Source organism: Anguilla anguilla, chromosome 12, assembly GCF_013347855.1.
Source record: "Anguilla anguilla isolate fAngAng1 chromosome 12, fAngAng1.pri, whole genome shotgun sequence".
Lineage (NCBI taxonomy): Eukaryota > Metazoa > Chordata > Actinopteri > Anguilliformes > Anguillidae > Anguilla > Anguilla anguilla.
In genome coordinates, this window is record NC_049212.1 from 14,592,789 (window position 1) to 14,735,042 (window position 142,254).

The 142,254-nt window shown below is 43.9% G+C and overlaps 8 protein-coding genes and 1 long non-coding RNA gene across 14 annotated transcripts; 6 read left to right on the forward strand and 3 right to left on the reverse strand.

Annotated features, from left to right (window-relative positions):
- Positions 1–3,968: 3,968 nt before the first annotated feature.
- laynb (layilin b) lies at positions 3,969–23,065 on the reverse strand. 2 transcript variants are annotated; one of them, XM_035383685.1, is made up of 7 exons: positions 22,494–23,065; positions 10,525–10,822; positions 10,226–10,383; positions 7,787–7,831; positions 6,008–6,091; positions 5,438–5,540; positions 3,969–5,144 (listed from the first exon to the last, which is right to left on the reverse strand). In XM_035383685.1, exons 1-7 carry the CDS (start codon positions 22,510–22,512, stop codon positions 4,823–4,825), a joined length of 1,029 nt encoding a protein of 342 aa, XP_035239576.1. In that variant the 5' UTR covers positions 22,513–23,065; the 3' UTR covers positions 3,969–4,822. The 2 variants fall into 2 exon arrangements, with proteins under 2 accessions (XP_035239576.1, XP_035239575.1); XM_035383684.1 differs by lacking the exon at positions 22,494–23,065 and adding an exon at positions 11,898–12,369.
- Positions 23,066–23,228: 163 nt separating this feature from the next.
- Positions 23,229–25,879, forward strand: btg4 (B-cell translocation gene 4). The gene is made up of 4 exons (XM_035384498.1): positions 23,229–23,628; positions 24,475–24,612; positions 24,760–25,030; positions 25,458–25,879. The coding sequence occupies exons 1-4, from the start codon at positions 23,456–23,458 to the stop codon at positions 25,659–25,661; spliced, it is 786 nt and encodes a 261-aa protein (XP_035240389.1). The 5' UTR covers positions 23,229–23,455; the 3' UTR covers positions 25,662–25,879.
- A 7,114-nt stretch (positions 25,880–32,993) lies between these two features.
- Positions 32,994–38,776, forward strand: LOC118209256 (zona pellucida-like domain-containing protein 1). Its single transcript, XM_035384453.1, has 10 exons — positions 32,994–33,087; positions 33,210–33,436; positions 34,291–34,478; positions 34,862–34,934; positions 35,487–35,584; positions 36,025–36,108; positions 36,514–36,685; positions 37,193–37,295; positions 37,589–37,621; positions 37,969–38,776. The coding sequence occupies exons 1-10, from the start codon at positions 32,994–32,996 to the stop codon at positions 38,124–38,126; spliced, it is 1,230 nt and encodes a 409-aa protein (XP_035240344.1). The 3' UTR covers positions 38,127–38,776.
- A 312-nt stretch (positions 38,777–39,088) lies between these two features.
- zgc:162608 (uncharacterized protein LOC100037332 homolog) lies at positions 39,089–41,852 on the reverse strand. 3 transcript variants are annotated; one of them, XM_035384454.1, is made up of 4 exons: positions 41,719–41,852; positions 41,463–41,523; positions 40,886–40,997; positions 39,089–40,532 (listed from the first exon to the last, which is right to left on the reverse strand). In XM_035384454.1, exons 2-4 carry the CDS (start codon positions 41,509–41,511, stop codon positions 39,674–39,676), a joined length of 1,020 nt encoding a protein of 339 aa, XP_035240345.1. In that variant the 5' UTR covers positions 41,512–41,523; positions 41,719–41,852; the 3' UTR covers positions 39,089–39,673. The 3 variants fall into 3 exon arrangements, with proteins under 3 accessions (XP_035240345.1, XP_035240347.1, XP_035240346.1); XM_035384456.1 differs by having other exon boundaries at positions 39,089–40,505; positions 41,719–41,851; XM_035384455.1 differs by having other exon boundaries at positions 39,089–40,508; positions 41,719–41,847.
- A 4,138-nt stretch (positions 41,853–45,990) lies between these two features.
- Positions 45,991–62,740, forward strand: LOC118209936. The gene is made up of 19 exons (XM_035385665.1): positions 45,991–46,123; positions 46,533–46,756; positions 47,100–47,261; positions 47,747–47,923; positions 49,039–49,156; positions 50,515–50,622; positions 51,236–51,416; positions 51,949–52,111; positions 52,456–52,644; positions 52,794–52,968; positions 53,266–53,399; positions 54,259–54,581; positions 55,127–55,284; positions 57,918–58,148; positions 59,075–59,410; positions 59,531–59,884; positions 60,665–60,835; positions 61,246–61,403; positions 62,582–62,740. The coding sequence occupies exons 1-19, from the start codon at positions 45,991–45,993 to the stop codon at positions 62,738–62,740; spliced, it is 3,654 nt and encodes a 1,217-aa protein (XP_035241556.1).
- A 416-nt stretch (positions 62,741–63,156) lies between these two features.
- On the forward strand, positions 63,157–91,665 carry LOC118210457. The gene is made up of 14 exons (XM_035386675.1): positions 63,157–63,230; positions 63,338–63,463; positions 63,821–64,010; positions 64,759–64,833; positions 64,935–65,081; positions 65,207–65,260; positions 66,722–66,838; positions 67,639–67,790; positions 67,910–67,996; positions 68,106–68,252; positions 68,384–68,566; positions 68,866–68,997; positions 79,543–79,628; positions 90,544–91,665. Exons 2-13 carry the CDS (start codon positions 63,341–63,343, stop codon positions 79,576–79,578), a joined length of 1,443 nt encoding a protein of 480 aa, XP_035242566.1. The 5' UTR covers positions 63,157–63,230; positions 63,338–63,340; the 3' UTR covers positions 79,579–79,628; positions 90,544–91,665.
- LOC118210458 lies at positions 69,442–70,805 on the reverse strand. The gene is made up of 2 exons (XR_004761858.1): positions 70,629–70,805; positions 69,442–70,488 (listed from the first exon to the last, which is right to left on the reverse strand). It is a non-coding gene; the product is annotated as an uncharacterized LOC118210458 (long non-coding RNA).
- Positions 91,666–93,704: 2,039 nt separating the features above from the next.
- Positions 93,705–114,694, forward strand: ttc12 (tetratricopeptide repeat domain 12). 2 transcript variants are annotated; one of them, XM_035383753.1, is made up of 21 exons: positions 93,705–93,942; positions 94,421–94,587; positions 94,855–94,885; positions 95,815–95,892; positions 96,369–96,490; positions 97,073–97,132; positions 97,866–97,937; positions 98,813–98,873; positions 100,080–100,268; positions 103,292–103,361; positions 103,813–103,901; positions 104,340–104,508; positions 105,384–105,476; positions 106,958–107,021; positions 107,161–107,295; positions 107,533–107,625; positions 108,419–108,487; positions 110,587–110,688; positions 111,018–111,117; positions 112,307–112,562; positions 113,480–114,694. In XM_035383753.1, the coding sequence occupies exons 1-21, from the start codon at positions 93,888–93,890 to the stop codon at positions 113,547–113,549; spliced, it is 2,145 nt and encodes a 714-aa protein (XP_035239644.1). In that variant the 5' UTR covers positions 93,705–93,887; the 3' UTR covers positions 113,550–114,694. The 2 variants fall into 2 exon arrangements, with proteins under 2 accessions (XP_035239644.1, XP_035239645.1); XM_035383754.1 differs by lacking the exon at positions 107,161–107,295 and having other exon boundaries at positions 93,706–93,942.
- A 16,894-nt stretch (positions 114,695–131,588) lies between these two features.
- On the forward strand, positions 131,589–139,460 carry ankk1 (ankyrin repeat and kinase domain containing 1). Of its 2 annotated transcripts, XM_035384443.1 has the most exons (9): positions 131,589–131,657; positions 132,116–132,412; positions 132,786–133,068; positions 134,268–134,419; positions 134,971–135,020; positions 135,371–135,526; positions 135,957–136,078; positions 136,953–136,983; positions 137,157–139,460. In XM_035384443.1, the coding sequence occupies exons 1-9, from the start codon at positions 131,620–131,622 to the stop codon at positions 138,425–138,427; spliced, it is 2,400 nt and encodes a 799-aa protein (XP_035240334.1). In that variant the 5' UTR covers positions 131,589–131,619; the 3' UTR covers positions 138,428–139,460. The 2 variants fall into 2 exon arrangements, with proteins under 2 accessions (XP_035240334.1, XP_035240335.1); XM_035384444.1 differs by lacking the exon at positions 131,589–131,657 and having other exon boundaries at positions 132,088–132,412.
- The last annotated feature ends 2,794 nt before the right edge of the window (positions 139,461–142,254 follow it).

Here is a 142,254-nt window from a genome sequence, read left to right on the forward strand (position 1 = left end):
TCCCTATAGGCATTCTTCACAAATTCCATTGATGAAATAGATAGGCATTGTACAACGCCCATGTTTTTCTCCTCCACTTGCACATTGTTCATTTGCTTGTTTGTAACTATTTAATCTCATTGATTGCTCGTGTAATTTTTTTAAAATTTTACTCCTAATCTCCTTCATTGTTTGTCATTGTGTACTGTTCAATAGTGTCTGCAAAACGATTTTACCCATTTAGATATGTTTTGCATTGTGGCCAAAAACAAAAGTACAGTGCTGCACTTCAGTCTTGGTTGTTTGCCATATGCCAGTCACCCAATGCAATAAATTTGTCACATTCTAAACCATTGCATTCTGGGCAAAAAATCTTCCACCTGAGTGCATTACAACCACAGGTACTGCACAGTAGTATTTTAGAAGTAGGGCCTACTCAAATCTATTCCAGCACATCATTTTTGGTAATTGGCAACGTGGAGAATTATGATAGTAATTACTATGTTATTATAGTACTGTAGGGCACTACATGCCCATAAATATATCTGATTCGTATCCCTAGAGAATACTAGATGGGGTACTTGTGGCTCTGCAGTAATGCTTCGGCAATGCAGTAACATTTCGAGAAGATTACAGGGAGGCTGTGAAATGTCATGTACCAGTCACAGTAGGCTGCAGCCTGGTTAAACGTATTATCTGAACAGAATCTCAAGGGTGGAATGCTGTGTTGTAACAAACATGCTTTTTGGATTGGCTGCCTCCATTTCCCCGTTCCTTTCACTTTTTAACAGTCAGAACAGAAAAGGTATGCATGATGCCAACTAGTGAAGCAGGGAAAGAATATTCGTACCAGCTGTTGCACATTTAAGTCTACCTTGTTTGGATATCAACAGAACAACAGTTTTTCTTTTAATCCAAAAGGGAGAAAAATGAATAATTTTTAAAAGGGGTATGATCCCACAAAGACTGTGCAGCAGTGTCTGGTGCACTGCCAAGGTGTCAGCTGACGTATTTCATACTTATCCCTGACGTGTTTTTGATGGTTTTGCAGGATTAGCAAGTGTGACAGTTTCAGTAAGCCTCACCCACTGGCAGTTGATCCCTTTATTTCTCTGAGTAATTGAATGGGTTTACTTTATACACATAACCATTACTTTATTAGATGTTAAGTCTTAATTAATCAGGTATCCATTTTGTCAGTCGCGAAAGAAGCATATTAAAAGAGGATCAGGACAGTTGTCAGTATAAAGTGAACTCCTCTCTATATTCCCCCATTCTTCTCTTCTCCCCATTTCCTGCTCTGTGTTCACTGTGGGAATACTTCCTCTGAACAACCCAGGGCAGTCAATTCTGTGCCACTCCTTTTCAGCAGTACTATACTGCCCCCTGCTGCGTATACTGAACACGGCATACAAAAGACAAATGAACAAAAAAAGCAAACCAGGAGAAGGTTAACTTATCTGTTCTTGCAGACACAAGGATTTTTACCAATGGTACTGTGTAAACAGTCTCATTCAAACAGAAATAATCAAGAACTTGTACAATTACTGCACTTAGTACCTCTATTGTGGAGTTACACAAATAAAATAAAAATGGAACAACGAGTAACCAAATAGGCTACCATTTCTGACTGTAAACACACAGGTCAATGTGGAAAGGCAGGGCATTCACAAGGTACAAGCGTGACTAATGTCAAGCTGAGTTTCATCCCAGCAGTGAGAGCCTGACATGGGGAGTTGGGTGGGGCTACGGCCTCCTGGTGTCTCCACAGTTATTGGTCAATTTCTTGCAGGTGTGATTCCTCCTTCTCCTCAGCAAACAAACTGTGACCTGTCCACTGCTGACACTGCTACTCCTGCTAATAGGTTTGTGTGCATGTCTGCATATATGTATGCACTGTATGCACAAGTGTGTGCATGATGCATTTTTTATTCATACGTATATGCGTACCAGTGTGTGCACGCAGGAATGTGAACATATGTATGTGTACACAAGCATGCATACGCACATGCATGAGCATGTGCATACATGTACTAGGTTTAAAAAATGTTCTTTATTTCTTTTTCTTTTACAATGACGCTGTAACGGAGCGAACCCTCCGTTCCTGCTAGGACATTATTTTTTAAACGTTCGCGTTGATAGCGGTTGTTTGGCGTAAGTACGCCGCTTTCGTAAATTTTAGTGCGCACCATTTATGTTTGCCGGTTTGCAAACTCAAACACATTCGCTGGGCTACTGTACATCTGTTCACCACCATAATATACTGCAAATCACTTAAGTATCTGGTTTTAAACATTAAATTGATTTAATTAGTTTACCATACCATGTTCAATAAATGCAACGTTAGGAGTTGCTACTAACCGTGGCTTATTCCGTTTGTTCCATTTTCAAACTGGAATGACGTAACCCTAACGTCACGATTCTGTGCAATTTTATTGGAAGCACCGGACAACAAGAATTGGCTATTTTAGGGGGGGGGGGGGGGAGATCACAGTGAATTCGTAATATTTTCTCATACCCAATTAGATATGTTATTATTAAATAAAAAGTAGCAACGGATAATATATCTATAATGATTTCTATATGTAAAAATATATACTGCTATTTCTTCTGAGATAATTGAATATTGTATGGAAATGGTATAGTCTGTATATAGATAATGCAGTGTATATAAGGAGGTCATTTTTGAGTATGTAATTGAATGAGTATGACTGATGTGCTGATTATTTTGTTTTGTATATATATGTAAATGTTTGCATAATAGTTGGGGGCACTTTTGTTAATATAACACCCCTCTTGGGTTGCTCAAGATTGAGTCCCATCTCAAATGTTCATTGTAAAATCCGCCGACCGAACGTCCTTGTAACAGATGCAAATACAGTCAAAAGAAGATGGTGCTGCCTCATGTCCGACATAATGAGATTGCATGGTCGCAGCTTTGAAGAGTGTGAATGTTAACTCGGCATGGGATTTTCTACGGATCAGCTGTCAATGTGTTTATTTTCAGTGTTACTGGATTAACAGGTTCAAAACACTTCAGTTCAGAATCTTGTGGACTCCCTGGGAAAAAATCCTCGTGTAGCCTCAACAAGTACTAACTAACTGGCCACAGACTTGATTGATTTGGATGATTATCCCTCTGATGCTAGATCAACCAAGGTTTTGGAGACTAACACCAACCACAGCCACAAGATCTGACATGCTGAAACCAACCTGTTCAGCAAATACAAAGGTGCTTCATGGAACCTTACTGATAGACTATTAAGTTAGTCGCCTTATAGAAAAATGAATGGGTGCTTTGCAGACATTTAAAAATGAAGTTTTGAGCCCTTTTCATGCCTGGGAATTTATGACCTGAATGGCTCATCCTAGTAGACCCTGTTGCAGCAGGACACCCCGTGGATCTGGCCTAATCCTGACCGCGCCAGTGAAGACTGCACCTGCAAGCCCTGTATTTGGCCTGTGTCACTGCACGAGAGCGACTCCTCTGGCTGGTCAGGCACCTGCAGTCTACCTGCACTAGCTGAATGTGAAGTCCAGTCCCTCCAGTGAAATTCTTACATACATGACTGTTGGACGGCAGTGTTAAAATAAGCAACAGTTGGCAACACACTAGGGGGGGACAGAAGGTCTTTTCTCTCTCCTGAAACATGGAGGCGGTTGCAGTGCTCGGACAGGAAAGGAAAATACAATAAACAGGAAAAGAGTGGTTTTAAACCAACTGAAAAAGATGGGATGAGGTTTCAGCCAATGGGAGCAGTAATAACTCGAGAGAAACAGCTAAGGACTACTGGATATCACATCTTTTGAATTTCAGTTGGCCATTCATTTACCACTGTGTAAGCAGACTGTGCACCACTGACTGCAGCCATTTAACTTTCCTACTACAAGGTAAACTATATTTATTGTCAATAATATACAGTATATTGTTTATGCCAGACCATTGCCATACCTTACATTTCTGCCAGCTGAAAAATGCACTGAATACATACATTGTTTATCAGGTTTATTTACAGCATGTTTCATAATAGCAAACACATTCCAGTCTCAGTCTTAGGAGGCCTCTGAGTATGGCTGTTCCTGAACAGGCCTGTTGGGCTCCCTTTATGAGAGACAAAGACCAAACCACCTGGGCCGCAGTCTCGCTGCAGCTGCGCAGACGCAATGAAACGCGCCACCGAAGGTCCGTGCAAAATCCCGGAAACGCAAAGCCCCAAAAACTGCCCCCTTTCCGCCCGAACCGGGGCTCATCCTGAGAGGAAGCGCACTTCCTTTACTGAAAAGTCTGGCTTTGTCCTTCCTGTCGTCTCAGCTGCGGTCACTGCTGTTATTGTTTCAGGAACAGGAAGAAGAGTCTCACGTGGACGTGGAAAAATAGAAAGAGACAGCGATGCACTTCAGCAGCGGGGGGTTTGAATGAACAGCTGTGCCTTTGGAATGTCCTCCGCGGCATGTCTCTGTTAACCCTGATGAGCCAGAACAACGGCCCCATTTTTATCTTCCAGGGTTAACAAGGGTCCGGAGAGGGGGGTTTGGAAGGAGGGCTTTAGCATTATACACGTTGCAGATTCACTTTTCAGGGAGAAGAAAATTCATTTTAGAGCATTCACTCAGACTTTCACATTCCTAGATCTTTGTTTTTTGTTTCAGGAATCCACAGGCGGGGAGACCGGTTGGCTCCACTGCAGTCTACCCAAGACCAGCGGGTACCTGGACACAGGGGAGACCTGGCAGGACCCCTCTCACCTGCTCAGCAGGCGGGGATGGGGTGCTCAGAGCAAAGTGAGAGCAGTAGTAGAGAGAAGGGGGGACGAAGAAAAGGGGTGGAGAATTCTGCGGGGGCTCAGTAGCCATAAATCTCGTTCTCCACCCACCCCGCCTCGCGGTAGGGCCTGCCCCGCCCCTGGCAGGGCTCGTAGATGTCGTTGGTGACGAAGCCGCTCTCGGAGCGCTGGCTCACGGGGTTGTCGTAGTCGTGGGAGAGCGCGTCGGGGGAGGGGCGGCGGAACGAAGTGCTCCTGGCGTCGGGGCGCGTGCCGGCCAGGTCTGTGTGGTGCTGCCGGCCGATCACCTGGTACACGTCCTGGCTGGGGGGGCTGCTGCACCCCCCCTCCGGCACACAGAACCGTGTGTCCTTAGGGCAGGCGCTCGCTTGCTCCTTTCTCCTGCAAACACACACACACACACACAGGGGCGTGCACACACACACACACGAGCGCACGCACACACACACACACGAGCGTGCACACACACACACACACGAGCGCACGCACACACACACACACACACGAGCGCACACACACACACACACACACACACGAGCGCACGCACACACACACACACACACACACACAGGCGTGAGTGAACACATGCACACACACGCACACACGTGCGTGAACACACACATACACACAAACACGCAGCCTCAGTACTGTCACCTGTAGATCAGGGTGTTTACCTTCGAGCGATGAGTTTAAAGCAGAGCACCGCTGAGGTCACCAACAGCAACACCGCAAGGGGAATTGTAGGAAGAACTATGTAGGTGATGTTCAGGGCGTTATCTGAAATGCATACGTACACACACACACACAGACAGACACACACACACATTATATGAAACACACACAGACACAGAAGTGTTCTCTGAAGCGCACACACACGCACGCGTTATATGAAACACACAGACACAGAGGAGACTAGAAGCTGTAGAACTCCTCGGACTCCCGACGGATGAAGCGATGGCAGGAATGGGGGATCTACTCCTATGTGCTCCTGCTCAGGCTTGTGCAGAGTAAGTAATGTATTCCACCCTTTCACATCTCCACTTCAGCAAGATTTCACAGAAAACCAATCATATTAAATAAAGCAAACCATCCATGAGGGAGAAAATGCCCTTCATTTGGTTACTGAGCTGTAATGGTAAAATCGTTTGCAATGTCATCAACCTTGGTAGTGTTTGCCTTTGTCTAGGTGACCTTCACTCTTCTTCTGATTTTTAAATCAAAGATAAGGAGAGACTTCATCTCACTTGCGGATTCAGACACCACTACTTTCTTCTCGTCCTCCAGTGTGTCCGGCGGAAAGTTTGGCCTCAAAGATATATTCGGAGCATCTAGAAAGAAAAATGATATTATTCCTTTCATTTTACGCTTCACGGTTAAGGTCAATTCAATTTCACTTCAGCTCATTCAGGAAATTAATTGAAATTAAAAACCTTATTGAACCTTATGGGCATGTTTAAATCCATGGACACAACTACTTCAGTTCTCAGGTTGAACATTTTATTCACATAGAGTGACCTGGTGACATTGAGAGAGATTCGGAGATCGGAAAGTGAGGCTTCATGAAACCAAAACTGGGTGGAGCCAATATATGCACTCAGTACCTCACTGATTTGAATCAATTCCTGCATTTAGCTGTGAGGAGCAAATACATTTTGATTGGCTTATACAAGTCAGGGACTGAAAGCTCATTCTAGCCCCATGCATTATGGGGGTTCACGAAAGCTGTCAGTCACTCCCTGAGAATTCAGTTTATTTGCCTAGTGCATAGTGAAGCGGGTGCATGTGAGTGAATGGAGTGATTTAACTGAGCTAAAGGGAGGCGACCCTGTGGACGCAAAAGAGCCTAATTTAAAGACGCAGTGGAACAATCTATAGTTCCCTGTAATTCACAGGAAAGTGCATCTAAACTCCAGGGTTGGAGGGGGAGATAAGAAAGCCCATACCGACAGGCTCATACTGATACAGCTCATACTGTTACAGGGCCAGGAAAGTAAGCAGCCTATTTGTGAGTGATTTCCTGCCCTCCCCTAGAAACTTTTATTTGGACTTAGCTTAGCCTTTTGGTGTGAAGGCTCTCCAAAGTAAAAACAAAGAAGGAAAAAGATGACGAAGGCCTACACTCTTACATAACTGTCTCCAGTCTTTTCTCCTATGATTTCCTACCATTCACCATTACAGTTAAAACAGCCATGTCAGTGCACTGCTCCCTCTGTGCCTGCAGTGTGAGCATGAGGGACTTTGCTCTAAAGGGACATTAAAACTGAAAAGAGATTGAGTAAACATAACATAGCAAAACATAACATAGCATAATGACGAGAACAGGCCATTCAGCCCAACAATGCTCGCCATTTCTGGGTCAATTCTCAAACTCGATTAGGTGGGCAGATGACACATTCCACACACATTACTGACAACACGCGTCTCATTCACACAGAGGCCCTCAGAGACCGGAAAGATCTGTTTATTTTGATTACACCCTCTAGGCCACTAGGGGGCCTAATTCATGTCTATGAACTGGGGTAATTGAACCCATCTGGATTTCAGATTACAGAGATTCATATGAACAGGAGAGTGACAAAATACAAAACTTACAATCAACTGAAAATTTACCTAAAACTATTTGAATAAATAAATATAGACAATCAATCATCACTTAATTATTTTACAGTCCCCGCTTCTTCCTTTCTTTCTTTTATTTATAAAGTAAATGGTAATGGTAAATGGAGTGCTTAAAGAGGCAGGTGTTGGAAACTAGCCTTGGCTAAAAATGTTATAATGCAATGCATCTGCGAACTCAATTTCTGAGTGAATCAATATTAATTTGTCACTATGAATTGAACAAATCAATTGATCAATAGGATCACAGACTACTGAACTTTGTATGAATGAGTAATAAAAATAGCACTGATCTCATCAGTTACTATACACTAAACATATAAGTATAATGTACACCTGCCGTTAGGTTGTTTTAGGAAATTAACTTGCCAAAGTTCTACTTAACGTTGTCAGAGGTGTGCACTTACCTGTGTGTGTCCCATTGGCTGCTGTGGTGGAAACAGGGAGCTTTTCTGAAATGAGAATACAATATACTGCATTAACTTGTGCTGTACATATCAGTGCTTAATGTGGGGTGAAAATGTCTATTGACTTGATGAAACTACTGCATAGGGATTAGGGATGTATCCAAATCCGAATACTGTATTCGGGAAAGCACAAATAATGCGATGGAAACGGATATTTCTTATACCCGAAGTTGCTCGTTATTATTTGGATTCGGGGGAAAAAAAAGTCAGTTCCATGTCGAGTTCTCATAGCCTCTGTCTAACGTTACACGGGCAGAGAGAGAGAGTATCTAGAACTCCGGCACATAGCAGTTGCCTCGTGACGGCGAACCTATCATAAAGCTAGCTGGCATTAAAAACCCGTTTCAGAGGGTCTTAGAAAGACGTTATGTCTACACTGCGCGACCACACCATTTAAAAAGCAAGACAGTGCTAGGGAGACGAATTTGATTGACATATGGTTTCATGCAGTTTTATTAAATAATGTAATGACAAAAAATGTATGGTATACATGGTATAAACTAATTGTATGGTATAAAACGAGAATTGTATGGTATAAAACAATTTTTCTTGATAGAATCATTGTTTTCATAGAATTAATGACCAGAGGTTTTAGCTTAACTACGGTGCAAAAAGAACTACCAACCAGAGTTCTGCTTGACAACAGTGAAACAATATGCCCAAATGCCCGCAGAAGAATATTTCACTTTCAGCTGATTAAATCGATAAAAATCAATAAATATAAAAGTAGAACCATATAGTCATTGTTGGTAACCCGTTGTATAAGTGGAATAAACCCCTCCAGGCTGTCCTGTTATTGGGAAGATAATGTAGCCCACTTCGGGGCTGGTTAAGCGACCCTCAGCTTTGCCTCGGCCGCATCACCACCCCCGTCGTACATGAAAGGAATAAACTTACAGGGCGACATAGCTCAGGAGGTAAGAGCAGTTGTCTGGCAGTCAGAGGGTTGCCGGTTTGATCCCCCGCCCTGGGCGTGTTGAAGTGTACCTGAGCAAGACACCTAACCCCTAATTGCTCACAACAAGCTGATTGGTACCTTGCATGGCAGCCTTTCACCGTTGGCGTGTGAGTGTGTGTGTGAATGAGAGGCATCAATTGTAAAGCTCTTTGGATAAAAGCGCTATATTAATGCAGTCCATTTACCATTAAACCACAATGGGCTGTCCCATTATTATTGGAAAACCCTCTGAAATGGGTTTTGAATGCCAGCTAGCTTTATGATAGTGTGACGTCCAGAGGCTGTTCCAGCAGGCTGCGCCGGCATCTCCCAGAATGCACGGCGCGCTGACTTTTGTAAATAGTTCGTGTGGGACTGTAAATTGTAAATACGTGTAAAAAGTGAATTTATCGTGTGTAAATATGTGTTTTTGTGCTAGCTGAATTGTGTTGGTTGCTTTTAGTTTAGTTTTATATGTGTTACCCTGAGCGAACCAGCGGTGCTGTACAGGGGGGCTTCTCTGCTGTTCGCTATGGCGAAGTGTGAATCTGATGATTGTTTTACTTCTGGTTTTGTTTCTCAATGAAGTTTCATTGAGTTTTGAACAGACTCTGAACAGCTTGCTGATGGAGCTTTGTCTCGCTACAATAGTTTCGGCTTCACTTGTTATCTAGCCTATATTAAAATTTGTGGTTTTAGGTCAGAATGGTTTTACAGCACGCGTATTGTCCCAGCTAACTAGCTAGCTGACTATTGAATTGTCTTCAAAACAACGGATAAAAATGCGTCCCGTAGCCATGAGTTCAATGCGCAACGCCTATTCTATTGTCCAAATAAGGGACGATTCCGATTTGCAGGATGGTTGGCACCCAATTTTCATCTTCTTAAAGCAATCCATACATACAGTACAGGGCAGTTTAGTCCTGATACAAAAGAGAACCCTGCAAAAAGGCTCATTTCAAGTCTAAAACACAAGCGGGACATTCTTCTACATGGCAGGAAGGGGTTAGACATTGCTTAGAGCCAGACAAAATAAAAAAACAGTAACTATCACCTGACCAGTCATCACCACCTTTAAGAATGAAGACAAGTTAAATCACTGATATTGCACATACTGCAGCAAGACTTATAACAAAGTTAAATTCCTTTTTCTCTTCGCACACCTCATTGGCTGAGAGGTCACGACTGGGCAGTGGAGGACTGGCTTGCCAATGTCAGCACTGGAACAGTCTGGATTTGAAATGCACCCACCACGAAGCGAGGCACTTACAGCAAGAACCAGCATTTTAAAAAGAATGCATTATTGAGGACCCAACGGTCCTCAATAATGCATTCTTGCATCATCATATGAAGGCTGTAATACTTTGCTGTGTGGATGCTGGGGAGAGTAGCATTATGGCGATGGACACACTCAATAGATTGCAGCTCAGAAATGGGCTCACCTCGTGCGTACTTGCAGATGAAGTTGTTTTTGGTGTCACAGTTGTCATCGTTCCACCGGAACATGTAGAGACCGGCCATGCCCGGGGATGCTGACGGCTGGTGGTACATCACCACACACACCTCGTACCCGCAAGACGGCTCATCCCAATGCCAGTTCCTGGGGTCCACATCCAACACATGCGCACATTGCAGTGAACGTGACCATCACATGACACACACAGCACAGAGCAGAGGGCACATTTAAGACGCACTCATTCCTGCATATTATCTACATATGAACGCCAGTCGTGCGTAATACCTGAACGTGGCCTGGCTGCCGTCAAGCCAGTGATACTGTGCAGGACAGTCGTTGTTGCTTTCATGATGGCCCTGGCTCCTGCGCAGCCCGATCCAGAAGTCTCCGTCCGCAGCCCGCAGTTCCTGCACGAACCGCTCGATCAGTCGCTGCTCGTTCTCCGTCTCGATGCTCAGGAGCTCGCCGCCGTCGCTGTGGCAGACCCGCCGCGCTTCCTCGAAGTTCACCTTGTGATTACCATCCGGGAAGTATGCTATCTTGTAGCACGGCCGCTCCGTGCCGCGCAGGCAAATCTGCTGACCTTCGCGGAGGAAAGAGTCAGGAAACGGGCTGTGGATCCCAAAAACGGCGCACGCAACGCGCAACTCGTAACACTGCTGGCGCACAACTGTATGTTACTATATGAACATCTTAAGTAATAATTTGTTGACACAAGACATAATGTTGCGCAACTGAATGCATTTAAAAATATATATAGGCTACAGTTCTTCTGAAAATATATGGAAATACAACATTTTCTATGGAAGTAGATCGTATGAGATACTATGTACAGTAAAATCGTAACATTTCATAACTTTAAATTGCAGCAGGTTAAACAGACTTTATTTACAATAACCACCAATTCCACTCGTCTGATTTTACATTCACTACATAATGTACTGTAGCCTACATTTAATTAGGCGCATTTTCAGTTGTGAAGTTGTGAAGAACTGTTTCCATCTTTTTAAAATCTATAGCTACAGGCAGTGATCCTCATTCCGTGCTAGTAGTGTGCATTCAAATTATGATACAGCACCGCACTACATACCTCTAGGCGCATAGAAGTCCACTTTATGACAGCGAGGGTTGGTTGAAAAGACACGTGTTATTTACAATGTGAAAATACACCGAAAACTGCTTCTATGCAATTAAAATGAGCTAATCTAATATCGGTGAAAGGGAACCAAACTGAAATGTCCTCTCACGCAAATCCTCGCATTGACCCACTATACAATTTGATGCCTGTTCCACAATAAGCTGTGCAACAAAAGATCCGTTTCTACAAGTCAAAGGAACGAATCCACAACAGGATGTGTGCCAATAAAAGCCCACAGCTTTCTTCGTGGACCACCGACTTCTGAGAAGTGAAATGCTGTTTGGAATTTTAATATCGATCAATTTGCTATCGTTGACATAAAAGCTACATTAATTCCACACTTCCATTCCTTTCTAATATTAAAAGACGTCATAGAAAGCTAAGGCTAGCAGCAAACAAATCGACATTTCAAAAGCGTAAGTAGACAACTTTGATTTAATGGAACATATCTAATATTTAATAACACCCAATAATAATAGAGACCATGAAATATGCGTTTGTTCCTCGGTAGCCAACTTACCACTGAACAGTTTGGCTGCGAAGCCTTGGAAGCAGAAAAGAGTGAGTAGACTTCCAATCAGTTTCATAAAATCCATTTCTTCATATTTTCAACAACGAAGGGCACCGAATCGATTAGCGGTATTACAAGTAACGGGTAAAAACTTAGCACAAACAAAGCTTAAGTGTAGTTTTAATTTCTCCAAACTTCTGGTAGTAGAGTAGCCGACAGCCCCTTAGCTCTGTTGGCTGAGCGCTGCCGTGGTGGATGTGCAGTCAGAGTGGAACGAAGTCTGGGAGCAAAACAGCGCGTCAGATCAAAGCCAAACGTCATCCTTTTAGGACTTCAGGAGGGAAGTTATAGCCTACGTTAACGCGAAAATCCTGCCTCTAAGCCTGCTATCAACATCAAACGGTCATTCGATCCGACGCTAGTCGGGCCCGAGAAACTACTGGCATGGCATGCAGGTTTACAATGTGTTCACAGACTACGATTAATTTGGCCCCTCCTTCAAAAAATAATAAAATCAAATAAATAATAAGGGATACACAGGCTTACTTTCACACACACCAAAGCATTCAGAGTAAACTCAACTGTAAAATAATACATACACATTGTCTTGCACAATGAATTGAGACGCGCATCATCCAATTATTTTATCGGAATCCGTCAAAAACCAGTTGTACTAATTCAAAGCAATTTAATCAACCCCAACATCAGTACATTTTGGACTGATGCAATTTCATTGTGATGTCAATTTTTTGAGAATAATGTTTTAATAGAATTCTCAGTGAGACTCACTTTTCTTTGAGAAAGACATGAAACCCCTTTTCCTTCAATGGCTATACATGGTATCAGTAGACCTATCAATAACAGAATTGCAGTCAGCCAGAATGCTGGGTATATTGTGAGAGTACAATGACATTACTTGGTGCAACAATAAGCTTATTTGTGAAAATATGTAAAATATGCAAGTTTCTCTCGCAACACCTTGGGAACAAGATTACAAACCAACCTAGCCTAAATTAACAATATGAAGGCCTACTGCTTCCCAACATATTTAGGCATTTAAAATAGTTCAGCAGGAAACTCCAAACATAATCAGTGTATTTCTCACCATTTTTTATTTAGTCTTCAAAATTGCCTGCATTACCTTGAAACAACAGACTCTCTATGTGATGAGAAATTGTAATCTGCTCCAGCACAATAAACACTGCAAATACAAAGGATGGAACAAACAACTTTTGGGTGTCCTACCAAAACAGTTATGGATTGAAATTAGTAGTCATACATTAGTGTTACTTTGCTATTTAGTAAAATAGCAAGAAAAAAAAAGAAAAAAGAAATGATGGTGGCAGCCAGCTTCAGCTTTGACAATAGGCAGTTTATTGCTGGCTCAGGGCTGGAGGCATCAGGGATGGCCGACATCATCAGAGAGGGGAATCTCCACATTTTCCTGAAGTGCCATTTCACGTTGGACTCACAGCCTCTTAACACATGAAGAACTCTTGACTCACAGCTGAATTTTGAAACTCAAAAACACTGATAAACATGTGATGTTCTTTTAATTATATAAATTTCTGCTTGAAAATAGTCCATAAGGCCCACCGAAAGTGTATTTAAGAGGATGCCACAAATGCACGTTTTTCCCCTTTAAAACTAAATCCACTTATTCTGTGTGATGTACAACTCCTGCATGAGTACGCATCCTTTCTTCATTTCTGGTGATCAAGCGAAACAGGAGTTCCTTCACGGGCCTGGCAGTTAATTACTACCCAGGGCTCACAGTATGAGAGAGTTATGGCCAATCATTTGAAAAGAATCAATATTTCACCTTCGCGTACTACACAATCCCTACAACATGTCAATAAGGACACAGAGCAGAGGGGTTTTCAGTGCCAAGTAATAACTTAAAAAGGATACTCATAAATATCTGGGCAAACAAAGCATACGAAGACTTTCAAGCAGATTAATGGCAAATCACTCCACTGATAACTGCTACTGATTTACACACTGAGGTACAATGAATTGGTCATTTCCAGAGATATAAAGATGCTACTAACATATAGCTGAGTCAGTGTTACCAGCAAGCTGGGAAGCCAATAATGCGATTGCTTTATCTTGTATTGATAAAACAATATAAAACCATAAACCGTATTTTCGTGTGCAATACTGTTTCAGCATCACAAGATAAAGCCCTCCCATATTTATTTAGAATTAGCGATTAGCATCAGAATGAATTTCAGCTGACGGTATTTTGAATGTACGAGGTGTACAAGGCAGATATTAATTTCCCTGCTGTTTAGCACATGCCTGCGCTCCTCATAACCCAACTGGTTCTCCCAGCACGGACCTCTGGCCAAGCTGGATGCAACTCTGAATGCTGAGCCACCCCCTCATCTGTGCACTGCTTCGGAAAACAGTGTCTCTGGCAAACGAAAGTGCCGAGGACTTAGCATGCTCCAACGGAAACATTTTTAAATGAAAACCTCTGGCGGCTGCGGAGGGAGTCCAGCGTAATGTTTCCATTATTATATAAAACGACTGTTCTAACAAGCGATGACTGCTGAATATGCTATTGCTCACCAGAGAAGCACACGGAGGTACACGGAAACTGTTCTACACTCAGCTGACGCTTCAGCCTCTGATACTGTTTGGAGAAGATCGATAATCCCCACCTCTTTTTACCCTGGGTAAGAGATACTGGGGGATTAGAGGATGAGAGCAGGGTTAGAGGGGGAAACCTGTATCAATTTAGATCTGAAGACTGAGTCAATTCCTGAAATAAAAATCCAATGGAGTCACTTTCTCAGAGCTGAGAGACACCTTACAGTTAGGATTGATTTGTTTATGCCGTGCTAGTGCCCAATAATCCAATAAGGTAGCACAAACCTGGCCATAGTGACACCCAGAGAGGAACTGTGTCAGGTGGCTCGGTCATCTTTACTGCTTAACAGTGCATCTGCTACTGCGACGTCACAGGGCGCAGTCCATAATGCAGCTGACTCCAACCTATACACAAATCCCCCTGTGCAGCCAGGGGTCTGATTTCCCCGCAGGGCAGTCTCTGTACTGTGATCCCCTCTGCTTCCCCCATCTGAATCACAGAGCAGAAATACATAAGGGAGACTGTCCACTCTCCAAATAAATAAATAAATAAATAAATAAATAAATAAATGGAGACGGTCCACTCTGAGTTCACATAAATAAATAAATCAAAGAATAAAGAAGACTTCACACACCAAAAGATGCCTTAAATACGCTAGAAGCGTTCAAATTTAATAGAAGACGAAAACAAAAGTTTCAACATTAGCTTTGTTCAGTGTAAATCAGTTTAGTCTTCTACTAAATATTTATGCTTCTCAGCTGGTGGATGGAACGGTGGTAGGAGGCTGTGGCTGGCAGCATGCAGTTCAGAGGAAAAGTACTGCATGCCTCTATTCAGGCCACTTGAGTAAGTACTTGGTAGGGGGTGTCATTGCAATGGGAGGGGCCTACATTTGTGCATTCTTGATTGGATGAATGCTGGGAAACACAATGTTGAGATGAGAGGCGCAGACAAGTCCAACAGCAACAAATGGCCAAGAAGGCCTCATAGCATTATTTTAACACCAGACTCTTCAGTAATTAAACTGTCCAACGGTTAGTTAATTAGACCATGGGGATATTTGTGCACAGCAAATAGTTTTACAATGAGCGATCAATGTATAACTAAATTATCATAATGACATATTGTATTGTATTCTGCTATTGTGGTAATTGCATCCAGTTGCAAGCATTTTAAAGTGGTTTCCATTAATCATTATCTCATCAAATTGCATTAAACTGCATTCGTATAAAGAGTATCATAACAGACTTTGTTAAAGTACAATAGATCAGCTGTAGCCTACCAAATTGACCCTAATTATTGATCCACACTAAAAGTTCTCGGCATTTAGCTGAAGTGACTTCCAGAGTCCAAGGCTTACAGTCTTCACATAAAATCCATTTGTACTGCTGGGTATTTACTGCAGTGATTGAGGTTAAGTACCGTGTTCAAGGGCACGACGACGGGGCTCCACCTGGGAACGGCCTGCACAACCTCGGCCTCGTAAGCCCAGCTCCCTAACCAGCGCGCCACGCCGGCTCCTAAGCGAAGCTTCACTCATAAGTGCTTACTGATGCTCAGGTCGGTTAGAACGGGGACGTGTGCCTGCGCTGAAACTCCATCTCTGTTATTTACCTCAGACGGTTCGATATACCCGAACATTCGGCGGATTTACGCTCCTGGCATTCCCAGGAATGGGCCAAGGCTAAATAGAGAGCCGCCACGGAGCAGAATGACTCAGAAGGAAGGTTAATTAGGAAAGAGGATTCCCATAAAATGGGTCTGCTTCCCTGGAGCCCAATATACATCTGGATTTCCAGGCTGAACGCTCTTCAGAGAAATGTACCAAACCCGCAAAAAACAGTTCAAAAAGAAGAGTTTTATTTCAACAGAGCTGCCTAGGAGTTCAGCCATGACGATTCAATGAGAGATGCAGAGCAGGGTGGAGCATTATAACTATGCCATACATACTTTTTTGGATGATGACTTGAATAAAAGCAAGTGTCGTATTATGTCAATTAATCACAACGTTCTTATCTCAGAAACCATCACTAAATATTGTTTTGGTTTTAAGAGCAAGGAAAAGGATCTCAAAATGAAGGATTTTGCATCTAAAAATTAAGGACAGAGAGGAGTAATAGTTAGCAGCTAGGCTGGACTATCAATGGGACCGGTCTACAAATATATTTGCGCATTTACAATCAGAAAACAATCTGGGTGAAAAATTGTTGGAACCATATCTAATCAGGTGTCTCATTGCTTACAGCCAAAGAAAGAGGATTCTATTCAACATCTCATCTGTTACAGTGGCATCGAAGGGACCCCGGCCGGGCATCTCATTGGTCAGTCACAGACAAACAAGGGGTCTTAATCAACCGCCGAGTGTACAGTACACACACAGCAAACCTGGGTGACCCGGTCACAGCCTCCGACGGGCAACCCTCACCAGACGTTTGATTGGGTAGCTAAAAAAAATAAAGCGCTGAACCCACAGTCTGTTTTCAGTTCATTTTGAGTAAACCCAGCCAACCGAGGAAGCCAGAGTAAATTGTGGGGGTGGGGATGGGGGTGGGGGTGCAGGGAAGGGGGGGAGGGCTTGTGGGAAGAGGAGTGGTGCCAGCGGAACAGTGCTAAGCGATCCCACGTCTTCAACAGGAAGTGAGAAAGAGGAACAAGGAAACGCGCTTTGTCAACAGCATGTTTCCTGTCCATCTCCACCGCTTTATTTTTTCTTTCCAGTTACATTTCTAAAGCATTTCTACTTTGCCATTAAAAGAACAAAACTACTGGACAAGAATTATTTGGGCGTGGTATCCACAGGCCCTAAATAAAGACATACAGATTACAAATATGTCCAAATTCAATATACTATTTATTAACGGTAATACATTGTTTATAATGTACCGGTGTACATGTAGCACATTGGATTTGAAATATAACCATGAACATGAGGTTAAAGTGCAGACTGTCAGCCTTAAATTGAGGGTATTTGCATCCACATTGGGTAATCTTTTTAATACATGCTGCTTTTAAACCAGACAAAAAAACAAAGCTGAAAAAGTGCTGACTATTTCTGAAGCACTTTGTCCATGCAGCACTGGGTATGATTCTGCTGGGACTTTCCACAGCAGCCCCAGGATGTGTTTCAAGGAAGCTGTTTTTTTAATTAATACCACACAGATAAAAATTCATACCTTTTTACAAACCAAAGTCAGTTTAGTGTGCCATGATTTAAGATGTTGACTGGGGCAATAACATGGGTCCGCACTGCTTGCTCTCTCTGTCAGCTCAATGCTAGAGTGTAAAAATTCAAGTCGCTGCTCGCGCTGAAACTCATTTTCTTAATGCATTACGTGGAGCGGAGGACATCTCTGTCATCCTTCCAGCCTGTCAGACAACACCTCGAGAAAATGGCAATGCCTTACCATCATTCACTGTACTTTTTCTTACATTAAACTCCGCAGATACCACTCTGCAAATATGAGCCAAAATGCAGCCAAAAAATTGTGTATGCTGTAGCTTGAAACAGATGTTTCACTTTTGAACATTCAGTTTTGTGTCAGAAATGTGAAAAGGAAAAAAAAATTGCAAGAGGTTCAGGAGAAATCCTCAGAATCACATTTCATAATCTTTACTAATAACTTTTATATATAATGCATTAAATTTGACCTGTAATAAGAGAGAATAGCAACATTGCATTCATGCTGAAAAATATATTAGCCCCTAGTTTCAACTTTTTCCCCAATTTTTTTTTCCTAGAGTTTGAAACTGCCAATTGTGCCTCCCTCGAGTGACCACCATGTCAGCTGCTCAAAAGGAGCATTACAGCCAATGTGTGATGCACTCAACTCAGCTGTGAGCTGTAACTACTTCACACCCTGCAGTCTCCCCAGTAATATCAGAGCACTGGCACCACTGAGACTCATGAAGAACTAGCAGCCTGTAGGCACCTGGAACTACTGCAGTGGTTCTGGAGGATTTCTGGTCTCATTCAAATCCATATTTCTCCTGCTGGAGTCCATTTAATTTAGTTCTTATAAAACGGGTCTTTTTGATCCAGGATGCTGATTGGCTGAAACTGAATTGTACAAAAATTGTTAGTTTGACACGGAAACAGTTAAAAAAAAACCCTGTTGCAAATAATATTGCAAAATAAATAGTCGTAAAATGAATTGTTTATATGTTGTAACCATTTTATAAATGCAATACGGCACTCAAGGCCGAGCTGTTTCGTAAATACAGTCATGGCTACAGAAGGTTGCTGGCACTGCTTCGCATCATGCCAAACAACACCCTTGACTGTATTCAGGATACAGCATGGCCTCTTGTGCTGTATTACTGTTTTTATTTGCACTTTGTGAAGCACTTAGTGGCCCTTGTCCTTGAAAAGTGCCATATAAATAAAGTTTACTTACTTAATTGCAGCTATAGACTTCTCCTCTATGAAAATAGAGGCTACAGGCCCAGTCTGAGCTGGCAGGACGTGCCCTGACTGACTGAGCCGTTCAGCTTCCCCCCCGTACTCATCCTCAGTGAGGCAGTTTGACAGTCTCACTACAGGTCATAAGAGGAAGGACACTCATGCCCAGCAGTGAGGGGGGGGGGGGGGCATCAGAGTGAAGCCCCATCTCAGTCAGCGTGTGACACACCCTAACCCATCAGTCACCAAGCACAGGAAGCGTATATATCCGACCAGCATGAGTTTCAAAAGGAGGAACACCGGGATCGTCGCCAATACCCACCACGCTCGGTGTGGAAAGCAGGTCAAAAGATTTATGGAGCTGAAACCATCTACAGTGAGATCTAAGGGAGCCAATGCGTATGCATCAAAGTCACATGACCCTAAAGGTGGAGGAGCGCATGTGTTTTATGGGGAACAGAAAAGCTAAGGGACAAAAGCCAGGTTTCCAATTCATATTTGGAAATGGTAAGAAGACGGTTTGGACACAGATTTGAACTGATTAATTAGAGGTTTTTGCAAAATGTCGCTGTGCGTTTCAAGGATAATACGGCACAAAGTTTTAACACAATTATTTATTATTTTCTACATAGTTGGGCATTTCAAATTGGGAGACAAGGGGAAAAGTACCCCCCCTCCAAAAAAACAAAACAAAAAAAAAAACAATTACTGTACTTTTATATTCTGTTGCCCAGTTAAAATAATATAAAATCTATCACCTAGGTGTACGTCTTCCCACTAAATTTGAGTTGTTAGCTTAAAGTGACAAGCTTCACCTGGCACTAGTACTTAAAGCTAGCTGGTCAGTACTAAGTAGGGCTTTGATACTGTTCACTGCGTAGCATTCTCTCAGTACCTTTCAACCATTTACAAATATCTGAGGAAAAGAAAGGAGGTTGGATAGGTGGCTGTGTAATGGAATGGAGTTTTAATGGAATTTCAGAAGACATCTGGCCTGCACAGATCCTGCAGAAACACAAAAGTATTTGACTGATTCAGACCGTTCGGAAGCGTTTCCTGTCTGTCTGTTCAGACACGCTTGACCCATCAGTTGATTTACTGGACGTTAAGTCTGAAGTGAACATGTGGCTCATTACTAGGGAGGCAAAATGGGTCACTCAGGCAGGTATTCAGCTTGTGAAAGGACACAGTTCATAGCATACAAGAAGAGTCCTCAGGTTCTCTATACCTCTATATCCCCCTCTCCTGTCATTGAAAATATTAAAATATTTCTGTATGCATATACCCACCTACAAGTAGAAGTACGCAAGTTCAAATACAAGATCTGAACTTGCATTAGGTTCAGTAAATATCATTTTTAACAAATTGGGGCATTCATACATCAACATTTGTATTACTGCAAATATCCAAGCAGCAGACATTTAAAATTAAGGATGTACTCAATATCTTGTAGCCATGAAAAAACTACTATCTTGATAAGCAGGAGGCATTCAAACTTGATGTAGTGGGCTCTGACCAACCAGGTCAATCGCAAAAGCAAAAACCAACTGAGTCATTGCGTAACTTAAATGGCATTATCTCAGTATCTATCTAGTAGCTGGTAGTGCAGTATCCTCTCAAGACCCGACTATTCATCTTTGTACCTTGTTGGGGACTACTGATTGTATTCATCTCAAGAACCACATATTATACTACGCTGAAACCTACACTACAAGGAACATGCAATACAAATAAAATAATTTAGAAAATACTTTCACAAACATGTTTATCATCAAACACTTGAATTATGTCAATTTTTTTTTTTGCTGGGTCTCAGGAGGGTATAATGGTTTAATAACAGTGCTTGTAACTTAAAGCCAGCAAGTTGTAGGTTCAGTAAATGTCTGGCAATATAAAACTATTTTATGGTCAAATATAAGCTCATGTCATTAAGGATAAGGTAGTGTAAACGTAAATGTAGGGTCCTCTTCCTCCAATTATAATGTTGTGTGGTGACCAAGAGCTTTACAGTGTTGTCTTTACTTTATCACTCAGATTCCTACTCCATATCTTCCAGTGAAACCTGACAAAAGTGGTGTCATCAGTCAATGAACAGGTAGGCTAGCTCAGCCTCCCGGTGGAGACGGACAGAACTGTCATTGTGATGATGCTGTAAAATGCAATGGGGGTTTCTCCCTCAGCAGACAGCGAGTGTCAGTGTGGGTCTGGGAGAAAACATGGCACAGGAGAAAGCCAAGTCTTGACACTCATCTCTTAGGAAACAACACAGGCAGCCTATAGCTGATTCAGGTGCACTGACAGATTGTGAAGAAATTTCTGCCAGAATATAGGCAGCGGATCCAGACTCTCTGTTTCCTATACTGTTTTTTATTGTTCACCTGTCATCCATCAAGGTGGTGACCCCACACTAGCCAGATCTGCAGATTCTTTGGGTCTAATTCGAATTAACTGAGAATAGTAAATCAAAATGTTTATGTGAGCTGCCTTCCCTTGTGCCTCTTCCAGATAAATCACTAGTCCTGAAAGCTGATTTGCCACATAGACTGGAATCAACTCCTGAACATGCCAGTTTCGAATGTGGCCAGGAGTGAAGCACTTGGCAGACCGAAGCAAAATTGGTCATCATGACCAAGTGAAGGAGGGTTTCATTTGGCAGGGCAATCGCTTACTGCTCCGGTTCATTTAGTCGGCTGCCTACACCGGCTCCACACTAACTTCACTCTTCTAATGACTGAGGCCCAGCCAGTGGACTGCAGAAGAGAAGTGACAGTTTGTAACATGCACCTCTGAAAAGAATGTGCACTGGTCCTGTGCCCTCCTGAACTGATGGAGGAGGGTGCCACTGTGAAACAGACCTACAGTACAAACACTGCTGGGCATGCCGTAAACTTCACTGAGTAAATAAAGTGGGGCATAAAAAAAGGAAAAATTCACTTTTGCTTCCCTTGACTTTTGGATAATGAACTGGAAACGTGCTCTTATGCTAACGGTTTACTTCAAGAGGAAAACTACAGTCAGCTTGCTTTTTTCACCTCTCCGGATGGCTCAGAAATTAAAGGGTTGTTTGCTGATTACCAAGATCCTACATGCGAAGGAGGAGGGACTGGCTTCTGACTGTGTCCATGATTAACAGCCAGCACACAATGGGTGAATTATCCGAGCTGACCGTGTCTGCCTACAGTTGCTGGAAACTACATACAGCCTGTCGATCTATCTCCAGTTCAACAGGGCTTCAGTTTAAGACCTCAGATTAAGTCTTTTAGACCAAAATGTTTGCACAATTTAACATCACCTTCAATATTATATTTACCATGCCTTCTCTGTATTATAATCTCCCAGTCCATTGGCTATATAAAACTACTGCTAGGTATTACACAATCCAGCCTCATCCACTTAAAGTATGTCCATGCTTTGACTGAGGCAAGCAGTTCTTGGACAGCTTTAAGGAACAGCACAACAGCACCATTTCCCTTTCTAGTTAATTTCAGACATGTGTGTATAATGCACTCCAAGCAAAACACTCAAATAAATGACAGTCTGGTTTCAATTTTATTAGAACTGGTATGAACATATTCTCAGCAGAGTCCCATTTCAGACTGTATTCACTCACCAGATGTTAACCCCTCCATTGGATGTTGTCCGATGAAAACACAGACAACTTGTGTTGTGCCGTAGAACAGCAGGATTTAATGTGTAGATCGTTTGTCCTGGAGGCTGGCGCGAGGCCAGGAGTTAGAAATGTACCCCCTCTTGGAATGCAACGCTGTAACATAGTCCTTTATTACAGCCACGAGCCCCGCCATATTAAGCGATAGGGAGGGGTGGGACCGTGGGAGAGGGGATGTTTCATTCCGTTAATAGGCACGGCCACGTCACGCAAACGTTGAAATTAAATTCAGTAAATGTCTTGCACGCGATTTTACTTAATAACACATTTTTAATGTCAACTGTTTATAAGTAGAGTTCTGCAGAACTGCATCACTTTTGTTACGCACATTTATAGTAACAATTTGTGAAGATACGCCAGAGACCATATACAGTAGGCTACTGGTGTAGCCTACCGGTTTCCATTACATTATTGTTTTAAACATTGCAATTTATGTTGAAGGCTCATTATTACTGACATGAAACAATCCACGAAAAAGAAACACATACCACTATGAGCACGCACTTTGATTATCTCCACGCTTTTGGTTGTTTTAGCGAGCTAAACTATGCGATGTTAGTATTTATAGCCCAATGGTTAAGATACGCTGTTCTAAGCGTAGGCCTACGCCTAATTACGGAAATCACCTGATCTCGTAATCATGACCATCACCTGGTAGTATTTAAATATGGCCAAGTACTAACCTACAACAATGCGACATTGGTGCAGGAAAAAGTTGTCTGACTCCGCTGTTTAAAACTACAACACTACCAAACATATTTATTTTGCTCTGTGGCTATAGGGAAATTCACTTGATCTTACTTTTGCGGGTCTACACTATATAAATGTCTATATATTTTTAATCGGACGTTTTTAGAAATATCACAATTGTGCGACTTTACGGTTCCACGTTGTACTGGAGAAAAATGAAGGAAGAAATTGCGGCCACTGTTTTCTTTGTCACGAGACTAGCGAAGAAACACGGAAAATTGGACAGAAGCAGCAGAGAAAAGTTTGCAGTGGAGCTCACTTCAGTTCTCTTTGAACATTACAAAACTCACTGGTATCCGGACAATCCTTCCAAAGGCCAGGCCTTCCGGTGAGTGATGAACCAGGACCGTTCCCAGTCCTGAAGCTATTGGTACTCATGGGGCTTCTCATGGAATTGGCACGTATCTTGCATAGTGACGGCGCATAACGTTCAGACAATGCGGCCATATTTTATCTGTTCATTCTACAATGTAATGCAAATTAATCTGTGGACTATGGTGGTCAGACTCCTTTCATAATCTAAAGCCAAACCGATGTCATTTGTCTGCCAACCAAACAAGCCAGAACCAGGATGTTACACAGCCGTCATAAGGACCACTGCAGTCAATGCTCCGTTTGGGGAAAAAACAAAAAAAAAGTAGAACGAGACCAGACGGCCATCTGGCTGCATCCTTAACTAGTCACAAAGGAAACGCAAATATTTCTACTTGTACATAAAGTGCTGAGGAAGAACATTCATTTCCTGTAATCTGTTCCTTCAAGACTCTAGATCGGTCCATTGTGTCAATTCAAAAAAGGCAATTTGGCAGATTTAAAAAAATATGTATGATGGACCCCTAACGAGCATCCTTGATTGTACAGTGACATTTCTCTGCACAGTACAATCACACAGCATTTTTGTGTAGGCCATTTTCTCATTTCCCTGAAATGTAGTGGTATTTAATTCAATTATAAAGTGGATAAATGTAGGGTTGCTTTCCTTTCAGCATTTGACACTGAATAAAATTATCAACTCAACTTTGAAAGTTCATTCTAATCATTAGCTAAAGACCATGAGAACATTAGTGGTGATCAGGGGAAAAGTGAATGCCTTGTGTCCAAAGTGAGCTGACTCATTATCATGCCAGAGGTACAAACCTGAATGACACAATTTCCTCTTCTGGTTTTGGAGCAGGTGTCTGCGTATGAACAAGGCCCAGGTGAAAGACCCAATCCTGGAGAGAGCCTGCAGGCGCAGTGAGATCGATCACGAGGACTTGGGGCTGCCGAAGGAGATCACGATCTGGGTGGATCCAGGTGAAGTGTCTTGCAGGTGACTGAACTGTTACACCTTTTTTGGCCAGTAGAGGGCACAGACACCAAGTTCTACAAAAGAGTTGTATATCTGTTACAAAGTACAGTATGCATATTGATGTTCTTTCATGGTTTACTACCGGAGGTAATGCTTTTTTTTGGAAAGGTACGGAGAGAAGACGACCCCGTTTTGCGTGGCTCAGCTGGAGGGCCGGGGGGAGCGGAGCGAGTTCTCCCGCAGGATCGACAGCGCCGTGGAGAGGGCCTCCTCCGACTACCATTCGGGGACGTCCTCTGACGAGGAGGCGGGCAACTGCAACAGCAGCATGAGCAGCAGCGTCAGCAGCAGCCTCAGCAGCAGCATTAGCAGCTGCAGCAGCTCGGTGGCTGAGCTCAAGACCATCCCCACCGTCAGCAACCCCAACAGCGTTTACCAGGTGAGTCGCCTGCCAGGTGTGTTCCAGAGCAGGCTTTCGTAGGACGACGTCCTGCTGTCTTGGCGTGGGCCCAGGTTTGATATCGAACGATCGGTGGTGGTCTCAGACCATGGTGAGGCCCTATTTGTTTCTAAAACTGGATCTGTGTCTGATTACACCCTGAGCTGACCAGAGGAGAATGGGTTTCCCCCTTGAGCCTAGTTTCTTCCCATCTGCCACAGGAAGTTTTTTCTTGCCACTGTTGCTTTAGGCTTGCTCCTGTTGGGGGTCTAGGCCAGGGTTGTCTGTGAAGCACATTGTAACATACACTGTATAAAAACAATCAAATTCTATTCTCCACAAAATGCCTCAGCCCTGTGTCTGGGAGTGGCTTCAGGCCGGTCTTGCAGTTGATTGACTGGTCTCCCCCTCTCTCCTTACCTTCCAGGCGAGTGAGTTTGCTCCCTCCTCTCTGCCGCCCTGGGGCCAGTTTCAGAAGAGGAAGGCCTACCCTGGAGATGGCTACCAGCAGCACCAGTCCTCGGCGGGATACTACCCACAGCACAAGTCTTTTAAGAACTACCGTCCTTCCTCCTTTTTTTCGGGCCCGCGTGTGGACCGGTACCACTGGGTCAGCAAGGGCCGCTCTTAAGCGCGGCCTCTGTGTGTCTCCTGGCCCGTCCGGCTCCGCTCCTTTTTGTTTTGAATAGCTTTAAATATGAAATTATTTATGTGACCATGTGACAAAAGCCTTGTGTTTGTTTTTAAATATTTCTAGAATTTTATTAAATTGTGTTTTATGTTGTCTTTTAAATCTAAACGTGAAACCCTGAAAAGATTGATCTGAAAAATAAAATATTACGTTTTAAACTTTTGGTTTTGTTTTTTTTTTTTTCCTCCCTGCTGTAGGAGTCAATCTCCAAATATACCCGAGTTTCTAGTTTTCTAGATGTCCTAGTACTTGATGCAAGTCTTCTACCATACCTTGGTTCTCTCACGGAAACCTACTGAGGGAATATTCATGCTTTTAATATTCTCGTTTCGATTGCAATTGATTTTCCTACTTTAGTTTCTCTGCGATATCAAGACTCCAGTTGGTTCACAATGCTGCCGCTTGACTTCTGACTAGAAGCTCTCACAGGTCTCATCTCCCTAGTATTAGCTTCCTTGCACTGGCTGCCTGTTGGATTTCTAATAGATTTAAAAATTATTTCCTATAATGCACTGCATGATCTGGCTCCGCCCCGTATTTCAGTATTACTAGCACTGCACATCCCTGCTAGGTCACTTAAATCCTCCGGCAAAGGTCTGTTGGTTGTTCCCCACTCCAGACGTTCTATAAAGGCTGATCTTGCATTCTCTATCCTAGCACCCACCCTTTGGAACAACATTGTCAACTACCTGATCTGAAGAGTGTATTGCATATATTGCAAAACCTTTTGAAAACGGTTTAAATTTACTTATATGGTTTTCGGTTTACTTTTCTTCTGTTTTTTATTATTGTTCATTTCTCACTTGTTCTTTATTTTTGTCTATATGAAGCACTTTGTAATTGCTATAGAAAGATTTATAATTGCCTAAAGAACTTCCGTTTTCAAACTCCGGTACATTTATAAAATGAGCATTTTAGGTAAAATCATTTTCAGGTTTTCTCTGTTGACCAGCAGGGGGAAGCATTTACTCAGACCTCCTGACCAGAGCAATGGAATAAAGTTGCTTACTCGTTTAAAAACTGCAGCACTTAAACTGAACATGATGGAAGAATGCATCACTAACCTCCTAAGGCCTGGAAGTTATATATAGGGGACATGAGTCTCTGGTCTTAATCCCAAGAGCCATGTGTTCTGCTGTGCTGAAACCAGAGGCTGTTCTGGAGATGGGGGGTTTAGGCAGAAAATCCCATGGGGCCTTTCTGACTGATTTGCTCATGTTACCCGAAACTCCTAAAACCCGGCCTCAGGGGGCCGCCCAACGTTCGGCACCCCCGGCAGTTGCCTTGCTTTTTCATAAGATTCGCCTCTCATCGAAACCTACACTTCATGAGACTTGCAGTGAAATATTTCCAACAACATTTTTATTATTGAAAATACTTCACTGCAACATATGTGTCATCCAGTGCATTTGAATTATGTCGAAAATGGTAAAACTTAAACTTTAAAGAACTTTGTCAGGTCTTAGGAGGCTGGGGGGGTGAAATGCAGTGTTGAAACAGGTGATGAGTTTGGGCTCCTGGAACTGGTAATGTAAAAAATCTGAGAAGAATAAGATGTTAGACATGAACCTATAAAATATGTTGTCCTTGAAAAGAAAAGCCTTAAGCCTCTTGGGGTAGGGTGGATAAAGTCATTCAGTGCTTCCCAAACTCAGTCCGAAAGGAAGGGAGAAGGGATGCGACTGACAAGAAGGAGTATTCAGATGGGGGCTATATATAGGCTATCTACTGCAAGCGTAGATTTCACTTAGACTGTTCAGAGATTTAAAATCGTAGGCCTATTGGTCATACTTCCTTTGAAATTAGGCCCCCTGAACATGCTAATCCCTTACCTCGTGCACTTGTAAGCATACATTAGTTCATTACACTTCTGAACGGTGCATTAAGTCATTTAATGTCCTGATTCATGAATGTAGATTCCCGTCATACTTGGTCGCAACCGAAATAGCCTATAACGAAATGGCAAAACTGTCCAGCGTTAATAAACATCGGATACCTGCAGGGGAGACTCGTTCACTTTGGGAGAGCCGCACGTGCAGTCTGCATATATTAGGCTACCTGCTGACGCATTTTAGAAAATATTCAGTTTTGAGAGGGTATTCTTTGTCATAATCTTAGGTGATCTTCAGGGCAAATACGTCTCGAAATGCTACTTAAAGGGCGAGGTTCAGTCGTTCACAATGGCTGTTGATATCTGACGCAATCTCGAGAAAGTGACACTATATATTAAAAAAGAGAAATTAGCTGGTCACAGTGTGACTGAGAGGATGTATTCCTGTCCTCTAGGTAAGGAGTTGCATGAATCACAGCGTGGCGGTGCACAGTGGGGTATTTCTTTACCAAAGCGACAATTCTCAGCCTATCTCCTTTCCGAAACAAATCGGCGTCTTAAACGAGCGTGATTGCCGTTGGTTATTGCTAGGGCTGCGATCGATTTACAGAGCTCATTGTTGCGACCGCATGAATACATCGCTGTTCCACGAAAGATGCTGAAGTGAAGCCCGATTGCAGAGTGGTCGTTGCAGCAGCTTGTCGTCCTACATACTTTTACAGAATTTACTTAATTTGTTGTTGTTGAGAAAACCGCCAAACTACATAGTTTAGTTGTTTTATGTAATGCGTTAGGTTTGTATCCTGGCTCGGCATATTTAAGTGGGGATGTAATAGGCCTGCATCCGCCCTTGGGGTGAAAAGAAGGCGTGGCCCTTTTAATTCCGCGTTAAACTTATCTTGTGAACATTATATGTTAAGATATAATGTTAAAAAATGGTTTTATAATTCTATGTGAATGTAGTCTGAATTTTGACTAAAGAATAATATTGACATTCGCCTACACATAGGCCTACACCTGAATATCAGTGCATTTGATAGCCCATTATTGAATTGTAAATATTGTATGACACTTTCATTAAAACACAGAATCTGATCAGTACATTTCCTGAGGTTTCGTTTCTTTTTAACGGACAAAGCCATCCTTATGTAACCCAACCCAAAAAGTGTGCCGTGTCCAGTTACAGTCAACAGCAGCGTTCAGAGCTCCTTTTGCCTTTCCCTCTCTTTATTAATATTCTTTTGGTCAAAACACAATGAACTAAGCACATACTTTTTATGTGGTGTATAACAACTTAAAATTCAGAAAAATATATCTCTTTGTGAATGTAAAGAAAGTTCTAAATATGTTTGACGTTCATTTGCTTGATCAACAAACGTGACAACTTTTCAGAATGATCAGTGGCCATTGGCAGGAAATAACTGAATTGGATAAAATCAAAGGAAACTGTACACAACAACATTCTGCTTTGCAAGAAAAGCGAGCGAGGCAGCAGTGTAGTGTAATGAGTAAGGATCTGGTCTCGTACAGTAACCTGAAGGTCACAGGTTCGGTAGGGCACTGTCATTGTGTCCTTCAGCAAGGTACTTAACCTGCATTCTGTATATATCCAGCAGCTGTATAAATTGATATAATGTAAATGCTATGTAAAAGTTGTGTAAGTCGCTTTGGATGAGAGCGTCTGCTAAATGCCTCTAATATAATGTAATGTTATATAAAATGTGGTTTGAATGATTGTGGGCTATATTTAAGTGTTCCTGGATCTGTTTTTTTAAAAGCTGCGTTTTCATTTGGGAATTTGGCCAAATGTAATATAGAAACAAGGCTCCTTTTAATGCGTGTACTGCCTGTTTTATAATTGAAGTCATCCATGCCTTGTAGCACTGAATAATGAGTTTTCATAAAGGACGAAGCAATGGAATGAGAACTCACATTTTCCATTTCTGGGCATGGTTTAGAGCAAGCTAAACTAACGATATTCAGTCCAACTCATCTTGGGCCACCCAATCTGGAGTTAAGCAGTTGCATATCTCAATTGAGTAGATGCATATGCCTGATGCCTGCACAGTCCTGCACAGCTGGAAGTATGTAAAAAAAAAAAGGCTCTCTCTCCTCCTGGGTGGCTCTACAGCCAGTAATGTGCCTTTCTGCTGGTTAATCGGGTACATCCACATAATCTGATATCAAATCCTAATTTTATTGGTTTGTTTATAATTGGAGGTGCAGCTACACATTAAAACAGAACAGAAGGGATTACCCTTATCGGGGGGTGCTGGAGCCTATCCAAGCATGCATTGGGCGAGAGGCAGGAATACACTGGACAGGTTGCCAGTCTATAGCAGGGCACACACACCATTCACTCACCATTCACTTACACACTCATACCTATGAGGTATTTAAGAGCCAGGCTGGATTCAGTCCCAGGACCATTTTACTGTGAGGTGACAGTGCTACCCACTGCACCACTGTGCTGTCCACACCCTCATTTCCTTATTAAAAACTATAGGCAATATGAAAGGACCATGCACTTCTGCAATGCCACTCAACCCAGCACCTGAAGGGCCCAGGTTTCTGCTGGGTAATTCACACCTGGTCCCAAAGATTTTTAAAAATTACTTCAACAACAATCTTTCTTAAAAATACTTCAACCAACAATCACCCCTGTTTTTGGGAAAATGTACATCCTACATAAATCCTGAAGTGCTAGCCATTTCAGAGAGCTGTCAGACCTCCCTGATTGTGAGGACCCCATCCACAGAGCACAGCTTCTCTGACCGTTGGCCTGCCTGTACAGAACAGGCATTGCACGGGGGTACGTGGAACAAGAGGCTCCTGACAAAGTCTGCGATTCTGTTTGCCCGCTCTTTCGTCGCTGACCAGACAACAGGCAGAACACAGCACTGGTCAGATGCGTTCCAAAGCAACGAGAGGCTTCTGTTCATTTTCTTCTGGAACATTCTGGAGTCCCTGAATCTGAGAGCCCTCGTCTTACATAATTGGAAGGCATTTTGCAGAGAATGCGTCCCCAACCTCCCTACAGCAATCTGGGATCATTCTCAATGTGAGAATATGATCAGGCAGCATTTCAAACCAGCATGGACTCTCCTCCATAAAAAAGATGTCTCCTTTGGCAAGGTCCTTTTTAACTGTGTACAACAAAGTGTAAGATGGCTGTCACTGGATGAAATGTATCTGTATAATGTGACAGATGTGTTCTCTGACCAACGGCGGTTTGGCACAAACAAAACTGGATGTTCCGTCTCGCCCTTTGCATCCGACAAAGATCTCTCTCAGTCAAACGGGAGCAGGAGCCCATAGCTACAGTAAGACTGTTGAGGAAAGCTCTTGTAAGTTACATAGCATAATGGAAGAGGGGGGTTTCACCTGCGAGTGAGGCTGACAAAGCCTATTTTTGGAGCGCTGAATTACCCCCATGGCACAGGTTATCAGATTTCCAGAATTCTGTTTGTTTGTTCCCCACGGAAACAAAGATGCCCTTCACTGTACGGAAGCCAACCGCTCTTTTTCATTTTGACATTTCATAAGACAGTTTTCAAGGCATGCGGGGAACTCTGAGACAGTTGAATATATGGAATCCCTTATCTTAAGGAATAAGAAGGATTTTTCAGTGGATGTGCAGTAAAGGAGATGCAATGGATTGCCACATCCCATATTTTAGTGTACACATCAGTTTGAAATCAAAAGGGACATCAAGTTGTAGAAAATGTAATTCAATGCTGTTCAATTCAGCAGAATTGTATTTGCCCCATGAGGGGCAATATAAGTTTGTACTGACAACTTGGCTCTTATTGTAATGATAAAGTCGCTGCCAACAGATATATTTAGTTACAAATTGTACAACATGCACTGAATGGCCATCTATTACTGCTGAGTGTATGAATACATACTGTAGAACACAAAGTTACCTGCAGGTGAAAAGTATGTGCTGTAGGGAGTAAAAAGATAAAAAAGAAATATTTTCTATTTATACAACAAACCATTTGGCTTAGGCCAGAATGCTTTAGTTAAAATGGTTGGCATCATCTGTGCAACAGTACAGAAATGTTTAAAAGCAAGGTTGATAGTAACCTGCATGTAAATATTCCAATATTTTGAAATCAGCTATTCATTCATACATTATTATGAAGACAGTAAAACCAAATGCTAAAGCACAAATCTTAAACACACATACACACGCACGCACACACACACACACACACAGGCACACACACATATAGAGTCCCACCTGAAACTCTATTCCCCACAGTTATATCACTTTAATAATGTGCAACCACACTCCCAGGCACCAGGCACCATTTAGCCTTTCTTCTTTTCAAATGGAATAACATTCTGGAAAAACCCTGAAACAATGCAGAAGGCTGTCTGTCCCCTGCCCACACCCATGTTCACCCCCCCCCCCCCCCACCCTCCCTCCCTCCCTCCCTCCCCCTCAGGTCAGAAGAAATTTCAAACTGAAATGTACAGGTTTACCTGAGGCACTACCTTCGACACGTGTGTGATGCACACTTATGCTGGTGATACAGGGTTACTGTGGGAGGAAGTGATGATTGTTGGAGGTGGGTGGGTGGGGGGGGGGGGGGGTGAGGTGGAGCAGGGGGACACACCCCTGTACCTCTGAATTGTGGGTGGACATTAAGTCCTGGCAGGGTGCTATATAAGACCAATTTATCCTCTAGATGCACACTGACACTATCCACAGGACCCCAACAGGTAGGTGAAATAAAGCCATCGCCCTAATATGCTCTCCAAAATCTATTTACAATCTATATCTTGTTTACCAGACATTTTTATCTGTGTTATTACCTTTGTTTCATTTGTAAATGTGTTTTAAAAATATTTATTTATTATAATATTGTAGCTATGTTACTCACACATAGTGGCACTGTTTTTTTGACAGAATATTCTTTGTCTACACATGTAACTTCAATATTTAACTTCACCGGATTACAAATAACACCTGTGTGATGAGATAATTATAATAATCTTTTTTAAGGATAAGAGTGTAATGTAACTTTGTTAAGCCAGGCACTGTGTGAAATAATCGATAGTAATCTTTGCTTTGGGTTTTCTTACTGAAGCTGTGTCTTGTTCTGAGTGATGAACAGTACTTAATCAAAAGTAAGCCCTCTGGATTTTTCTCTCTTTTTACCAAAACCATAAATTCATTCCCAGTGAGGCTGACCTTCTCCTTCAGATAGGTTTCATTTGAAGCTGTCGTTCAGGAATCAGGGAAAGATTGATCGTTCTGAAATATCAATCAAATAACACATATCCAATCGCAAAATGAACTACAAGTATGACATCAATAAACACAATATAAACTAGTTGATGAATGAATGAAATTCTAAAGTTCATAAAGGCATGGACAGGAATGTACATATCCTTCATTTTTGTTTCTCTTTCTCTCTCCAGCAGAGAAGATGCTTTTCCTCGGTCTCTTCGTGATGGCCCTGGTTCCATACCCAGGACAAAGTGTCGAGTACAACTGCTCCTCCGTGTACAACCGGGTCCCAGGTGAGTCTTCCTCCGGGCACCGTTCTGAGAAACCTCCTTCAGCTAACGGCAGCCCTAACCCTCCGCGCCTCTCCCCCCCTCCCCCGCTCCTCTCTCTCGGCCCCGCGCCCCGCCCCGCGCAGACAGCAGAGACCTGCGGGTGGACTGCGGGGCCAACACCATCACGCTGGAGGTGAACCTGTGCACCGCGCAGTGGGCCGGGTTCGAGTTCGGCAGCCTGGCGCTGAACAGCCAGCACAACAACAGCCTCTGCAAGGGCGTCAACGACACCAGCGTGAACCCGCCCGTCATCCGCTACCAGCTGCCCGTCAACCACAGCCTGGACAACCCGTGCCGCCAGTCCCTGCAGGTGAGAGCCCGCGCCTCGGCCTCGCGCGCTGAGAGCACCGCAGGAGCCCGCTCGTCTTCCTCACATTCAAACCTGCGCTCCTCTGGTTACAAACCAAGCTAGTTAACCGCTACGACATAGACGTGCGAGTCAGTGGGATAGTTATGAGCTCGTAAATGGACCATCACTGCAGTCAACTCCTGTTGAATATTATTTTTTTCCTCTTTAGATTATTCAGAAGTTTTAAATAAAAATTGATCATATTTCTATTCCCTGACTAATAGCATTTGCTAAGCAAATAAGGCCTTCATCACGTAAGGCGAAGGGTCTTTCCGCCAGTATTTGTATCTGGGCATAGTTTTGAAGGCATGTTTGTCATGTGTGTGAATCAAGTGCATCAAATGTGACTCAAATCGCAGATGTTGGACCTGTCTTTTACACAGTGTCTGTGACTTGCCATATCTGACTCTGTGTCTGTGTCTGTGATTGCGTCTGTCACTTGGCGTATCTGACTCTGTGTCTGTGTATGTAAGGCGAAGGGTCTTTCCGCCAGTATTCAGCCTGTCTGTGTCTGATTTGGTGCCTGTGTCTGTGTCTGTGATTGCGTCTGTCACTTGGCGTATCTGACTCTGTGTCTGTGTATGTGTCTGTGTCTGATTTGGTGCCTGTGTCTGTGTCTGTGATTGCGTCTGTCACTTGGCGTATCTAACTCTGTGTCTGTGTATGTGTCTGTGTCTGATTCGGTGTCTGTGTCTGTGTCTGTGATTGCGTCTGTCACTTGGCGTATCTAACTCTGTGTCTGTGTATGTGTCTGTGTCTGATTGGGTGTCTGTGATTGTGTCTGTGATTGTGTCTGCGGCGCCGCTCGCTGGCAGATCGTCGACGAGGAGCCCGGGCCCGGCGTCTTCAGCTCCTTCTCCAGGATCCAGTCGGTCATCATCACCAGCTTCATAGACACGCCCCAGTCCACCACGGGCATGATCAGCTACTCCACCGACCTGTACTACCACTTCTCCTGCAAGTACCCGCTGGAGTACTTCATCAACAACACCGAGATCACCTCGTGAGTCCTGCCCACTCACACACACACACACACACACACACACACACACACACACACAACCTCCCAAATGCAACTGGGCGTTTTATTCAATAAAGGGCACCGACACTGTCCTCTTATGATTTGAGATAATGATCAATGATACCAAATATCAGTCTTACCAAATATCCATGCATTCAGCCTGTCCATTTAGTTTAAACAGATTTTTTTTTTAAAGGCTGAACTGTAGTTGAGAATGGACTTACAGTTGTATGTGTGGAGCAGTAGTCCTTAAAAAGTTTTTTTTTTTTTGCTTGTGCCCTTGCTTTTCTCTCGCTTTCTCTCGCTCTCCCTCTCCGTCTCTCTCCTTTCCCCGCCCCACCTCTCATTTCCCCTCTTCCTCGCAGGTCTTCAGTCTCGGTAGCCACCACTGATAGCAACGGCACCTTCATCAACACTCTCAGCATGAGTGTGTACAACGTGAGTGGGAGAGAAACCCTGATCTCTATACCAATTGCTCCAGAATGGTTTCATCTCAAGGCCCACTGACATATCTATTCTATGGCTGGGGTTTTAAATCCATAAAATAATTACGCTGTGGCTGGATAAAGGTTTTTATTGAACCTTGATTCATCCCACCACTCAAGGCTACAATATACTAGTACATGAAGCATGTCTAAATCGTCATCCTTATATACATGGATCTATTGATTGTATATAAGATATGTATATATTTAATGCAGTGTTTATATTGACAGCAATCTAAAATTATGAATATGTTAGCCAGACAGTTTATAAAATCTGATATATAGAATGAATAAAAAATATAAGAATATAAATATTACATTCTTAAAAGGAAGGAAGGCATTTCCATCCAATGCCATGACTGTAATCCGTATACTCTCCAGAATGTGTAGAGACCGGATGTATTGCTGTGGATATGCATAATCACGCATAGATGTTTCACTGCATGAGATTATAGTGTTGTGCCTACCAGACCCTAACATGACCCTCCTGGTTTTGGGGTTGCAGGACACTAATTACGGGTACCCGCTCGTGGTCCCAGAGACGGGGCTTGAGTTGCGCACCAAGGTGTACGTGGAGGTCAAGGCCACAAACCTGACGGGAAAGTAAGACTGCACTTCTAACCACTCACTCTGCTGCAACGCAACATAGGATATTGCTTCATTTGCAACTGAAATTAAGGGAAAAACATCAGCCAGTAAACAGAAAGTAATAGTTCTAATTTGCTACTGAAAATGACACTGAAGTGCATTGATCTCTGAGACTACTGAGGCACCAGGACCATATAACAGCGCAGTGGATCAGCAGACTAAATTAAACTATCTCATGTAGTTAATCTATCCCCAGTCTTTTGTCTACTGTTCTGTTGTATCCAGTGTCAAATTGATGGATTGATTGACAGTTTTGTTATGTCACAGGCATGTGCTCTACAGTACCTTCTCTGAATTTCCATTATGTTGAGTGGTGTGGTGCAGTGCCTCTCTGTACCCCCTGAATTGTCCTGGTTCTCTGATGCGCTGGCTTTCCTGTGTGCTTGTCTCATCAGTTTCCATGTGCTGCTGGACCACTGCTTCTCCACCCCCACCCCTTTCAACGTGTCAGCCACCGAAAAACACGACTTCTTCATCGGGTATGAGGACAATTCACTCATATTCTCGTATTTTCATTTCAGCGATGGTAATTCAGGAATACTGCTAATGCGAGTCTGACTGACGAGTCAGGGATTTGCCCTGAGTCCGAGGCGAGATTGAGCCCAGGCTTCTCACTTTTCTTAGGCAGCTAAAGGTGAACTCGCCCCTAGCCAAGGGCAACGTCGTTATTTCTGAATTTGAGGGTTGCGTTGTCAGGGGATGTTGTCACGGTAACCTGTCACGAGACCTTCGCTTTACCGCACCTGTGCCCGTGCTTCACTATTAGCGAACTAGCCGAGCCACGCCCGCCGCACGAGGGCCGCTAGGACTAGCGACAGCGACGATACTTCCCGTTTTGTTGGAGCGGTGCGAGGTAGCAGCGGCGCTAACCGTTTGTGGCGCAGGTGCATTGTGAATCCCATGACGCAGATCGAGCAGAACGGCGTGGGAAAGCGGTCGCGCTTCCACTTCGAGGCCTTCCGCTTCGTGCAGCATCGGAACCTGGACAAGTCCACCCTCTACCTGCACTGCATCCTGCGTCTCTGCGAGCCCAGCAACTGCCAGGCGCTGCTGAAAGTGAGTGGGCCTCTCTGTGCTCCTCTACCGCACACCTGTTTACCTGCACACCTGCCCGTTCCACACACCTGTCTGTCTGCTCACCTGTTTGCGCTGCACACCTGTTTCCCTGCACACCTGCCCATTCCACACACCTGTCTGTCTGCTCACCTGTTTGCGCTGCACACCTGTTTCCCTGCACACCTGCCCATTCCACACACCTGTCTACCTGCACATTTTGACTTTGAAACTTTCTCCTCACAAAAAAGTCTCAGTGGTGATTGCTGAACTTAAGCCATTTGAGAAGAAAACGGTTAACGCTTGCATTTGCAAGACAAAGTGTGTTGGTAGACGGCTGCAGTTTGCGGCACTGACAGGGCAGGTAATTCTTGCTTTTAATGGTCACCCACTCGAAGTTAAGGGCCCATGTTCGTTGAGTCACAGCCTGTGTGTTCATTTGCGTTTGAGTGAATCCGATCCAGGGAGTCTGACGGCATTGATCAACTGTGACTTGTGTGTTGGCTGCAGGCTTGCACCAGCGGAAGGAAGAGGAGAGCCGCGGACCCCTTTGGGTCAGAATCGAAAGATTCAGCCACAGTTTCAGCAGGACCCATCACCGTCAAGGACTACGGTAAAGGCCTGCTGTCACTCAACCTACTCCCGTCTGCACAAAAGATTACTGCCCCGCCTTCCTGTCATACCGCCCATCCTCTGTGTTCATCTGTTGCTGTTATGTCCATTACTGCTTACACCCTTCTGAGGAGAGCTGCTCATTTAGTGCCATCTGGGCTTTGAAATGAAATGGCCCATGTAATGTGATGTTTTATTCAGTTGCCATCTTACAATAGTTTGTGATTTGGCTGCTATACACACATACACACACACAGAAGCGTATTCTTATTTTTATTTTATTTTTTGTGACAGATGCTGTTGACAAGCCCATAGCCTCTGCATATGGTTAGTACACCATTCTGAAAGTCAGTGTTGAAATTTGTAGTGATTTTGTGTGCGTGCGTGTGAGAGAGAGAGAGAGAGAGAGATGCAGGTGAGAAAGAGAGAGAGAGAGAGAGGGAGAGATGCAGGTGAGAAAGAGAGAGAGAGAGAGAGGGAGAGAGAGATACAGGTGAGAGAGAGAGAGAGAGAGATGCAGGTGAGAGAGAGAGAGAGAGAGAGAGCGATGCGGGTGAGAGATGTGTGTTAGTTGTATGAGTCGTGGTGATGGAGGGATGCTGGTTACGGGTACTTGTGTGTTGATAATGGGGATTATGGCTCAGTCTCTCACCGTGTTCTTCTCGCTGTATCAGGTGGCGCTGACAAGCCTGCAGGGAGCCAGACCAACGTGACCAGCCTGGTGGTGGGGCTGATCTTCGCCTGCGCAGGCGCCGCCCTGCTGGTCCTGGGCGGTTGGTTCGCCCTGAAGAAGTTTTACTTTGCCAGAGGGCTGCCCCAATCCTACAACTGAAGACCGGTTCCCCGAGCTGTCCAGCCTTCCCCTCTGCTGTTCCCTCGGAAGAGCGGGGAGGGACAGCCATCTTTACACCCCGGCACATTCACATATTCACAGCGCTTTTGCATCTTCTTCCACTCGCCTCTTCCTCTGAAAGCTATATGTATGCAGGGTGGACTATCTCCCTTTCATATACCGATCTGTCCCAGCCTCCTTCCTGTTTATTACCAGACTAGCTTATGACTATAGACAAAGACATATATGCATAGAAAAGAGTTGAAAAGTTGAAGTTTTAAAATGGAAAAAGAAAAGGCAGTGAGACATATTCAGACGAAGACTGCATATATTGCGCATTGAGGTTTACCGTATTTCACAATAAAGTAAAATAAGACCCAGTTCCATGGTACATTCTTCTTAACACAGAGATACATAATCATGCAAATAAGGGGTTTAGGGTCCTATTCAACACCTCTGAACATGCATTCTACACAGATAAACATGCTGTGATCCAGAGTATGTTTAGACTACTTATGTTCAAATGTTTTGGCAAATTAACAAGGTCCACTGTAAGAAAAAAATAGAAAATACTACCTTGAGTTTTTCCACTGTTCATGTTTCTCACAAGGACGGATGTAATTTATAATGTGAGATGCGAATGTAAGTCTTAAAAGGCATGCATGTTACCTCTGGTGTGCATTTTTTTTTTTCAGTAACTGTGCTTGGATACATCTGTATTGTAATCATTTTTTATTTGATTGCCTAGAATTGTGGAATTCTTTTCATTTGTATAACGCAATGAGGTCCTTCAAAATCCACTGCTTTATGATTGCCATCTGTCCCAGCTATGTATATTGCTTTTTCATAAATATACAATAAAGATGACAGTTTACATCTGTGTGAAATTACTAATATCTTACATGTACTGTAATAGTACCTGCATTATCTTTGTTATTACCATGTCAAAGATTGAGACAATCTCCTTGAAACAATTTTATTGCAACTGTAAATACAATCTACAAGTAAAATTCAATTAAATACACAAAAACATAACATATAATAACAAATAATATATATCACAGAGATGTAGCACATACAGTATATACAATTATTTTGACTTTACATTATTGCTAAACCAAATATATAGTGATTACTCTCACATTTTTAATGAATAGTTTTTAACAGGATATTTAACAGTGGAAATTTCCAATCGGTGGAATCAATTGGAACAGATAAGCAGACCTGGCAAATGCATTATATGCACATATTTCAACCAGGTTCAAACCAGGTTAAGATAAATGAAAACTATACAAGAGCGCTTTATTGTACCCATAAAATGCTTGAAAAGAAGGTGGTTGATGACAGATCTAAGTGCCTCATAGACTTCATAAAGATCTGTTTACTTCTGAGTCATATTTGCTGTGGGTTCAATGTCTGATGTAGAACAGGTGATAAAGTTAAAGTCATAAAATTACTCAAAAAGACCATTAGTGATGTCAGACGAGTTCAATGTGGCAGTGGCATTGTGGGTAAGTCTTAGGTCCAGACCGGCAGGGCTCTGGCAGTTAGCTGAGGGTCTGTAGAATGTCCTGGAGCAGGGCGTTAAGTTTTGGGGAGAAGTCTTCCCCCAGGGAGCCCGTGCTGCTGGGGGAGACAAACGGCGCCTCCCCCAGACCCTCGCTCAAAGCCCCTCGCTCCCCCTGTCCCAACGCCTCCAGCTGCCGCTCTATCCTGCCCGCGAACCTCCTGTTCTCCTCCTCAGAGGAGCGACAGAACTGCTCCACGTGTTTGGAGAGTCCTTCCCCCAGAGACTGTGTCCCGGCCAGCCCCGTCCTCAGCGACTCCGCCCTGCTCCGGACCCCGGCTCCGAACGCCTCCACCTCCGCCCTGAGCGCCGCGGCCGCGCCCCCCTGCCCTCCCGTCGCGCCGGACGCCTCCGCCTGGAACTCCGCCAGACGGGCGGTCAGCTCGCGCTCGCTGGCGCCCAGCGCCCGGCCCATCCCCCGCGCGGCGTCCTCGTAGCGCGTAGCGCCCGGCTCAGGGGCGGGGCCTCCGCCGGTCTCCGGGCCCTGGGCGTAGCGGCGGAGGGCGGAGCAGAGCTCGCGGGCGTCGCTGTCCAGCGCGTCGCGGAGCCGGTGTGTGGGGAGGGCGAGGCGGTCGCGGGCGGCGGCGGGGGCCCGCTGCGGCGGGAGGGAGGCCGTGGGGTGGGCGGCGAAGGCGGCGGCCAGCCTCTCCCGCAGCTCGCGCAGCTCCTGCGCCAGACGGGCGCTCAGGCGCTGTGACTCCAGGCTCAGCTTGCGCCGCAGGTCCCCCGTCAGCGAGCCCTGACTCTGCGAGACGTCGTGCGCGTAGAGGTCACCGTAGAGGTCGCTGCTCTCCAGACTGCTCTTCCACGTTCTGCTGCGCGGGGACAGAGGCAGAGAGCTGCGTGTTTAAAATACACAGCCAGCGCGCAGCTGAAGACCACAAGCTTTCACATGCAGGGCATTTTTGCTTATTGTTTAATTACATATTTTCAGAGAACTACTACCTTTTCAGTATCCAACAGAAAAAAATAGTTCCATTCTACTGATATTTTAATGCAGGATTACAATATTAATGTCAGTTACTGCACCCTGTTTGAGCACATTTGACTTCAGAATTTCAAATGAAAGTTATTTTAACATATATATCGGAGAAATATTACTGAAATTAAGGTAACACTTCTACTTGATGCTGATAATTCCAAAAATAACCATAAATATTTTTTTTTCCACCATTTATCTTACTGGACTTACTCAGCTTCCTTGGTTAGCTCCGTTTTATCAGCTGCCTGATTGGCTGTTTGACTGGAATAATCCCATGATGCCTCTGGCCTGGTAGAGTCATTGTTCTGTGGAACTGGGAGCCCTACAAATCAAATGAATCAGAATGCAGGTTAAAATGGGCATTTCCACATTTCCCCCCCTCAAGGCCCATTATTATAGTCAACGCACAATGTGTAGCTGAGGATTGTCACCACATTAAAATGGTCAATGCTGACATCATTATCCAAAACCCAACACTGGTGGTGGCAATGCAGTGGTGTTGTAAGACAATAATATATTGTACAATTTGTAATTTCGTTATATCATGGATTTATATAAGACATGGGCGTATTTTGTACAATTTTATTACAATATAGTAGTCATTATAATTATTACATCATCACGCCTGTTTTACACATTAAATGTATTGCCTCTGAATGAAAATATTTAATTAATGAAATATAGACATAAAAATATAATCTTCTTAAAGGTGAAAATCTATGGGCAATCATTCTTCTGAAAGTAAATCTCAAATTCTTCAAAAGTCAAAGAGGAAAGCAATGCAAACCTGCTGTTGCCACAAAGGAAATCACGAGGACCAGTGCTTTCAGATGCATGTTTGTCTCAATCTGAAAAAGAAACAAAAGGATATGAATCACAGCCCGTAATGTTGAATAAGAGATTACAACTCTCAGTAAACTCCCACTAAAAACAAACTTTTCCCCCCACTATCGTTGTAAATAAAAGATAGACTTGTTTTTCGTGGGATACCCGGGCTGGTCGCCGCCAGGCTGTGGGACAGGACGGGCGTTTCGGGTTCTTACCTTAGCGCCGGCTCTGTGTGAGTGTGAGCGGAGGGGAGCCCCGCTCCTGCTTTAAAGCGTCCAGCCGGCCCTTATCAGCTGCTGTCCCTGCACCCTGTCTCCGTTAACAAACACCACGTGGCCGGCCCCGCCGAGAGATAAGGGCCCCGGGCCCTCCCGAAAAAAAAGCCCGTCCGCGCCGCTTCCCACGGCCCGCGTCGTCGATCAAACGCAACGCCGTCGATATCGGACGCGCAGTAAGGCTGATTCACTCAGGAGGCGCAGACGCCGGCGGCAGCCCTCCGCCTCACCCCATTCCACGTGGACTTTCATTGACATCACGTCACTATCAGCTCACGCAAATTCCTGAATGGACGTGTGTAATTCTGATTTTTAAAAAAATCATTCAAATTTAAAAAGAAACTATTTGACCAGTACATTTACTTTCTTTTTAAACCCTTTTTAAAAAAAACAACAAAAAAACCCTTTTGTTCACTTTGGGTTAAACAAACCTCTTTTAAACATTTAGTCCAGTGCAAAAGTTGTTTCTGGGTTTATGTTACTGTTTGTTGTTCATCATCTGCATTTGTTTCTTTGTTTTTTGAATACATGGTGTCATTTCATGATGGTGTTTTTCAATATAACACGATTGAGAATGTCTATTTAAAGCCATAAATATCAATAATCTACAGAATTAAAACATTGTTTAATTTGAATTTTTCACAGATTAGCTTGATTTATTGTTTAATGATATGGAATGCATATAAATCGGATCTTTGTCACAAAAAAATAATGACATCATTGTTACAGTAAATGTCATTGAGCAGAAGTGGCTAATGGCAACCATTAACCATAAAGCTATATTGCTTATTTTGTTTGAAATTGAGAAAGATAACACAATGGGTATTTTTCCATATTTTATTTCTGCACTGCTTTGTCATTCCAATAATGTCCTGGGTATATTTGACCCAGGTTATCAGCTTCACAGGTGCTAATAAGTAAACAGAACACAAGGGTTAAAAAGTTTAAATAAATGCAGAAGCATACAAGAGTGAATGAAAGGATGTGGGTGTTCTCATTTAGGCTGTAAAGCATTCAGGGAAATGGGGTAGTAGATGCAAACATTCGTAGCCTGCCAAAGCTACTCTGTGTTTGAGATGTGTTTACTCAGTAAACCTCCTGATAAAACACTTTTGGCACAGATACATAAAACTCTTGGAAACCCTACTTGGCACAGTACTGACATACAAAAGTGAGGGCAGGGTGCCACTCTTGTTTTTAAGATGAAATGACGTCAAACCCCGCAAACTCCCTGATCCTTTAACGCCCACACCAAATTTCAAAACTTTTTCTGGGTATTCTGTACTTATTTAGTCTATTTTCATTTACCGAATTACGTTTAAATGTATGGCTATTCTGGACAATGAGAAATATCTTACTGCTCTGTTATTGTGAAGCATGTATTTCTAAATTATAGCCACAATTTTATTTTAAGGACTTTAAAAATGACCATTTTTCAAGCAATTTACACCCAGGGAGCCTTTGGCTGGCCGTACCATGTCCATCGGTCCGGTATATGCTAAAACCAGACGGTTTGGGACATAGTTCTCAGATAATTCTGAATAATTATTTTCCTAAACAGAGGGAGGATTCAAAACAAGGTTTAGGAAAGCCTGAGGAAATTTGCTGGGTCTTGATTTATAGAAATTCTCTTTTCTTGTGTTCAATAACACCTCCAGCAATACTGAAAACTATTTTGCACAGAAATAAAAAGGCATTGTGCTGAAATGGAAACATACTGTAAAAATACAGAGGCAATCTTCCCACAATTATTAGTATTTTAAAATACAGCAAAATTTGTATGTATTATTAGTAATTTCTGAAATTTATATCTCTGCTTTCCTGCTTCAGTCTGTTCTGTTGTGTTTATGGATTTTGTTCCATATGTGTGCACACCATACCTTTGAAGTTATTAAGTTACCAAGGGTGATGAGAAAGGGGTCATGGGTCAAGGGCAGGGGAGTATGGGAATTGTAATTTTATCCAGGAAACCTATGCGCATTTCAGCACTTCAAAAAGTTCAGTGTTCAGAACAAAAGCCCGAAGAGAATTTTTGATTCGATGCGCCAGGTTTGATGCAGGGGCTTTATATTTAAGGACTTTGAAGGCCGTGCTACATTGCTGTTTACACCACATACATAGAGACTAGTCCACAGCAAGAGCCTCTGACCAGCTCCTCCCCCCTTTGACTGCTTTACCAGGCTGTGAAACAGAATACATCCCTGCCTGCACCGACCGATGTCTGGTGATCGCCCGCACACTTCGGCCTTTCAGTGAAGGCCTGTAGTAAGTGGGGGAAAGTTCAGCCACATTTTTGTTATGCAATAAAATCACAAATCAGATAATGACCAAAGTCCATGCGTAGTGAGCTGGAATATGTGCAGATAATTATAAGCTGTACCAAAGTCTACAAATAAAATAACACTGCAGGGAAATGTTTATGCTTACATAAATAGGTCCAAGGACAGTGGAGAGCTCAGGCTGTCCTTCTAGCTCAGGTGATATGACTCGAAAAACAAATACAAACACAATACAATCCTTTAGCTTCTTTTGCCTTTCAAAATTCTAATGTAGCAACTCGCAATAGCTTCTCAAATGCAACAGAGTCAGCCTCTGTTTAAATTTATGTTATTTTATTGTTTCTCAGCGATTTGTTTGTGCTGGCATAAAGTGTATTTTGTTCTGTTTCAAACAACTGAACATTTCAATCCAATGTGTATTTTACTGTTGTCTGAGAAAAACAAAGTGATAAAAGTTGGAAAACAAACTCATGCATCCCGTTAAATCAGACAAAATAATTAGAAGTGATGTCAACGACCCGGGGCTGTTGTTCTGGGTGCTCAGTGAGTGGGCGTGTCCCCGGTAAAATAAGTAAAACCTGCATCATAGGATGAAAGCACATAAGGCCATGAGCGAAAGACAAAGCTGTGAGCTTATTTTCCTATTGTGCATTGTGCTTATTGCACACGAGTTACTAAAGCCAGGACTGACAACTGGTTCAAGTCTACATTCCATTCTTGATGAAAGTATTTGGCACTAAATCCACCTTAAGTATTTCTCGTCTAGAGTGTGTCCTCTGATGCTGGAAATGGATTCATTGGCTTTTTTGGGGGGATTTGGCTCCCATAGAAGCCCTAACATAGCATTTTGTATGGCTGTGCTTTGGGCAAGTGTGATTACAATGGCTGGTGAATGGGACAGAATGGGAAATTAAGGAGTAAGGATGTGGCTTATAGCCAAGTTGGACAGATGTGCGTGTGACTTATAACCAAGTCAGTAAAAATGCTCTCTCTCTCTCTCTCTCTCTCTCTCTCTCTCTCTCACACACACACACACACAAAACCATCCACACATATACCACAAACACACACACACCCCACACCCACCCACACACACACCCACAAGGACACTATGATGTTTATGTGAGCCGAGCTTGATGTAATGTAGAAAGGCTGTGAATTCCTACAAAACAAATGTTTTGTGACCAATGAGGGCATCACTGATCGTGAGTGGGCTTAGGGACCAATAGCCAAGGCCAAAAGGTTGTGCAATCCCTGACCAATCAATGGGACAGCGAGATTTGAATGAGTAAACCCTGCCAAACCCTACTGATGCTTGTGAAAAACATGTTGGAAGTGGCAACAAAGAGAATTACTTTTTTCACATAGCTCAGCAGGCTATGACCAATAAGCATCCACCCATGCATCCATCCATTATCTATGCTTGCTTATTGTTATACAGGTTCCCTGGGGGGGCGGGACCAATAAGTGTGTCACATCTCAAATATATTTGCTTGCAGACATAAAAAGCACAATTATGCAAATCAACACATTTTCAGCCATTCTGGCGCAAAAGCCTAATTACAACCTTCATTGTTTCATACGGGTGGCACTTTCCTTGATTAGGTACATAAAAACCTGTTCGTTTTCATGTTCAATTAGCATATGGCACAACAAACACCATCAACTCAAAATGAAGGCAGAAGAACTAGAATCTACTCAAATGTTTTTGACTTCTGTGCTGCAGAGATAAAGCACAGCAAAATCATTAATCAGATCCAGGGAGGGATTAGAACCCAACAATGGGTTCGTAACCCAACCCCTGAGGCTATCGGGTGACTGCTCTATTCCCTAGTTAGCGTTGCAGATACCCTCATGAATGATTCAGCCCGCAAGGGAAAGTTCCGCCATCTTCCCCGCTGGTCCTCACAGTGGTCACAGACGGTGGGAGAGGATGCAGGGGAAAGCAGGCTGCAGTCGGGCGACTCTTCTCCTCTGGCTGTATCCAGGGGTCCTGTACCTGACCAACGCAGAGTCCAGCACATCCAGAGCGCCTGGCAGTGTGGACCCACCCCTCTGCAAGCCAGGTACGAGTGACAGCAGAGTGACAGGGCGGGGTTTATTTGGGGATGAGAGCAGTGTACTTGCAATAATGTTTATCTGTACTTTCTTCACAAGGTTTTCATCTACTGCTTCCATCAGGGTCAGATTAAAGATTACAGGCTCAGAGAAGTGCTTATGTGACACCACAGCTCCTGTGCATTGTTCATAAACTACTGCTACTGCTACTGCTGTTACTACTACTACTGCTACTGCTACTGCTACTGCTACTGCTACTGCTACTGCTACTGCTACTGCTACTGCTACTGCTACTGCTACTGCTGCTACTACTACTACTACTACTACTAATAATAATAATAATAATAACAATAATGAGCTAAGTGCTTTTCAGGGTTTGAAGGTGCATTAAAGTGAGGGCTATTTCCATTCTTACAGGACATTACTGTCCGGGAGGGGGCAGGGGTCCAGTGCCCTGTCCCAGGGGAACCTTTGGAGCTGGCGCCACGTCCACATCGGCGGAGAGCTGCACCAGATGCCCGCCTCACCATTTCGGGCCACGGCCTGGCCTGGCTGCTTGCCTGCCGTGCGGACCCTGGGCGCAGCAACCTCTACCTGGGCAGGACAGGTGTGTGTGCCTGGGGGAGGGCCAGAGCTTCCAGGTACGTCTGCTAGCTGCGCTGTTTTTTAGCGTTTCAGGCCCGAATGTCACTTAGGGACCGGCTGCAGTCTGTCATGCAAAGAGGGAAATGTAGTCCTGTAACAGAAAGAACGACGGCCATGTTTTCACTTCTCCACATGGCGCAATATTGCGTAGCCCAAGGAGCAGTGAAGTTTGAGCTGCATTGGGTTACAACACAATAGGAGTCTCATTCTGTTCCTCTTCTGACGCACTGAGCGCCCGCTGTCTCTGAGACTGAGTGGCGGGAGCGTTCTGGGTGATCCCGGGGCGGGGCGGGGGGGTGGATTGGGGTCTGGTGACCTCTGGCGCTCGTGCCCACGCAGGTGAGCGACGGGCAGTGCCCCTGCATGCTGGGGTACCGGGCCGCGGGCGAGGAGGGCGTGTGTATGCGCAGGGTGTACGAGATCTGCAGGGACGGCCAAGCGCGCACACAGCACGGAGCCTGTCTGTCACCAGAGCAGTGGAGCCAGCACTGCAGCACGCAGGTGAGAGGGCTCTCTCTCACACACACACACACACATGCACATGAGCACACAAACTACACACACATGCGCACGCGCGCGCGCACATACTACGCACACTACCCACACACACACACACGCGCATGCACATGAGCACACAAACTACACACACATGCGCACGCGCGCGCACACACTGCGCACACTACCCACACACACACACGCGCACACGCACACGCACACACTACACAAACACAAACGATTACCATTCTCCTTAGCCGTTGTACAATGGAATTCTGCGTTAGAACGTTCTTTGCTCAGAACTGTTTGGCATTCAGTCGTGTTATTGAGCCTCGCACCGTAAACTGGATGTAGCTGGACTGCAGGTCATCATACTGTAAACAGCGAATTCTCCTGTCACGTGTGACCTGGAAACCAGGAGCTTCCTCGTGTGGTGGAGGCAGACAGTGTGCCTGTGTCCCCGTGCGCTTTCCCCTTTCCCCGCTCCCCAGGTGTGCTCGCCCCCCGGGGACCACGCGGGCTACGACGGGGCCCTGGGGCTGTGCCTGTGCGGCGCTCCGGGGGGCGGCGGCGAGTGCGCGGGCTGGTGCAGGAGCAGCTCCACGCAGCCGCTGCAGCTGGTGTGCGACCGCCAACTCAGGCTCGTCCACCGCGACTCGGGCAGTCAGGTGGGCCCCGAAACAGTCTCATGACCCCTTTCACAAGCCTGTGACTGCGCCACACCTCTTTCATACACCTACGACAGTCACATACCCTCATACATCGGCAAGAGTCTTATTTTCTGTGCAACGGGAGCACCCACACCCTCCTTCATAGACAGAGAATCTTGCAGCAAGCTGTTGAATATTTTTGTGGTGAAAAGTTGGTGAAAAGTCGGTGAAACGCCATCTAAGCATTCAGGTGAAAACCCTGTAGTATTGGTTGAGAAGTTAAAGTTTTCTAGCCGACCAGGACGTAGCCGGACTATATCCAGGTACAACTTTAACGAGAAACTATGGGTCTCTTATCCTAGACTGCCACCCCTGCAGATGTCAAGATTCCGGCTTTTGCTTCCTGAGAATGGGACAAGCTTAAATTTGTGATTTGACACTCCATAGAAACAAACGAAAAAAAAAATGGTATAAAGAGAAATGCATGTGAAAAGCACCAATAAAGGGAAGAAAATGGAAACCAGTGTCCTATCAGGTGGTCCCATCTTCTGGGGGCAGAACATAAATTGCAGTGATCCTGCACTCAAGGCTGCCCATTATCAGCCTGGTTGCATTACACCCCTCTTCACAATGGTGCGTGAAAAGAGATGCAGTGTCAGCGTGGTAAAAACATGTGTACCCGTGTACATCCTTTCACAGTACGTTGCAGGATCCACCCCCGTCATGTGACAGTGATTACCTGTGAAAGCATTAACTGCCAGCTACAGTGCGAGACCACAAAAGCAGCTATCATGGGTGTCTGGGACTCGCAGGGTCAGCGAGGGGAGCCCTCCTCTCCAGCCCCCGCCGGTTGCGTGTCCTTTGTCCTTTGTGGGAAAAACAGCTTTTTCACAACGGTTGGATTAACCCGATTCACCCGGTATCATGTCCCATATAACAGCGCGCTCAAAAGATCAGGATGACAAAGAAATCAAGCTCGGCCCGATTGTGTTACATCGTCTTCGATGATTTCAAGTGTACACACGCGATGCACGGAGTGAAACGTAAACCTATTCATGGACCGGTATAGAGAAACATGCCATTCTGACCCAATTGCCGATCATTGTCCGTGTGTGTGCTCCTCTTCCCTGCAGGTAAGCGTGTCGGGGGCCGCTCTGGGGACCGCCCTCAATCGCTGGGACCCCCAGGGAGTTCTGCAGTGCCACGGTCACCTCAACTTCTCCCGCTCGGTGTACGTGGTCCACACCGATGGTGAGAATGTAAAAAAACGCAAGACCACGAAGTTCACCTCACCCAGACCTGGGGCCTCATTTATAAAATGGTCTTATTATCAAACTGAATGTTGAATGGTGGCATATACAGAAATCCATAGTGCAGTGTTATTTATAACAATCCTCCTTTGTCATGCATATGACCGTATCTGTCTGTTAAGGTCATACTAGACGTCAGTTAATTACCTGCTGGTTATGTTGGACGTACTGCACGTCTGAGCACTGTGTATGTAAGTGGGTTGTGTGTGCGCTTTAAGAATAACATTTAAATGATAAGCGATTTTGGGGGTGCAGAGTCCAAGAAATGCAACCTTATTTAGAGAAAACTTCCGGTTATTGGCTGCTTTCACAAGAAGCGGTGATGGTAAAGCACTTTCACGCAGGCTCTATACCGCGTGAGATTTATATGTGCAGACACGCCACTTTAAACTATTTTTTTTAAATCAAGCATAAGAACAACTAGTGAAATGATCTGAAGACTACGTTTAAGTTCAAATCCACAAACATTTTTATAACTGAGGCCCCCAGTGCTCTGAAAAGCTTGGAAAAGCTAATGAAGATAACATTCTCTCACAAGGCAAAAATTTGCTTTTCAATGTTTTTCCTTAGCATTCTTAAACATGGAAACTTACACAACGCAGTTTTATCTATTTCAAAATTTTTCTAACTGAATATCTTATAAAGCAAACCTTTTCTCACACACATATATATATATGTGTGTGTGTGTGTGTGTGTGTGTGCATGATCTGGTACCCTGACTCACAGGCTGAACGATAGTGTCGCAGCCAAAGTACAGACTGTCATGTTTGTTAACTCAAAATGCCCGGTAGTGTTATATTTCCTGGGAAAGAGAGCCACTAATAACAGCAGACACAATAATGCTGTATGTAAACCAATACTAATTTATATCACTATGGCAATCTGACATGCCCCTTATTCATGTTACTGGTGAATCTGAGGGTCACGTTTCACCCTGTCTATTTACCTTCAGTGACATCTCAAAGCCTCATTATTATAAGACTTGTTATGATATTCCTATGCTTGCGGTCTTATACATACAGTTATTGTATACGACCTTGAACAAAGTGCTATTGAAAAAGGAAGATGAAAACATATGGCCTATCATAACATCAGAACAAAGCTTAAGGAAAAAAACATGGATTTTGAATAATTATTACTAATACACACTTACACTTACACCACACACCACAAACGCACGCATGTGCATGCCAGCTTTCATAGAAAATGTTCTTCTCTACATGGGATGTGTTCCTGACCTGTAAGTTCCTGATCTGTGCTTTTCATTGACATTTTTCATCTGTGTTTGCTGTTCTGTAGAACGTGGCTTCTTTGGGATGTTGAGTCTGGTTTCTGCCGATGTACAGAAGCTTTTACTGGAGGACAGCCAAGCCACACACACCCCTGAAAGACTGTCAGGGGCACATGGTTGGTTTGAGCGCAGCACACACCTAACACCCGCTTCTACACTTTTAGGTGTGTGTTTGTGTGTGCACATGCATGCGTGTGTGTGTGTGTGTGTGTGTGTTTGCACGTGCATGCGTGTGTGTGTGTGTGTGTGTGTGTGTGTGTGTGCACACGTGCATGCGTGTGTGTGTGTGTGTTTGCACGCAGGCCTGTGTGTGTGTGTGTGTGTGTGTGTGTGTGTGCATGCAAGCCTGTGTGTGTGTGTGTGTGTGTGTGTTTGCATGCAAGCGTGTGTGTGTGTGTGTCTGCAGCTCCTTGGGTACCTGCAGGCTGCCAGAGCCTGTGGAGTGTGAAGCGAGTCCCCTGCCACAATGACAGCGCTTCTCAGCTGACTGACTGGAGCGATAAGGAGCAGCAGCAGGCAGACTGAGGAACAGCAGCATGCTCCTGTCTCCAGTCTCCCAGAAGCCTCTGCAGCTATGACAATGGCCTGCAGTTATGATAAAAAAATAAAAATACCTACAAACATTTATGGGAATATACAGTATGTAGATACTAAAATGTGAAAATATGCGTACTGTGCTGGGGTGGCAAAAATATTCTTCCCAAGACATTTTTCTGTGCTGTGCCCAAGGAAACTCCACTGAACTTGGTGATGAGGTCACAGAAGAGGACGAACCCCATTGGTCCAGGAGACGGGGAAGTGAGGACAGGACCTCCACCCCGGCTGGCATCCTGAACCCTACCACCTGTGTACAGAATGGGGACATAGTGTTGTTCAGAGTGTCCCGGGAGCATTATCCTCAGTATGACATGTGAGTTACTCCCAAAACAAAATATCTTTTCCCACGAAACTCCAGCTCCCTGCAGCTGCCCAAATCTGTCCAGTCAGCACACGGAGGCATCTCAGTGGGTCTCAATGGGTGATTTGAAGCCCTACCTCGAATGCTCCCGTAACTGCAGACTTCCTGCCGAAATGCACATTTAGCACACCAGATTCAATTCAGTGTCGTTAACTAACCCGCTTTTAGACATGGGACTTAATTTGATCCAATTGAAACATGGTCCCAACAAGGAAATTCTGGAGCATTGTGTAGGGGTGATTCCATGTGTGCAACAGTTCACAAAATCGTGGTTCGGTCTGGTTCTGAACACAAGCGAATTGAACCATGGGTGGTAAACCGAATGGTTCTTTTTTGGGGTTTCCTTTTGTGACGTGAACTGCAACAATTACTGTCTGTCATTCAGTAGGGGTTCACTACATGCTGATGATTCACTTTTGTAAATAATGGGATTAGAGATTGGCTAAATTCCCTCAGGTGAACTGTGTTCCCCCACCCCCCACAGAGAGAACCTATACAACACCAACGCCGGCTACGACTGGGGGTCGTTCCGTCACCTGGCAGAGGAGATGACCCAGGCCAGGACGCCCCCCGCCCTCTTCCCAGTCATCTTCACTGAACCTGGAGTCTACACCCTCAGACTGAGCAGCAACCAGTACAAGCACATGGTAGATTGCCTTAGTAGGAACACTGGGCTCTCTGCCACCGCTATCGTGTTCACATTTCCTAAATACTCTTGAGGAATTGTTGCTGTAGGAAAGTTCACAGCCATCATCCCTATATGCAGGGAAACACAAGGCAATATTCTCCTCACGTGCAACCAAATGAGCCATAACAATGTCTGTAACAGAACAGGGAAAAAACAGCCATTAACCGCATGTTATCCATGCACCTGTCCTCCCTGTGGCTTAGTGTATAACACCACTGTGGCTGGTGTGTTTGGTCAGTCATCACGTCAGCACATTGATTGACAGGGTAAAGCAAACTGAAAGAACGGCCTTCCCCTTCGCAGTATGTGAAGGTGATGCCGACGGGGGGGCAGTGTTATGAAGCTGGGCCGTTCTTCCCCACTGACCCTCATCACCTGACCAGACTCGGTGTCGTCAAGAGACGGCACCTCCTGCTGCAGCCTGATTGGCTGGTGATCGGGGGGCTGCTGGTGGGGGCAGTGGTCATCCTCAGTATGTGTATCGCCTTTCTGGTAAGTAGGAACAAACAGAAACCTACACACATAGACAGAAACACAGGCACACACACGCACACACACGCGCACGCGCACACACACACACACACACACACAGAGAAATAGCACTTTCTGTTGTAATTGGCTGTTACGATGCCCTTGCTCAGATCCTGTTTCGGGAGTACGGCTGGCCAGAGAAGGTGCCGGTCAGGCCCAGGTATCGCGCGCTGCAGCTCACATACAGCCTGGATGACTACTCCTCCAAGGGCTCCCAGGTCATGGCCGTCAAGAAGCACCATAGAAGCCTGCAGGCTGGGGGAACAGAGGGAATAACCCAGCCAGGTATGTTCACTGCAGATACCAAAAATATGGTCAATCTTAACCAGAATTTTTGTCATTTTATTAATTTTTTTATATTTAGACATGAAATGATATTTCTATTACTTTTTTGCTTAATAGTAACAGATGAATAGTTTCACTCATTTGTGAATGGAGTAAGTCAATTTTATTTGTCAACCAAAAAGTAATTAAAAACAAGCTCATGCCAGTTCAGTGATGAGAGAGCATAGGTCAGTGTTCAGTGGTGAGATGACATAAGTGCTTCTCTTGCTGCACTGTGATTGGCTTCCCTTTCTGCAGCTGTAACACCAGATGAGTTCTGGGACTACGAGCAGCAGGTGGACCTGGAGGCCTTCGGCACCAACACCTTCTACGACATCCTGCTGAAACACAGCGTGTCTGTCACCAGCCAGCTGAGCCAGCTCAGAGGAGAGGTGAGCACACACAAGCACAGGCACACGAACACACATTTATGAATGTATGCAAGCAAATGTGTGTACACTTAGAAGCTCTCACATACTAACACTCATACATCAGTACATATACCACCCACACGCGCGCGCACACACACACATACACAAAGCTGACTGGGAAACTGATCCGGCCATGGCACTGTAATTTCTTACCTCTCGCAAGGATTAGTGAATTGCCCTCCACAGTGCTGAGAACTCTATTATATAGCGCTAGGTAACGGATCATTGTTTTGTTGTGTCTCATTTCATATCGTATTATCTGTATGTACTCCGACATTCCCATACGAAAATACTGCTGGAGCCACTCATAGAAATGACAGGCCCTAGGGCGACCGTACAGATAAGGATGTAACAGGAGTGGTCACACCCATTTTGTGAGACCTATTGATGAATAAATATGCCACACCATGTTTAAATGGTGCTTTCTGTAAGTGTGTGTGCGTGTGTGTGTGTGTGTATGTGTGCATGCACTGGTCTATGTAAATGTGTGCGTATGTCTATCATGTGAATAAATAGATTTTTTAAATACGATTTTGTTACCAGCAAACATGAAGAGTCCTTGGTTTGTGTCTGTGTGTGCATTTGTGTGTGTGTGTGTGTGTATGTGCGTGTGTGCATCATTTTTATGTTTGTATATGCATGTGTGTTATTGGGTTTCTCCATATGCGCGTTTGTGTTCATGCATCTGCATGTATACATTTATGCTTTATTTTTCCAGAAAGTTCCGCTGAAGAACAAAACCCCTTTTGCTAGGGGGCCCCGGAACATGAATGCTTGTATGAGTCTGTGAGACTATGCGTTTGTGACCGTGCCTCCGCAGGTGAAGGAGCTGTACCAGCGGGTGCTGGGGAAGGTCGGAGGACTGCGCCTCGGCCAGTGGGCCGCGGGCGGGGTCAAGAGGGAGGGGTACGAGGAGCTGCACAGGGAGGTGGAGAAGGAGCAGGCTCGGCGGAGGGGTCTGGCTGCGCAGCTGGGGCAGCTGCTGGACAGCCAGCTGCAGATGCTGCGGGCGGAGCTCCGGTCTCAGAAGGAGGTGCACAGGGGCTACGGAGCGCGCCTGAGGGAGGCCCTGCGCCTCCTGGAGCAGATCTCGGGAGGAGCCTCGTCTCTACAAGGCCAGCTCTGGGACGGGCACCACCGGCAGTACGCCTCCTAGCCCCGCCTGTTGCGCTATCTGTCCGCTAGCCTGGCTATTTCAGACCCTCCCGTTCTCCGTATCTGTGTATTGATCTGGTTCAGTTAGCCTGTCTGGGTCACTGCCTATCTGATGTTCTAAAATGTGAGCCTCTACACAGGCCGAAGTGGCTATCAGGACTTGAGGGTTCCTGGAAGTGAACGGCAGGGTTATGGAACAGGTCTTTCCAGGAATCTACATCCTGAAGACCCTCTAGCATTTTGAGCCAATCAGAGATTGCAGTGGACCCTGGGGTACCAATTGTATACACAGTGTGGGTGGGCGTGTCCTGTGACTTATAATTGGGTATATATAAAGGGTGCCAGTCCAACGTCCACACAGGAGTAAGCAAAAGCTTACTTTGTTTTGAGGAGAAAAATTAACGTCTAGTCTGAAGATAAGGGAGATGACTATGTGCATCGGTGTGGGGTAAAGGCCTTGTCTGCTGTGCTGTTGGGTAAATGCTCTGTCTGCTGTGCTGTTGGGTAAGTGCATTGTGTGCTGTGTGCTGCAGCGTGCTTCAGAGGGTGTCCGTCTTGGCAGACGAGATGACGGACCTCGTGTCCAGGGAGTGCCAGAGGCAGGGGGCATGGGCCGTGCTCGGAGAGGGCACGGGTGCCAAGCTGCTGTGCCCGAAAAGAGGGGTGGTTCTGAGCAGGACAGAGATCTTTGGTGAGTCCGTACCTACTTGATATACATTTCCTTCATGTAAAGTGCAGTTAAATTTCTCTTTGGCATAAAACTATAGCTCCATCCAGTGGCGGAATTGTATTACTACTGCAAATGTGTTCCAAGTATTGCGAAATCAGATTCTCTTCGCCAGGATTACATCACAACCGTCTAGCTGATTCTCTTAACCAGTGACTAGCATAACGGAGCGTGTGCATTCATTATACTTTTAAGAGCAACCATAATCATGGAACACCTGGGGCCTGTGCTTGTTAAAGATCTTATGCCGCCAGAGATTGAATGTTTGTACATTACGTGATCGCTTATTTAAAAAAAAAATTATACTCATCTTATTTTCAGTCAAAACTATTTCCTATGGCAAACGTAAGGCCTCTGGATTTATGGAAAGTACCAGCTGTCAGGGTTTAGATGGGTTAGGACCCAAGTGCAGAGTAAAAACAGATGCCAAAAGGTAAATTCAAATGAAGACTTTACTTTCAAAACAAAACAGAGAACAAACAGAAGGCCACGAGGGGCAATTCCAAAAGAAAACTCAAAAACCAGAAAACACGTAATGGAACTCAAAACACTCGAAACACTAGAAAACTCAGACACCAGAAACTCCAAAACATGGGTAGCAGACACGGGGGACAGAAACAGTAGGATCCAGTACCCAAGTCTTCTTCTTCGGTTTTAATAGCAAACTAAAATTAGTGCATTACCGCCACCTACTGTATGCATTGCTATCTGGTTTGGTTCTCTCAAAAAATAAATAAAACAGCCCAACCCTCCCATAATTGACTCGCGATTCTTTACTATATCCCTGGCGTCTGACTTCCTCAAAACCCTTTTGCCAAAATTCCCTGCATTTCGTCCCCCTTCACATCCGTTATTCCCAAAATCTCTTTCGCTGCATCCCCCACCATCTTGATCCTCTCTGATTTTGTTTCTATTTCACGAGCACAATTGATCACCATCACTATAAATGCCAAGAACCTTCTTCTATCCATATACGTCATTTCCCTGTCACATCGCACTTGATCTTTTCCCTTTTTCAGTTCTATTCTGTTCCTTCCTCACAGCTCCCGTTTCTGCCCTCACTCTTTGTTGCTTCTGCATATATTATTTTGTTCTGCACTCGTGTTCTTTCTATCTCTTCCTTCTTTCACACTGCTTTGCCCCCACTTCATGATTTCCCCCACAGTGAAAACATATTGCCTGGTCTTTAGACATCGTACAGTCCTCATCCAAACACCCATCTTTCCCACACCTTTTACACCGGTGATCCCTTTTCCTACAAACTGCTGCCACGTGTCCATTGTCCTGACACCAATAACACCTCAGTGGAACACTCATGTGCCCTCACCCTGTAACTAAAGTAATCTAAATAAATCCTCTCCGGTAGTTCTCCCTCAAATTCTAGCAGTACTTTCTTGTTCATTCCCCTCCCTATAACTTTTAATTCGCCTTGCCCCGAAAACTCCCCCCACCTCCAAGAAGCAATCAGCATCTACTGACACCAGGACCCCACTAATCACCCCTTTCCATAGCGCTCTTTCCCTCATTAAAAAACAGACAACTTTTGTCGAACCAAATCTTTTAATTTTAAGCGCTTTATCCCTCAATCTTTTTGACTGACACTCCATGATTATAATTCACCCCCTGGTTACCCTCACTGCTCTGGCTTCCCCAGTCTCCTTCTTCACTAAATTTCCCCATTTCATGGACATCATTAAAAACGCCATTTGCTTCCCATCCAGACCCGGGCTTCACATCTACCCTCATTGCTACTACGCATTTCTCATCCTTATTTTCATTTTCAATTCCGTTTCTTATTTCCTCCTTCCACCACTTCGCACTCCATTTCGTCCCTCTAACAAAGAGCGACCGAGTCTCGTTATCGACTCACTAACTTTGCAGTGAGTATCAAAAAGCAGATTCGAAAGCGCACCGACAGACCGAGTTACCAGTTCAAACGCTTGTGAAAACCCTGCTCTCAATGTCCATTATCCAGTACCCGAAGCAAACAAAGCGCTTAAATACACAGGGGGCTAACAAGACACAGGAGAACACAATGCACAATCAACAGAATAATGAGACAGATGACGAGACACAGGTGAAAACAATGATTGAATAAATGAACACAATAAAACAATCAAACACAGGAGAAAGCAATCAGACCAATCTGAGGGGTGCGAAAGGGACAAAAACTATGGGGAGGCGGGAACAGAGGAGGCACAACTGTGGCACCAGCACAATGTAAAAATAGATATTTATGTTTACATTTTAATAAATGCCACAAAATGAATCACTTCATATTTACAATGTCTGGAAACCTCAGTACAAGCTGCTTGTACTTTATTTTTTAAAATTTAAACCATGAACCCATAAATGCCCCAATACCAGCCACTGTATAACCAACAGACCACAGTAAACGTCTGTATTTAAAATAACCTTCACATTACACAAAACTGTCAAAATCACCTAAAACCAAAATAATATCATCTAAAACTATTACATAACTAATAATAATAATAATAATAATAATAATAACGCAAAGCTCCAGAAAGTGAACTATCACTTTAACGTGAGAAACGTGGCACGCTGAGATGCCCAGTGTTGCCCCTCTGTGCCAGCAGCCCCGGACAGGACGGTCCGTGCTGGCGACGCCGTCCGTGTGGACCCCTGCACCGGCCTGCTCCTGCCCAGTCCGGGCGCCCGCATGCGCCTGGCGAGCGGGCACAGCATGCCCGTGCCGCCGGACTTCTTCCTCCACCCCCAGACGGGCAGGCTGCTGCCGGTGGCGGGGAACGTGGGCTACGACCCCGCCAGCTCCACCCTGGTCCTCACGGCGGATTGTGGCGGAGGTGAGCTACAGGACACAGCGCTAATATCGCAGCGCAGCTTGATACAGGAAGAACACAGCCGTAGCCGCCAGCTCCGTTAGAGTCAGATTTATGCGATGTTAGGATTAAAATTATTCCTGATCGTTTGTGACTTGCCTAATGGAAAACAATACTGTGCAATTCTGAATGTTAATCCACTTTAGAAAAATGTCAGGTTTACTTTTTCCACTAGGTTTGCATACAGTACAAAAGGTCAATTCAATCAACTGAAACATAAAACGTACCTGACGCTTTGCACTGAAAAACTTCATGTCAATATAAGCCTCACATAGTGCAACACATGGGCTCATGTTCATGTAAAACAACACTTTTTGAGAAAACCGTTTTAATAAATGTGGGTGGGATTTTAACACAAAGACAAGCTGGTAATTACTGATGTTCCTACATACTGCTCCCCATGTAAAAACTAGACTATTTGAAAAGCAAAGAGGTAGTTCAGGCAAGGAAGTATGCAATTTATATTGATCATAATGTGATTTATTTGATTGCACAAATTCAAAACCATAATGCAAAATGCATTGGAAAAGTAGGCTGTAGCTGAATGCATAGATACTTTGATGCATGTTTTAACAGAGAAAAAGAAAAGTTTGAAATACAGAGTTCTGAAAGTTCAATTTAAAAACGAATTAATAAATGATAACAGTTGAAAGATGAAATCAGTAATTCACTCATTTCAATCAGGGTCAGCTACTTCCTCACTTTTTAACACTTCCTTCTGTAATTTCTCATGTTTCAAATATGGATTACAAGAAAGGGTAGGATTGAATAAATATACTTCAGATACAGTGGAATTTTTCAGTCATTTTACCAAAAGTGAACCAGATGTGATCATAACTGAGCAGCTGCAAATGCAAGCAGTAATTCTTCAGCTTGCGTCCCCCTTCCAGGGGAGGCGGGTAAATGGGACTCCCCCCTCCTGCCCTTCGTCCCGTACCCATCGCCCCACCGCACGGGCCCTCCCGCGACCCCGCGGCTCCGGGGCCTACGGCAGGGCCAGAGGATGGCGCTGGGGGGGCCCATGTGCGACCCCGACACGGGCGTGGCGGTGCCCATCCTGGCCGTGACGATCCAGCCGCAGACCGGGCTGGTTTACCCGCTGGGGGGCTTGTACCAGTGCCCCTTCACCCGCCTGCCCCAGCCCATCCAGATCGGCTCGCCTTTCCTGGACCCCCACACCGGCAACCTGGTGCTCACCACGGGGGTCGGCCTCGACCCCAGCACAGGTCGGTGGAGCTCACGCTAGCAAGACTCTTTCAGACAGTTCTCGGGTCCTTTTCAGGTGGAATTTGGGGAGTTCTCATTGAGTCTCGAGGCTGACCTTTTGCGGTTGCGTTTGTCAACAGGGAAGGTTGTCCCTGTGGGGGGGCTCCTGCTGGCTGAGTCCTTCCTGGAGCCCCTGAGCGGGCGGCTGGCTCGTGTCGGGGGGGCCACCCTGAGGGGGGGGAAGCTGGTGCCTCATGCCGGGGGGTTCCAGGCCCTGCTGGACGCCCAGACCCTGGGGACGCGCGTGAGGACAGCCCAGCTGCTGCGAGGGTGTGGGGAGGGCGTGGCAGCGGAGCCAGACGCGGTCCGGGCAGCGGCCGCGGAGGTGGAGCACGCCTGGAGGAGCAGCCAGCACTGCCTCCTGCAGCTGATTGGCCGACTGGAGACCCTGCTGGAGTGGGTTTGGGGCATCGGCGAGGATGGAGGAGCCCAAGGTGTGTGAGTCTCCCCAGGCATGGCCCCCAACCCGGGGCCTTTATCATGGAAACTCGGCGCTAATGACTGAGACAAGTGTTTTAAGGGAGCCAGTGACTCAGTTTGAAAAGAGCCAGTGACTCAGTTTGAAAAGAGCCAGTGACTCAGTTTGAAAAGAGCCAGTGACTCAGTTTAAAAAGAGTCATTGTGTTTCCCATGGAGACTGAACCTTAGACTTTTTGTAAAAGAGTTATTGATGCCTCATCATACTTGTCCCTATAATCGAGTTCCTCACACTACGATCACCACTCAATACACATATAGTAGCCTGCACAGAGCCTGCATGGATCAGTGATCTTCATAAAAGAAAAAAAGGCTATCTTGTATTTTTTTTTTTTTTCATTCCTCATATCTCTGGCTTGTTTTCTTGTTATATAAACCCAAATTTCCCGTTTCAGTAATGCCTTACCTTCTCGGTCTCTTCATCCCTGCAATACCCACATGATTAGCACAGACATCTTTTTTTTCAGTCAGCTTTACTGTTTGCCCAAGGTCTTCCGTGATTTTTAGGGGCAATGTATAGCTCCATGGTTTTTGCATTAACAATAGAGCTGTAAAGGCATGTGGAAATAAGCCACTTGTTGAGAACGAGCTACAGTTTGTGCCATAGTAACCTTGTCTTCACAGAGCACACAGTGCATGTGATCATTTGCGTACACTATATAACACGCATTCGGGTCATTTAATGTGTTGGTTGCTGTTTGGTGCTGGACGGTGACAGGGCATGGCTTGCATTTTAGGACAAATCCAGTTCCCTGGTTCCGAGCTCTCCCTGCCCGCCCTGCCAGGGCTGGAGTACCCGGACCCGGGCGGGTCGGGCCTGAAGGTACCCGTGCTGGGGGCAGAGCAGGATTTGGCGACAGGACGTCCCATACCGCTTGCTGGGACCATGGAGGATGCAGACGGCAAGGGTAGGACAGGACGATGGCCTGTATGGACACGCTGTGTTTCATTACACTGTGCTTTCTGTACGTTACAATCACACGCGTTATATAATCTGTTACAAATTTGGCCTTTTCTTCCCTATAACCCCAAGAGAGTTTGGTTTTATGTAATTCTAGTTTCAGAAGTCCCTTCATCTGATGAAGAGAATATGCTGAAAAAAGTGAATTGCTTACCTCATTAACATGAAAATTGAATGTGCAGCTTTGAGAATGTAGTTGCTGTAATTCTACACACCTCTATTTCAATCCGTAGACCCAAATAAGGGTGCAGTCCTCTATTAGAGTGTTACATTGTATGAATAGTTCAGCTGTTATAAAGCAGTGTCCCATTGCCTATTGGGTTTCTTCTCACTGTGATACCACGTTCTCCTCTGTAGGGCTGGTTCCAATCCGCATCGGGGCACGCACAGTAGACCCAATCACAGGCTCCGTGGGAGCAGTGGTGGGGGCCCGCCTGGACGTCTTCAGGCAGACCGTGGTCCCAGTTACCGTGTCCTACAGTCTGACTGCCCGAGAGAACGTGGACAGGGCACAGGTGACCAACAGGGGTCGCTAGCGGCTTTTACTCCGCTACACAAACCCTGCTCGATTTGGCCAGCAGTCTTTGATTTCAAACACAAGTACTGTAAACATCGGCACTTCTCTCTTTCTGCCTCCCGGAATGAGTCTGTGTTCTGTACATAAGTTACGGCTTAAAACCCTCCGACTTTAACAATAAGCAGACAGCAGCAATCACTGCAAAACAAAGCCACAGAGACCAACGGAAAATCAACCATCAGGGAACAGAAATGCAGAACTGGAGTAACAGTTAAAGGAAATGGAAAATTCCCCTGTAATGGGAAGGTGAATCTGAATTATTCCCAGCCTGCCTACAAACAGCTAAAACACAAACTAAGACAAACTCGAAATCAGAGAAAATTCGGTCAAGCTTTGTTCAGCAAAAGAAACACAAATTCAGAGAACATCATCCATCCATGATCAATATCCACTCAATAAAAATTTTCAGCAAATAGTCCTCCTAGTGAAATGTGACCCAGACACATTCATAAACTGAGAGGTCAAAGATTAGATCATTATTCAGCTGGACAAAAATATTTTGATAGTTCTGTAATATGTATGGCTCTGTTCCAGTGCAGCTGTGCATGCAGTTCAATACATCATGACTAATACAATCAAGCTCCTGATGCTGTTTTACTGAAGTCTCCTCCGACTTGTAAGCAACACATTTCCTGAAGTGGGTTAAATGAAATCTTTTGTTAGAAAAAAACAAAAAAATAAACTAACAACAAAAATTGATATCTGTTATATGCAAAGCATGCTTCGGGGGGACAGATGCGTCCTGATGGTAGCAAGATTCTGAGGCAGTTCAACATCTGGACTGCCGGCACAGAGAATATAGCACTCCAGATGTAACACTGCATTCCTGGTACCAGTCAAATCTCACATTACATCTCTAAGACTCAGCAGGAAGAAAAAACCGCAGGACATTACTGTAGACAGATAATGTAAATGGACCTGTGTCTGTTTCCTTGTCCACAACATTGTCAGTGTGGCTTAGAGCTGCGACGCCATTTTAGTTGTAACTGCTGCATTAACCGTCTCCATTGTTGTGTTTTTGGTTTGGTTTGGTTTGGTATGTATGTATAGATTAGTTGTATACGTGTGTGTATAAAAAAATCAACAAAAATGTCGATCACAAAAAACCGTCTCCAGGCGGAGGCGCTTCAGAAGGAGTGGTGTGCGAGGAGGGCGTACTGGGGCCAGCAGAGGCAGAAGGAGGAGGACCTGCTGACGGACGTGGACGGATCGGCGCAGCGCTGCCTCCGCGCGGCCGCCCGGAGCGGCGCCAAGCTGGTGAGCGTGCGGACGTAGCGGCCCCGTAACCGACGGCGGCGGCGGGGTAGAGCGGAGTGAGGACTGGCCTCCTGTCGTTGCAGGACGAGTGGGCGGACCGGGAGAGGCAGCTGCGCGGGGCCGTGGCGGAGCTGCACGAGGGGGCGCAGGCCGAGGCCCAGAGGAGAGCCGCGCGGAGGGAGGACCTCGCGCTCGTCCTCCCGCCCCACGTCCTGCTCCTCCTGACCCGAGGTGCGGCCTTAGCGACGGCCCTTAGCAACCAGTCGCGCGTGGAGTCTATGCCCGTATTTAGGCTTAAACGCAGTCCAAAGGCGCTCTTACCCGGTGTGCGCGCGTGTCCGTGCGGTTTCTCACAGACGACGACCTGGAGTGGGAGCAGCACTGCTGGTGGCGGGCGGAGCTGGGGGCGGGGCTGGACAGAGTTGGGGCGGGCGTGGACAGACTGCAGCAGGAGCGGGACAGATGGACGGCGTGGGGGAAGGAGGGGGTCGGCGTGGGAGCCTGTGCGGTCAGTGCTGCGGTGGTCCGCGCTGCTGTCAGTGCTGCAGTCACCGGTTTGTGTGCATTTCCCTCTCCGTGACAGCTCCGTGTGTTTGTGTGCGTGTCTGTGTGCAGGCCATGACGGACAGACTCACAGAGCTCTGGGACGAGCTGAACTCCCGCCAGGCGGAGCTGGAAGCAGCTTTCACTGCCCAACTGTGCCTCCGTGAGCACTGCCAGCTCCGTGCAGACACAGCACAGGTAAAGGACAGCACAGGCCCCGCATAGGTAACACCTAGTTGAAGAAATGCAAACAGCTTAAGTTTTAAGCATCACAGGACAGTTAACACATAGAAAAGGCACAAATATTGCATAGCAAGCAAATGTAACATTTCAGTCAGCACTCAGAAGTGGTTATTCTTACACAGACAACCCACAACAGAGAACTGATTGAACAGATAACAAAAAGCCCCACATAACAAAAGCAGTGCCAAGCGTAGATTACATGCTGCACAGGAATCACAATGCTTGTTCCCACTCTGCCGTGCACTTTGGGCAATGCTTTGATATGTGACGATGACAGCCTTGCTATGACATCAGAACCTTCTGTTTGGACAGGCGGTTCTTTTAGGGTCCTTCTGGTATAAAGACTTTGGGCTGCCAGGAATCTGGGGCTGCAGAAACCCTGAAAAATCCCTGGGTGTGACCCAGCACAGAGTCCTGCCCGTGCTAAAGAGACTCATCCAACTACTGGAGGAGAACAAACAAACAGGCATATCCTCGAGCATCCACTGCTGGCCCAGTTCAGGTACTGTCATTCACCTGAGTGCTCTCTTGTGCCCCCTGCTGGTCCAATTTTCCTAAAACTATTTTTCACTGCTCAACCATTGATACGAGGCCGTCTTTAACCCACACACTCCATAATTAGTAACACTTAATTGAGTAAGATCATAATGATCTGGGCAATTTGTGGTGCTACGGGATGCAACAATCAAAGAAATACCTCAATATCCCAAAAACAAGCGCTCACAAAACCTCAAATGTAATGAAAACATACATTTTACATAACTAAGAACACAAAAGAAAATACATATGAATAAACTGAGACATTAGGCTTTTGAACTGGACAGGACAATGGGCAGGGTAGAGTAAGGCCTGTACAAGACTACTAGTCTCAGCTTAAATACTGTAATTAGTCTGCCTCCCTCTACAAAAACAAAAAACAGGATTCCTACTCACAGGATTTCTACTCAGACCAAAAGCCTGACAAAGAGCTGTGGAAATATGTGGTTCAAAGCTGAGCCAGAAATTTGTGGAGCAAATTGGGTGGGTGGAGTTGTTTTATCACATGAAACACAGGTACCTAGTTGATCTTCATCAACCCATTAACAGGCTCCCTCTGCAGCTCCACCAATAGGCAGAAACAGACATCATCCAAATTGGGGGGAGGGGGTAGGGGGGGGTGAAACAGGAACATAACGCTGCATTGTTGGAAAGCAACCCATGTCCCACATGTGGTCATGAGTCAAGCCTCAGTGTAAAACCTCTGCCTTCAGGCACATCGGCGAAACCGCCATTCGGTCCAGAGGCGGACTCCCAAGCGTGGACCACATCCGTACCGGCAGTCAAAGGTGCTAACCCTGAAGTGCTCTCAGTCACTCTCCCACTACTGCTGAAGATGGCTGCCCATCCTGAAAGAAGAGGGATCTTTGTCTGTGTCGTTGCTCTTCAGGAACCTCAGCCCAGTCCGTGAAGGACCCAGCGGGCGGGGTCCAGCCTCGGGACCCGGGGGGGTCCAGAAGGCCCTCGGCCCCCCAGGCCAGCCCACCGCGCACCCAGAGAGCCGCCGCCGCCGCTCCCCCCCACGTCCACGCGAAAGGTCAGCCCGACACAGGCCGCCGTAGAGAATGACAGGGCGCCCGCTATCGCTACGAATCTCTGACGTCTGCGGCTCGCGTCGCCCCCTCCAGCTCTCACGAGCCGCCATTTCCCGACTGTTCACAGACGCCCAGCTGCGGAGGGATCTGACCGAATACGTCTGCGTGCCGATTCTGACAGGTCAGGACGTTCTGCACACTCAACAGGCCCCTCTCTCCCCCCACCAAAAGAGGAAAGTGAAAGATTCTTTTCCCTCCAGCAGGTTATCACTAAATACAAATGCGCAAAGCGAGTACTGGTTCAGTGTGCTGCAGTACACTGATGCCCCATGAATGATGCCCTGTAAAATCCTTTGATGCCCTATGATGCCCAGTAATGCCCAGTCCATGTGCAGTGATAATGTTCTCTAAGATGATCTGTATTAATTAATTAATGTAATGTAATGTAATGTATTACTTTGTCTGTCTATCTGTAATGTCCTGTAATACACTTACATTCTCTGTCATGGTGACTCACAGTGCCCTGTGTCTCTGTACAGAGGAGGAGTGCACAGGCTGCTGTGTGATGCTCTGTGATGGTGACTCACAGTGCCCTGTGTCTCTGTACAGAGGAGGAGTGCACAGGCTGCTGTGTGATGCTCTGTGATGGTGACTCACAGTGCCCTGTGTCTCTGTACAGAGGAGGAGTGCACAGGCTGCTGTGTGATGCTCTGTGATGGTGCCTCACAGTGCCCTGTGTCTCTGTACAGAGGAGGAGTGCACAGGCTGCTGTGTGATGCTCTGTGATGGTGACTCACAGTGCCCTGTGTCTCTGTACAGAGGAGGAGTGCACAGGCTGCTGTGTGATGCTCTGTGATGGTGACTCACAGTGCCCTGTGTCTCTGTACAGAGGAGGAGTGCACAGGCTGCTGTGTGATGCTCTGTGATGGTGACTCACAGTGCCCTGTGTCTCTGTACAGAGGAGGAGTGCACAGGCTGCTGTGTGATGCTCTGTGATGGTGACTCACAGTGCCCTGTGTCTCTGTACAGAGGAGGAGTGCACAGGCTGCTGTGTGATGCTCTGTGATGGTGACTCACAGTGCCCTGTGTCTCTGTACAGAGGAGGAGTGCACAGGCTGCTGTGTGATGCTCTGTGATGGTGACTCACAGTGCCCTGTGTCTCTGTACAGAGGAGGAGTGCACAGGCTGCTGTGTGATGCTCTGTGATGGTGCCTCACAGTGCCCTGTGTCTCTGTACAGAGGAGGAGTGCACAGGCTGCTGTGTGATGCTCTGTGATGGTGACTCACAGTGCCCTGTGTCTCTGTACAGAGGAGGAGTGCACAGGCTGCTGTGTGATGCTCTGTGATGGTGACTCACAGTGCCCTGTGTCTCTGTACAGAGGAGGAGTGCACAGGCTGCTGTGTGATGCTCTGTGATGGTGACTCACAGTGCCCTGTGTCTCTGTACAGAGGAGGAGTGCACAGGCTGCTGTGTGATGCTCTGTGATGGTGACTCACAGTGCCCTGTGTCTCTGTACAGAGGAGGAGTGCACAGGCTGCTGTGTGATGCTCTGTGATGGTGACTCTGTACAGAGGAGGAGTGCACAGGCTGCTGTGTGATGCTCTGTGATGGTGACTCACAGTGCCCTGTGTCTCTGTACAGAGGAGGAGTGGGACAGGCTGCTCGAGCTCTCGCCGCTCTTCCAGCTCCTCAGACGGGTGGAGCAGCAGCTGAGGGGCGGAGCCAAAGAAGCAGGGCTACTCAGGGGAGGGGCCCATGGTGCGTCACTCAAAAAGCTGCATACACTCAATGAGCTCCATGACATTTGGGGCTGAGGTCCAACAATTGCTCTGTACTCCACAGTTTTAGATGTGTAATCAATGTTACACAGATGAGGTGGGGTGCTTTCGACCTTTCTTTTCGCCTCCAAACCTTGCTCCTGCTCCTACTCTGGTGAATTTTGGTCTCATTTATCCACAAGACCTTTTCCCAGGTGCTTCCGAGCAAACGGTAACCTGGTCATCCTCTTTCTGTCCATTCTCCGGACATCTAACCTAACCTTAACGTAACCTCTTCGAATGTCTTTAGTTGCATTTCAGTTGCAACATAGGTTTAAACTAACGGGAATTTACAGACCTCTGTTTATGTTAACATGGCAGTTGAAGTGTCAATCTCGAGCGGCATCTTTGGTGGTTGGTATTAATAATTTGATTTTAGTGTCGTGTAGAGTTTGTGGCTAGCTCTAGTGATCCACCAAATGTGGGTAAGTGTTGTCTTAATAAATAAAACGTGCAGTTTATGCCTTTTCCCATCATTGCTTCTCCGCTATATGACAGACTTCACCGCAACATAAGATTATAACAAATTGATATTCAGCTGCCTTACTCACTTCCGTTTTTTCAGTTGAAATGGCCCAAATTTATTTCACATGGAAAACTTGTTTTTGGTTATGTAAACTGCCCTAAGGCTGCTTTTTTTTTTTTTTTTTTAAATTTATTTTTAGACTGTTTAAATCACGGCCAAATCCATGTGCGCATGCCCAGTGGCGCTGAAATGATGATACAGTTTCTCTTTGACAGGCAGGGGGCAACCTTTCCTGGACCTGCTGGACGCGCAGCTGGAGTGTGAGGGGGAGCTCATTCCTCTTGACTTGAGAACATTGAGTCCTAGGGAGTTTTTGGTGTATCAGCACGGGCTGTTCCTCCTCCAGGCACTCCACACCCATTCTCAGGTCCACCTCTCTCTCCATCCTCTGTTTTTTAAACACAAAACAGGAAGGACAGGGCCAATAAATGTAAAAAGGCTAGGCTGCAGACAGAGTTTGCCTGACTGGATTTTTCTGCCTCACAGATGCCCAATGTTACCCTCCGAGTTGCCACCAGCCTTCCCACAAATAACTACCACCACAATGCCTTCCGAAACTCCTTCCTTTACCAGGTGCTGTTCTATGGTCATTTTTCATGCGAGTGCTTATAATAGTGTGTGTTTATGTGCGCACGTGTATGTCCAGGTGTGTGTACGTGTGTGTGTAATACGGCGTTTGCAGGAGGCAGAACAGACGTTGTTTGTGAGACGGCAGCGGCTGCGGTCTGCGGGGGGGTTCTCCCTGCTGCTGCTGCACTGCATGTCTCATATTGCATCTGGAGACATGAGCCTCGACGCTAGCCCCGCCTTCCAGAGGACGTTCCATACGGTACACACACACGCACCCGTGCACACACACACACATAGTCACCCATCAAAAATAGACACCACAAACACCAAAAAAAAAAAAGATGGCACCGGAATCTAGAGCACTGCTATGTGTGTGTGTCATGTGCCCAGGTACTGGAAGTGTGCCTCAGTGAGCTGTTCCTGACCAGACTGGGCACTCCGCCAACTGTGAGGGAGAAGCCCGCAGAGGAGGATGTGGGTGGGGGCGTTTTCAGCGACCTGCATTCCCAGCCAGCCATCGACCTTTTGATAAAGCGGATGCAGAGACCAGCCAGCATGCTTCTTTCTGAAGATGTAAGTTGTCTTCGTAAATCCCCCCCAACGTGACTTTCAGGTATTACACCTCCTTCAGTGCGATGACCTAATCTAGACTGATTAGAGGGCCATTTAGGTGCACTACGCCGCATATGCCTGTTTCAACAACAGTGTGCCACTGCCACCTTCGAGTAAAGCTAGGGTGAAGTTGTGTCTTTAGGAGACAGGGGGGTGCTTGTGAAGCGCGTCGGCTGTTTGTGCGCTGGCTCGGCCGCTCTGGCGGTCGTGCCGAGCCTGCGATATTGCGGTGGCGATGACCGCCAGTGTTTGCGCTCAAGCTGCTGCAGGAGCATCTGGCTAAGTGGAGGGAGGAGTCTGCCTTCCGGCGGGTGGAGAGCCTGATACGGCAACAGAGCTTGGAGGAGAAAGACAGAGGAGGGGGCTGCAGCCCTGCCCAGCCCCAGTGCTCGGTGAGTGCCCCCACCTGGTTGAAAAGAGAACTGCGAACAAGTGTCCCTGTCAAATGCTACATGTAGCATCTCACAGAAGATGTTCACAAAGCCTCCGTATACACTGCACACCACATACAGAAATGTAACATATATTTAAAAATTATTTATTCTGACAGCCATTAGGTACATGTTCATAATTAATGATGACAAGAGACTTTCTCTGAGTGCACTTTTCCATCAGCCACATCGTGAATCAAATTAACTTGACATATTGATTTGGGTGTGTCAGCATACATAATACATACGAAAGCTTTACCATGATGCAGTGTTGTGTTTAGTACATGGTAGATTTGAATGATAAGAAAGACAAAAAGACAGTGAAAAAGCATCATTAAAGTACACATTCATAATTTTCTTATATTATTCGGCACATTTCTGCAAAATAAGAAGAAGAAGAAGAAGAAGAATAAGAAGAAGGCTTTATTTGTCGCATGCTTATACATGTACATACAGTGAAATGCGTCCTCTGCATTTAACCCGTCCTAGTTACTTAGGAGCAGTGGGCAGCCACAGTGCATCGCCCGGGAACCAACTCCAGTTCTGAGGCCAGTACCTCGGTCAAGGGTAAAGCCTGGTTTAATAAGGCTTGCTCTCAAAACAGTCAACACAGTGCAAAATAAAAGAGTACATTTTCACTGTTTTCACATAAATGACAATACCAAGTACAGCTTTGCAAAATGTTACAAATAAAAACTCAGCATATAACTTGAACTTCATGGGAATTTGCTATAATGTCATGATGTTAAACATAGAGTGTTCAATCCCCCCCCCCCCGGCGCCCCGCCCCCCTTCTTCCAAGAAGGGGGCGAGGTGGGAGCTGGGCGTTGGTCCTTTTCCTTTGTTCGCTGCCCATTTGCTTTTGAGGTCTGCTCATTTTTAAACAATTTTAAAATGCATTTCATACATTTACTGCCATGTACTGCAACTGCAACAAAGCACGTGCGTTAATGAGTTTGCAAGCGTATGATTCCTAGTAAGATTTCACTACCAAAAAGTGGCAATCAAAAAAAGTGAGGCAATACATTTGGACGGATGCGAAAATATTTCAACACTAATTTATTACACAACATGACAGGCGGCGAAGCCGAGTGATATGCAAAGCAAAAGCAGCGCGCGGGTTTTTTAACCATTTTGGACCCAGAGCCCGTTACATCCATCCCACCTTAAAATGTGTACTTTGTTTTTAGAGTAGCCTACATGGGTGCGAGGTTATTTAGTTTTCAAGATGCATATAAAAGTCGTTTTAGAACATTTGAATGGGGGGTGTTACTTTGAGTTAAAAAGGTAGCATGACTTTCTTCCAGCTTCGTCGGTTTAGACCGTTTGCAGTACAATAATAACAATGATAGCAATAATTCCAAGCACAAGTCCAACGATATTCAGAATCTTGGCGGTCCGCGATGCTTCCTGCGCCTTGGCCGTATCTCCAACGCTATTTGCACCGCTCACCTTCAATACACAAAGGTTATAGTCACGACATTAAATAAATAAAGAAATTTTGATATTACATTTTGTTTTTGCAAAAAAAAAAAACAACATTTGTTTGCACTTTTCTCGTTTATTTTGTTATTAGTTAATCTAAAACTTACCCTGCTTGAACAAATAATCGCAGCAATTCCGAGGGGAAGGCAACAGCAAAGTGTGTTGAAGATAGACCAGGCCAAATACGTTGGCGCTTGTGAGCCTGCATGAGTCCCGTCCATGGTCCCGGTGCTTAACTTGGCTTCTTGAGTTGAGACGCAGACCCAAAGACTTGTTTCCGCAGCATAGGGTCGCCTGGATTATAAAGACAAGGGTAAAGGGGTGGAGAAAGAGGAGGTACTTACATTACATTATTATTCACACACTTAATAAACATATGCGTATTGTAATAATAATAATAATAATAATAATAATAAAAGCCGCCGAAGGTAGGCATCGGCTGAAATAATTAAATCGTCTAATATGCTAAATGTGTTTTGCCCATAAAATGACAACTGTTATAACTATAAGTAATTTAGTGTTACAATTATCATTCTTCCTCTATCTTCATAGTCTAACATCAATCATATTTTGAAAAAACTTTATTGGGTCAGCTTAATGAAGACGTCCTAGCTGGACTGCTCTGCAGTTTTACGGTTTCTCCGGTGCCTCGTTTGTTTATTTGAGAAGTGTACGTTACACATAAACAGATCGGGTCATAGGCGAACAGTGTAGCCAACTGCTTGTTTTCTTAAGTTTTTCTGAAAAAACACAGGTAACAGCCTACGTATAACGGGCTCCGGGTTTATCTGAGAATTGAATAAACTCTGGGTAATGAGTTTGTTACGAAAGAATATGCCTGCAGTCAATCAAGCGTCACCGTGAAATAAACTGTTGAAACATTTTCCTATCTATCGAAGCTTGCCTCTTTATCTTTGATGATGTAGCCTACACGTGGTAGGTAGGCCGACATGGCATTCCGCTGTCAACGCGTTTCTACTGTCGCTGCAGTTGGCTGTGCATTGTTGTGTATGTAGCCTACTATCAACGAAAACTGAACTAAAATTTGGAGAATTTACACGTATGAAAGGTATGCATTCTAATTACTTGAAGCAAAGAAACGAAAATGGTCTTTAGCTGCAATATCAAGGGACTGGCTTTGGATGGAAACATACAGCGCTGCTACTGTAGCCTATTGTCTTGTCTGAAATATATAGGCTACAAATAGCCTACAACGCAGAGGACCGCAAAATAAGTGGGACACCATACCCCAAATCTCATCCCCCTCCCCCTTCTAGAAAGCAGACACTGTGCTTTTTAACGTGCTTGTTGGTCTCCACCATGAGACATGATGTCGCAATATTTTTGAAAATGCCCGATGAAACATGGTGTACAGAGTTTCCTGGCGCTGACAAGGCATTCTAAATAATCCAGCATATAATTAACAGAGACTGCAAGGTAACAAACAATAGCAGAGTGCTAAAAAAAATTCGCAAGCTGCGACAAGAAAGCATCACATTGCAGCTGTGTTACAATATTTCACCCTACCCACCCTACCAAGTGGTCAATTACGTAGCCTAATTTACGTAGTTTTTATCGCGTTAAGCGGCACGACGATAAATTCATGCTATTTGCGCCTTTTTGACCACAATGTTTCGTATTGCCTGTTTTTAATCATTAGTTAGTTTAAAAAAAAAAACTTTAATTGTATCTGTGATGTTAATTCAACCTTTCTTCAAACTTATTTGGCTACATGAAACCAGTTTATTATTCTTCAATTTTGTTTGTGTTATCCAAATGGCCAAACGTTGATTGAAATAGAAGACTGAATAGCAGTCATCATTGGTATTGTATTGCGGCCATGCACAAGCACGAGAGTTGCAATTCGAGAAAAGGAATACTTCAAACAAAGTCTCTGGGAATCGCAGGCTAGGGAGGTCAAACCTATTTTTGCAATCTTTCAGAAAATATATTCTGACAGTTTATTTTGCATGCATAATGTCATAAATGATGCAATAGGCATATATAATCCAATATTAACATATAAATCGCTAATTTGCTAAATTGTTTGCTTTAATACGATGTTAAAAATTAACCTTTGGCCAATCATTATCGTTGGAGGGAAACGCATCATCGCCTGTGCGATTTTTTGGGTGGGATTATTAGGATGTAAATATTCCATTTACGCCTTGGCGGTGGTATGTTTTTTTTTTTTTTTTTTTTGGCGATGGGATGTAGTGGTGGGCGTGTAACAACGCATTATGTAATAGCACCGCGTTATGTAATAACTCGACAAAACGTTTACATTTTTCCACTGCTCCATTTTCAAATACATTTTCACTTCATTATGTAATAACACCCGCATTTTGTAATAATCTGCCAAAATGGAGGTCTTCATTCATAAAAATCGTTATAACCTTATAACAACAATGTTTATTTTATGCATTCTAGCATGAATCATACTGACTCAAAATTCATTTTAAAAAGATACTATTAGTTCAGTAGATTAGTAGTATCTTTCATTGGTCAAAGCTACATCAAGTGTCACTGTATTCCTTAGTTTAATAGAAACTGTACTTGAGGGTTCATAGAGACATAGAAACTGCACGACACTGAGTGTTATACTGACACAAACATCTAAATACTGGTACACACAAATGTCAGGAGACACACACGTAGATGAACATACACACACTCTCGACACCTGCTTTTTGTTATTATGTGGAGCACTTTTTTTTTTGCTAAATTGGCAGAGAGGACAATTGTTAATAAACAATTGAGCTGAACATTTTTGCCTGCCTATCTATTTGACTGACAGTTTTCTTGATCACTGAGATAGCAATGACTTGAAATGAAGTTGGTTCAATGTAAAAAAAAAAAAAAAAAAAAAAAAATAAAATAGCTTTGATGTAGTAAACTACTTTTGCCATGTTGCTGTAGCTTAGCTTGCTACATTTCTCTAGGGGGTAGCTTCAGTGTAGTGAAGCCTCATTTAATGTAGAGTAACTGGTAGCTTAGCTCACTACGCTTTCCAAGTAGCTTGCCCAACACTGCTTATTCTCCCTCTTTCAAGTCAATGCAACTTTATTTATAACACATTTTTCATACACAGTGGCAATTCAAGATGCTTTACAAAGATTAAAAGATTTATAAGAACAATGAATAAATAAATAATGGTGTAGATAAAAACAAGATTTAAAATTAGTTTAACATTTTTTTAATAACTCGAATAACTCAACTTAACTAAAAGCATCCATGAACAGTGTGGTTTTGAGTCCTGATTCAATAGTTTTGAGGATTAGGCTACTTTTAAGATCGACAGGGAGTCTGTTTCAGAGATGCGCAGCAAGTTTAGCCCTGGCACTGGGCACTACTAGCAGCCCACTCCCACTTGACCTGAGAGGCCTGGCAGGAGTGTCCTCCTTAAACATGTCTGTAATGTATTTGGTCCCACTCCATGTATTGATTTATAAACAAGCAGCATTGCCTTATATTCAATTCTGTGGCTGACAGGAAGCCAGTGTAGTGACTTAAGAATCGAGGTGATGTGGCCTGACCTTTTGGTTCCTGTAAGAACTCTAGCAGCTGCATTTTGAATAAGCTGAATCTTTTTGATGGTCTTTTTGGGGAGCCCTGTCAAAACACCATTGCAGTAATCAACCCTGCTAGAAATAAAAGCGTGAATGAGTTTTTCCTGGTCGGCTTTTGACATGAAGTCGCTGAGTTTGGCTGTATTTGTAAGATACGTGTGATAAAAAGCTGGTCTTGTTACTGCTTTAATGTGGCTATTTAGACTAAGGCAATATGTAATAATTTATTACAAAATGTGAGGAAATTTATTACATATTGCATTCAAGCTGTGTATTACAAAATGCGGCAGATTATTACAAAATGTGTGTGTTATTACATAATGAAGTGAAAATGTATTACATTTTGTCGAGTTATTACATAATACAGTGTTTTTACATAATGAGTTTTTACAGGGCGGATCGATTCTTTTCACAGTATCGGTTTCTTCAAGTTGATACATGTAGATGTATCGAACCTTTCGAACCAAGTTTTGATACTTTTTCTAAAAAAAGGCGTCAGTTCCTCCGTGACACTCAACTAGTGGTGCATGCCCCACCAAACTTCTCTTCAATGCATTACCACTCATCATGTATAAGTTTACTTTACAAATAAAGATAAAATATTAATTTTAATACATTGCATCCTACTTGTATGTAGGTAGGCTATGTAAGCTCAATACGATGTTACAGAAATGTGACTTGACTACATAAATTTGTTCTTCCTGGGCAAGTAGCAGATGTCCTAGTTCGAGAGAGCAGTTCATTCGATCTTGTTCAGTGAGTGCAGGCTGTCTGTCTCAAGTCAAGTTCGATTCAACTCGCTCGTTCAGTGATGTCCTATAGTTTGAGACAACGGTTCATTCGATCTTGCTCATTCATTGGTCATTCATTTGACGTTCTATAGTTTGAGAGAACGGTTCATTCGATTTTGCTCATTCATTGGTTGTTCCACTTGCTATGCTTTGAGTGCTGCACCTACCGTAGCAGGCAGCAGTTTTGAGTGGAAAAATGCAGGGAGAGTTTGATTCATGAGCACTCGGACGTTGGACAGGCTGACCCGGTACATACTGGACACTAAAAAGAGTCATTCAAAAAGATTAGTTTGTTCATTTTCGCCCATCATTGGTGGTGTGCCCCATCCCTATACAACAAAGAGAGTTTCAAACTTTTCAGGGTTCCCTACAGAAATAACCGCAATGACCACAGACTCTCAGCCCTTAAAAATATTAATTTATATACCTTCTGACCCCATTTCAATAGACAGAATTCACAAACAACTTCACACGTCCACACAATAAAGCCCCAAATTTAGGGTATTTTACTTCTTCTTTTCCCTGCCTGATTGCCTATCCCCACAAATAATATGTCTTCCCATTAGACATTTAGGTACATCAACCAATAAAAACATCGGATGCACATGCAGAGTCAAAATTAGCATAATAATTTTGGACTTCTGAAGTAAAAAAGTAACATTGCTGAACTGACAGTGCATTTTTTGAACAGTTTAATGGCTTTATCTACTCTGATTCAGCATATTTCCTGAATAACCAGTTAAACTCTGCCCAGATGCCTTTTTTTGTTTTATGTGGAATGCCCATTGTGATTACATTGCAGGCAGAACGTTCAACCTCCCTAAAGGTATGGATACTGACTTTTTTTTGGTTACTATAGTATCACATTTTACTTGCGCTAAGATTTCCCGATAGGGTAAAAAAAAAATATGTTCCGAAGAAAATATGTTCCGAAAAAATATGTTGATACATATTTGTCCTGTTTTCGTGTTGTAAAAACGAAACTGGATGATAAGAAGCTGGAACTAAACCAAATCCAAGTTAACCGGCCAAATCCTAACCATGACAATCACAGATAATAACAAAACTGTTTATAAACTTTCTCAGTCAACCCAAGATTCCCTACTCAAGCTATCTGTGTGCTGACATAAACGGGGCGATTAGCCAATTGCCCAGAAACATAAACAGCGGAAGTGTCACATACACGACATGACCAAGAGTATCTGGACACACCTTAGTATGTTTTTCATGGTTTGGGCTAGGCCCCTTAGTTCCAGTGTCCGGCTCTGGGGTAGGACTCAAAGGCAGACCCGGAAAATCATGGAAAAACTTGGCAGTTTATTATCAAACAAAGAAGCAACAGACTCAGCAAACAGTCTCGTAAACCACAATCCAAGCTAAGGTCAAAAATCCAAAGACAGTCAAAATTTTCCAGGCCGGCAAAGGCACACAACTGGAACAGGCAGGAACAGCAAGACAGGCAAGAATTCAAAAAACCGAAGCAACAGTACTCAGAGGAGTCAGGCTAAATGCATAAAAGTAAAAAACCGGGAAGTATCTACTAGGAATAGAAAAAGGCTTGAACGGCACTAAGTTACACAAAGGCATGATCTGGCACAGACTAACAGAGCTAACAGAATATATAGCTAGAGAAAATGAGTAACAGATGAGTTGCAGGTGGGGACGGCGGCAGAGGCTTGATTGAATAATTCGGCTGAGGCAGACAGGCAGGAATGGGGGGTGGAGCGTGGGTGGGAACCAGGAACCTGAAACAAAAGCAAACACCATGTGCGCACACACACACTCATGCATACATACAAAAAACAAAAAAAGGAAAACACAATGGAAACTCAGGCAGACGTCCTGACATCCAGTGCTACAGCATGCAATCACATTCTAGACGATTCTGTGTTTCCCCAAAAGTTTCAGGAAGGCCCTTTCCTGTTTCAGTATGACAATGCCCCCAGGCATACAGTGAGGTCCGTATTGAAATGGTTTTGTCGAGAAACATGTGGAAGGACTTGACTGGCCTGCACAGAGCCCTGACCTCAACCCCATTCAACACCTTTGGGATCAACTGGAAAGCCAACTGCGAGCCAGGCCAATCAGTGCCCGACCTCACTAATGCTCTTCTGGCTGAATGGAAAATCCTCCAACATCGAATATGCAGCCCTCTCAGAAGAGTAGAGGTTGTTATAGCAGCAAAAGGTGGACCAACTCCATATTAATGCCCATAATTTTGGATGAAATTTTGGATGGTAGGCATCCACATACTTTTGGCCATGTAGTATATTTCGCTACCAAGAAACAAGTCATTCCCATCTCAAAATATTAAGAATTTCATGAATTCATGTCATGAATTGAAAATGCAATAAATTTGCTGTTGCCAAGGCCCAAGATGACAGCTGGAGGAGAACTACAATGGGGTTAACTTCAATGGGGTTAATCACCCCATCCCTCCACATTGATGGTAAAGAACAGCATTTTGTCTTTCGTTGTATTAATGGAGATCGCAATATATCCATGAGATATGATTGATGGGTTTAGCAATAATATTGTCCACCCTTCCAGCTGCTACCAGGAGTGACAATAGGTCTCAACAGCGGGTTAGGACTTAATACAAGAACGTAAATCCAGATGGTAAATGGCGTCATTGTCCACTTCACAATAAAAAGTGAAACTCTGCCATGGGTTCATGACAAACGCAACCAACCTTGATAGAATAAAGTAGTCAAAATCACTTCAAAAAAGCACTTTTGTGCATTATTCCCACATTTTTGGTTTCAGTAGATGCACTGAAGGCAGCTCTAGTGATACAGCAATGAAGGATCATTTATAACAGGCTGTGGTGTAAGGCAGCCAGTTCAAAATGCTGTACAGAGGACCAGTCTTTTAATGTATGATCCAGTGACAATGTTTAAGGTAACAACTGTGGTCCTACACAAATTACGTTTTCTATTATTATATTCTACATGTTTCAATGCTATGCACAATCTGAATTTTAGAGTAGGTAGTAGGTACTGCTTGGAGCCAAAAGGAAAACAGTGAAGGGGTGGGGCTCCGCCTTCCTCAGACCGCTCCCCTACAGAGCAGCTTATCCTCCCCAACAACAAGGGGAGGGGGGGGGGGGGGAGTGTTCTCCATAGCTCTCCAAGCAGGGGCATTTCTCACATTCTTACTGGGTATGTGCGAGGCAACTGGGATACCGGTACATATTAAAGTTATTCCTGCCTCATTTACAGTACAAGCGAATACTGTGGTCCTTTTGGAGCCACCAGCACAAATGCCATCAAATCTACAGACGGAGGTAGCTGTTAAGATGCTAATGCACTCTGGAATCACCAGCGTTTTTATGGCCATATAATGAATTTGCTTTATGCAGTACACTCAGATCTGTTCTGTGGTGGAGGCTAATGCTGACTGCCGCTGTGTGCCAGGGAACAGCACAAACATAAAGTAGTCCTCTAAGACCAAGAGGGACGTGGAGAATGGCGTGGCAGGGCAGACTGTATGTTTGTTTGTATGTATGTTTTCTGCATCACCAACAGCATATATGTGAGCCAGTGGCTAATTAGCAAGACATACAGTGTGTGACACTGTCAGGGCACAACTTTGTCTTGTGCCATTGGCCACACATGGGTCAAAAAGGCTGAAAAAATAAGCAGTTCCCTTGGCAGAGAATTTGTCGTTTAATTAAAGCTGGGCACACATTACCAGATTTTTCCAGTCGTAAGCAACAATGAAAAGACTGAGCAGCATACATTTAACAACTGACATTTGCAGATATTTTGTCTCTTCTGTTGCACAAACATTACAATGACTGTCTTTGAGGAGCACTGATCTAAAGATGGTGAATAGACGGATGCAGTTATCTCTTGAAAATGTGATTTTTTTTCTGCAGTATTTTGAAACCAAAACAAGCATATAGTTTGCAACTTCGTCAATTTTGTTGGGGTAACTTGCAGAGTTGGAATTGTACAGACACTCAGCCATCTCACATGTTGGATCTTGTGTTTGGTTCTGTATTTCTCCCCCTGTTCATTCCTGTCGCAAGCTGAATTTTCATTGGCTATTGAAAATTCCCATCACTATTTGCATCAGTGACAAGCTCAAACCACAGAATACGCAAAGACTTGCCCTGATGAAATCGAACATGTTTGATTTAATTACGCCATCGCTGACTGGGACCAAATGAGAGATTAGCGTTGTTCCCTTCCACACGCATAGCAATTAGGCTACAGCTGCGACTATACATCACAACTACCCTGGGCTACCGCAAAATCTGCCCTCTCTCAAATTATTGCCAAGTCAAGCTAAAGAACTGTGTAATGTGTCCACTGTTTAAGAAATCATACTAGCAGATTCTGGTGGTCCCTAAAGCCTTTTGCCCGTAAAGCCAGTTTTATGATCTTTGTACTAACGTCAACAGGATCCTCCAGGAATGCGGATGCCATTGCTCCAGTGAGCCAATTATTCAGGGGGTGGTGTCTTTACAGTACCTCTCTGACTCAGTGACTCTACCATTGGGCAAAACTGATCAAGTGACTATTATAGGCGGATAACTTAAAAATGATACGACTGATTTTGAGGTTTTTGGCATATATCATATTCTCCTTGCTAATCTGGAGCTTGCCTGATCAAGCCTGTATCTTTTATCTCTTAATCACCCTGACCAAAAAAAGAGGAAGGAGGAGGATGCCAAAATGGAACAACACTGAGACGCTGGCATGATTGATGGCGGTGTTCGGAAGAGGCCGGAAATATTCAGGTATACCACTTTATACATTGCTGTGTTTCTTTCATGCAGCAAGACATGATCATACTTGTCAAACCAGCTAATCGAGATATATTTGAACCGAACATAATTGCCGTAGCAGTAGGCTGCTACACCTGATAAGCCACAGGAGCTACACCTGAGCTATACCTAAATGTGTAAGATGAGAATATTTTTTATTTTATTTTCAATATAATTTATCAAATCTGTTTACTGTATAGCCTACATTTACAGTTACAGACATGGAGAATTCACAATGTGAATTGTATATTACAGTATATTCCTGATAACCCTATGGTGAATTGTGAAAAAACTGTTGAAAGTGACTAAAAGTATAATAAATTCAGGATTTTACAGTAATATATTTAGAAATACTGAGCACTATTTACTTCATAAGTCATGAACATTGTCCTCCCCTGTTAAAGCGCAGTAGCCACCTGCAGAGGGCTGGTGTGGTTAAGGTGGCTGACCACCTTTATCTGTCCTGCCTGCAGTGACATTGGGGAGCTGGGATGAGAGATACACACGGCAGCTAAGAGTGGGAGATTACAGGGTCATGGCTTCAAACAGCTTTGGTGTGTGTGAACTTTAAAATACAACATGCGCATTTCTACTCTCTGAGCATTTTGTGTACACTGCAAGAACTTGTGGCATTATCTTTATTGCTGAGAGGGATTGCTATCCGTCCATCCATCCATTGTCTAACCCGCTTATTCCTGGCCAGGGTTATGGGGGGTGCTGGAGCCTCTCTCAGCATGAATTAGTCGAGAGGCAGAAATGCACCCTGGACAGTTCGCCAGTCCGTCGCAGTGTACACACACCACTCACTCACACATTCATACCATGGGGCAATTTAGACTCAAAAGGGATCATTCTTGATACTCATACACTATGTGACTCAAAGGTATCTGGACACTCCTCGGTTTGGGGTTGTTTTTCATGGTTTATGCTCGGCCCCTTAGTTCCAGTGAAGACAAATCGTCTTCACATACGATTACATTCTAGACCATTCTGTGCTTCCCCGACAGTTTGGGGAAACTCCGTTGCTGTTTCAGCATGACAATGCCCCCCATGCATACAGCGAGGTCCATAGAGAGAAGGGTGTGGAAAAACTTGACTGGCCTGCACAGAGCCCTGAATTCACTTGCAGAACTTCACATCTTGGCTGAGGGAGGCTTTCCCAGCCTTGTTATGTGTACATGTCTGCTGAAAAGCTACAGAAGATAGTTTTCACTCAATCCTTGCTAATGCAACAGTGCATCAGTGAGGCACTGGCTGAAGCTTCGGGACTTGGTGTTAAACACAGCAATAATGGCGGGAGGGTCTGCTCTGATGCACAGTGGCCATTGTCTGGAAATTTGATCTGACAGCTGAAAACAAATTTGAAAACAAACAGAACCCCCTGCTGTAAATGCTTTAAACTTGAACGGCTCTTTCGTCTTTGTAATCTTTGAAGGATGTTTTCTGTAGTAGTTCTGCTATGTATGTGAACCTTTTTTTATATGTTGTCCATGCCCTGTTTTGGCTCGGTCTCTCTTGTAAAAGAGGTATCTATTTAGCTTATTTCTCACTTCCTAGTAAAATAAAATAAGATTATCATGAGTTCCTAATGAAAAAAGAATCTTTCACTGAACATATATCTATTGATTGAGACTGAAATTCAAATCAAAAAAGTAAAAAGTGCTAGTTCAAATGATTGTACTCTACAAATGACTCTGTGTTTGTTTAAATGGGAAAAAAAAAGTCACTCAGCAAAACTATTTCATCTATTACACCAATAACACCGGGACTAGATAAGAAGTTATGCATTTTGATCAATTTAACACTCAGTCAGTGAAATTATATATTCTGTTTGAAATGTTTTGCTGAAAATTTTACAACCTAAAAATGCAAGTTGCTGTATGCAACATTGTTGGAGCTGCAGATAAAACAACGGATGACCGATGTCACGTTGAAACAACTGGGGCAATCATAACCTTTGCAGGAAATGGTTTGTAGCCACAGTTGTGGGGTTTTGATCCTTTGGCTGTTTTGTACAGTTGTCGCCCCCCACTAGTACTCCTTGACCTGATTAATTAACCACATTTGATAGAGTTGCTTCAGTGGAAACTTTCATAGCTTCACGGCAACAGTTTCTCCTCTGACTGGAAACGCTGCTCAAATTTGGTGATAGTTTGTAAAGACAGATTGTATAGATATGCCTTACCTTGGTTAATTAATTGTATTTTAAAATTTAAAATCATGCATAGTAAGCCTTAAAAGTGTTCAAATTTCAGTGACTTAAGTGTATTTTTATACATTTTGGTTTCACCATGTAGAAAGTACAGTAGCCCACTTTTTATATATAGCCCCCCATTTCAGGGCACCACTATGTTTGGGACATATTAATGTTATGTAAATGAATGTAGTCATGTTCAGTACATTGTTGCACATCCTTTGCATACAATAAATACTTGGACAATACTTGACCCATGGACAGGTGCTGAGTATCCTCTCCGGTGAGGCTCTGCCAGACCTGTACTGCAGCCATCTTCATTTCCTGCTTGTTTCGAGGGCTAGTTAAGTTTTCTCTTCAGCAACTTTAAAATACAACGTGCGCATTTCTACTCTCTGAGCATTTTGTGTACACTGCAAGAACTTGTGACATTATCTTTATTACTGAGAGGGATTGCTATCCGTCCATCCATCCATTGTCTAACCCGCTTATTCCTGGCCAGGGTTATGGGGGGTGCTGGTGCCTCTCTCGGCACGAATTAGTCGAGAGGCAGAAATGCACCCTTGACAGGTCGCCAGTCCGTCGCAGTGCACACACACCACTCACTCACACATTCATACCATGGGGCAATTTAGACTCAAAAGGGATCATTCTTGATACTCATACACTATGTGACTCAAAGGTATCTGGACACTCCTCGGTTTGGGGTTGTTTTTCATGGTTTATGCTCGGCCCCTTAGTTCCAGTGAAGACAAATCGTCTTCACATACGATTACATTCTAGACCATTCTGTGCTTCCCCGACAGTTTGGGGAAACTCCGTTGCTGTTTCAGCATGACAATGCCCCCCATGCATACAGCGAGGTCCATAGAGAGAAGGGTGTGGAAAAACTTGACTGGCCTGCACAGAGCCCTGAATTCACTTGCAGAACTTCACATCTTGGCTGAGGGAGGCTTTCCCAGCCTTGTTATGTGTACATGTCTGCTGAAAAGCTACAGAAGATAGTTTTCACTCAATCCTTGCTAATGCAACAGTGCATCAGTGAGGCACTGGCTGAAGCTTCGGGACTTGGTGTTAAACACAGCAATAATGGCGGGAGGGTCTGCTCTGATGCACAGTGGCCATTGTCTGGAAAAAAAGTCACTTAGCAAAACTATTTAATCTATTGCACCAATAACACCGGGACTAGATAAGAAGTTATGCATTTTGATCAATTTAACACTCAGTCAGTGAAATTATATATTCTGTTTGAAATGTTTTGCTGAACATTTTACAACCTAAAAATGCAAGTTGCTGTATGCAACATTGTTGGATCTGCAGATAAAACAACGGATGACCTGATTAATTAACCACATTTGATAGAGTTGCTTCAGTGGAAACTTTCATAGCTTCACAGCAACAGTTTCCCCTCTGACTGGAAACGTTGGTTTGAGATGGTTCGTTATAATTTTACCCAAGCTAATCCAAATGTGAAGGTTTTAGTATGCCTGTAGAATGACCGTGTTGCCTCCGTGGTAGCATAGCAGATTCACATAATTGTTCTATCCATGGACATGAAAAACAAACCATTGTTAAACAAAGTCTTTTTTTGTATTTGGTGAGGACTGGTTCTTCTTTCACAGGTCCCCGGGGGTTGGGGGGCTGGGTATGAGGAGGCGGGATGGGCTGAGCCAGGGAGGGTGGGGGGGTGGGGGGAGGAGCAGTTCCCGAGCCCCGCACTTTAGAGATCTTACTCTTTCAGCATATGTTGTACTCTCAGGACTTCTGTTATTACTGCCTGCACAGTTCAGTGACCATGCGCTCTCAAGAGCGCTGCTAACGATAAGGGAAAAATGAAAAGCCTTCTAAATTAAAGTTCTTTGACTTCAGATGTTTATGCACATGTTTCTCCGGCGAAGGGCTGTGCAACAGCCCAACAAAGAAAGCGAGCAACCCAGAGGGATAAATGCATAAACAATGGAAAAACTGTTGCGCAACATTCAGACAAATTCAGGTCTTGTAAAAAAAACCCTGCGTTTGTGAAGATGAATAAATGTATGAGCAGTGCTTATGTAAATGTGTTCACTCTCAAGCCTTCTCTGCAGAAAATTCAGAGTCTCCTCCAGTTTTTTAAATGGTAAATGATAAATGGACTGCATTTATATAGCGCTTTTATCCAAAGCGCTTTACAATTGATGCCTCTCATTCGCCAGAGCAGTTAGAGGTTAGGTGTCTTGCTCAAGGACACTTCGACATGCCCAGGGCGGGGTTTGAACCGGCAACCCTCCGACTGCCAGACAATCGGTCTTACCTCCTGAGCTATATATTAAGGTTATCATAATAAGCCTGTATAGCCGCTGAATGAAGGAGGTCAATAACCCTCTGACAAGTCCAAGCTTTTTATTTACTTTAACAAATGCAATGGGGTGAAAATGGGATTTGTTTGAATATTGCACAACCTATGATTTTCGATAGTTTTCCCAAAACTCAAATCAGTGCGGGTGTCGGTTTGAATTTGCTGTTACATTTCTTCTCTTGGAAATGCAGTATCTTCCTCTGTAATGAACATTTAGAATATATCAATACAGAATAATTGAACACAGATGTACACAGTCTGACTGTGTCTGCACTACTTATATATATATATATATATATATATATATATAAATATATTTTTGTTTGTACTCCACAAACAGTTCACATGTGGTCAAAATGAAGTTGAAGGCATACTATGCAGGATGTTTTTTTTGCATGTGTTTATAATCAAATAAGTCTCCTCCTCCATCTTCAACATCACCCACTCACCCTCAAGTACCCGACCGAGTCACAGACCTACCGGTAAATTTCTCCCATCAATGACTCGGACCAGACATTAGGCTTCATTGTCCGGTCGGGACTATGAACCGGACATTATACAAATTATTTGAAAACCGAACATTCCGTTCAAAAACGGACGTCTGCTAACTTCTTTCTGCATAGCTAGAGGTTACTGTAACAGGATCCGATGCTTATCTCCCCACAAACCACACAGTCCGCAAGTCTTGGACGCACATGGGATTTTATTTGGTGTATCCTCACAATGCAAAACAACAAAACACACATGAAAGGAGAAGTGATCACGCAGCGCACATAGCTCTCACGTGAGTCTCCCATTCCAGCCCCGGTCCCACTGAAGGCAGAACAGATATAGTGTTGCCAATTACTCTAATTGCCTACAGCTGCAGTTGCAGGCCAGCTAAATCGCTCCCACTCTGTCAGCAGATGACGCCCTAACCACCCCACCACAGTAACGTTACTTACAGGTACAACAGAAAACAAGCCAGCTCTGTGTCACTCTTCATCCCCTTGGCAAACTTCTGTGGAAGCCACCGAGGAAAGGAAATTCCAAGGTTACAGTAACTCTAATTCTTGAACAAGTCCTGCATATCAGCTTGGCTTGTTTTTTTGCTTCAATGTATTGGGGAAATTACAGCGGCTAGCTAGCTATAGCAACAAACATTCTGTTGAAATCTGACCCCAAACCTCCCCACAAAGGAAAAAGTGCCATGCCCAGAAACATCCCAAACACATTTTAGAATAACGAATACAGGAAAAGCTGCTCAAATTTGGTGATAGTTTGTAAAGACAGAGATTGTATAGATATGCCTTACCTTGGTTAATTAATTGTATTTTAAAATTTAAAATCATGCATAGTAAGCCTTAAAAGTGTTCAAATTTCAGTGACTTAAGTGTATTTTTATACATTTTGGTTTCACCATGTAGAAAGTACAGTAGCCCACTTTTTATATATAGCCCCCCATTTCAGGGCACCACTATGTTTGGGACATATTAATGTTATGTAAATGAATGTAGTCATGTTCAGTACATTGTTGCACATCCTTTGCATACAATAAATACTTGGACAATACTTGACCCATGGACAGGTGCTGAGTATCCTCTCCGGTGAGGCTCTGCCAGGCCTGTACTGCAGCCATCTTCATTTCCTGCTTGTTTCGAGGGCTAGTTAAGTTTTCTCTTCAGCATATGAAACACGCATTCAATTGGATTCAGGTCAGGTGAATGACTTGGCCTGTCAAGATTTATCCAGTTTTTGGCTTTGCTACTTTAACAGTATGTTTGGGATCACTGTCTTGCTGGAGGATGAGGCACCGTCTGATGAGTTTCGAGGCTTTTGCTTAAACTTGAATAATAAGAAATGGCCCGTGAAGCCATTTTCCCAAACATTATGGTGCCCTGAAATGGGGGACTGAATAAAAAAAATTCAGTAATTTCTACATGGTGAAACCAAAATGTATAAACATAACCTTCAATAAAAGCAGACAATCTGCACTATAACTCTATGTGAATTATTTGATATAAAACCTAAAATGATATATAATTATAGCAGGTGCAAATCATTAGTCTGCAAAGCACATTTAAAAATGAACTTTAAGGAGTCCTTCCTCACTTCCCAGATCCGACCAGACCTGGTTAACTTCCAAACAGATGTTATTTTGGCACTGGCTTTCAGGCATGCTGAGCTCATTTAGAACATTGCTAGAATCCAGCAATTGTCTGCTTTAATGGTCTGAGGCCTGTCCTGTCGCCATTAACACATGTATCAAAGATTTATTTATTTAGTTAAAATGCACAAACCGCTGTTTCTCCCATTCTAATACATAGCAACCAGCATTGGTAGGAATCGCAAGAGGCCATATTGATTTTATACAATGGGAAAATGTTTGGAGTTTTGTGCCCAGTTTTGAATCCGGTCCAGGTTTTTAAGAGTGACATAAATGCTCTTGAAAAAGTACAAAAACAGCAGCTAGCTTGATTCCAGGTATGAAATATAAAAGTAAAAAAAAAAAGTGTGAAAGAAAGATCATAGTTTAAAAAAAAGAAACCAGACCTTATAGACAGCTTTTTATTTTTGGCTGTGGCTAACGCATTTCGGTTTGAGGCCTTCGTTAGAGAATCTATGCTCCATGCTTCGGATGCTCTGACAAAGGCTTCGTACTGAAACATACTACCCACAGCTAAAGATAAAAAGATGTCTATGAGGTGGAATGTCTTTTTATATTTGAATTTGGTGTGCCACCATTTCAATAACTTTATACTATGGTCTTTGAACGTTGGTTCAGCAATGAACTCGTCAAATGAGTTTGGAAAATAATAACAGAAATAATAATTTGGCGAACATAATTGCATAAACTGGTCTATGACTGGACTGGTGATGGTAGGGAGCAGGGAGGGCGGGGATGTATAGGAGGGTATGGACACAAATATTTGGATTAAAGTGTAAAGGAAAATAACTTGGTTAAATAATAGCTACAGTGACAGCTCCAATGAAAGATGGGAGTCTTCCAGGATGGTTCAGAGGAAGGTTGATGAGTTATTAAATTATAATTGAATTAAATTATATTAAATGAAATTTGATTATTATAAAGTTCAAGGAAGGCCATGGTATTAGAAAGGTAAATCTTGTTTTGACATGTGGTCTAAAGGAGAAGATTGGTGACATTGTAATGGCAAAGGCAATGGCTGTTTATTGATCAAGTATGAAAACAAGGAGCAGAGAGGAAAGGGCATACAGCTGAGTGAAAAATGCAATAAAGTGGCTGAGAAAGTTAAGAAAATAGGAGACAGGGCAGTTTTGAGGGGTGTGATTTATGGCATCCCGAATGAAGAAAACTTGGAAGATATGGAGGCAAATGTAAAATGAAGTAAGGTGTCAGGCATTAAGAACCTACAAGCAAGAAGGGGAGGAGAAAAGATAGATAGTCTACTGGTCTACTCGGAATTTCAAGATAAACTGTTGCCAGATAAATTATTATTGGAATTCATGAGGTACTATAGTTGGGCATATGCAACACCTCCTCTTAGATGTTAAAAATGCCAGAAATCTGCCCATATTGCAGCTGGATGGAATGAAGACAATACCCATCCATAGTCATGTAATGATATTATGTGGAGTTCACATGTGAAATTAGAGAATTGATTTAAGAAATATAAATGAGTTTCCCACAAAGATTGCACAGTTGCAAAAACTATATTTTTTAAGCAATTTATGAACTAGATACTGCGGCCGCAAATTTTTTATTTTAAATTTATACATGTCCATTTTGCATGTATCCATTCTGTTTACTGGCTGATGTAGCTAAATATCCAGTGAGAAGACATACTGTTTGTGGGCCAGGAGCATTTGTGATTATGTAATCAGCAGGGAAAAAAAGATGAAGAAGAAGGAGAAAAAATGCAAACTCCCCTAGGTTTGGGGCTTTATTGACACAGACAGTCCTCTGTAGAAGTCATATACAGCATATCATTACTAGTCTGGTCTAGCACAAATGTTGTGTGCATGTATTCCAGCATATGGTGTATATATTATTTTGCATTATTTTCTCAGTTTCTCAACATTCTATACTTTGCTTTCCCAGGATAATCCTGCATCCAACATTTTCTATTTAATTTGATTTGAGGGTTTGAGTTCAAGATAAGGACCCACCAGCAAGAACAGTAAGCCATTGTTAACATAATCCAGTGTTAAAGGGGTGGTTGTTAGATCATTTACATTGCTGGGCATACACTTATAACATATCATATCAACATATTTTAAGGTATACTGTTTCTATGTCTGAAAAGCCAACCAAGAAAGCTATGGTATTACTTTAGGGGAAACATTCAGCAAGCATAAAGTTAGAGCCCACCACATAAATGCGAAAAACCCACTACCTCCATTCCCTTTGTGTTCAGTTCGTCCCAACTCTCTTCAGAGGCTTTTAAGATAAGGATGTCTTGAACACTTTGGCACGTTTGTGTGTGAGCAGAGCCACAACAGACACAGGCACCCAGTGACATAAAGCACACTGTCAGAGCCAGAAAGGAAGGGGTTAAATGTTTTATCTTGAGTCTTTGGATAGCGAAAGGCATCCCAGTCTATTTAATGCTATAGCTTGTCCCCTCCGTGCACCCCCTTCGTGTTTTGGATGGTTTGGGAGCAATGGTGGCAGTGACAGGACTGCGAAGCTACATGCTGCTGGGAGACTGACTCCGCCCCTTTGTTCATTTTTTTTTATTTGGGAGAAGGTCAGCTCCACATTCCATCTGCCTCCTAGGATTTCCTCTTAAACAGAAGGGGCCAGCCTGGGGAAAGGGAAGGGGGGGATTATATCAGTGGGACTGATTGTCCATGCTCCCATTCCATAACCCAAGAAAATGTACAATACTGCAGGTCAGGAACAGTGTCAAATTGCATTTTACAACCTTCTTCTCATTCACAGGGCCCCACAGCGTAGCTATGTTGAGTAACATTAGCCTTTCTCTGTAGGGCTCTCAAACTGAACCAGTGCAGGGGGAAAAAACATCCCCAATGTCTTTTAGAATGCAAACTATTTTTAGAATGCAAAATTTTCACCTTCATTCACGTACCTAAAGCTTTTTTCCGTGTGGTGAGATCGTAACCCTGCAGGAATGGAGGGTATAATATGTGACACAATGTGGATTTGATTGAGCTGGTTTGTTCTGAGTTCCTCTTCCAGCAAGAACAAACACAAGAGAATGACAGCTGTGGTTCAGTATCCATGTTCAGCACCAACGACAAAGGAACAAACACTTTCTACAGACATAAGCAAGATCCACAGCATCATGCAGCCTTCAGATATTATTACAGGTTTAGCACATTGACATACATCATGGTACTCCTAACATTGCAGCTCCATTCTCTAGTTCAGTGCGTGTAATTTGTGCTACATACACAGCAATATTCTCACTGTTGATTCAGACTTAACAGTGTTTATATGAGTCCATGAGGGACCAAAGTGTACTCTGTAAGACTAAAATGTGGTATGTCAGAATATATTTAACCCTAACCGCTCACACCAACTTTGCTGTGTACAGATGATGGATTACTTGTTGACCGGAGTCCTCAGCACCATGAAAAGTTGTGTGATAAAGTTTCTTCCTGTGTCCACCTGAACATGATTATTCACGGTTTTTGGAGACTGCTTGAGACTCTGGAAACCGCATGGAGCATGAAAGAGGGGGTTCCATCATTCACAGAGACATTTTCCTTTTTTCCCAGATTTTCCACACAAACATTAAAGCAACAAAGTAACTTCATTAAATAACTGTTAACCAACCGGTTGTACGTATGATTGTTCACACACATAATAAAACCTTTTCCTTTTGTATTTTAAAACCAAAAGGCGATGCTACAAATGAATAGCTATAGTGGTATCTGAAGCAATACTCAACATATTTTTTTTTAAATTGTGCTAAGTGCCAGACACAGGCAGATATTTTGTGGCATGATATTTTCATGTTGCCGGCAGCTCGGCAGTGTAGAGGAGGGGGCCAGCAGCGAGAGGGGCATTTAAGCTGGTCTGTTCCTAGTTATAAATTACAACTATGCTGTGCAACGGCCGGAAATGAAAGAGAACTGGCAGTACACAATTTTACCTCCATGTCCCCACAGTCCCATTCCCTCATCTTGCCCCAGAAAATGGTCATCTTCCCCTTCTTTTCTGTGACAGGCAGGCAGCTTGACACATATGTTCAACACACACTTTCAGATGAAAGTGTTTGGATTTGGTCCAAGTGCTACATTTTTTGGTCTAACTTCAAAAGGGGACTATGGGCAGTTCAACTTGGGGGTGGGTGGCTCTGGCTTGTTATTTATGTGTATATAATTTCAAACACAGACTAATATCTGTGCCCTTCTTTTTTGTCTTATTGTAGGCTACTGCTTTTCTTGAAATTTTGCAACCACTGAAAATCGATATCATACCTACCATAAAATATGATGGTGGATGCCTACTTCAATCAAGAAATGGTTGACTGACTACAAAATTGCTGTTTGATAATGACCATATCAGACCTGAACCCAACTGAAAATTTGTGTTTTGAATGGAAGAAAAGAAAAAAGAGGAAATGTCTCACTGCAACGCTGTCTTTTTTATACTGATTACCCGTCTTAAAATGCATATATTAAAGATAGAACCCCAGGGAACTGCGCACATTCCTAAACCCATAGGTTTCTTTCACAAGCACTTCTGTGTGTGCCCAAATCACACAAAGACTGAGGGGGGAATCCACAAAAGGACTGTAATGTTTTTGTGCCCTTTAAATTTTCACAAGTTCCAGAAAAAAAGAATACACGGCGACTGCGCTACCAGGGAAACTGTGGCACGGTGTGCTGACAGGGTCGCACAAACTGAAAGTGTGTTGCCCTGGTTCTTACTCACAGCCAGAGGGCAGCATAAGACTGACTTTGCGTTTTACTTTGCACTTATTACCTGAATCGTTGTTTCCACCTGTGTCTTTTAGCCTGAGTATTTACTTGCCCCACATCCCTTGTTTGTCGCTCAATCTTGGAGTTTACTTCCTCGTGTTTGCCTGCTGCCTTGTTTCCTTGTGCTAGCTGATTCATGAGTAATTTTTGCTAAACATTAGTATCTCATTTGTTGTGATGTGCAGGCACCACTTTTTATCTTTCATTGCCAATTACCTGACTCTGTGCTTCAGCAATAACAACTTTATAATGTCTATTGATTGAACGCAACACCTTTTCCTTGCAATTTTGACAACAAAGATGACAATGAACCAGCCCCCTGTAATTCATTGTCTTCTTCATTTTCAGTAGGCTATTTTATTGTACTCGGACAACTATTTTGACAACTCCAATAACCATGTTACTTTAGAAAATAATCATTCAAAATGATCCAATTTTGTGAATTGAGATAGTAAGCTGTTCCAAGAAACCTTGAAGAGATCTATTTGCTGCTCATTCAAACGATCTTGTCTGTGGCCCTATAGTTCCTTTTTTTGTCGTTATTAATTCCTGTACTATTATCTGTGCAAATTAAAATTAATCATGTGTAAAATGATGAACATGCTTCCAAGTAATTTTACTTATTCAGTGCTTGCTCAAGTCAAAAACAGGTGGGAGAAAGAAAAACATATTTTATTTGCACATTTTCAGACAACTTGACACCAAGACCTGTTTTATAGTTTAAAAGCATAAACATAACATAAAAAAATGTGCTTGGACAACTGAGATGAGGCACAGCCTCAAATTTAACTAATGCAGCAGACAGCATGGCAGGACCTTCACTAAAAATAAACATAATACAAATTATGAAAGCTGGTTATAAGTGTGTTTCACCTAGATCCTAGTTTTGTGCAGTGCAGAGAAATACAAGAACACTGTTCTTACAGACAAAATTTTGATTATTATGTTGTATGTTAGTAGAAAAAAGATGAGTTAGTTGAATATAGTATTATATATATATATAGAATATATTCCTGGGGGTACACTTTTTGTGTTTGGCCTGAGTTCTCAATGAATTAAGATAGAGTAGTGTCAGCTCAGTCAATCTGCTCAAGGTTCGTTTTTAATTGTTTTTTGTATGATCATAAAACATTTACCACTTTGTTAGTGATTCTTTGTCATCATACTGTTAGAACAAATGCACTTTCAACAAACCATATATGGGAAAGTTCATTTGTTGTAACAGTATGATGCATGCAAAGATGTTCTATCAAGTTGTCTGTTCTTTTGAGCCTTTTAATAAAATTACAGGGTGTTCAACTTTTCTCCTTTATTGCTTATGAGTGAGCAAAAATGTATTTGGCCCTGGAACAATTTAACTGGGCAACTAAATCAGCTTAATTAAGAGTTGCATCAAATATGTTTGAGGATAATAATTAAATTTGTCGTATACATAGCTTTACTTTCCAAACCAATGCAGGTGCTTCCAACAGGACGGCTTCACAAAAAGAAAAAAACATATAATAATAATAATAATAATACATTTTTTTTAATTACATGAAACTTTGTATCAGATTAAACATAGAGATAAAGCATTCAATTAACATCCCATTAAAATAAATGAATGGACATCTTAGATGAGGCAGCTAATGCATTGACTCAAAATAGAAGCACTAATCTGGTCATATACTGTACCTATAGGCAGCGACAACTGCTCAACCACAATGGATCCTGAGGCCACAGTGTTCTCAGACACGAGAGAGCCCAAAATAGAAACTTTCCTTTTCAGAAAATACAGTGCTGCCTAAGTCAGTCTGTTACAGAGATGATATTTGAACTACAGTGCACAAATAACAATATTCTACATTTGAACTCTTTAACGCTAACCTTTTGATGTACACGTAATTTTATCTTCCCGTGAATATTTAAATGTGTTTCACACGTTGGAACGATGCCAAAAACAACGGCTTTATATTTTCAGCACTGGTACACTCACACATTATTTCTTAATAGGGAATGGTCTCAAAATTCGGAAACAGGCTTAACCTAAGTTAGTCGCAATTTAATAGTAAGAATAACCGTATGTTATTTTCACCGTGAGTTAAGACCAAATGAGTTAATACTAAACTGGAGACAGCGGGCTTCACTGTATTATTTTTTAAAGTAGCCTATTAAAATGTAATATTACACCATTATTGGGATGGCAACAAAAACACGTTTTCAATATAGACAGTGCTTCGTACGCACGAGCAACTTGGTATTTTTGTACGGTGAAAACGTGTTTGTGGAGATGTTACAAACATACTTGTGCTTGGAAAATTAGTCTAAAGCAAAAACAATTTCTACCGTAAAACAGTTTCAACGACGCACTAACGCAATTTTATCAGAAACTATGGCACACTTATTATTATTTTTAAATAAACTGATACACTTGATGTTAATGATAACATCAAGTGTTGAATGATAAAATATGTAACCCAGATTTCTTTAAATTATAACGATTTGTGATTTTGTAAAAAACAAAAAAACAAAAACAAAAAAAAAAACATTCATTTTGCCCTTAACTGCGCTTCGAGTGCCCCCACTGGGTAATTCTGAGTGGTACATCTTTGCCTGTAGTTTCCAGGATGGTACCGCCGTTACCTTGGTGACAGGTTCTGTGGTTAAGAAACAAAGTGCTAGGTTGAACACGATTGAACGCGAACAGACCCCGACGTTTTCTTGTAACAGTTTGAGCTAGCCTACTTATCAATATTATAATTTGTTCCCGATCTTAACAAGCTTTTCCCTCTACGTGAGAATTAGGACTAACATGTCAAAACAGGAGGGAGATCTTGAAAAGTTTCTCAAGAATGTTGATGAGATAAGTAAGTGCCATTCTGTCAAATTCGCTAGTCTACTCACCGAGCTGGCTGTGGTTCGCGTTAACGCCAGCTAATATTTATTAGACGTTGCACTTTCTCATTCGTCAATTTCAGTTGTCAGAAGTTAACATTGAGACTAGTCTTTTAGCTGACGTTAGCTTGTCTTCGCGAAATATGTGTAGTACAACACGTGTGTGAACAACTAAGCTAGATAAGTGATGGTTTATATTCTAGACCCGCATGAATATTATAGCGTTAGCTATGTATTTTCAGCGTTGCCGCAGCTAAACGACTGCGTCATGAAATTAGCTATCTAGTCTAGCTAGCTACAGGTCAGTTTAAATTAATTACCGTAGACTAAAGCTTTGAGAGCCGTTCTCGACATGTAACTAACATTAGCTAACATGTGGCTAGTATGTACCACGTAGTTTAGCTTCAACAGTCAGTCCTCTAGCTGACTCTTCGCTTATCCCCATTAAAGGCACTTTGGTGGAGGAGCTGAACTCCTCCAGTGAGTGTTGTCAGAGGAAAGCCATAGAGAATGCAGACCGCCTGATAGCCTCTTGGAAGCAAGAAGAACCGTGCAGGACCCGACTCAATAGGACAGTAATAAACACCAAGACGTCGCAGCAAGCGACACCACCCACGGTAACAAGCCATATAGCTCATGATCCACCCCCCTTCCAGTCCGACCTAAAACACGCCGGTAGGCCTACAACAGGAATTTTACAAAGACAACAACTTTCGCATCACACCTCGAATACACCTTATCATTCACCCACGAATTTATATATACATTTCATTCCAGGTATTATATTTTCTGGGTCTTACTGCTCCAAGTTGGCATGCGTTTTATCAAATATCTATGGTACGGTTTGTCATGTTATTAACATCCAGTGTTTCATTATTTTTTAGGATTTGAAAAATGACTCTGAGATTAGTTCTGGTAAGTTTGGAACATGTAATGTTTTGTTTTAAAGAATGTAATATGTGTATCCAAAAGACAGAACTTGTGCTGTTCAACAAATGAATCATCAAACGAAAGATATCCTATATATGGATTAATGTTCCCAAGTTGAATGTTTTAGCTGCAGCTACATGTACACGGGCTTTATAGTACGGCTATTACATTACACTTGGAATTATTAAACCGAGAGTGGGATATAATTCTTTTTGAAATTACACGCAAACATACATTGAGCCATATTCTTATGTATTCATTATGCGATTATGCACATACTTCAGTAATCTCTCCCTGTTCAACAGAAAGCCGATTGTCCTTCAGCAAGCTTTTTAATGCAATGCTGCTGCAGCTGGAATTGTCCCAGGCTCTAACTTTTGTCCTAGTAACTGGCCGATAGTGTAGTGTAACGGTTAGAGTTTGAATCTCATTGCGGGCTGATTCATATCACAGCTGTCATTGTGCCCTTAAACAAGGCGTTTGACCTGGATCTGTTCAGCATGCTGTATATCCAGCTGTACACATATAAAAATGGGAGTTGTGTACGTCATTCTGGATAAGGGCATCTGCTCACCAAGCTCATAGTAAAATTGAGTTATGAGTTAATATTTCTAAATAAATTCAAGTGTCCATTTGTTTTGGTAAGATAAGCAATCACCAAAAGTAACTCAACAAACAGTTTGTAAAGGGAAATAAATCTAGTGTATTTGCCTGCATTCTAAAGGACGAAGGTTCATTAAAACCAGGCCTGTGTCTTTCAGGCTATAATTGGTTTAACAACTCAAATTACACAACCATGTACAGCTGTTGACCCAGAAATATTTTCAGAATTTGAAATGTAAAAGCTGTCAGCGTTCCACCAATGTCAAAGAGCCGTGAGAGGACTCCTCAGGTCTCCCGTGTTTTTTCCACAGAGGATTTCATGAGGATTTTAGAAAAGGATGCGGAAGACAGAGCGGAGAGGAGGAAGAAAAATGAAGAACTTGCGTACGGTACGTGGAGTGTGTGAGCGAAAAAAACATTGAATAAAAGCTGCCATTTGCCTCGTGCTACCAAAGCGCTGGCTTTCTGATGTATTAGTGCCACTGGAATGGTGTTCACGGTCTAGCCTCAGATCCTGGCGGTGATGTTTGTGACTGGCAGCCCTGTGGGGGCATTGTGCATTTGCCCACCGAATCATCCAGGGAGGGCTTAGGATTGTCCTTGTCATGCCCGAGTGACTCTGGGCAGCTGAAGCCTGAAATCCCCCGGTGCAGTGGCTGCAGCTCAGCTGTTGGGCTGCAGTGTGAACAAAAATACACAGCGGCTCGCAGCACACGCTTCAGAACAGAGCGCGGGCTTAGAGATAAAGTATTTTTATGTGTTTAAAAAAATATATATCACACGAGAAAGGTATTTGTGTGTAAATGTGCTGTTTGGTCGCCGTGGTGAAGTTTTCGGCGTTCTCTGCTTGTTTTTACGTTTCCAGAGCTAAAAGCGAAAGGGAACGAGGCCTTCGCTCGTGGCGACTACGAGGCGGCCGTCCTGCATTACACAGAGGGGCTGCAGAAGCTGCGCGACATGCCAGCGCTCTACACCAACCGGGCACAGGTGGCGCTGTCACGCACATCTCCCTCTGACAGTGGCTCGTCAGTCCAATACACAGGCTTTCAAAACACAGTCCGATCTATTAGTGAATTATTTGTGATTTAATAAACTCGGTTATTTTGACTGGATTTCAAAGTGCCTACACCACATGACGAATCATCACAAATTGACAGTTGTCGCTGTTAACTAGCAAGTTGCTGTCTGCCATGTGAGCATTTTGGGTTTGGTGCTGCAGACATTTTTGTTTTTCAACAGTAAAAACACTTAATTATGATGCTACTACTAGTACTGCTACAACTACTGCAAAATCTGTTTGACACACAGGGAAAATTATGAAAGGAAAACAATACACCATCAGAGATTATTATGCAAATATGTATCAGAGCAGCTAACTAGTCTTATGATTTGGCGTATATATGTGACCGCTTTTGCTTCTTCCTCAGTCTTAACATTATTTTAACATTCTTAGCTGGAAACAAACACAGCAATATTTATGAAATAATAATATTTTTTAAATAATAATAATGATTAAATTGTTGCAGCTAGCCTTCATGTACAGACTTTGCATCCTTGTTTCTTTTGTAGGCCTATATCAAGCTGCAGAAGTTCAAGGAGGCCATCAGTGATTGTGATTGGGCGCTGAGGGTAAGTCCTCAGACAGTGCGGGGTCAGGGACTCACACCCTCATTCCTCAACATGTCATCCGAAACAGTGGAGCTGCGTTCTGGGCCCGGGGCGGGCCGCGTAGGGTCAGCGTGCGCTGGGCCGCACTGCCCAACACGGGGAGGAAATTGGGTTGGGGCTACGCTTATTCCTTTGAAACCGACGCCTGTGCGGTATCCCCACGGCCAGTTTCTTTCTATGGACTCTCGGACAGTTGGAGTAAAAGGGTGGGGGGGATCTATCATATTGGGTTTTCTCTGGCCTACTTTGCATTAATTCAGCTTCTGTACAATCTGAAGTCCCATTTTTATAAATAATATAAATAATAATAATAATAATATAAAAACTGAAAATGAGTTTCCGAGTCAGAGATAATGATTTCCACATTTGTGAGTTTCTCTGCGCAGCATGTCTATATTCTTCAGTGAATTACATATATATTTTCTATTAAGGCGTCCTGTCGAATGCGAGGCTTAATTCTCAGATCAGACGTGCGAATCGAGTGTCCGCGTAGCACGGCCGTTTTCCCTTTGTGGGCTGTGAGGTGAGAGACGCGCGAAGGGGAGGAGCCGCCGCGGTTTGAGTGACAGAACGCACTACCGCCTCGTTTCACTCTGAGCCAATTTCCACATGACAGGAGCGTGGGCCGACCCGCTAAACAATTTAAAAGTCCTGTGTTTTTCCCCGAGCTCTGCCACTGTCCTGTCACCCGCAGTGCGATGAAAAATGCGTCAAGGCGCTGATTCACATGGGCAGAGCCCACCAGGCCCTGAAGAACTACACGGAGGTGAGGCTCCTTTCAATCCTGTCAGAATGGGCAGTCTGCAGAGAGCTGCTCTTCACTCTGACACGCTACGTAAATACAAAGCAGATACACCCTGACTTTCTCCACTAATGGTGAGCTACTGTTTTTGCTGCGCATATGAGAGCAAAATGCTAATATGAGTCCACCCTGAAGTCACTTGTTTGCTTGCACACAAGTGCCTGTACTTGCAGTTATACAGCAGGCCAGACCAGATAGAACAGTGACAAGGCTAACAAGTTTAGGCCTTTCATTTGTGCCCATTAAAATGCAAAACAGCCACTGAAGGTATTGGTTTGACAAGTGTTATTGGCATGTCATCCAGTGTTAGGATGTGATCCTTGCCAACCAGTTTACAATTATTGTTTTCCATATGCAGTGCATTTTATTTCATTCATGAATTAGTTAGATCTGCTGTCAGGATACTTTAAATGTTTTCCCAGTGCTTGCTCTGATTAAAAGTTCAGTCCATTACTAGATGTTCAGTGTTCTTATAATGGCCAACATTTCCCCAACATAGAAGCTTAAAGCAAAACCTTACAGGGAGAGATGGTTCTTTCTGGGTGTACATATTGAAGAAAAAAAAAAAAAAAAAACATTGGTCATATGTGCAAGTTCATATAATTTGACACAACATAAGATTATTCTCTTTCTCCATTTCTAAAATGGCTATGGTATGTATACTTTTAACTTTCCTATAAATGCTGCTTTGGTCTTCCACTTGCATTGTGCATTGACCAGCATGTGTGGGAAGTAGCTTTTCATTTGGAAAGAAGGTTGGTGTTGTGTATCTTCTCATGTGTTGCACTCTGCTGTTGGACTAATAGAATAATAATAATTTTGATGTTGAACCTTCTCAGGCACGAGGATGCTATCAAAGGATTTTGGACATTGAGCCTGGCCGAGCTGCCTTGGTAAAACGTACGACCTCTACACTCCCAAAATCTCAGCCATGGATGTTACTGTATGCCAGGAACAAGGGTTTATTAGAGGCCATGTCTGTTTAATTAGGTTATGACACTTTGAGTGTTTGTTATGGTCTTTGTGCTCACGATTACAACACAACATTGACAGAATTTATTGTTTGTTTGCTGAACATCACCCTGGTAAGTTAAGCAAGGATTTCTCTGGGCTGTGCAAATGAATGCTTCTCATCTTGTCACACTTTGTGTTATGAAACTAATTGGTGTAAAACTTGCACTCAGTGTTTACATTACATTTCAGGCATTTAACAGATGCTCGTATACAGAGTGGCTTACACAACATTTTACATTTTCATTGCATCCGTTTATACAGCTGTATATATACTGAAGCAATGCACGTTAAGTACCTTGCTCAAGGGGACAACGGCGGTGTCCTACCAGGGAATCGAACCTGCGACCTTTAGGTTACAAGACCAGTTTCTTGAGGGGAAAAAGAAATGTGCATTTCTCTTAAAAAAAGAAAGAAAAGGTGCACCCTCTTTCTTGGTTATATGCGCTTCTGTGAACATGACATGACTGAACGACTGCCGAAACAGCTACATCACAGAGGCTGTTTAAAATCTCACATCGAGTTGAGACCTTCGAATCATCAGTGACTGTGTATAGGTGAGCACTTTCTTTAAAATTTACAGATGTGATTCTTTGGCGACTGATTGCTGAGAGGGTTGGAGCAACCTGTCATGCCAAAAATAAATCATTAATGACGGCTAAAACATTGTTCCCTTGGAGCCATCGTGTCGAAATTAGTCTCACATCGACGAAAAGGCCACGGCATTACTTTATCTTACGTTGTCTTCAGGACGACCGTACGTCTCCGTAATTATAGCTCTGACACTGTTACACTATCAAAAAAAGCCCCATTTTGGATTTTTGCTTCAATGAAGAGTAAAATTACATGTCTGCTAGTCTGCGGAGGTTAAGAGCCTGTGAAATTTTGTCAGGGTCTGTAGTGGATGAAGGGCTTCTATTTTAGGCCTTTAGTTGAAAATGTTGAATTATTTTTTTGATTTTGTATTATAATACTTCTTCAGTATAAGCGTTTTCTGAACCTAAAAAGCTTGGAATTGATCGTTACCTATGACATATACCCCTGATGTTGAATACAATCTCATCCCATCTCTTCTGTTTTCTTAATTTTTTTTAGAGTACCTGACCCAGGTGGATCTGGAGGAAAAGAAAGAGTTGCAGGAGAAGAGATCGCGGGATGAGTTTGAGATGGGGAAAGAAGAGGCTTTGACTGTGCACCTCCTGCTGGAAAAGCTAAAGAAACCAGAGCAGATGATCATGTACTACTGCGGAGGCCTAGAGCTGCTCTCTCAGGCCATAACTGACTGTGAGTACAGACAGATACCACCGCTATTACTGACTGAGTACAGACAGATAGCACTGCTCTTATTGACTGTGCGGATAGATTGACACTACTGCGGTTACTGACATGCGAGTTATGGATGAACTGGACTGAAATGAAATAAGACTTAAACATTAAACGTTAGCATTAAACATAATTAGATATTAAATTGAATAATACCTCATCATATTTCATTTGACGAGGTATTACAAATTACTTATAACTAACCTATTGATGATTAAGGCTCTCTGGATACCTAAATCTAGGAAGAGTTATACAGTAACAACACCTTTCAGATTCTTTATATCACCAACAAAGGACTTTGTCGGTCGATCACAGCGTGTATGAGGGAGAAAGAGCTTACATGTGTTCACCGATGCCAAATTAATTACAATAAAGGGAAAAGAAAGAAAAGAAAAAAAAGATGATACATTAATTACATATGCGACAGATGGGAAAAATGTCCAATTCTGGCTTATCGGTACCTTTCAATCTCTTATAAGAAATGCAAGGTCTCATGATTATGATGATACATCAATTACTGGCTTTTACATATACGACAGATGGGAAAAATGTCCAATTCTGGCTTATCGGTACCTTTCAATCTCTTATAAGAAATGCAAGGTCTCATGGTTATGCAATGGCTAAAGATTACCTTTATGGAAAAATCAGGACAGAAACAGAAACAGAAACTGAGCAGTCCATCTAATTACATGGAAAGACACACATAACCTCTACAGAAACAGGGTCTACTGGGAAAACTGGGCAACACTTTTCTGGGAACAAATTGTTGCAATGGTCGAGCTGTTAGTTATGGAAACACGTTAATTACGTTGCTGATTAATTCTGAATCTGCTAGCTGAATATTTCACTAACAAATACATTGGTAGTAAAAATACTCAGTTTGCAGATATGATTTTAGAATTGATCAGTAACTTAATTTTCGATAGTAAATTCCCGTGCGTTTAGTTAGAATTAAACGCACATTACCGTGGCTTGGTGCTAACTGGTGCCACTGGCAGTGAAATACATGTTTAAAACAAGTTTTCCAGTAAGTTATTTAAGCAATCAGTTATCCTCTTAAGCTGCTTCATTGTGTCAGTGAGGGGCTGCATTGCTTCGGTTGCGCAGAAGGGGGCACTGTTGATCCTCTGTGGCAAGAGGAAGGCAAACTAAATGTGGTCTGGCTACTGTTTTTCTAGAGTCTCCTGGTACCGGTTAGACCCACTTCGTGTCACCGTTTGCTTGCAGCTAAGTGATTTATGCGGTTCTAAAGGCATCTGGTGAGAAGGTGTGACAGAACAGATCCTACGCGGCGTCTGATCGCCGGGGGAGCGTCAGCAGGGGTTGAGACTCACGCAGAGTCTTTTTGGAAAATTACAGCCAGAATCAGGTTCCAACACTCCAGGTGTTAACAGCTTCACACAAGGGGAGAGAAAGAGGGGAGGAATGACAAGGAGAGCAGACTGAGAGAATTAGACATAAGGTACATAAAAAAAGGATAAGGGCAGTCCTCGTGTATCAAATGTTATTTGTGCATGCGAAAACTAAAACAACCGCGAGAGGTTGTTAGGGGTTCCGAGCAGCATGCTGCTATTATGAATTTTTAAGCTGTAAGGACACGCGTGTCTGTCCCAAAATTTGACATGGTATTCCCTAGCTTTGAGGTCAACATACATACAAATTTCATGATGATCAGCCATTGCTAAGTCACATGTCACATGGCCACTGATAACGGATTTGCTGATGGCAGTCATATTTTTTCAGACTTATCATTGTACAGCCAATTGCAGACTAACGCAAAGATATTGCACGCAAAAATTCAACTTGATTGGTCAAGCAATTGAGGAGTTACAGTAGAGGCGTTTTTATTTAAAGCACCACCTAATGGCGAAAGGCCACCAAAATAGCATCCTATTGGGGAATCAATCTGTGCCATTTGTTTCAGTTCCTGTCATTTTAGGTACTGACATCTTTTTGAATTATCTGTCAGTCTATTTCAATCCCGATTTCAGTCTCTGGCAATTCAAGTATCTGTCATTTCAACCCGTGTCACGACATTCGTTATTTCAATACTCGTCATTTCATTCACCGTCATTTCGGTAGCTGCCATTTCAGTTCAGGAAGCCCTGGCGCAGTTCTCTCGCAAGGGCACATTTGTGGCAGTGCCAAAGACGCAGCAGTCCGATTTGGATTTTCATTCCGTACAGATTGTGTTCACGGTCAAAGGGCCCGCCAGCCGTATGCTGCACGGTGCGCTCAGGTGCACAGCCTTTCAGGGGCCGCTCAGGGGCCCCTCTCCGTGGGACCCCGCCTTCCTCAGAGCTCGCTGTCAGAACCCATTAGGCAGCGGGCTTCGGGGATCCCCGCTGCGGTTCATTGGCTGGTCACGGTGAGCGCTGCTCGCTCACTCCAAAAAATCCCACCAGAGCAGACGAGGCGGGAGAGGCAGACAAGCAGCCTTTCATATTTATTTGCACACTGTTCATCACCCACTGGACAAGTCCCAAAGGCTCTCCGCGTTGTTGACACTGCCAAGATTTCTTCCTTACTGTGGCTCCTCACTGTTGTGCAATAGGAAATGTTATCTTTGTTTTGAGTAGAAAAAAATGTGTATTAAAGGAAAAAGCAGATACTGTATTTCAAGTATGACAGCATATTGGACAACAAAAAAAAAACCGGATTATCTGCTTTGAGATGGAACAAACAAGACGGGTAGAGCCTTCTCTCCTGGATATGTCAGGACTGTGCTGGCAGCCGTGCCAACTTTGTGTCTGCTGGGAAAGACTGTGACGAAGCGCCGTGACATTGCAGAATGACCTCTCTCGCGCGCTCGTGGCCGAGCCGAGAACGGGCCCGGCTCCCTCTCCGCTGGGTCCCGCCGCCCCGCCGCCCTCCGACCCCGACCCCGGCGAGAGGGCGCTGCTCTTCTGGAGCTGGCTGGCTCTCTGGGCAGAGGGAAAGACCTCTCTGGGCCCTGATGCCTTCTCTCTCTCTTCCTTTGGCAGGCACTGGCCAGACGCTCTTCAGGTTGAACGACGGCTTCGGTGTCATCAGTGGCAATGACGCTGTGAGGAGGTAAGGAGGCCAGCGAGCAGGTCCTGGCAGCCACAGCGAGCCAGAGAATAGACATGCACAAAGCTTCCCGCCAAAATCATGCTGCTGTTGGGAGCGCGTGTGGGCAATAGAGGCTGTACGATCAACATTGACATCTGTTAATGGGTCCTATAGCATTCATTCAAAATGACAAACATGTATGTTTGTAATTGTGAGTGAATGCCATAAAATTGATCTATCCATATGTACAGTCTCTGGAAACACAATGTCACTGTAGAGATGGTTGAAATGCATTTCTTGCTTTTAGACCAGGCCCTGCAGTGATGCAGTAGCACTGCTGAGGCTTGAGGGCGTCAATGTTTAGTTTGTGTTGTTGGACGCTTACGCTAGCAGGGCTGGCAAAGCAGGAGTCAGGCCTCCATGGCGGTGGTGCTGTCTCTTTAAATAAGACACGAAACCCTCCCGTCCTCAGGTGCCTGTGCCAGAGCTCAGCGGCGGCGCTTTCTGAAGAGCTGTGCGTCTCTGTGCTGAAGCTGTGGAGCGCAGTCTGCAGGGCAAACGGCAAGTGAACCCAACGCCCTCGCCACGCCCCCCAACCTCAGCCGTGCCCACTCTCACCAGAGACCCACTGTCACTTCGCAGTGACGAGTCTTTAAAGAGCTTCTCCATAGCAACGCTCAGACCTTATGATGTGAACGTGCAGATCTTATGATGTAAATGCTATTTTAAAAAAAAATGCACTTAGTTCAAAACCAGCATGAAACAATCATATCATGCGTTGTACAAAATTACTCATTTCATTTGTCTTCAATATATTATAGTTTTTTTTTGAACAGTTACTTAAAGTATAACATTTGAAACATTGTAAAACAAATATTGTAAAAGATAGCCTACACATCCCTACATCCTCTTCTGAGCACGCTGAACATAGGACCCACAGATCTGTGCATATTTAGTCAGATTTTCGCATTAAAACTCCTCCCGCGCTCTCCATTTCAGAGGAGAACCAGCGGCTGTTGCTGCAGGGCTCTCTGGAGCAGGAGTGCGTGGTGCAGCTGCTGGCATCGGGGGGCGCTGGAGTGCGGAGCCAGTGCCTGGAGCTGCTCTGCGTGTTCACACAGGACCAACATGGCCGCCGCTTGCTCATTGGCCTGCCGGATCTGCACGTGTAAGAGCTCTCCTGTTGAGCCAGCCTACGATAATCAAACTGCTTTGCATTTGATAGTGTCAGCTGCTCTGTCTTATACGACTTCGATAAGTTGGAACAAATAGCATGTCACACCTAACTTTGTGTGTACTGCATACAGGCTCTTGCTAATAATTGTTGACATTCATTAGGGCACCGTACAGTGTATGATAATTACTGTACATCTTGTGCCAACTGTAAACCCTGTAAATCTTCACATATTGAGTAACAGACCAGTGGTTCCTATCGCATATTAAATACACAGTCAATCATCTCTTTTCCCTATTGAGTATCTCATTATGAATCCCCTTCCTGTACTGAGTACCACATCATGAATCTCTCTCCCATATTGAGTATTACATCATAAATACCACTTATATTGAGTACCACATTATGAATTGCCCTCTCATATTGAGTACTACATCATGAATCCCTCTTATAAATAGTACTACATCATGAATCCCTCTCATATTGAGTAATACATCACAAATCCCTCTCTCATATTGAGCACTACATCATGAACCCCTCTCATATTAAGCATTACATCATGAACCTCTCTCATATTGAGCACTACATCACAAATTCATGATACGGCTGGAGGCCAGATTCTGAGTTTGGATCTCATAAAACCGACCATTGATACATTGATGCAGCCAGTAGGAGTCTTGCCTTGAATACTAGGAGACATGTAGTGCAGTTTGCTTTGCTGTGTCTTCAGATGTTTCATAATTTAGGAATGCTGTTGCAGTGGACATGCCAGTATTGCACTGTCTCTAATGTAAGGATCTGACATTGCGAGTCTGACGCGGAGCACTGCTCATGTCTCATATGTTCTTCACGTGTCTGCTGATGTCCAGGCTGGTGAAGAGCCTCATGAAGTGCCTGTGTGACGAGGACCCATCCGCGGAACGCGCGCTGTCTGTTCTGGGAGCGCTGGCGGCGGAAGAGCGGTAAGTGCGCGCTGTCGCCCCTCCGGCCACGCCCGAACGTGACCGCGGCGGGCGCACCGTGCCGTGCCATCTTTATAAATGGAAGTGTTTTTAATGGGACGGCTTGCGATTCGGTTCGGGACCCGGCTCCGTGTCGGTGGAAAAGCCCTGCCGTTCGCTTCACGCGCGTGACACCGTCAGACAGGAAGCGCAGCAGATGCAGCCTGCTCCTAACGCCAGAGACGCAGGAACTCAGGCAGAGAGGACAGTGACAATGAGGCTTCTGTTGAGAAATGACTGCTGAGCTCATTGGGAAAAAATTCTGGCCCAAGCACAAACGGAGTCTTGTAACTCGTAATGGCTTTGTTGCTTGCACAATTAATGGCGTAAAGAATTGAGCCTTTGATTTTTTCATCCATTTCAATGCGCTGTCTATTCTGCTGTCTGTTTTGTCATTGTTTGAGAGTCCAGCAGTGACTATTTAAGGGTTCGTTTTGGACGGGCGCCAACTCTTTCACAATGCTTCTGCTGAAGCAGACCCAGAGTTTATCAGGCATAGCAACACAACAAGCATAGCAACAATTTCCCTGGACTGGGAGCCCGGACTGGGGTCCCTGGAGGAGTCCCAGGAGGCTCTCCACTAAAATTTTAAGAATGTTGTGAAGTAGCCGCCGGGGCTCAAAGCGTTTTTATTTTTTATTGAAGGTGTGCACCAAGGCAAGACTTGGCGGGGTGGCGTAGCTGCTGTCCCAGTTTGCAGCAGTGTTAACTTGCTGTTAGCAAAATGATTCTTTCGGTTGGAGAGTGGACTCGGAATTCAGTGGATCCAGTGCTGTTTAAGAGAGAAATGTGTGCGGATAAAAACGTCCAAGTTTTATACTAGTTTCAGTCGGACTGTGACAGGGATGGTCATATGAAACTTCCGTTGATTTCCTCCATAGAGAAATTCTCCTTTGATGTGGAAATCCATACGTGGGTAAAGGTTTCTGCTGTGTGTTACGTCAGACTTATAAGGCCCATTCACTATGCATGTTGGAATCTGAGATCCATACAAAGACTTTTTTGATGTACTGATACCAATCTGATGTCATCATTGGAAATCTGCCAGGGTGAGCTGTAATGGAGTCCTGACCCTGCGGTGGCTTTGACTGATATTTTTATACACGACAGTCTCTATGTAAAGCAGCCACTCTAGTGGATTAGTTCTAGAACATTCAGTTCAGAACGAACCTAAATATGTCTGTGCATTTTTGATTAGGGTGGAGCGCCAGTGGGTGACTGTTCTCCATAAGCACAGAATGAGCTAAAATTATCTATAGATAAGGATATTTGATAACGGTCTGAATATGCATGTCTAACAGCTATTTAGCATAATTATGCGAAAAAGCAGACATTTACGGATAAAAGACCAAAAAAGCCCAGAATGTTCGCATTAGAGCATTGGGACGATAGTGATAACTTTTTCATCGTAACTTTTCATTGAGTGTTTTCTTCCTTTTCAGGTTTCGTGCCCTGTTGAGGGAAGACTTTGCAGCATTATTTGTTCCTCCGTTTGTAAGATACCTGGTAAGATGCGTGTGTGCTCCAGTGGGAATCGAAAAGGAGACGATAAATGCTGAGATCCTTGTGACACGTAAAGGCACCCCTGTCCTGCTGCCACGGCAACACTCCGTCATCGCTGTGTGTTTTACTTTTCTTCTTGCAGAGAAATATCACTTCAGCCAACCACAGTCTGCTGCCTTTGCTCATATCAGTTTTGTTCAGTATGGCTTCTGACAGCTTCATCTGCGGAGAGATTGCCCAATGCAAGGACTGCTGGGAAGCCTTTCTTATTGCCATGGTAATTTATGGGCACTTAGAGCGATTGTTTGATTTACCGTTTGAATACAATCAAGAGCTTTGCCAAAATTCGACGCCTTCCCTCTACAATAAAAAAAAAAAGATTGTTTTAACGTTTCCTCATCACCAAAATGAACTATTTGTTTTTTAATTTAGCGTAAATTACAAACTTTTTTTTTGGAACGTTCAGCAGAATGAGACGGTTTGAAAGTGCGTGAAGTGCGACGGTGTTTTCCAGGAGCGGTGTTCGCATCGTGAATACAGAGACGTCCTCGGCGCGCTGCTGGGCCTGCTGATAAAGCTCTCGGCCCGGCCCGTCCCGCCCGTCCAGGTGAGACGAGGGTGTAGCGCTCCTGACTGCAGGCAGCCGCCATGCCGCTGAGCACCTCCAGATCAATATCTTATTACCGAGGAGTGGGCTGAAATGGCTCGGGTGATGATTTTGCCTGAGTGTTTAAGCAGGAGCGAATGACTGTTGGGCGTGAGGGTCGTGCTGATATCGTTTTTGAGGAGGCTGTGGATGTGTATGTGTAGGTGATTATCAGATGTGTTGATGAATACTGGATTATTATTGGGAGATGTACTGTAGAGTGTGGATTGTGCTGATATCGTTTTTGAGGAGGCTGTGGATGTGTATGTGTAGGTGATTATCAGATGCGCTGTGGATACTTGACTTTTGGGAGATGTAATCTAGAGTGTGGATTGTGCTGATGTTGTTTTTGAGAAGGCTGTGGATGTGTATGTGCAGGTGAATATCAGATGTGTTGATGAATACTGGATTATTATTGGGAGATGTACTGTAGAGTGTGGATTGTGCTGATATCGTTTTTGAGGAGGCTGTGGATGTGTATGTGTAGGTGATTATCAGATGTGCTGTGGATACTTGACTTTTGGGAGATGTACTGTAGAGTGTGGATTGTGCTGATGTTGTTTTTGAGAAGGCTGTGGATGTGTATGTGCAGGTGAATATCAGATGTGTTGATGAATACTGGATTATTATTGGGAGATGTACTGTAGTGTGAAGATAGTACTGATATGATTCTCGAGAAGGCTGTGGATGTGTATGTGCAGGTGAATATCAGATGTGTTGGTGAATACTGGCCTACTGTTTCTCTGTCCTGCAGGACTATGCTGTTCCCATCAGCTGCCGGTGCTTGGCCTTGCTCAACCATCCCGACGGACACATCATCACTGTGAGCCATTTTATTGAGAAAGACTCCTGGTGAATGAATGCTGCTTTCCTGATGAATGCGTAGCAATGCTAATATAACATATAGAGAGTTATAAGCTTGCTCCCCATCATTGCACCATTTAGCTATCCCTGGCAATTTTTTGTTTAAGAAAATGGAGTCATATTGAATGCAGTCAATTTTAGGCCATATTGCCGAGCACTAGTCTGCCGTCATGCCACTGATAAAAGTGCCATCCAGCTAATATTTTGGGTAAAGGATGGTGTGACCTTCTGCAATATTTTCAGTCGTTTTTGACCAAGAAATGCATTATGAGTTTTATCTATGGCTATGAGGAGGAGAGTCTCTTTCTTGTGATATTAATATCTTTCTACTCCAGGTTTGTCAGTGAGATGTGCTGATTTGAATTATAACTGCCGCCAGACTGTGTATTTGAGAGAATGGTTCCACAGTTCAACTGTCCGTGTCTGATTTGAAGAATAAACGATGGAACACGTTTCCTAATGACGTGGATTAAAATGTGATAAATGCCGCCGTCGTTGATTAGAGAACACTGTGAGCTTCCGTCTGCCGCTTTCCTGCCGCGTACCTTCGCAGTTCTGATTAGTGGGTGGAAACGGCAACGAGCCTTTTAGCTAGAATGTGTATGTGTGTGTCTGCATGTGTGTGTGTATGCATGTCTCTCTCATGTCTCTCTCTAGATTTAATTATCTTAGGGTTCGTACATTATTGAATGCATTATTATCAGTTACTCAAAGAAATGTGACTACAAAAATGTTTTCAGCATACAGAAATGCCAAGTTGCGCATACAAAGCTCTGCCATGTAATTTTATCCAGACGCACATTTGCTCTGTTAATGTACTTTATATGTTTGTGTGTCAAATAAAGTTTAGCGAGATAAGTAAAATAATATAATTAATTTAAAAATGTAAAATAATAAAAATAAAAATAATAAATCTTACTTGTGCGCACATTTTTGTGAACAAAATAATAAAAAAAGAAAAAATAAATACATTTTATTGATGTGCTTTTCATACATGCAAAGCACTGCACGCAGACAATTGTTGAAACATAGTGCAGTTATTTACATTTTTTAAAGTGCAACAGCTGAATTGCAGATTATTTCTATTAAATTATTGCCAATTCACACTCATGTGATGCATACACTGACCACTTTCAGATGGTGAGATGACACAGTTACATGAAATAATTTAGGAAACATTGGTTAGCATTACTATTGAATAGACCTTGTTTAATTTCTGTGGGCTAAAATAACCAATATTGTTTGTTGTAACTTGACCAGATTTTGATATCAGTACTTTTAATGACACGGCTAGATTTTTGCGAGTTTTAATGAATGACTTGGCATTTTTGAAAGTTGAAAGTGTTTTATGTTGATATGAGATTGCAGCACAGTAAATGACCCTAACCCTGGGGATCCCCAAACTCATTCCCCAATCCGATTAAAACTAAGTTGGCCACAGACTTTCCCAAGCCTTGAGTGGTGAGAAAAAGCAGATAGTCACTGACTAATGTGCCCCAAGGGTCACCAGGACCTTTCCAAACTTTATCACTTTCATAACTCAGCATGTTTGCATTTGCAGTTTTTAATTTGCACATTCCTCTCTCTGTCATAAAGCTGTTTTGACAAAGTTGACAGATCCTTTCACATCTTCCTTTCATGGAAATTGGAGAGTTTTCCACTAACCTTTCGGGCCTGGTGTCACTGGAGTTCACTGAGAGTGCTATGTTCTCTGCTATTTGTGTGTGCGCTATTTGGTTATTTAAACATGAAAATTAGATTTGACATATGCTGGAGCTCTTATCTAGAGGGACAATAAGCAGACACACATACACACACACAGACACACACACAAATTGTATTGCTCAAGGAAAACAATTTCAAGCAGTACCATTAAGATTGTGACAATCAATTTTACTTGATTGAAAGAGTATATTTTTTCATTCAATCTGTTTTATTGATCAGAGATTCTTACCATGTATCCTACACTACAGCACCATCTGCTGGTGGGGCCCGGCCCCACAAGGCCCTAATATAAAATGAGGTGTTATTATATGTGTTCTTATGTTCACTCTGCAGCGGAGCACAGGTGTTCTGAGTATGGTCCTCCCACAGTCCCAAGATGCAACACAAGATGCCGTTAAGGGAGGGATAGTGAAGAAAATACTCAAACTACTAAAGGTAGTTTCAGTTTTTCTTATGTTAGCAAACAAATGTTAATCCTCTTAGCTTCTTTAGAAGTAAATGCAATTGTTAATTTTGTTTTCAGTACATTGTGATCTAATCCATTTTGTAGTTCAGAAGACTCTTTCTATGAAGAAAAAAAAGCTTGTTTTGAAAAGGACAAGGACAGAGGTTGATTTAATTAAGGTCTCATTGAATTAAAGGCATTAGATTAATTAACTTGTACCTTGCTCATTTCCTGTAGTTAAATGCATGTGTCTAAATCAATAGCTGTCCCATCGCTGTCTCTTTCTCAGTGCTCAGTCTGCTCTGCTTTGTGGTTTCAGGGCTCGGGGCAGACCACCACTCGATACTGCATAAAGACCTTGGCAGTGTGCACTGCAACCAGCCAGCAGGCCCGGGAGGAACTGGTCAACCTGGACAAGGGTCAGTGTCCCAGGACATACCCTAGCACGTTAGCAACCCCAGAGGATTCCCTAGCACCTTAGCAACCCCAGAGGATTCCCTAGCACCTTTACAATCCCAGGACATACCATAGCAACTTAGCAACCCCGTGACATACCCTAGCTCCCTATCAACCCCAGGGCATTCCCTAGCTCCCTATTAACCCCAGGGCATTCCCTAGCACCTTAGCAACCCCAGGACATTCCCTAGCACCTTAGCAACCCCATGGTATACCATAGCACCTTACCAACCCCAGGGTATACCATAGCAGCTTACCAACCCCAGGGTATACCATAGCAGCTTACCAACGCCAGGGTGCACCATAGCAGCTTACCAACCCCAGGGTATACCCTACCACATTAGAAATCCACAGTCGCTCATGATGAGATCTTTCTGCACATAGCCGTTTCCTTGTGTCTGACAGCAGAGAACCTACTGATACACATTCAGCCCTGTTCACACAGTGATGTGGCACCATGCAATCAATGATAGTGAGCGATGCTTTGGTAGCAGATCACACAGCCACAGCAGGACTGGGTGGAGCCAGCTTTCACAGTGCATGGGCCAGCCAATCAGACAAACCCAACGCGCATCTGGTTCCGTTGTTCAAAAACGGGAAGGACTAACCTATATGACAATATCAGAGAGACATATAGGCTGCCCAATTTTTTAGATCTCCAACCGGATCACAGTGATTTACTTTACACAGTGATTATCTTTTATCTATGTTCTGATTGGCTAACCCAAATGTGTCCTCGTAGCTGTCTAGAATGGTAAAATAGCAGTTTTCTGGAAAGTTCCTTCCCTCTATCTCTTGATATAGAGTGATTAAAGCACACCTGCTATTTGTCTTCCAGTGGCAGAGCTTAATCTGTCCCCGTCTCCTGTGGTGAGATAAGTGGTGTATCTCTTTTCCACCCAGAGTGTGCGTGAACTGAATCACTGTCCTTTTCACTGAAGGACTGGATTTTTATCCTTCAGACCTTGGGCCAGAAAGAGCGTCTGCATCACGTCACCTTTAGCCAAGACTGTGTGTGTTTTTGTTTCCTTGCATTTGTGTGTGTGTGTGTGTGTTTGTGTCTGTGTGTGCATCTGTCTGTGTGTGCGTGTCTGCGTGTGCATGTTTGTTTGTGTGTGTGTTTGTATGTGTGTGTGTGAATACACCGTGCAGGGCTGCGGACTCTGAGGAGGCTGGTGGGCGGGGCCGGGGAGGTGGAGGCGGGGAATGCGGCGCTGTGTTTGGGACACTGCCTGGACGTCCCGGGAGTGGCCGCCGCGCTCCTGGGGACCGACGTGGTCCTGCTGCTGCTGCGCCACGCCGCCGGGGACGCTGGGAGCGCTGGGAATGCTGGGAACGGGCGGAAGAGCGGGAGCGCCCAGCAGAACGCCGCCATTGCCCTGGGGAAGCTGTGCGAGGCCGAGCCCAGGTACCTCCGCCTTTCACACAGGGCAGAGTCCCGAAAGAGCTTCTTCTTCTGTCCCATTATGAATTTAGCTTTTTCTTTCAAAGCCGTACACATCCCACACAGCAGAAATCCAAGTTATTGCAAATTCAGTGGCAACCTGTTATCCACAGCTTGCAATCTCGCAAAACCTTTTTGCTCTTTAGGCTTAATAACAAAGCGGCCTTTTCCTTTTTGTATGAGAAATGACACTCAAGGGCACTGATAACACGCCTATGAAGCCCCCAGTGTGTTAAGTTACCCTCAGTGTACCTGCTTTCTGATGGATAATCCATGCACTTCTACTCTTGTATGTCTCACACACACACACACACACACACACACACACACACGTACACATATACACACACACACGTACACACACACAGACGCACACACACACACACACACGTACACACACACACACACACACAAATGGCATTCACTCACACGTCTCCCCACATTTCGCCGGTTCCAAATCTTATTCTCTTTCCTCTCCAAGCCAGTGCCTTGAGGAAGCCATTGTGAAAAGACATTTTTGACACCACATTGGCATTGATAAAGAGTTTACAGTCCATTTCAGAGGATGAGGAGAGCCAATCAGGCGTGAGGTGGCGGCGCGCCCGTCGGGCCCAGACAGCTTAGGCTGGATTTTCGCAGATGCTCCGCGATTATGGGTTAAGCCTTGGAAGTGTTGCCGTCTTCCAGAAAGTCCTACATCATGTTCCTTTCAAATGTACATCCTTGTCATGCAGGAGAGTAGATATAAAGTATCAGGCATTACAGAAAGTGTGGCTCGCTTATTTATGAATCGCGCCACTCTGTGTAACATAGCCGGCTGTAAATATTTTTAATGCTTAAGGCTGTGTTTAAACTTTTATTTTGTTTTATTTTGATTTCAGACACATGGTGAAACTCAGAGAACTTCATGGCCTGGAAATACTTCACTCCTGTTTGAAACAGACAGCTTAAGGGAGGAAGTGACCCGAGGACTTCAGGAACTACTGGAAGATGTGGCATGCTAAGGGGGACGGCTGAACGTGCTTGCGGCCTTCGCTTTCTGCAGTGAATTCCGGCGACCGCGGTCTTGTCAGTCATTACACGTCCCTCTGAGGTTTAAGGCGTAAAAAACGTGTAGAGAGATCGGAGGTGAAGGGGCCCCTAGAGGTTCCATTAAGTTGCGGATTCTCCACACATTTGTCCTCAGGTTTTGGAGCTGATGCTTCATCACGGTCTCACTGCATACCCCTCATCCGTAGAGCGTTTCAGAGGTATCCTCTTCAGTGCGGACGCCCGTGCGAGCCGCTTCCTTCCTTTAGCCTCTAAAATGCGTCTGCGGCGTTCTCTGCAGGGCTTGTTGACTGTCGACCCTGGACAATAAACTCAAAACCCGTGCCTGCGATGCTTTATTGTCTTTCTGCTGTGTAAGTGATGGAAGAGATGTATCGATTTTTTTGTGTTATTGTTTTGTAACATAATGTATCCAACACCTGCCACAGAAAGAGGCTAAATAAATATACAGGAAATGAGACCGAGACAAAACTGTTCATCAAAATAGCTTCGTTTTAATTTGGCAGGTACTTATTTTTTGTTGATAATAACCCGTTTTTATGTATTGGTTCCTTTTCAAAAGTGATTATTAGATAACAGAATTGAAAGAAAAGCGTTTGGACCCCCGGTAAACTGAGTAGTGCCACATGTTTTGGAGAGAATTTGAATTGGTACCTAGGTCTTGTATAAACTTCTGTTGTAGGATGTCTGCCTGGGACGGAGGGTCCAGATTCATCCGGGATTCAGATGCTTTCATTCGCGTCCTAGCATTTTTACCCTCAGTATCTCAATCCCTCTAATCTTTGTCTCGGTTACCCACTAGAAGACAGCGGCTCAAAGTCCTGTTGTATTTTACCACAAGCAACACATTTGTTTCTAATTATTAGGCCTTATAATGAGCTGGCCTGGAGTTGCTCAATAAGGTTTAAAAAACTAATTAAGAAAATTCTTGAAACATGAAAAAAAACCTAGTCCTGAAAGCTAATGCATTTTATAGTGTCTTTTATAGTATGTACTTTTTCCAGTGATCCATCGACAATGTTTTCTAAATAAGCATTAGAATCCAATACGTCCTCTGTACTGTATGTTTATAAATGTGCTTGACTGCCCTTCTGCCTTTAGATAGTCCCTTGATGTTTGGTCTGAAGCTGAGGAATGTGGCCACACCACGAAACACTCAATTTGAATTCTGACGCACACTTTGATTAGCCCAGGAAAGAAAGGTAGAACGAGAGAAATAATGGGAGAATGAATTTCCTGCAGGTTTACGCACGGAAAGCACTGCGAGATCTGGCAGTGATTTTGTCACAGCTTGAGGTAATATCCGGTCTCAACTCCCAGACAAATGCACCAATCCACTGAAGGCTTGTTTAGAAAGTATTTTAACGAGGACGGCTGAATTCAGTTTATGCTATAAGAAAGCGCTTAACAGGGAAAAACTGAACACGGTTACCAGTATGACGTGTTCAGCGTTTTAAGCGTTAACAGCACAGCGCCTCAGAATGTGACAGAGCCCATCGTTTAGAACCGCGGTCCCTAGATGTTGAGTGAAAGCATTGACACCTGGACTGTCTGTGCTGTAGCGGATACTTGTTTTAGTGTCAGGGAAATCTAATCCGTGTATAAATGAATTGCGGGAGAGACTACGCTCTCAGTATGGCTTTGTCACTGTCTGTGCTCTTACAAAGCAGCAGCTTCCTGCAGAGGGATTCATGTGTCCATTTTAAATTTTTATAGTCTGAAGAGGACTGTGAAATACAATTGCTTTATTGCAGTTGTGTATATACAGTATATATACGGTATATATATATATATATATATATATGGGTGGTAATATCAATGTGCTTGGATAACCTAGTGTCCAGAACAATAGCATGTTTTGTTAAAAACCATATTTAAAATTTTTATAGCGCTTTTTATGGCTGTTTATAGCCAAGTCTGTCGCTGTGCACAATATTTCACTGCACTGTCCTTGATCTTTTGTGGACCTTATATTACATAAGAAAATTATATAATTATCCCCTGCTGCCACCTGAAGCGGTCAGTCACCTTTCAAACTGCGATGGAAAAATCAGCAGGTGTGTAATTCTGGGAAATGCCAAAGCTAACACTTGCTACTGTGTGTGTGCATGTGTGTGTGTGTGTGTGTGTGTGTGTGTGTGACCTTGAGACATTTTCTTTCTGTCGTTTTTAAAAGCCGCTGCCGAAGATGAAGACATGGAAAGCTCTCAGACAGTATAGAAGGGCACTTTTTCACAGTATCCCCGCTGCTGGAAGATCACACAGAGACAGGGGGGCAGTGGAAGAAAAACACTCTCAGATAATCTACCCTCTGATCTCCAGTCTGCCTCCCAGGGGGCAGATTGGTTCCCCTCGGCGGATGAAAGGCAGGGCCGCGACGGGCTAAACTCCACAAAGGCTTCACGCGTCAGCCGGCTCGTTTCCCCAGACGGATGGGATTTTCCAGCGCCAAACAGAGATGCCGTGGCATCCGCGGGCGGGCTGGGCCCGGCGTTGACCTCTAATTACCGAGAAGCTGTTTCCCCCCCCCCCCCACCCCCTCGTCAACGGCAGCTGGACCGGAGCCACTGACAAATGTCATGTCGATGTCCACGGTTCATCTGTCGGACGCGAGGGAGACGGACCGTGCTTTGCTTCAAGTTTAGCTTAACGGCAGCAATCCTGGGATCGGCGAGTATACAGATCATTCACTCAGATGACGGGCAGGGTACTCCCCTGGTGTCTCCCTCCCAGTCGCCTGCGACCAGTACACCGTTGGAGCCTGACGGAATGCAGGGAAACCAGGCAAAGATGAAAATCAGATTTTGGAACCATTCGCCATGGCTCATCCCTCAGCCTCTGAAAGGGGAGGAATTCATCTTCAGCGATGAGGAGGAAGAAGAAGCCACCTTGTAAGGGCCAAGCACTGAAAATACAGGGAAGGAAAGGACTCAAAAGCACCAAAATCATTTTGGGTATGACCTCCGTACCAGACACTGGAGGTGTGAGCAGTACCAAAACCAGGCCGTAGCCTATTCCCAGATTAAACTCAGAAACCCCTACCACAACCTCTGTATTTAATGGGCCACATTCAACAGACACTAAACTGTCCAAAAGTGTGGTGCCTGTTCCCAATATGAAGCTGACAAGGACTTAGTCCTTCTTCTAATATGAATGTCGCTCTCTTATTTGGGTTTCTGCCAGTGATAGTTCAGTCAGACCAACAGATTTGTTTACACAAACACCTGTGAACAGCACAGTGACTAGCATGAAACTGAACACAATAACAATAAAGTCATTTTTACTACCCAGAGATCTGATGGCCCTGTCTCCACCTCAAACGCCAAAGCTAGCCTGCCTAGCATTACTCAGCCCACAGGAACTGACCGAAAGGACCCCTGTAAACTTTGGCAGGGTTTACTGAAAACAGCCGTACAGTTTTCACAAGAGGCCCTGCTGTAACCTCTGAACCCCTAACATGGAGGGTAGTGGCCCATGAAGATGATGACTTCTGCAGTGCTTGTTTTTGCTCTTGTCAAGACTTGCACCAGAAACAGGACAACAGCACAGTATTGGCTAGGGAGGGCAGGACAAAGGGTGCGGCGACTGGACCACTCGACACCCTCTTCAACAAATCTCACACCGAACTGGCAACCAAACTGACGGCTTGGGGGGTTTCCCCTTCAGCATCACTGCTACAGCCAACACAGAAACCCCTGCTGTGGCGTGTCCTGGCTGCTTTACAAGCACTTTAACAGCAGGGCCTTCCCAGCTATTGCTTGGGCTACTGCTGCCAAATTCATTACAAATTCAAAGCCTAGTCCACGGTGTGTCCCAGGTCCCCAGGGAGAGCCCTTTGACCCCTCATTCTGTGAAAGGGCCACCAATACACCTCCCGAGGGATGCTGGGACACCTCGGATGCTTGACTCAAACTCAGCGGGCCAGGGGTCCGCTAAGCCCTGTTTTTCAGCCAATGAACAGACATCATGTCTGCTGTCAAAAGGGGTTGGGCCTCAGCTCTCATCACAAAGAGCAGACTTTCTGAGTTGGAAAGGACAGATCTGAAGGCTTTAACTACCGAGACTGTTAAAAAAAGGCGTGACAATTCCTCCAAAGGTAAGCCACCACAGCTTGAGTGTGCAGAAATAATCACTGGGCTCACAACAGCTGGGAAAGCAATACCATTTCCCCTGAGGTACGTATCGCAAACCACAACCAATGTATAGCACTGTCAAACTGCTTTCAGTGCTGCTCAGCCAATCACTGCGTCTGTCCAAACATTTGTGGAAAATGATGGCGCAGTTATTCATGCACCGACACAGCCGACGACCTTCACTCTGTCTATGCGTCTGGAAAATGCTAGCGACAGCACTGAGAGATCCAGGCATTCGGCTCCCCATTCGACTCAGGCAATAAGCTCTTCACAAAACCCGGTGCCCTTCCACAGTGCAAAACCAACAGTCAGCGAAGGACAGGAAAATGATCTCTTACCCCTCAGTAACTTTATGAGCAAAAATCAAAGCTGGTGTATTTCCTCTGGCAGATGTTTTGAAAATGCCTCACTGAGAAGCCTTGGATAAGGGCAAGGAACTGATAGATGTATCTACGGTGCACACTGCTGATAATATAGTTAGCTTACAGCTTTCAAATCAGCATTTGGAACAAACAAAGGATCCCAGCGAAAGCGTATTTGTTTCCACACCTTTGGAAAACCAAAACCCAGCAGCTGTGACCCTTGCACCGAGCAGTGCCATGTTCCCACAGTCATTTATCACTGGCGTTCAGACAGCTTCTAGGTTTGCATCAAAAACATCATTTTTGTCTAAAGCGCAACAGAACAAAGTGAAGTAGACAGAAATTTCTGCTTGCGTTGATACGCTGTCAGAGAGTGCAAATGATGGTTTGGGGTTATCAATTTTTAAACTGCACCATACTCACAGGGAACAGAATCATGGGGAAAACACTGAATTTGGAACTAATTTGGAGAGAGTGCAAGTTCCACTATCTGTGCAAATTGCAAATGTGGCCTCCAACAGCATGTTGAGCTTGTCTGCCTCTCCTGTCACCGTTCTGGTTGGGGAAAACAACTCTGAACGACCCCTGGGGTTCACTGCCGGCACAAAGCATTCGATTGTTTCCAAACCACAGGTTCTTGTCAGGCTGCCAGAAGTTCTGTCGAGCCTGCCCCAGTACGTGCTCCTCCCCAGCATAGCTCTGACCAAAGCAGGGGTTTTGACCAGACACAGTGACACGGGGAGTCTGGAACCTTCTGTACTTGCGGCCCCTGGGTCTACGGTTATGGGGAATCAACTGTGACGGTTGCCTAACCCTGTCTCTGATATTGTGGAAAGAGCCTCAATGCCCCCCCCCCCCCCCCATACTTCTCAGCCCTCCAGAAAGAACACACACTCCTTCACACCTACACCACACACCAGAATGCAAGCTTACAGCCCATCTGCATGGGTGACCTCATTATCCAACACCGTCTAACATTGAGGACCACTCTGCACTTGTGAAGACACATCTCCCTCCATCCATGTGTAAAGCAGGTGCAGTCATCCAAACAGTGGGGACTCATGACCCAGAGTCTTAACATTTCGGATAGGCGGTCCCAAGTGATGATTACATCAGTCCGTCTGTCCAATGAGGAGCCTCTCACCGGACTGATACTAGAGCAGAGCCCTCAGTCCACAGCACTTCTGACCTGTTAGCAGACAGTTGCTCTGCTGCCACTGTTAACACAGAGTGAAGTGAATTCAGGCCTGCAGCTGAATTAGAACCACAGATGACAGAAATTTGTTCTGGGCCCCTGTGGAGTGCTAGAGCTGGTGGGCATGGCCCCCCTGTGAAGACCCTTACAAAAACCAGCATGAGCCTGACCTAATCAGAACCTGCTCTCATGGACAAAAGGATGCAGCTGATGTCGCCAGATCTCTTCCTCAGTGGGTAATTGCACCATCTCCCTGGTAAAACTGGATTTTTCTTCTTTTTTTCCAACAGCTGTCTGTTCAATCACAGGGCTGATATCCAGAATAAGTGAGCATTGCTTCTGACTGAAAGAAATCACAGATGATCTTAACAGTTCCCTCAGCACCATGCACGCTTTGTAACCGCTGCTTCTTAAACGGTTTCTGCTGTGGCAGTTTTTTTGGGTCATTTTAACACAAACGCGTTTGACATTAGGACCATGCACTGGTGTGGTTTGAGAAGAACGGAGGATGATTCTCTGGGCTGCTAGATGGCTCATTGTGACCAATCAGGGTGGCGCCTAACTGGCCATAGTTGTGCCCACCCAATCAATCAGAGGGCATCTCATGATGTAACTACCTGCCCTCTGATTGATTGGGTGTCTGCACTGTGCACCTCAGCTGCAGCACAAAATGTTCAATAATTCAAATTTAAAAGATAGATAGATATAAAAAATAAAGACACATTGTCCGTGCAATTCTGTAACTTTTACACTAAAAAGCGGTAGTCATTTTGACACTAAAACCAACAACAGCCTGGTGAACCTGACAGTAAAGTTCTGCTGCCTCTCTGACAGTGCCACCCGATGAATTCAGTGCCACCTGTTGTGTATTCTCCAGGTACGCAATGTTATTATATGCCAACATGATACAGTCAGCAGTACCGGTGAGACAACGCATACCAGCAATGATCCCATGGGCCACATGACTAAGATCCAGAAGCAAGAAAACCTTGTAGAACAAGTACGAAGAAGACATCTTAGCTTATAGCTACCGTAAGAACACCATTTAATGACCGACTCATAATTGAAACATTATGCTTATCCCACAACTAGCATTGCGCGTAAAGTGTGAGTTGTCAGATACATTATAAATCATTTTAAATTGTTTTTTCAATGCTTTATGAGAGCTGCCACATTCCATTTTTTGAGTATCTTTGCTACTATTCATTTAGTGAAATTAGCCAAACAGAATATGTCTGGCCTCAATAGTGCCCTCCAAAATTATTGGTACTCTTGATAAAGATGAGCACAAAGGCTATATAAAATAAACAATACAGGCAAAGAGGTATACTGAATGATCAAAAATAGAAATAATGTATTCTTTAATACTAACAAAAGCTCAGTGAAACAATTACTATTTGTTTAAAGTAATTTTATTTCCAAAATGTTAGGTGTCAAAATTATGTGGGCCCCTGTTTTCAGTGCTTTGTGCAATCTTTGGGCTGTACATGTGGACTGCCCACTTCAATTTGAGATCATTTCAAGGGGACCTTCTTTTTCAAGTGTCTTGGTACTTGATGAAGTTCATCTTTTACCAAAGTCCCAGAACTGCAGATGCAAAACAATCCCATGAGATCAAAGACACACCACCATATTTCACCATGTGTTCTTCTTCAGATGCCAAACCCACCACCGGTGTGCCTGGCCAATTTGAACATAGCACCTGTTTCCAATTGAAGTTCAGCATTGGAACCATATTGTATGGTCATAAAACACAACAGAATACCACTCAGTACTGTAAACCTGGTGAAGAGAGGGTATACTATAGGGTTCCAAGGGTTACCAATAATTGACCTGCCTTTTTGGGGAATAAAATTATTACTTAAGACATTTTCCAGTGTGCAATTGTATTAGTCTGAAAAATGTTCTATTCTTTAATATACTAAATGGCCTGCTGCCTGTATTGTTCTTTTATATAGTCTTTTTTGCTCATCTTTATCAAGGGCACCCACAATTTTGGAGGGCACTGTATCATGCCTTTATTTGCCATTCATTTTATGCGAGTTCCTGTCAGCTTTGGATTTCAGTCTCCATTTGTTGGAAAAAGTATTAAAAGGTTATAGGAACCAGCTCTCAGACAATGGCCTTAGGATATATATTTTTTCAACACAGTAACTGTCAAATGTGATTAATCTCCTGGAGGGCCGACTACAATCACAGCCAAAATCTTAACAAGAAAGTTGTGTGTACGTCAAGAAGCAGTGAGGAAGAAATATTGGATTCTTGCTTAATGCGTTTTAGACTATTAGGGGAAAATATTGTGTGAGGATTTTGAATTGATGTCCGCCCACAGTCGATAGTTTACTTCCACCATTCTTCTTTGCTTATCGGAGGTGCAGTTCCCAGGCATGTTTGCTCTTTTGAACACCAATTTAATGTGCCTTACTTCCCAGGCATGTTGAAAAGGCCCTGGGTCTCTTACACTAGGGGGCAGTAGCTGGCAGCAGTCACAGCGATTTTAAACAGGATTACGGACTTGAATGGTGAAGCTAAATGAGCAGATGTTCCACACTTAGAAGAAAAGATATTTCATTTTGCATCAGACAACAAACAAAATGTTATTTAAAAATGCATCTGCGCACATACGCACATACAAATGAACACACTCTTAACTCTCACACACTCAAACACACACACACACCTGTGCGTCTTGTTAAGGAGATCAGAGCATTATAGTTCTACCAGGCACTAACTCCTTTCTGGAGGCTTTCTGGAAAACATTAATAAGTGCTTGAAAGTCATCCCCAGGTATAGTATGTAGATTAAATGCCAGTACGCATAAATTATATTTATTTCTAGTTTGACAGATTATTGAATTATTATTTTTGTGAAGAACAAATGGCATGAAATATAATCATGATTTAAATTATGGGGGAAAAAAAATTCATTCCTGGTCTGTCTGCGTTATGGGAAAAGTTGTTGGTTCTTTTTTGATCCCTGTCTCGTGTGCGGTTCGCGCTTCTCGACGGAATGCGCAGGTTGCCCGTAGACGCGAGCGGCATCACGCTCCTCCCTGGCGGCGTCCTCGAACGGAGCCGGCCCCAGGATGGGCCTGCTCCAGATGATTAATCACTCCAGAGCTTACCCGCGCTCCGCTGCGAGCCTGCGAGCCTGCGCCCCAGGATCCGCGCTGACTGGGAGAGGGTGAGCGGGGGCGGGCGGGGTCAGCTGACCACCTGCGCACAGGGGCGGAGGTGCCCTTCAGCAGAGAGCGCCGCTGCCAAGCTTCTCTCAAACGGGCACCTCTGAGAGAAGCTTCATTTGATGCCTTGAACGGTTTAAAAATGTACTCCGCTCTGTTACTTTCGGAAGACGCCCCCGCCCTCTCCTGACACTCTTCTTGTCACCATCACGCTCATTAGGAGTTTCTTTTGTTTTAAGGTTTCATCTTTGCAAGGCCGTGGGAAGAAGAACAGAATTTATTTTTTTATTTTTTTTGCTGCAATTATAGACTTCTGTACATTCCTAAGAGAAGTTTGAGGTTTATTGTGATTTTTAAAAGTTCTTTTCTCTGAGCTTTTTTGGGTTCATTGCCGGGGCAGAAATGGTGCAATGCCTTCTGGGATTTGTGTGTACAAAATGATCATTTCCATTTGGGAAAATCAAATCAAAATCATTTCTGCTTTGACCTTTGACCTCTGGGGTGTCTGTCCTTGAGTGCAGCAGTGTATCCGGCACAGACGGATGCACACTGAGGAGGGCGGGGTCAGGATCCTGACTAATCCATACTGCCTCTCCTTTGGGGACATGTTGAGTCTCTCTCTTTCACAGAACAGACTGGCACGCGTCTCTCCCACCATGTTGTGCACATTTCAGAGCGCACGGCACACTTGCCTGGATTCATTAATCTGGACGAATGTAAATTGTCAGATGGATCATCCACGGTCGGGGAGCTCGGCTGTCTAGGTGTTTGGACTTTTTGTTCACTCAGTGCTCTTGGTCACCATGGTCACTAATGTAGTAAGGCTTTCGTGAAAATTTACTTTATAGCTCCAGGAAATTGAAATCTCTGAATGCTTTGAAATCTCTGAACAGTTGTAAATGGAAAAAAAAAGTTTTAATAATTTTTTTCCCCACACCATTTACAACTGTTCTAAAAATATCAAAAAATGATTTGTGCAAAAAAAAAAAAAAGAAGAAAAGCGTGTGCTGAGATTGGCTTGCTTTCTTCCTGTCGAGTCTGATGTTAGTGTACAGTGGCTCAGTTGCAAGGTCATTACACATCTGCAGGTTTAACTCGACGATGGTAAAGCATAGCTGATTTCTTTCGTGTTGTCGGGTAATGTTACCTGCACTGGACAACCTCATCTAACCTAGCAACGAGGGAATGTTTACATATGAGGCATCTTATGGATATGAATATTCATGAGCGGAGGATACACGCCCACCCTGTCCTTATCTGCTGAACAGGCCACAATAATAGTGTTTATTACAATTTAATGGTTATAATCGGGGTAAAAACTTGAAAGAAATATTAAGAAGACAATTATCAATTGTTACTTCTTGGGAATATGACCACAATTTGAATTCGATTTCCTGGACCTCAAGCTGCTTATATTATTTATTAGAGCAAAGAAAAGAAAGAGAAAAGAACTGTACTCATATATCCCTCCAAAAATTCATTAATTGTCCAGTGTCCTCCTGGGTATGGTGCTAGACAGAATATACATTTAAAATGTATGCAAGGGTGAAGTTCCTCTGGGTGGTGGCAAGAGGTGTCTCTGTGTGTGATTCCCACAGACGCTAAGGAGGCGGAGAGAACGCTCGTAGCCTTGGCTACTGTTGCCGGGTGCTCGTTGGCGACGGCTGCTGTTCCGGCTGGCTGGCAGACGCGGGTCGGGGGCGGCGGGCGGCTCGCGAGGGCGGACCGCGCCCGGCGTGACCCCTGGCGGTACGCTAACCTTGCGCTAGCCTGAGCACGAGGACGCAGCGCCGCCAGCCCCTCCAGCTACAGCGGCAGTCAGCTCGTCTTCCTCATCGCCTTTTTCTTACGAGACAGAGCTCTCCCTCACTCAAGCAATCCACTCCCTCCATGACACCCCCTGCGCTTTCTCTCTGTATGAGAAATCGCATAGAGGACCAGCCTGCTGCACGTCCAGCTACTGCTAAGCCTCACTTCACGGCACATTCAAAAACTGCATCCACTGAAGAGAAACAAACAGAACCTGTAACTAGTCCCTCTTCTCTGGTTTCTACAATAGAACCGGTCTGCTGTACTGTATGCATGCACTGTATACACCCAACAAAGCATCGTCAGGCACTTGTAGTTACTTAAGGAATGCGTCTAAGGCAGAGGTCTGCAGGTCAGGGCATGTTAGCATGAATATTCAAAGTAAAACGTAAAAGAAAAGACAGCCTAAACGTCGGCGTCGGAGGAAAGAGTGTGCGGCCTTTATTTTTAAATTCACTGTCAAATTCCTTGGTCTCGACCTCGCCGAACAAGGCACGCATTTTCCTTTCCTTTTTCATAGCATGAATATTCAAACTATGAATCACATTGCAGTTGTATGTAGTGTATCTGGGATCACACAGCAGTTCAAAGCATGCATTTCCAGGCAGATGGGTTTGCATGTAGTTAAGATTGAACTGGGTATGAGAAATTACCACAAACAGGAGAGCAAGATGGGATCAAATCAAGGCAGAAAACAGGATGAACAACAACGCTGCACTTATTGCCAAAACACAGCTTAAACGAGGCTCCCAGATAGGGCCAGAGAGTGATAGTAAAAGCAGTGTGAAGCAAATATGAAAAAGTTCCAGGTAAATGGAAAAAATAAAAATAAAGAGAAAGGAGCAATCCACTTTAAATAGCAGCCTTTAGTAAACTGTCAATCTTGATTTTGTACGGTTGCTGAAAGACAATGGATTGCTCAATATATAGAAATTATCCAGGACTTGCTGATGGCTGTCAAAAAAGCTGTCCCCAGCCAAAGCCTGTAAATGCCTTATTTATGAAGAGAGGATGAAGTGTGTGTGTGTGTGGATATGTGTGTGTGTGTATGCGTGTGTGTGTGGATGTGTGTGTGTGTGTGTGTGTGTGTGGCAAAGACGTTAATTACAGAGGGCCTTCTGCCTGCTATGCTATTTTGGTTCAGACGGTGTCACTGCACTGCTAGTGGGTTCCTAATGAGTTGTGCTGCACATGCTCTTTCGAGCCCAAAACATCTATCCCTCAATAGACAGAGTAGATATGACAGATGTGTCAATGATATGTGGTTTAACGCCAACAGCTTTTCTGGTTAGCGCCATAATGATTAGTAGTGTCGATAAAATGAATGGGTTTTAGATCTCTCCACAGAAACTGCTCCATACTACATACAGTTGAACTGAGCATGTGCTTACAATTTGTCTGAAAGGATTCTAATGATCTAATTATCAGATTCTAGATTCTGATTATTAGAGCGCAATGTCATTGATGCTAGAGATGATTTACTTTGCCGCCATTTTACCTCTAATACAGAGTGACATACAATGCAAAGACAAGTGCACAAACTGATAATGCTCAAGCAGCAAGAAGAATTATTCCATCTTGCACCTTTCATACATGCTCATACAAACGACGGCTTTGGAATTTGCTTCTTGCCGACTCTCTGTGTCTGCAGGGGAACTGCCTGTTCATCGCGATTGCAGAGAGAGAGAGATATACTAGTACAAGCAGCTCAGTTAATAATGTGATATTCTGAATGCGGGGTGCTCATAAATTCTGAAGAAATGCATGCTGGGTCTGTACATTTATGTACAGTTTGATGGGAAACAAAATAAACGGAGTCGGGGCCTGTGGTAATTAATCATTGTCCGTTTGTTAATGGAGCTGACGAGCACAGCTTTGATTAAGGCCAAGGTGAAGGTGTGGCTTCCTTCTGTTGCTGCGCTGATGTAATCACAGTGCTCCCACCTGTGTGAGCACAGTTCAACGTCTGCCCTGTAAAGTCGAGGCTTGAGCGACACGTTGATGATTAATGCCGTAATTCACGAGAGATGAGGGGGAACCGGACGATTCGTGCGGCTTTCTGTGAAACATCGGTAAAGGCAAACACAGACACATACTTACTTAACAGTTTACGATTATTTACCAGAAATACAGTGCTACGAACCAGCTGTGATGTTAGTTGACTGCCCGTGTTTGACCAGTCATAACGACAGGATTATACAGGGAGTAAACTATAATCTTTTGTATTTCATGTTTGTGAAATGCAACAAGTGCAGATTCAGAATTTTTCATCCTTAATTGTAAATATGTTCAGAATTTTCAAAGAATCCCCGTGAAGGTGCATATATTTGCAGAACAGAAAATAATAAAATGAGTCTTTTACAGGCTGTAATGTTACATACAGTACACCTGTCTGGGTTCATGGGCCTGGTTTAAAGAAAGAGAAGTGCTAAAGTGCTGCACAAACAATGACGCCAGCTACTGTACCAAGACGCACATGAAATATTTCCCTCCAGCTAAACAGATAAAATTAAATGCCACTTCTTTGGAGCACTAATATTGCATTCTTATCTTGAATGAATGTGAAACATAAATTGTCCCTTTTTAAAGAAACAACATTTATTTTTCAGGGTCACCCATTAAAAGTTTAAGACCTGCCACCGGGTATAAATCTAATTATATTGAGCATGCTCGTGATTTATATGGTTAAACTCTCATGGGACTCCCTCAGCCAGTTTATCAAGCTACCCAAAGTGAATGTGTTTTTGATTTAATCTCACACTCATGGTTTGTTTTAGTCTGGTCTCTCAGAGGGAGAAATATGACCATAAACAACCAACATCTACAGTGTAACAGGGATGAAACACTATTCAATGGCAGCAGGCAGAAATTGTCTGAGATAATTCATACATACGGACTTAAGCAGTCCAGACAGGCAGCATTCAAGAGAAAAAGAGAGGTGGGTCATTTGGAACAGATGTCAGGGGGAAATCATATTGGGGGCTCTGAATAACTGTTGTGTTCTTTAAGGTGTGAATAAAACACATCAGGCATCCTGAACATCAATGTTAAAACGAGACATATTAAGAAAAGTGGAAAGCATGAAAGATGAATTGTTCATAAATTGTGCTTCTACAGTACAGAAAGAGCAGGAGGGGGTGTGTCTCTGTGGCCTAGTGGCAATCAATGTTTTTCCTTAACTTTACCTGCACTTAACATTTACTTTTCTTCACAAATCCATCAATCAGTAAAATTAATGTGCCAAACTGTGGCCTGGAGTCATTGGTTCAAAAAAATATATACAGTTGAGGTCAAAAGTTTCCATACACCTGCAAAGCAAATTTATTTCATGGCAGTTTTGAGGTTCCAATTATTTCTACAAGTCTTATTTTTATTTGATGGAATGATTGGATCTTATACTTGTTTGTCACAAAAAACATTCATGAAATTTGGTTTTGTAATATATTTATTGTGAGTTCTCTGAAAACAAAAATATACAAACAGGTTCAGAAATAAACATACAGCAACTTAAATTATCTATTTTGATGATGTAGAAAGTTGTGACAATCAAATTTCCTTTGTGGCATGGCCCCTTAACTCCTTGGGAGTGATCATGATTGACTACAGCTGATGACTTCTCTGAGGCAATTTAAAAAGGGCTCGTTAGTCACAACCAGCCTGCACTACAATGGGAAGGTCAAAAGAGCTCAGCATGGATCTGAAAAAGCATATCATTGACTTGAACAAGTCAGGAAAGTCACTCGGAGCCATTGCAAAGCTGTTACAGGTACCAAGATCTACTGTGCAAACCATTATTTCTAAGTTTAAAGTGCATGGAGTGGTTATGTCACTGCCACGAACAGGAAGAAAATGCAAGCTCTCCCCTGCTGCTGAGAGAAAATTGGTCAGGCTGGTCAAGATGCAACCAAGAATCACCAAGAAGCAGATCTGCAATGAATTGCATGCTGATGGAATGCAGATATCAAAGTCCACAGTCAAACGTGTTTTACATCGCCATGGTCTGAGAGGCTGCTGTGCAAGAAGGAAGCCCTTGCTCCAGAACCAGCACCACAAGGCTCGACTCAAGTTTACAAATGACCACATGGACAAAAATACAACCTTCTGGGGGAAGGTCCTGTGGTCAGATGAGACAAAAATTGAGTTATTTGGCCACAATGACCAGAGAGATGTTTGGAGGGAACAAGGTGAGGCCTTCAACCCCAAGAACACCATCCCTACCGTCAAGCACAGGGGTGGTAGTATTATGCTCTGGGGATGTTTTGCTGCCAGTGGAACTGGTGCATTACAAAAAATAGACAGAATCATGAAAAAGGAGGATTACCTCAAAATCCTTGAGGACAACCTGAAACCATCTGCTAGAAAGTTGGGTCTTGGATGCAGCTGGGTCTTCCAACAAGACAATGACCCCAAACACACCTCAAAAGTGGTGAAGGAATAGCTAAACCAGGCTAGAATTAAGGTTTTAGAATGGCCTTCACAGAGTCCCGACCTCAACCCCATCGAGAACATGTGGACACTGCTGAAGAGACAAGTCCGTATCAGGAAGCCAACAAATTTAGTCGAACTGTACCAATTTTGTCAAGAGGAGTGGTCCAAGATTCAACCACAAGCTTGCCAGAAACTTGTGGATGGCTACCAAAAGCGTCTACTTGAGGTTAAGATGGCTAAAGGTCATGCAACCAAATATTAGAAGCGCTGTATGTTTATTTCTGAACCTGTTTGTATATTTTTGTTTCAGAAAACTCACAATAAATATATTACAAAACCAAATTTCATGAATGTTTTTTTTTGTGACAAACAAGTTTAAGCTCCAATCATTCCATCAAAGAAAAATAAGACTTGTAGAAACAATTGGAACCTCAAAACTGCCATGAAATAAATTTGCTTTGCAGGTGTATGGAAACTTTTGACCTCAACTGTATATAATTAATGTACCACCATTACACTAATCACTAGGAATCAAAATACCTCCCTTGATAATAACTTGTTGCAGTAAAAATGAATATACTACTCAAACTTTTCACAAAAATACCATTTTACCTAACTGCCAAAAGATTCATGGACCTGGATAAAATAAGTTCTACTAAAAAAAAGATTTTAATAAAACAATTATGTCCCAAGAATCAGATGAACGGCCCATCAGAAAGCAATACACTCAGGCGACTATCAGCACCGAACTTGATTTGTTATTTCCCGGCAACACAACATTATTTCATTAAATATACTGGCCATCAGCACTCATTTTCATGGCAAGGGAGTGATCAATATATCTGCCAAGCACCATGTTTCAATGATACCCCCTTTCAGAGCAGCCATATTACCCACCTCTCTTCAAATATACAACAGTATCAGTAACCAGCAGAGCCTGACCAAAAAAAAAAAAAAACAAAACAAAAAAAAAAAACACCATCTGGAAATATAAATCCTCTCCATGTAACTGCTCCCAAAAAAAATCCAAACTTTACAATTAAAACTACCCACCTACTGTTGTTTCTCTGGATATTTATTCAAAAATAACCAAAGTCCATGACAAATATTGATTCAGTAAAATCAATGTTTGTGAGGAAGAAACATTTTCATAAATTGTTTACATTCAAAATAGAAGTTCAGGGTGTGTATTGATTGAATCCAAAAACCTTTTAGTTTTCTAAAGTTTAAAAAAAAAAATTATTATTCTTTAAAGTACTAGACCACTACTGAAGGTCTAATGAAGAAGAGTATAGACTTACGTGTGTGTGTGTGTGTGCGCGTGTGTGCTTTGGAGGAGGGACGGGGGGGGGGGGGGGGGGGTGTTTGGACTAAATGCCATGCACAAACTGAATTAATGGCAGTACAATAAATACATATAAGGTCATTAGGTTGCGGCAGGGCTGACAGAGGTCCTTATTGTGAACGAGTACAAAAAAACTAATTAGAGCAAGGATTCTTTCTGTAAATCCAGGACAATGCTCGCTACTAAGCCAAAAAGTGACAAAGATCAATCCAGGAGATGCTGTAAACAGTTTAGTCGCATCCTCATTGAAATGCTTGGCACTCCTGAACTTCTTGCATGCTTAATTTCTCCTTTACGAGCTTCATTCTGTGCAGCATGAACTGAATCCTAATAAATTCACTCTACGTTACTAACTAAGCACTGACAGTGGGAGGGATACTCAGATGCTTAACCATGCATGATCCAAGTGCAGGTGCAAGCTATTATTCAGTGTACAAAGCTATTTAACCCCCAAGTGTACCTCAGACACATACGCATGCTTATGGTCTCCTTCTCCCTCTCTCACACATTGGCATGACATGCACAGACATACGCATACATTCATATGCTTTTCCCCACATGAATCTGTGGAAAATAGTGCCCAGGTGACATTCCAATACTCTGCGGTTTTTTTCCCCTTTTCTTGTTGCAATGTATGGTGTAAGCATGCACGTTATGCGTTATGAAGAAATTTGAGAATCATGAACTATTTCAATTTGTCAAAATATCAATCTGTAGGGCATGAACAGTGTCTTGTGCAAATGGACAAGGCAAATGTTTTAAACGCTGAACAATTCAGTATTGAGCTACTGTATTTCAAGGCAGTGCAAATAAAACATGACTATGTAAAAAAATTAAGCTGCTGGCAGAGCCCTGGCTTAAACATGCGATCTACGCTATAGGACATACTCCGTGTCCAAGAGCTAATGGTGACAACACCTTGAGAAATCCTACTATGCTTTTCAATTAATGTCATATGCCCATGGTGATATTTAACTCACGTTTGACGTCATTTTAAACAATTATGCGTTGTGTTGAAAAAGCAATATAAATGACAATGCACTCATGGCTGCATGCGAGATTCTTCTGTTTTCGTTTTAAAATGGAACAGTAGTTAAAGACCGTAAACAGGGCCAAAAGGAGCGCCTGAGAGTAAAAGGTGTGAAAGCTGCCTCCTTATATTTTTATCGCTCTCTACAGCTTCCCTGGGTCTGCTTTTATGTTCGGCTCTTCTTTTCGCTTTGCGCCGTGTGACATAAAAGCAGCCCATTTCCAAGAACTTATCCTCTTTTATTTCCCTTCCTGCTGTCCTATTTGTGTAATGTGCCAGCTGGGAAAACAGCCGTTTACAGTTCTCACATTGCCATTATGCCGCTCTGCTTTGTTTTTACGTTTCCTTCTGAAAGCTTGCTCTCTTTCTCCTCATTTACCTATTTGTTGAACCTGCAGACATAACCCAGCTCCATTCCTGAAAAAAAACAAGACCACCTTTATTAGGCGTGAAGAAGATTCCACTGAAGCCTGCATCTATTCTTGTGAATGAGCCTGGCTGATTTAAATGATACAGTATCGTTCAGGTATGCCATACACATGTTGTTTAATTACGCATCTCGCTGATCCACTCTTCTGTTATTAATGATGGTGGACATCAACTGATTACAGATGTACAAAAATAACAGGTTCAGATGAGATAGAAAAATGGGTTAAGATGTCTTCAACAGAAAGAATATACAATTTTGAAAAGCCATAAACGAAAATGCAATAATAAAATGCACCAACAAAACAGAAGAAAATGGCACCCTGTTTCTTAAAATCTTTGATAAAAATGCAACATAATCCATAATCTAGGATAAAATAAAAATAAGCACACAAGCACCAGTGCAGGCTGCAGTGATTGTCGTGTACGATTGTCATTCGCACATTCAGAACGGGAGAGTCTGGTTTTTCTCCAAAAACCGGTCGCGCGACATCTCTACACGTAGGCTCAGCCCACGTGCCTATCAGCATTTCCCATATTTCAGTTTGCGCGACCGAGGTGTACACACCCCGCGCACGGAGGCTCGGCACCGGGAGTCCGCAGAGGAGCGAGCGAGCCGCGGTTCTGCTCACCGAGTGGCCGGGTCGGCGGACATCTTAAGGCCCCCATGGATCCCGTAGGTGCCGGGGGCTCGGAGAAGTTCAGGCTGTTCCAGAAGGACGACTTCGAGGCCGACTGGCTCAAGGTGGGGGAGAGAACGTTCGGGCGGGTGTACAAGGTGAAGCTGAAACTCTGGAGGGAAGTATGCGCCATGAAACGCTTCTGCTCATCGCTGGCTCAAACGAGCTCGTACAGGTACGTGCAGTCAACAGGACGTCCGGATCACAATGATGGAGATCGTCCGGGGAAAGTCATGAAGCCATACATTCGGCCTGGGGCCAGCGCTGTGGCATAGATAGGCTGGGTTCGAGCTGTAAACAGCTGCAGTGGGTGTGAGCTGGGGTAGGATCTGGGCCCTGCTGGAATGCTACACTAGAGCAGTTAAGGAAAGGTTGAAAAACACTGTTAAGCTGATAAGGGCGTTTACCAAGAACATAAACATTTCAACACTATAAGTTCATAATACATTAAAGGAAAAGAGAAAATAAACCATAAACTAATCTTTCTCAGTTGACAGTTTTGTGAGGCTGTGACTGTTGAGCATTAATTGCACCGTTGCGATTTTCAGGGAGGTGATTGCGAAGGTCTCCAAAATGAGCGAGGTGAGGTTTAAGTACATCGTGTCGGTCTACGGGGCCTGCAGCGACCCCCCCGCCGTGGTGATGGAGTTCATGACCAGCGGCTCGCTGGAGAGCCTCCTCAGCAGCCACGAGCTGATGTGGCCCAAGAAGTTCCTGATGATTCACGAGATTACCATGGGGATGAACTTCCTCCACAGCACGAATCCTCCCCTTCTCCACCTGAACCTGAAGCTGGCCAACGTCCTGCTGGACCATCATCTGCATGTCAAGGTCAGGGACCCCGCCCCCCCCGCCCCCCCCCCCCCCTCGGGGCAGGAGAGAGATGCGTGCCCCATTGCAATAACAGTTTTTTAATATGAAAGTCGTCTGAAGCAATACAGAGACAGGGTTTTTTTTTTTTTTTTTTAATTTGCCATCTCACAAGTCAGTCCAAGCTGTTTTTTCAAAGGTCTGACAGGCATGGATTCAAACAACTTTTGACCTGCAATTAAATGGCAGTTCTCTCATCACAGTTTGGTCAGCAGCCAATATATCCGATTCACCAGACTGTGAAGAAAATAAGCAAGCATTTAGGCTTAACTGAGAATTATAATAGAGAAATATAACTGAGATAATAACTGAGAAAATGGGTGGGCTGTGTATAGAAAGGGCGTTAATTCCTACATACCTGATTACCCGATATAGATGTGCCTGCAAATTAAAGCTTGACAGTTTGCTCTTTAACCTCACATTCTTTGCTTTATTTCAAATCAAATGTGCTTGATTACACAGCCAAAGCAACAAAAATTGTGTCACTGTCCTAATGCTTTTGCATTTGCCTACAAATGTATATATACACTCAGCGGCCACTTTATTAAATCCATGGATCCAGGCTGCCTTGTGTCAACGTTGCGGTCTGGCGGTGTGACAATGTTCAGAATGTTGTGTTCTTGGCACACATCACACCGCTTAATAAGTGAGCATAATTTGTGGCCACTTGCCACCACAGCACAGCTAAGTATTGCTGTTGACCATGTGCATCCTTTTATGATCACAGTCTACCCTTTTTCAAATGGGTAATTTCAGCAGGATAATGCACCATGTGAGAAAGCATGGACTCTCTCAAGCTGGTTCCATGAACATAACAATGACCGTTTTGGCCGTTTACCACAATGGTCTTTACGGTTCCCAGATCTTAATTCAGTAAAGCACCTTTGGGATGAGGTGGAATGGGAGGCTAGCAGCATGAATGTGTGGAACGAACCTGGAACTGTGTGATTCTATCAGCATGGACTAATATCTCAAAGAATGTTTCTCGTTAAATCCATGCTGCAAAGACATCAGACTGCTCTGGAAGCAAAAGGGGTCCTACCTGGTACCTAATAGAGTGGCCAGTGAGTGTATGTACTGTTTATATTTTCTTACTAACCATATAACAAAGTCACAATTACATATAATTTATTTTTTCTTCTTTATTTATTTTGCGGCAGATTTCTGATTTTGGATTGATTAAATGGGAGGAGTTCTCCAACAGAACGGAATTCATCGAGCATTTGACCATGAGAGGGAACCTCAGCTACATCCCCCCCGAGACGTTCACCGAGAGCTGTGACCCCCCAGGAACCAAATTTGACGTTTACAGGTGACCCAAATAGCACACTTTCAGGTGATCCAACAGCTACAGCCCAATATGGCCCAAGTTACCAAACACTGCCACGGCAACCAAGCGCAACCTGTTACCCAACACAAGCGACCCAACCGAGCAAGAGCTACCCAGCGCAGGGACCCCATACAGCCCCAGCTACCTAATATAGACCAGTCACACCTCCCACATGCTGGTATAATAGCTGAGCATCTTTGTCTTTCCCTCTAGGGAATTACAACTCTCCTTTCACAGATTTTTTGGATTGCAAATTGCTCTAGATAAGAGCATTGGCTAAATGCCATTAGTCAACTGGACATCACAAAAGTCTTTTATGGGAAACTGTCATTCTCTCCTCTGTACACACATAAGGAAGTTGTGATTTTACAATAACTTAACATTCAAAATATCTGTCTTGAAATGTTTTTAGATGTTTGTATTCCACAATTATAATTCTAATTACATTCAGTTAGCATGTTAAATGCTGTTATGTAGTTTAAATAATGTATTATTCCGTCATTTATTTTTTGTCTTAATCCTTTTATTTTTAGTTTTTCCATTGTGATGTGGGAGATACTGACACAGAAGAAAGCTTTCCCAGGTATAAAAGTTTGATAGAACAACTATTTATTCTCTCAATTCACTTGAACTATGTTGAACTATGATTTACACTGGGACTTCTGGGTGGCTTCTCCTATTATAGGCACGGTTCTAGTGAGCTAAGTGGCCCCCAAATCCAGCCCATCCTAAATTGGCTATAGCTGTCATTGTTGGAGGAGAGTTTCCTGAACTTAGCAGAGGAGGTGGCACTGATGAGCATGAATACACATACATACAATTTGGGCATTCTCAATTTAGAAAAATTGCTTTCTGGTAAAGAAAGTAAAATCATTGGAAAAGTAATAAGTAATAATTATTTGCTTCAAAAATCTTCTGCATTCTCTACCACAGGGGCCAATATGATGACAGTGTTAATGAAGGTGTCATCCGGCAAAAGACCGAACGTAGAGAAGCTTCCTGATGACAAACCCCAGGAAAGCGAAGCCATGATAGACATTATGCAGCGCTGCTGGCAACAGAAGTCCAGCGACCGGCCGCCATTCTCAGGTACAGTTACACACAGCACTGCGACTGCCCACCTGTCACAGGTACAGTTACACACAGCACTGTGACTGCCCACCTGTCTCAGGTACAGTTACACACAGCACTGTGACTGCCCACCTATCTCAGGTACAGTTACACACAGCACTGTGACTGCCCACCTATCTCAGGTACAGTTACACACAGCACTGTGACTGCCCACCTGTCTCAGGTACAGTTACACACAGCACTGTGACTGCCCACCTGTCTCAGGTACAGTTACACAGCACTGACTGCCCACCTGTCTCAGGTACGGAGACACAGCCCAGCAACAGCTCACCGATTTTAGTTACAGTTACACACAGCAGTGTATAAATGTCCATAAACATATATGTACATATGTATAAATATGTTCAAGTCTTTAGTTCTGCAGCTAATGCTCATCCTCTTTTTCCAGACACTGTCAGAGAAACTGAAGCCCTCAGTGAAGGTTTGAAATTTCCTGATGTTCTCCATGCCTGCAAGGATGTGTACAGACCCCATAAACTTCCTTACACCACAGTGTTCAGTCTTAATAAGGTACATTAAGATATACAGGCTCCTGCTAAGTTTTAAACCCTTGCAACTTGCTGTCCTTGCTCAACTGGGTTCAGGCATACAGGTGTGAAGCAATCAGGCGCACCGACAGGAATTAAAGTGTAGAAAGTAGCAGTTATATTTAAGGTGTGACGCGTCTATTTATCCTCTTACAGCCTGCAAACATGGCCAAATACAATTAAGAACAAGTCTCCGGCCTTCAGCCAGCACAAAAACTAGGTTTTCTAACAGGTTGAAGAAGTGTAATCACACAAAGTATAACCAAGAATCATAACCAAGAATCATAACCAAGATCACCATGTACAGCCAGGATGTCTCACCTGGGTTTCATTAAACTGTGACCCATCAAAACCACAGAGTCACCTTGAAGAGGACGGTCCTTCAGTCAAAGGGAAACACATCTAGAACACAAAGACACGCTCGCACCCGCTTCTAATTTACAGCTCACCATCTTTGGCTGAGTGACACAGCTCTCCGTGCCGTAATTATCCCAGGCACAGAAAAGTCACTTTATTGTGTTTTATTTATTCTGGTTGTATAATTTTACTTGTCGCCTTGGCCATGACATGTAATACACAAATACAAAAAATGTGATGAGCATTTAGCAATGCAGCATTTCATGGTGGTGAGTTGAGGAAGAGAGATGGCGGCAGATCCTTTATACAGCCTTCTATATAGCTTAATTAAGTGGCACCGTGGGTTTGATTTAATACGCCCATGCAGCCTGACACTCCCTCAGAGCAGTTCTGAATAATGTGCGCTAGTTTATTAATCATTGATCTCAATAAGGAAAGCTGTCAAGCTGTGTTTACCTGTGAACCTCATTGGTCTCTTTTTTTTGTTCATTCTCCTGAAGGAACCCAGGACTAAAATGAACCCTGATTCAGGTCAGTACTGGATTAAGCTGTGGAATTACATTTATATCACACTGTTTCTTTTGTTGATCTTGAAATGCCTCTGCTTTTCAACGGATTTCATCGGAGCAGCTTAATATAGATAGCAGGGGGGAGTGTCATTTTTCCTTGAAATTTCTAAATGTTTCTTGAAATTTTTTTGACAGGTGGGGGAGTTTCCCAGAGGAGTGTCGATTTTCTGTCCAAAAAGGATTTTGAGAACTTCAAGCGGTCGCTGAAGAGAGAGGACGTGCTGGAGGTGTACGAGGAGAACTACAGCCTCCTGCACTACACCGTGGCGAGCGGGGACGCCGAGGCCGTGGAGCTGGTGCTCCAGCAGGGGGCGGCGGTGGACTCCCAGAACGACAGGGGCTACACGCCGCTCGTCATCGGCGTCCTCCGCCAGCTGTACGACGTATGCGCCCTGCTGGTGCAGCGCGGCGCCGACGTTAGCCTCGGCGACGCCGACCGCTGGACGCCGCTCCACTTCGCGGCGCAGAACGGCGACGACCGCATCGCCCGGCTGCTCCTGGAGCACGGGGCGGGCGCGGACGCCGCCGAGAAGGACGGCTGGACGCCCCTGCACCTGGCGGCGCAGAACGGGCACGAGAACGTGGTGCGCATCCTGCTGCCGCGCTCGGCCGCGCCCGACGCCCAGGAGAAGGACGGCCGCACGGCCCTGCACATGGCGTCCTCCTACGGGCACCTGGTCATCGTCAAGCTGCTGCTCAGCCAGGGCGCCGACCCCAACTGGGCGGAGAGCGGCGGCAGCCACGCCCTCCACCTGGCCGCCGAGGAGGGCCACTTCAGGGTGGTGCGGCTGCTCCTGGAGAGCGGGGCCGAGACGGACCGCGCGGACGGCCGCAGCTACAGCGCCCTCCACTGGGCGGCGCTGAAAGGGCACGCCGGGATATGCAGGCTGCTGCTGAGCCGGGGGGCCGAGCCCAACCCCAGGACCCAGCAGGGGTGGACGCCCCTGCACCTGGTGGCCCTGAAAGGGCACGACGCCCTCGTCCCGCTCCTGGAGGAGCACCGGGCCGACGTGGACGCCGCCGGCGACAACGGCTGGACGCCGCTGCACCTGTCCTGCCACCACGGCCTGCCGGAGGTGACGTCCGCCCTGCTGACGGTGGGGGCCCGCCCCGACCCGGCCGAGGACAGCGGCTGGACCCCGCTGCACCTGGCCAGCCACGCCGGCTGCTTCTCCAGCGTGCTCCACCTCATCGCCCGCGGCGCCCAGGTCAACGCCCAGAACGGCAGCCGGGCCACGCCCCTGCACCTGGCGGCCGCCAGCGGCGCTGTCGCCATCGTGGAGGCCCTGCTGCTCAACGGGGCGCGGCTAGACGTGAAAGATGCCGGCGGCTGCACTGCCAGAGAGCTGGCGGAGAAGTGGCACAAACACGAGGTTGTGCAGGCGCTGGACGGCGCGAGCCGGTGATGGACAAGTCAAGCCCTGCACTGGCTCACTGCACAGGAACCACAGCCCTGTGTGGGAACTGTAGTTCTTTATCACCACATGCAAACCCAGCTCTGTGTGGACAATGCTGCTAATTCTCGAATAACCGTTGGATGTTTTAGTTTTGCATGAATTGTTTTTTGAAATTTTTATTGTGATGCAGCAGAGACTGAAAGGTCATTGTACACAGTCGATTCCATAGCCATTTATTCCAAACATGAAAGAGTTCAGGAATCTTGGGGCAAAAATATAACTGTCATACTTTTCCAGGTGATATTGAAACATTTTTTAAAAAGATAACTATTTAATATAAAATGTTTCTTGCAAATTGTTGTGACTTCTTGTAGTTCGTTCTGACCTCAAAATAATTCTGGCAGGGACCTTTGGATAGTTGTTAGAGCATGTGACACGTTTTCTGAAAGATTTGAAAATGTTTCACAAGCAAACGATGCAAGTTTAATGCTCTTTAGCTAATCTGAATGTCTGATATCTAGTTAGGCAGCTAGAGGCATTAGCCAATAGTCCAAAGAAAAATTGACTTTTATAGTATATACTCCAAGCATCATGTCTCAAAAAACATACAATCAGATTTGAATGTAAACTATGTTCACACAGGCATGACTTCACAGGTAGTGGCAATTATAAAAACCAGTAAGACTATTATAATTCATGCCATGGAATTTGCATAGAAGCATTCCTGAAAAGCAACTTGTAAACAGAAACACATTTGCATGTTTAAAATGGTTTGATTCGTGGGTGTGTTGTTTGATACATAAGGCCCCACATTTATGAACCATGCTAGGTTTTCATAATACAAGAACATGCATATACAGCACTGTACCGTGGTGACAAGCTTGACTGCAGGGGGTTGTGGGATACATATAGTGGTCTGGTTGGGCCTAACATTGTGGTTATGCAGTTTGGTTATGGATGTAAATGGTGCTGCATGCATTATCTGCTGTGAGATTGTATTCAGAGCTTTACTGATGAGCATGCTCTCTTTGTGGGTAGTGCTGCATGCATTATCTGTGAGGTTGTACTCAAAGCTTTACTGATGAGCATGCTCTCTTTGTGGGTAGTGCTGCATGCATTATCTGCTGTGAGGTTGTACTCAAAGCTTTACTGATGAGCATGCTCTCTTTGTGGGTAGTGCTGCATGCATTATCTGTGAGGTTGTACTCAAAGCTTTACTGATGAGCATGCTCTCTTTGTGGGTAGTGCTGCATGCATTATCTGTGAGGTTGTACTCAAAGCTTTACTGATGAGCATGCTCTCTTTGTGGGTAGTGCTGCATGCATTATCTGTGAGGTTGTACTCAAAGCTTTACTGATGAGCATGCTCTCTTTGTGGGTAGTGCTGCATGCATTATCTGCTGTGAGGTTGTACTCAAAGCTTTACTGATGAGCATGCTCTCTTTGTGGGTAGTGCTGCATGCTGCTGTTGCTTTGGCCTCATCTGGGACAGGGCACGAATGGAACAGTTTTGCCTTACCATTTATCATTATCCTCTTACTCAGCATTTGCCCCATTTTGTTAATGTTCCATTTTACCTCCTCCTTCTCATGTCACAGTTTCGCTGTGGAGAATATGCTTGTGATTGTTACCTACTGTAGTCTGCCGTTTCTAAGAAAGTGAAAGAAATCAAAAAGAATAATCTAGAAGAATAACAGGAGCCCATATGCATGCACGTAATTACCCACGTGTGGAGTAATGAGACGAGAGCCCTTTCATCAGCTGGGAAAAGCCTGAGCAATTACAAAATCTACTGTTTACAAAGTGATAAAACTGTCCAATCTCGCATAAAAAATGTGTTGTCTGTCGCTCGAGCAACCAGTAACAACTGCTCACCAGATGCAAAACTCAGCACAAAGAAATGGAGCATAATAGAGACATTCCAATCATTCTCTCAAACGTGGCGCGCAATCTCTTCTCTTTGAGTAGGCAGGTTGTCTGACAGAATTTCTTTTCAGCCCAGTGCATTAAATTCATTCTCTGCCACTGAAATATGGTAGCAACTTCCAAATTGACCTTACTCAGAGAATTGTGTGTGCTTGTCACAAAATGTGCAATAACATGCAGGTGTTTTGGGTGAAGAGGGAGGTGGAGAGCAGTACACACTGGGCTTGTGAACATGAACATAATCACAAATCTCTCTTTAGTCACGTAATTAAACTTAAAGTTAATATCACACTATTTCTAAAGCAAAATTATTTTTTTAATCACATCACAAACAGAATTCTAGCTTGTGTTAAGTCCTATTGTTTTTCCTGTCCCCTTAACCTTGGGGGAATAATACAGTTTTATTGTAATATTAAATTTTTAATCTTTAAATATCCCTCAAAGAACATGAAGCCTAGCAACCATGCCTACCAGTGGGAAGGGGGGGGATGCAACAAACAGAGGAGGCTAATACAGCAGCTTGCTTTGGGGGCCTGGGAGATTTCACTTCAGAGTAAATAAATGCACCCACCTCTGAATTGCTTGTTTGCATAGTACCAGTAGCTATACTGTATATGATGGTATGGAGGACTGCAATATGGCAGCATGCCTTTTAAAAAAATAATAATAATAATTCCTGTCTGACAAGCTGACTACACCTGCAGCATGCCGTCTCATTCTCATGGGAGTCTCCTGAAGAAGCGAGGCGTGTGGGCCTAGGGACTGCCTGCCTGTGGGTAGAGGCTGGCTCAGAACCAGAAGCTCCAGCTTGAGGGTTTGAGCGATAACGGTGCGGCTAATAGCAGCAATACTGCAGCGGCAATCCATTTCAGATCTTCCTCTGCTGAGACACGAGCCTATGCAAATGCCTGTGACATCTATGGACAGTAATGGCTGTGCAATTTAGAATCCATTACCAGTATTTGTCAGGAACCCACAAATGGGGATGTTTGCCTTATAATGACAAATACAATTAGCTGTCAAGTGGTTTGAACTGGACCACTGCACACCAGGCTAGATAGCTGGGGAGGAAAAGGACAAATAACACCTTCTTAATAAGTTATTGAGCTCCACACAGCTTCATTTTCAGCCTGAAAGCATATGAATTTCTAGCCTTTCAGTTGCAATTTTTTAAAGTTTATTATAAATGTGTCAAACTGCTATACAAGTTTTTTTTTTCATTCAAGGTTGGGGATTACTTGAAGCACAATGTCATAATGGAATAACTCCCATGAGTGTCTTACAGGTTCTATGTTCTCACAACAATCCAGACAGCCAAGGAGATAGTTAAGAGACAGGGTTCTCTCTCCATAGCGTCCATATTTCTAAATAATTCTATCATACACATTATATGCATGACAATCAAGGGCATCATTTTTCGAGGGGAGGGGGGGATAGGAGAGTTACAACCCCCCAATATTACAAAATAGCCCAAATAACCCCTCCCCCCGTTTTATTTTAATAATGAAATTTCAGCATACTCTATTTCTAACAACATTCTCACAAATTAAAGCAAGGAAGCACACTGCCCATTCATTTTCTTGAAACTTCAAGCACTTGTTATGGTTGCTACAGTGGCACATGTTATTTCTCCAGTGGCACATGTTATTTCAGTTGTTTCGCACTGCTGCACATGAGATCTGTTAATTTAATAAATTAACGTTAAAAAAAAAACTCTTTTCTGCTTTTTTCAGTTTTCTGTGATTTTCAGCATCCTTGCTGTGACTGTTCTGCAACTTCAGCTAATTTTTTCTATTACAAACAGCCAGCCTCTCGGATTAGGAATCTGTAGTTTTCCCTTAAAATTCACCAGAATTGATCATTTCACAGCTGTTCTTTTAAAAACGGCCTATGCATTTCAACCTCCCCAAT

Bases quoted from the DNA above. Each gene is read 5' to 3' on its own strand.
- ankk1 (XM_035384443.1), top strand. From the start codon at position 131,620: ATGAGCCTGGCTGATTTAAATGATACAGTATCGTTCAG. The intron at 131,658-132,115 runs GTATGCCATACA...TGCGCGACCGAG, and splicing joins AATGATACAGTATCGTTCAG to GTGTACACACCCCGCGCACG. The intron at 136,984-137,156 runs GTCAGTACTGGA...TTTTTTTGACAG, and splicing joins TAAAATGAACCCTGATTCAG to GTGGGGGAGTTTCCCAGAGG.
- ttc12 (XM_035383753.1), top strand. From the start codon at position 93,888: ATGTCAAAACAGGAGGGAGATCTTGAAAAGTTTCTCAAGAATGTTGAT. The intron at 105,477-106,957 runs GTAAGTGCGCGC...CTTCCTTTTCAG, and splicing joins GCGCTGGCGGCGGAAGAGCG to GTTTCGTGCCCTGTTGAGGG. The intron at 107,296-107,532 runs GTAATTTATGGG...GGTGTTTTCCAG, and splicing joins AAGCCTTTCTTATTGCCATG to GAGCGGTGTTCGCATCGTGA.
- zgc:162608 (XM_035384454.1), bottom strand. From the start codon at position 41,511: ATGCATCTGAAAGCACTGGTCCTCGTGATTTCCTTTGTGGCAACAGCA. The intron at 40,998-41,462 runs GTTTGCATTGCT...TTTGATTTGTAG, and splicing joins TTCCTTTGTGGCAACAGCAG to GGCTCCCAGTTCCACAGAAC. The intron at 40,533-40,885 runs GTAAGTCCAGTA...TTAAACACGCAG, and splicing joins GAGCTAACCAAGGAAGCTGA to CTCTCTGCCTCTGTCCCCGC.
- LOC118209256 (XM_035384453.1), top strand. From the start codon at position 32,994: ATGCTTTTCCTCGGTCTCTTCGTGATGGCCCTGGTTCCATACCCAGGA. The intron at 33,437-34,290 runs GTGAGAGCCCGC...GCTCGCTGGCAG, and splicing joins CGTGCCGCCAGTCCCTGCAG to ATCGTCGACGAGGAGCCCGG. The intron at 34,479-34,861 runs GTGAGTCCTGCC...TCTTCCTCGCAG, and splicing joins AACAACACCGAGATCACCTC to GTCTTCAGTCTCGGTAGCCA.
- laynb (XM_035383684.1), bottom strand. From the start codon at position 11,973: ATGGATTTTATGAAACTGATTGGAAGTCTACTCACTCTTTTCTGCTTC. The intron at 10,384-10,524 runs GTATTACGCACG...TGTGGACCCCAG, and splicing joins GGCAGCCAGGCCACGTTCAG to GAACTGGCATTGGGATGAGC. The intron at 6,092-7,786 runs GTAAGTGCACAC...TTTTCTTTCTAG, and splicing joins AGCCAATGGGACACACACAG to ATGCTCCGAATATATCTTTG.
- btg4 (XM_035384498.1), top strand. From the start codon at position 23,456: ATGAAGGAAGAAATTGCGGCCACTGTTTTCTTTGTCACGAGACTAGCG. The intron at 23,629-24,474 runs GTGAGTGATGAA...GTTTTGGAGCAG, and splicing joins TCCAAAGGCCAGGCCTTCCG to GTGTCTGCGTATGAACAAGG. The intron at 25,031-25,457 runs GTGAGTCGCCTG...CTTACCTTCCAG, and splicing joins ACCCCAACAGCGTTTACCAG to GCGAGTGAGTTTGCTCCCTC.
- LOC118210457 (XM_035386675.1), top strand. From the start codon at position 63,341: ATGACGGACAGACTCACAGAGCTCTGGGACGAGCTGAACTCCCGCCAG. The intron at 64,011-64,758 runs GTACTGTCATTC...CTCTGCCTTCAG, and splicing joins CCACTGCTGGCCCAGTTCAG to GCACATCGGCGAAACCGCCA. The intron at 65,082-65,206 runs GTCAGCCCGACA...GACTGTTCACAG, and splicing joins CCCCCACGTCCACGCGAAAG to ACGCCCAGCTGCGGAGGGAT.
- LOC118209936 (XM_035385665.1), top strand. From the start codon at position 45,991: ATGCAGGGGAAAGCAGGCTGCAGTCGGGCGACTCTTCTCCTCTGGCTG. The intron at 50,623-51,235 runs GTTGGTTTGAGC...GCTGTGCCCAAG, and splicing joins AAGACTGTCAGGGGCACATG to GAAACTCCACTGAACTTGGT. The intron at 61,404-62,581 runs GTGACCAACAGG...AACCGTCTCCAG, and splicing joins AGAACGTGGACAGGGCACAG to GCGGAGGCGCTTCAGAAGGA.